At 36.5% G+C, this 144,179-nt stretch overlaps 6 protein-coding genes and 4 pseudogenes across 8 annotated transcripts; 6 read left to right on the top strand and 4 right to left on the bottom strand.

Annotated features, from left to right (window-relative positions):
• The first annotated feature begins 11,144 nt into the window (after positions 1 to 11,144).
• LOC143546099 (non-specific phospholipase C1-like) lies at positions 11,145 to 13,469 on the top strand (annotated as a pseudogene). Its single transcript, XR_013137552.1, has 3 exons — positions 11,145 to 12,304; positions 12,448 to 12,624; positions 13,103 to 13,469. The product of XR_013137552.1 is annotated as a non-specific phospholipase C1-like (transcript).
• An 820-nt stretch (positions 13,470 to 14,289) lies between these two features.
• On the bottom strand, positions 14,290 to 17,286 carry LOC143546100 (E3 ubiquitin-protein ligase AIRP2-like). Its single transcript, XM_077037838.1, has 5 exons — positions 17,099 to 17,286; positions 16,561 to 16,711; positions 15,952 to 16,018; positions 15,626 to 15,860; positions 14,290 to 14,694 (listed from the first exon to the last, which is right to left on the bottom strand). Exons 1-5 carry the CDS (start codon positions 17,170 to 17,172, stop codon positions 14,484 to 14,486), a joined length of 738 nt encoding a protein of 245 aa, XP_076893953.1. The 5' UTR covers positions 17,173 to 17,286; the 3' UTR covers positions 14,290 to 14,483.
• Positions 17,287 to 22,630: 5,344 nt separating this feature from the next.
• On the bottom strand, positions 22,631 to 25,752 carry LOC143546090 (peptidyl-prolyl cis-trans isomerase CYP20-1-like). Its single transcript, XM_077037830.1, has 7 exons — positions 25,674 to 25,752; positions 24,357 to 24,536; positions 24,134 to 24,181; positions 24,020 to 24,043; positions 23,634 to 23,816; positions 22,980 to 23,055; positions 22,631 to 22,893 (listed from the first exon to the last, which is right to left on the bottom strand). The coding sequence occupies exons 1-7, from the start codon at positions 25,750 to 25,752 to the stop codon at positions 22,755 to 22,757; spliced, it is 729 nt and encodes a 242-aa protein (XP_076893945.1). The 3' UTR covers positions 22,631 to 22,754.
• A 745-nt stretch (positions 25,753 to 26,497) lies between these two features.
• On the top strand, positions 26,498 to 29,254 carry LOC143546078 (uncharacterized). The gene is made up of 5 exons (XM_077037822.1): positions 26,498 to 26,645; positions 27,269 to 27,621; positions 27,695 to 27,790; positions 28,639 to 28,698; positions 28,781 to 29,254. The coding sequence occupies exons 1-5, from the start codon at positions 26,543 to 26,545 to the stop codon at positions 28,964 to 28,966; spliced, it is 798 nt and encodes a 265-aa protein (XP_076893937.1). The 5' UTR covers positions 26,498 to 26,542; the 3' UTR covers positions 28,967 to 29,254.
• Positions 29,255 to 43,185: 13,931 nt separating this feature from the next.
• LOC143546101 (zinc finger CCCH domain-containing protein 47 pseudogene) lies at positions 43,186 to 45,465 on the top strand (annotated as a pseudogene).
• Positions 45,466 to 47,297: 1,832 nt separating this feature from the next.
• On the bottom strand, positions 47,298 to 47,637 carry LOC143546079 (PHD finger-like domain-containing protein 5A pseudogene; annotated as a pseudogene).
• An 11,104-nt stretch (positions 47,638 to 58,741) lies between these two features.
• On the bottom strand, positions 58,742 to 62,145 carry LOC143546102 (asparagine synthetase [glutamine-hydrolyzing]-like; annotated as a pseudogene). Its single transcript, XR_013137553.1, has 9 exons — positions 61,960 to 62,145; positions 61,652 to 61,790; positions 60,837 to 60,938; positions 60,625 to 60,766; positions 60,335 to 60,526; positions 60,015 to 60,257; positions 59,587 to 59,943; positions 59,359 to 59,439; positions 58,742 to 59,272 (listed from the first exon to the last, which is right to left on the bottom strand). The product of XR_013137553.1 is annotated as an asparagine synthetase [glutamine-hydrolyzing]-like (transcript).
• A 37,790-nt stretch (positions 62,146 to 99,935) lies between these two features.
• LOC143546091 (mitogen-activated protein kinase kinase kinase 18-like) lies at positions 99,936 to 101,331 on the top strand. The gene has a single exon (XM_077037831.1). The coding sequence runs from the start codon at positions 99,967 to 99,969 to the stop codon at positions 101,329 to 101,331; it is 1,365 nt and encodes a 454-aa protein (XP_076893946.1). The 5' UTR covers positions 99,936 to 99,966.
• A 22,981-nt stretch (positions 101,332 to 124,312) lies between these two features.
• Positions 124,313 to 131,073, top strand: LOC143546103 (potassium transporter 1-like). Its single transcript, XM_077037839.1, has 8 exons — positions 124,313 to 124,506; positions 125,871 to 126,114; positions 126,837 to 127,082; positions 127,974 to 128,024; positions 128,112 to 128,425; positions 128,875 to 128,989; positions 129,077 to 129,331; positions 129,896 to 131,073. Exons 1-8 carry the CDS (start codon positions 124,450 to 124,452, stop codon positions 130,903 to 130,905), a joined length of 2,292 nt encoding a protein of 763 aa, XP_076893954.1. The 5' UTR covers positions 124,313 to 124,449; the 3' UTR covers positions 130,906 to 131,073.
• An 869-nt stretch (positions 131,074 to 131,942) lies between these two features.
• On the top strand, positions 131,943 to 135,011 carry LOC143546080 (pyruvate decarboxylase 2-like). The gene is made up of 6 exons (XM_077037823.1): positions 131,943 to 132,422; positions 133,132 to 133,295; positions 133,389 to 134,039; positions 134,141 to 134,258; positions 134,397 to 134,585; positions 134,841 to 135,011. The coding sequence occupies exons 1-6, from the start codon at positions 131,994 to 131,996 to the stop codon at positions 135,009 to 135,011; spliced, it is 1,722 nt and encodes a 573-aa protein (XP_076893938.1). The 5' UTR covers positions 131,943 to 131,993.
• The last annotated feature ends 9,168 nt before the right edge of the window (positions 135,012 to 144,179 follow it).

Raw genomic sequence — 144,179 nt, forward strand, 5'->3', positions numbered from 1 at the left:
ACTCGTTATTTATGAATATGCTCGCACTTGCGCAGTATATGATTTTATGTTTTATTTCGCGATATTTCGATTTTTGTTGAATTTCGATTTTTATTGATTTTACTTACATATTCGTTTGTTGGGATTGAAAATCCGAAAAGTCATGGTGATACATGAATAGTTGATTTTCAATTTCCATTTACGATTATGTTCTGAGGTTGGAGACTTGAAAAGTCATGGTGATACATGAATTGTCAACCTCCAATACTCATTTTCTTGTGTATTTTATATTGAGGATTGAAAAGTCATGGTGATACATGAATCGTCAATCTCCAATACTCGTTTGCTCGTATATTTTAAATTGGGAATTCGGAAAGTCATGGTGATACATGAATTGTCGATTCTTGATTCGAATTTGTTACCTTTATTAAGTCTGCATTTAGGATCATTTATTTTACTTTAACTTTTGACTGTAACTGACTCCGTGAAACCAAGCTTTATAAGATTAAAACTTTGCGCTAAAGCCAAGATATTAACTAAAATTAAAATTTTTATAGAATGCCTCCGCTATCTCGCCGATTTCAGAGAAGAGAAGCCTCGCGCATGCGTAGACAGCAACGTTCCCAGGAAATGGCCGCCGCAATAGCCCAAGCCTTGAGCCAAAACAATACCTCGAGTTATAACATTAAGTCCTTTAACGCGGGTAACCCTCCAAAGTTCACAGGTCTTGAAGGAGCCACCGTGATGCTCCAATGGCTCGAAAAGATTGAAAACACTTTCCTCCATACCCAATGCCCCTCAGACAGACGAACCCTATATGCTTCCAGCGTCCTGGGATCCAGAGCGCTTACATGGTGGAATGGAGTAGCTCATGCGCGTGGCGCAGAGGCTGCTTCTAGCATGACATGGGAGGAATTCAAGGAAATTCTTACGCGAGAATTCTGCCCTCCCAACGAAGTTAAGCGCCTGGAGGAAGAATTCTGGAACTTGAAGCAATACAGTGGCGAAGCGCGCGAGTACGCGACGCGCTTCCACGAGCTAAGCTTACTGGTCCCTCACCTTGTTACCCCTTCACGCCGAGCAATCGAGAAATTCCTTGGGGGTCTCCCCATGGAAATTCAAGATTCTGTATGGGCCAGAAACCCAGTTACCCTCTCTGACGCCATTGAGTTGGCCGCTGTGCTCAGCGACAACCATGTCAGAGCAGGAACCCTGTTCCTGCGGGGAACTGAAAAGACCAAACTCACCAAGACTGCCCCTGAACCAACAGAAACCAAACCAGAACCCTCAAACCGTAACAACCTCAAGCGCAGACGCAAGGCCTATGCGCTTACCAACCCGCCCATTACCCAACAACCCATTTATCAACCTCCAGTTTACACGCCTAACCCACTGTCAGCCTACCCAACTCCCGCTGTAGTTCACAACTATGCCTTAACCAATCCAGCACTCCCTGCCCCGCCACCTAAGAAACCTTACACAGGAAATCAACCCTTTTGCCCAACCTGTAGACTTCACCACCCAACCCAAACCCCGTGTCGTCAATGTAACCGATGTGGCCGCGTTGGTCACTCTGCTGAGTTCTGTAAAATCCTTCCCGCCAATCCAATTGCGCCAACACCACCAGTCTACCCGCAGAACCCACAATCAATCTACCAAAACCCACGACCCAGGTCGTGCTATAACTGCGGTGATCCCAGTCATTTTCGGAACGCGTGCCCGAGACTACAAGTGCAGATTACACAAGCGAATCCGGTGAACTAGATTTCAAACCAAGTGACGCGTGGACGAGCTTTTAATATAACCGCGCACCAAGCGCAAGCGAATAATGACGTAGTTAATGGTACATTTTTGCTTAACGGATTTTATGCTTCTGTACTTTTTGATACTGGCGCCGATCGAAGTTTTATCTCTCGCGCCTTCGAGCAGAAGCTTGCGCGACCGCGCGATGACTTAAAAGAAGATTTTTCAGTTGAATTGGCTAATGGTGAAACTGTTTTAGTAAACTCAGTGATTAAAGATTGTACGCTTAACCTTAACGAAAACGATTTTCTGATCGACCTCATCCCCATGCCTCTTGGAAGCTTTGATGTTATCATTGGTATGGACTGGCTCTCGAAGAATCGCGCCGAAGTTATTTGCGCCAAGAAATTTATTCGCATACCTCGAGAAAATGGTGATCTTCATATCTACGGCGAAAAACCCTCCAGTGGTCTTAAACTTATGTCTTGCGCCGAAGCCCAAAGACTCATGCGGAAGAAGTGTATTGCATTTCTAGCCCATGTGGTTAAACCTGCTGAAGAGAAGAAGCTTCGCGATATCCCTGTTGTGCGTGATTTCCCTGAAGTTTTTCCTGATGATCTTCCTGGTATCCCTCCCGCTCGTGAAGTCGAGTTTCGTATTGATCTTGTCCCTGGTGCTTCCCCCGTAGCTAAATCTCCTTACCGTCTTGCGCCCGCTGAGATGCAAGAATTGGCAAGCCAACTTCAAGAGTTGACTGCTAAAGGATTCATTCGCCCTAGCTCTTCGCCCTGGGGTGCTCCGGTGTTGTTCGTTAAAAAGAAAGATGGATCGTTTCGCATGTGTATTGATTACCGCGAGTTGAACAAACTCACCATTAAAAACCGGTATCCCTTACCGCGTATTGACGACCTCTTTGATCAACTCCAAGGTGCCTCTTGTTTCTCGAAGATCGATCTCCGCTCTGGCTATCACCAGTTGCGCATCCGCGATGAAGATGTTCCGAAGACTGCTTTTCGAACTCGTTATGGCCATTTTGAATTCTTGGTCATGTCCTTCGGTTTAACCAACGCACCCGCCGTTTTCATGGATCTAATGAATCGGGTGTGTAGGCCTTTCTTGGATAAATTCGTGATTGTGTTTATCGATGATGTTCTGGTGTATTCTAAGACCAAGGCCGAGCATGAGCAACATCTCCGATTGGTATTGCAAAAGCTTAGAGCCGAGCAGCTCTATGCTAAGCTTTCCAAGTGTGAATTCTGGTCTGATGAAGTACAGTTTCTTGGTCATGTTGTGAACAAGATGGGTATTCATGTCGACCCATCCAAAATTGAAGCACTCAAGAACTGGATTACGCCATCCTCTCCTTCCGAGATCCGTTCCTTTCTGGGCTTAGCTGGTTATTACCGGCGATTTATTTCGAACTTCTCAAAGATCGCTTTGCCTTTAACAGCTCTAACGCACAAAGGTAAACCATATATTTGGGGCTCGAAGCAAGAAGAAGCCTTTCTAATGCTCAAGCGTTTGTTGTGTGAAGCTCCTGTTCTTGCGCTACCTGAGGGTAATGATGATTTTGTCGTGTATTGCGATGCATCCAACCAAGGTCTCGGTTGTGTTCTTATGCAACGAGGCAAGGTTATCGCTTACGCATCAAGGCAACTTAAGGTTCATGAAAAGAATTATACAACTCACGACCTCGAGCTTGGTGCAGTTGTTTTTGCCTTGAAGATCTGGAGACACTACCTTTATGGTACTAAGTGTATCCTTTACACCGACCATAAAAGCCTTCAGCATATCTTTGATCAGAAGGAACTTAACATGAGGCAACGCCGATGGAACGAACTCATCAGCGATTACGATTGTGAGATCCGGTATCATCCTGGTAAGGCTAATGTGGTAGCCGATGCGCTCAGCCGAAAACCCTGCCAGCTTAACTGTATCTTGCCGCGCACCCAGCTTCACTTCGCGCCGATTCAAAGCAACCTTGAATCGCGTATTCGTGACGCGCAGCGCGCATCCATCAGTAACGGTAACCTTCGCGCCGAGTTAGCGTGTGGCGCGGAAGCACTCTTTGTCCCTAATCTGAGTGGAATTCTCTGCTATCTTAATCGCATCTGGATTCCCTTTGATGAGAATCTTCGCGCTGATATCCTGAGTGAAGCGCACAAATCTCGGTATTCTATTCATCCTGGCGCTGATAAGATGTACAAGGATTTGCGCATAACTTATTGGTGGCCCGGTATGAAGAAGGATATTGCTGTGTTCGTAGCTAAATGCCTGACTTGTTCTAAAGTGAAAGCTGAACACCAACGCCCATCTGGTTTGCTCGAACAACCAGAAATTCCTACGTGGAAATGGGAATGTGTAGCGATGGACTTTATTACCAAGTTACCTTTGACAGCAAGCAAACATGATAGCATTTGGGTAATAGTGGATCGATTGACTAAGTCTGCTCACTTTCTGCCCATTCGTGAAAACTACCGTGTTGAGCATCTCGCGCAGCTTTATGTCAAGGAAATTGTCTGCCGCCATGGTACTCCTTTGAGCATCATATCCGATCGCGATGGCCGTTTTATATCTCGCTTTTGGAAATCTCTCCAATCTGCGCTAGGAACTCGCTTGGACATGAGTACGGCATATCATCCCCAGACTGACGGTCAGTCTGAGCGAACTATTCAAACTCTTGAGGATATGCTCCGATCTTGTGTTCTTGATTTTGGAGGTAATTGGGATTCACACCTGCCTTTGATTGAGTTTTCTTATAATAACAGCTATCATTCCAGTATCGGTATGGCCCCATTTGAAGCACTTTACGGTCGTAAGTGCCGCTCCCCGATTTGTTGGAGCGAAGTGGGAGAAGCTCAAATCACAGGACCCGAACTTGTTCAAGAGACAACCGATAAAATCGCCAAGATCCGTGATCATCTGCTGACTGCCAGAAGCCGACAGAAGAGTTACGCAGATCGTAGGCGGAAGCCTCTCGAATTTCAAGTTGGTGATCTTGTTCTCCTCAAAGTGTCGCCCTGGAAGGGTGTTGTCCGCTTTGGGAAGAAGGGTAAGCTTGCTCCTCGATATGTTGGTCCATTCAAGATTCTCGCGCGTGTGGGAAAAGTTGCCTACAGACTTGACCTGCCGCCCGCGCTCAGTAATGTGCATCCAACGTTCCATGTATCCAATCTCAAGAAGTGTTTAGCTGACGAGAACCTTCACATTCCACTTGATGAAGTTCAAGTTGATGAAACTATGCATTTCGTTGAGAAGCCTGTTGAGATTATGGATCGCGAGGTTAAGCAAACCAAGCGCAGTCGTATCCCTATCGTGAAAGTTCGCTGGGAGTCCAAGCGCGGAGCCGAGTTTACATGGGAAAGGGAAGATCAAATGAAGATCAAGTACCCGCACCTGTTCTCTGCGCAACCTACTTCGAGATAAATTTCGGGACGAAATTTCTTAAAGTAGGGGAGACTGTGACATCTGCCCTGATCCGACCCGACCCAGGTACCCGTTTCTCTGACCCGATCTCTTTCTTTTATTATTTAATATTTATACTTATATTTTATTTTTAATAATAATATATATATATTTTCCTTCCCGCCTCTTTCTCTCTCTTTCTTTCCGCCGTCCCGTCCCTCTTCCTTCTCTCTTTCCGCCTTCTTTTCCCTCTTGTCGCCGTCCCGCCCTTACGCCTTGTTTCCCTCTTTTTCTTAACTCTTTGCTTGTCCTTTGGTTCTTCCCGCCTAAGGATGTCTGCAGCTCCACGCGCCAGACTCCTTACATGGAAGCCTGCGTGAAGACATCTTGTTCCTGCGATGCGTGAAGAGAACTCTTCTCGCAGCGCGCTAAGAATGTATGTTCTTCCCGCAATGCGCTAAGAATGTATGTTCTTCCCGCGATGCGCTTAGAATTCTAGTTCTTCACGCAGCACGCTAAGGATTTGTGATTCTTCCCGCAGTGCGCTAAGGATTGTTGTGCCAGCCTTCGCGCTCGCGCACTCAGCCTTCCCGCGCTTAACCCTTGTATCTTCTGTTTATTCTAGCCGTTTGCTTTTGTCATGTCTTTTCTTCTGAGCTGTTGACCTAACCTATCTAATGTCTGAATAGTTTCTTTCGGCGCAGCATGCGTACCAACCCCATTGGTTGGTAGAAAAAGTGACTGACATTATCTTTTGAGATCTGCTTTTCCATGCTTTAACCAGTAACTTTATCTGTCCTCTCCCATGCCTTTTTCTGAATCCTGTCAGCCTTTTTTCTCTTTTTCCTTGCTGCCATATCTTTTGATATCTTTTGCTTTTGAAATCTTTTACTTTTTGAGATCTTTTCCTCTTTTCTAGGGATTGTGTTCCCTAGGGTTTGCCTATAAATAATAGTAGTATTTTCTTAACACTTCACACACTACACTTATTATCTCTTCCTCCCTTTTTGCTCTCTGCCGTTGTCCTCCTGCCGCCCCCCCCCCCCCCTCTGCCTCCGTCTTCCTCCTTGTTCTTCCTGCTTTTCCGGTAATATATATTATATATAATAGTTTACTTATTAATTATGCTAACTTATAATCAAGACTTAAAACAAATCATTAAAACAATAATCTTGTTTATAGGTTAACTTGTGCTTGTTTAAAGTTGGTTCTTGCTTTATCTTACACCGCATCGTTTATCAAGTGAGTAATCTCGTACCTAATCCCTTTTTGCTTTTAATGTTTTGGGATGTTCATGTGTTCATACAAACTTAGAGTCTTAAACTTGTTTATGAGCTTTAGTCGCGCAGTATCCCATGTGTTGAGGACGTTTACTTGGCTGTTTATTTGTATGTGTGTATCATTAACCGCTTTGTTCGGCCTATTCCGCAGTTTTCATGGTACCATTAGATGAACACGGGAGACCTATCGTTTACGGTTTTCTTTGTTTACACTTGCACAGATGTTTTCTCGTTTTTGTGCTCAATTGGGAGCACGGATTGAACTATGAACTATGAGCTATGATCTATCTAGGCTTGATCACAATCTGATTGCACCCTTGTTAAACACCAGACATACACGTGTTGCGCGCAGATTTATGATTATCTATGTATTGTATTAAACTTGATTTCTCACCAACACGCAAGTGTTTGACGTTTATTTTAACACATGTTCAGGTTTGCAGTAGCTGTTTTGGAGCTTGTGGACACGTAGGACGTTTTTACTTTTGGACCTAGAATTAAAATGTATCAAGACAAGTTAATGTTGTTTGAATGTTATAATTTATAATATATTGATTTATGTTTGATTTATATTTTCCCCGCTGCGCGTGCGCGATAAAATGTGTATTAATAAATATTGACACCAATAGTGTCGCGAGTAATGAAGCAATATGTGGCGCCCCGATGTATAATCCGCCTTTGGTCGGGGTGTTACACTCTGGTCTTTGAATTCGACTCGCTCCTTCTGCAACTTTAGCTCCGCCTCGAGATCATGGATACATGCACCTTGAAGGGCCTCTTGATCTCCCAAGGAAGAATTGGCTTCTTGAGCGCGGGCTAAGTCATCCTTTTCCTTTTGGGTTTTTGCCCGAGCAGCTTCAAGAAGGGAATTTTGTTTCTCACAAGCTTCCTTCCATCGGCGAGCAGCAGCAGCATTACGATCTTGTTCACTTTTAAGGGCATTCTCCGTATCGATCTGCTTCCACTTAGAAGTTTGGGCAGCAATGCGTTGCTCCTCAGCTTCTTTCTTGGCAGCCTCAGTGGCCCGCCGGGCCTCTCCCACTTTCTAGCCCAAGGTACGCCATTCACTTAAGACTTCTTGGCTACCGACTAAAGCATTAGCCAGGTGGTAAGCCACGTTGGTATGTAGGTCATGGCGGGAAAGGTCTCGTTGAACTGCCATCTCAGCGGGTGGCGTACAATGTTCAACGAAATCCTTACAAGTTCTAGGATGGGAGAACCGTGACCCGTTAATAATCCCCCATGGAGGGACAAACAATTCATGTGTATCACCCAGGCCCGTATCCCCATAGTAACGAGAACCCGAAGGTTTAAGGCGAGTTGGGGTTGAAAAAAGTTGTTGAGGAGGAGACTCCTCAGTCCTATAACCCTTCTCATTAACAGCAGGATTGTCCTGCTGACCACCAGTACCACCCCCAGCCTCAAAAAGATAGTTAAAACGATCATCAGTCTCAGACTGGACGTTAGCCTCCTCTATAGTGGCAGTATCAATCGGAGGGGTTGGCACTCTCTCCTTTACCAAAGGTGAGGATGGTTGATCCTCCGTGTTAATATTGCTAGGAGGAGTCGGAGGCTTATCCTCCACATTGTTCTCTGGAGAAGGAGATGGTTGCTGTTCAGTTTGAGGAGTTGGTATAGGCAACTTCTCAGAGACATCTTCACTAAAGATCAGTGGGTCTACAAAAACAAAATCTATCTTTAGCTACACATCTTATGAAAGTATAGTACTTAAAAAAGATTAATATGTACCTTCAACAGTGTCAATACGGTCAGCAAGGCTATATTGTGGCTTCTTAGGACGGCAAATTTTTCGTTTCTTCTTTGAAGATCCCGCCTCAGCATCCGCAGTCTTGCCACCCGCTGCTTGAAAAGCCATAAAAGCTCTCTTTTTCTCTAATTCTGCCAACAAATGGGAGACAGAAGAAGGTTCAGGTGTATCGTCATCATATTCCCTCTCTCATTGGGAGATCGAGAAGTCAGAACTACCGCCGTCATCATCACTCGACAATAATGTGGCGATCGTCCCGTCAGAAGTAATAGCGGATGAGGGTTTAGAACATACGCACCTGTTTCAAAGGTGGCGTTTGAGACAATGGGCTCAGCCTGCACCTTCTTTGGAAAAAAGAAGCGGGACTTAGTCTTCTCGAGAATAGGCATGTCACCGGCATCCTGGATGCCATGTCAGACACAACCCCTATCATCAAAAAGGGCATTGAACATCGAACCCTGACCTGAGGAGATAAAAAATTTTAATTATAGAATACATCGCAAAAAGAAGAAAAAACAGTAAAAATAACTTACGTTCATATAAGTCAACAAAAATAGGCTCCATAAATTCTGAGGCCCATAAGCGACTCATGCCTGCCCACACCAGGGCTTCTTCTGGCAGTGCCCGCATTGGCGTTGGTTCCATCGTTAGGGTACGGAACCAGTTACGACCTTCGTGAGCAGCTATAGCAACGTCCGAAAGACGAGAGTTGACCGGACGACTGACCATGGCAACGGGTACCACGTCCTCCGAAATCCAAAAAAATTTACAACGCTAGTCAGAAGGCACCTTTTCAACTTCATATCCGATGCTTCGGTCAGAAAACCCTTGACACGTATACCAACTATCACGAATGGCAAGACGGTAAAAAACTGGAAATTGATCAATATGTGGCACCATGTCACGTGCTATGCATACGAATTCATAATGACGAATTTGCATCATAGCACGGGGATGCAATTGAGATAAATGGATTCCATAGGCAGTTAACACCTTCTGAAGGAATCTCGTTATGGGTAAACGAAAGTTCCCATGAACAAAATAATCGGCATACAAAGCCATTTTCCCAGGCGGTGGGAAACTGGCTATAGAACCGATAGAAGGAAACTCTGGTTCCCACTCGGGTGGAATACCATACGTTTCCAATAACTTTTCATATTCTGAGTAGTCCCATGCAATTTCTATCTCATCAACTTCAATCTGAACATTCGACATTTTAGGAAGATTTAAAGAAGACATATAAGAAAAGTTCGATACTTTATCAGAGAGAACATAAGAAGATAATCAGAGGAAAAGAGTGATAAAACCTCTAAAGAAAGGAGTCTCTCCTTATTTATACCCATCCCAATTAATGCGATGAGATATGAACAGTAGAGAGAGAAAAACATCACCCAACCAGCGACTGACACGTCACGCGGGAAATTCGAAAAAGAGAAAAAGTTGTACAGTAGGGTACTGTGACAGCCGTAAAAAACGTTCCATCACCTGTTCACGCGCCTGCAAGTGAGCAACTTGTCCTTTTTCATGATTATCCATAACATCAGAAGATATTTTCTACCTAACTTCTGAACAATAAAAATCCCCAGTACGCATTAAGTCCAGAATTTCACCCGCATAAAGATTTCACACGAAAGAAACACTGGATTGGGGGGACTTGTAGAGGTAGGGTACCAAAAAGACCCAAATACCCTTAAGTATCACCCGCGGGTCACAGATAATCCTCTTATAAGCCACCCGCGGGACACATGGACCACCCGCATATCACGAATGAGGAGGAACGTCCTCACAACACGCGCAGAAGCATCCTAGCATCCTCAAAAGTCATCCGCAGGACGGGATATCTGTCCGCCTAAACATCCGGAAGACAATGCCAGTAGGACAACTGTCATCACTCAAATACTCTCTAGAAGAAGATTCATGACTCTTACTTGGGGATACGTGACTGAACAGCCAATGAATAAAGGACACCTGACCAGTTTGTTATAACCGTGCACATGGCCAGGGTGTAATCCATCCTATCATTGGGCGACGCGTGTCCAGGTTGTTATACCCATGCACATGGAACGTATAGCTCAACCTATCACAAGAGGACACGCGTCCAGGTAGTTATCAAAGATCTTCTGGAAGAGGACAGCTGGCCCAATCATCTTCCTACATCCTTCGGCTATAAATACCTTGTCAAATGGTATGAGATATTCATCCACTCACTTGCATTCTACTACACTTAGTCTGTTTACTTCAGTACTTTCTTCATTTACGAACGTTACTGATTCTCACGCCGGAGGGTGGTTACAGGAAGACCCCCCTCTTGTCCTTCCTGTAACGAGACTCACGGTGTCTGTTTTGCAGGTTCTGGTCACTGGACTTTAGGAAGTCTTACTCATATCCTAGTTGTAATTATCATACTTTACCCTATGGATTCATTGGATCCAGGACCCATAGCCGGGGATTGGATCCGTGTTTCTTCAGTTATCTCATAGTTTGTTAGGCTAAGACCGTACATATATCTCATTTGACGGTACATAAAATGGTTCAAATGATTGATTTGCTTTTATTTTTTAGAACAAATTCATTAATAACAAAATGCTAGAAACAACACAACTAAAAAGAGACTTACTAAACGAACCTACACATTTTCATTTCCATCTACATTTACAAACGCATATTCTTTCTTTATTTATAACATCTTCAACGCACTTTGTTTCAAAAATTTACAAATGCGTCATACCATCTTGCATATCAGATCTCTGCTTTTTTTTTTTTAAAAAAAAAAAAAGAACACTCTGTTTTCTCATATTGCAAATCTTTTTTAAATTACTGGGGCCAATATTACACTTTCAAAACTATGAATAACTTTTATAAATATCTTGCATAATAATTAGTAACGATATAAAATTGAATTGAGATTTAAATTCTCCCAAAAGGATATACTCACTTTCCGTTTCTCTCTATTCTCACTCTATATTAATAACCACCACCCACCATTCTCCGATCACCGGAAAACATGAACCGCCGGCGACCCATCTTCACCGTCTTCACACTCCTCCACCTCTTAACCTTCACCCACCCAATAAATTCTTTACCTTTCCACAAAAAGACCCACCAAATCAACGGACCCATCAAAACCCTAGTCATATTAGTCATGGAAAACCGCTCATTCGATCACATGCTCGGCTGGCTCAAGAAAACCCGACCCGACATCGACGGACTCACCGGATCCGAATACAACCACGTCAACGCCTCCGACCCCACCTCCGAAACACTCCACGTCACCGACGACGCCGTTTTCGTCGACTCCGACCCGGGCCACTCCATCCAAGCCATTACTGAACAGATTTTCGGATCCGGGTCGGGTCAAGAACCGGTCCTCTTCGACCCGACCCGGCTCCGATGAACGGGTTCGTCCAGCAGGCGAACTCGATGGGTGTGGACGGGATGAACCGGACCGTTATGAGCAGGTTTGACCCGACCCGGTTACCGAGTTACACCGAGCTGGTTAACGAGTTTGCCGTGTTCGACCGGTGGTTCGCGTCGGTTCCCGCGTCGACTCAGCCGAACCGGTTTTATGTCCACTCGGCAACTTCACATGGAGCTTCGAGTAATGTACGGAAAGATTTGATCCACGGGTTCCCTCAAAAAACAATCTTTGACTCGTTGGACGAAAATGCCCTCACGTTTGGGATTTATTACCAAAATATCCCGGCTACTCTGTTTTTTAAAAGCTTGAGGAAACTCAAATTTGTTAATAGGTTTCATGAGTATGATTTGACGTTTAAAAATCATGCGAAAAAGGGTAAACTACCGAACTATGTTGTCGTGGAACAAAGGTACTTTGATGTGAATGTTTTTCCTGCGAACGATGATCATCCGTCGCATGATGTGGCAGTGGGCCAGGCTTTTGTTAAGGAGGTTTATGAGACATTGAGGGCTAGTCCTCAGTGGAATGAAATGGCTTTGTTGATTACTTATGATGAGCATGGTGGGTTTTATGACCATGTGGCTACGCCACTTCATAATGTGCCTAACCCCGATGGGATTATTGGTCCCGAGCCCTATTATTTCCGGTTTGATCGGTTAGGAGTTCGGGTCCCCACTTTGTTGATTTCGCCTTGGGTTGAAAAAGGCACCGGTGAGTTTTTTTTTTTTTTTAATTATTTATGTGGTTTTAGTGATTCGACCAGTGAACCAGTAATGTGGTCCGGTTTGGTTTTAGAAAAATGAAAATAGAGTATGTGTTGACCGGGTTTGACCATTATCGATGATTTATTGCAGTGATACATGAACCGGATGGACCGACACCGTATTCACAATTTGAACATTCTTCTATATCGGCAACGGTGAAGAAGCTCTTCAATTTGGATTCTGACTTCTTGACTAAGCGGGACGAGTGGGCTGGCACCTTTGAGAGTTACTTCAACAAACGTACTACTCCACGCGAGGATTGTCCAGGTAACCAAGTCAACATTATCTTGGAACTTAGATCATAAATTTGACTAGAACTCAACACAAACCTTATCGACAGAGAGTTTTGTTGAGGGCTATTTATAATTTGGTACTCAAAAACAAAAAATAAAAAAAATAGAAAGAAGAAACGAAAAAAAAACACAAACCTGAAAATCGTGCAACACATAAACCCAAACACGACAGAGAGTTTTTATAGGTGTGTGTAGGATAAAGTTAAACATGATTTATTTAATTTTTTATAATATTAATACTCTAAAGATATAAATTTTAAACCAAAATACAAATGTATAACATTACTTAAGCTTGTGTGTTTTTTATTAGGAAAAAAAAAATAGTATAAGGAACATGCCTGTTTAAGCTAAATTTAAACCTTTGAATTTCATGTTAGTTTTGTGTGTGTCACGAATTCAAACCCGGTCCTTTTTTAAAATCAAGATTTGAAGTTGTTGAAACATTTATGCAGAGAAACTTCCAGAAATTACGGAGTCGTTGAGGCTGAGAGGCCCGAAAGAAGATATGAAACTCACTGGGTTCCAAACTGAGTTGATTCAGCTCGCATCCCAGCTCAACAGTGATCACATTCTAAATACATATCCCAATATAGAAAAATATTTGACAGTTGGTGAAGCCCACCAGTATGCGCATGATGCGGTCACAAGGTTTTTGGAGGCTGGAAGAGCGGCCATAAGAGCTGGAGCTAATGAATCCAGTATCGTTACAATGAGACCGGCCCTTAGTAGTCGTTCTTCACATAGACTAATTCAAAGATACTAAAAGTTATGAAGTTGTTAAAAGTTGTATATATATATACAAGTTTACAACTTTTTATATATGAATATATTGCCAACATTACAATACTCGTATGTGTGTATATAGCTTAACTACAACTAACTACTTCCTAACGTTCTAGGCTTCTACTTTAAGAATGTGCATCATATTGTTGATTCTACCGATAATGTCACGACACATCCAAAAACATAAATAAAAACTGGAAACTTGCTCCTGTGAATATGCACATGAAGACTTGATAAAGATGTCTAGAACATATACTTAGGTAGGAAATTTATGTATATTGAACTAATGAAGTAGGTCATCTGGCACAAATCGCAGAAAATTATTAGTGACACTTGTGTGTAGTGTTCTCAAGAGACATGAAGGGTCGTTATTAGTGAAACAAGCCGACTTCACTCGGTTTGTAAGCAATCCGAGTTCAAGCTTGACCATAGCTCAGCTGTTTCGGGTCATTTAAGTAACCAAATTTTTATTTTTATATCTTATATGCTACTTCACTCACCATTTTTTCCTGATATTTTACAACTCAAGTGCCAAATTTCACAAGCCAAGTGCACTACCGCAATACTCTTACACTAACAACTGATTTCATGTGATTTGTTGAAATTTAATACTGTATTATTTTGTATTATGTTAAAACTTTATGCTAATCTTAGTTTATTATATTATCATTCTGTAGTGAATCTTTTTTTTTAATTTTGAAATATTGTGTTCTTGAGTTTCATGAGGAAAACAAAGAGAGGAAACGAAAGAAAAAAAAATGTGTGTTATCGGGTTTCACTTTCATTCAAAAAAAAAGAGGAGATAACCACCGGGGGGGGGGGGGGGGGCTATAATAACATAAAATTCAAAACAAGATTCAAAGTATAACCACCACATAAATATACCTTGTGAATTTACAGATGATCAAGGAGAACAATAGTAAGAATGAATCCCATATATAGTTCAGAAAAAGGGGAACCAAACCAGGATTTACACCTCCATATTTGTAAAATTATCTACACCTTACTTAACCACTAATCTTATTCTTAATTATTAAATCTAACCTCTTTTTATCTTAGATGAGAATCACCTTGCTCAGACAGCCCAGGTGGCAATATCAGTGGCAACTTCTCTATATACATAAACAAACTCCTTTTGTTCTCTTTAGATATCACACACATATCCACCGTTTCTCTGGCCTCGACACAAACCCAGAGGTCGCTTGCCGTCACTTCTTTTAGGCTGTCCCTACAAAATGGGCATGATCGCGATCTCTCGTGCCTAGAAACACATATTTCAACAAGAAATTAGTTTTGTATCAAATTAAGATGCCTGGAGTGTTTTGAGTAGGGTTGTGGCTGTAAACGAGCCGAGCCAAGCTAAGGTGGGTCGGGCACGGATTGTTTATGAACCAAGTCGAGATTGCTCGTTTATCTTAAAAAGCTTGGCTTGTCAAAGCTCAAGACAGCTCATGGCTCATTTACTTATTAAATTTTTTAACTTTTTTATATTTTACATACACATGACTACAGAATTTCGAAATTATAAACTGCAGAATCCATAGTTCATATATACTAAAATCTAGGTTATAATTTTATATATAGGTTATATTAAGAGAATTTTTCAATATATTCGTCTCTCAAATTTTTTATGAGAACAGAAAAAATACATTCAATTTCCAATTTTAAAGTACAGAAAAATTGTTGAAATGCAATGTTTGTTAATATAGTCTAACATGTAAAACGAATATGTAAACAAAATTCTCGTTTGTTTATAGAACCTAAATGTTACGTAGGAATGTGTAAATCATGCGTAGGAGGTATTCGAGGTAAAGTTCAAAACGCTTAAAAAAACATATGAACATAATAGTATAATGGTTCTTTTTTTTTACGCACCTAACATATACAAATTATGTAAGAAATAGAAGTTCTAATAAATATAAATCATTGATGGAAAAGATTAAACAAATTAGGTTTGTTCTCTATTTTCTTACAACAGTTTTGTCTTCTATAATGTACATCTCTCGTGTATGTATATATAAGCTTGCGCTTTAATTTAAACAAGCCAGCCACAAGGTCGACTCGTTTACAGGCTGAGCTGATTTCAAACGAGCATTTCTCGGGCTTTGTTCGAGCGAGCAACAAGTTTTTAGGACAGCTTTTTTTGTCAATTTGTAAGGATGGGTCAAAAGAACGGGAAATAGGATACTTACCAATCCTGAAAGCAGTTCAAGCATAATGAATGCCCGCAGTTCGGTAAGGCCACTTTGCTATTCGTTTCTAAGCAAATCCCACATTCGGTTTCTCTTTCAACATCAAAATTTGAAAGCTTCCCCTTATCGGAGCAATCCTTACTCGAATATCTCTTTGAGCATATTTCTTTCTGTTTCCGTTCTTCCAAATCGGTAATCCCATTTTGGAGTTGCAATACGGAAGGAAACAGAACATCTGGTCATGTAATAACCACATTTTTAGTGCCATCAAAACCCACATTTTAAAATATTTAAGTTTTGTATAAATTTCGGGATTTTGACTTTACCATAAAACTGTTTGATGCTTGCTTTTCTTTCTTGAATGCACATTGTAGTTTTCCCATCAGCAAATGTCTGTTTTGGTCAACATTTTGAAGCTAATTAATACAATGCAGCAAGAGCATGACGAATTCAACACAAGGGCGAGAAGGTAATTTTGAAGTGTTTACGCTAAGAGTGTGTATAATAACAGGACCCAAAACTGACGATTTGGTTTTATGTTTTTTAAGAAATTGGGGTTCGCTTTTGTATGTTTCAAAAACTGAGATAACTGAACCAAACTGTCTTTTATAACATAACCGGGCCCATAAGAACTGGAAAAAAAGAGACTTTTTTATTGAATTTATGGACTTTAATCTCATTTATTGAATGTTAAGTAATTTTAAAAAACTTGAATTTTTAGATTTTTTTGTTGTCTACATTATTATGAAAAAAAACAAATACTATATAAAATCTTTACTTTAATTTTTGAAAGTTAAGTGATTTTTAAAAAGTTGGTAAATGGGACAAAAACCCAAAAATTTTTAAGCCCAAAAATGGTGAAACTAACAAAATAGAACTGAACCTGTAGTTAAAACCGAAGTATTATCAAAAGACCAAGTCATACATACACATACCATATAAATGAAAACCCGAAGCAAGCCGAGTGCGCCTGCGATTTTACAATCGGTCCACGGAAAAAGAAAGGAAAACAAATCCACAGCTGGACTGAAAGACAGTCTCCTTTGAAGGCAAGCTCCATCCTTGTCCCGAGCTGAACTTAAAGCCCTGTATGGTTAACATTAATTAATTCAAAACCAAATTACAAGTCAAACTAAAGTCAACAATCAAAAATTTTCACACTAAAGTCTTAACAATTTGTTTAACAATTAAGATACCCAGTAAAATAAATATGATCAATATTTAGAATCATTTCATCTGCATAACTAACTGTTAATAATCAAGAACTAGTTCAAATTGATTTTGGGTACAACCCTAAATCCCAAATTAGACTCTAAATACAGTAAATAAATATCCAAATTTTTTTAAAAAAATTTCACATTTTTCATAAATCACTTGTTCCAACGACTTAAGAAAGACTAAGATCATATGTATAATTTAAGAACAGAGGAAAAATGATTAATAATAATAATATCAGAAAAAAAAAAGACTTACAGGGTATTAACATGTTGAATATCAGCTTCAAGTGATTTAAGTGAATACTTAAAAACTTTGCCAATTACCATCATCAAATGAAATGAAATGAATATAAGTCAAAATGGATGAAATGAAAAACGGACACTCCACTCCAAGTGCCGATTTTTTATAGATGGGATAATATTTTGAATGAAATGGGAACAGGGGGTGCTTTTTTTTGAATTGATTTATTATCTATATATCTTGGTGCCATCCCACCGATATTTTTATATAGTTTTTGTTTTCATTAAAAATATCTGTGTTTATCCATTACTGGACACTAACAAACATCTAATTGGTTCTTGGCTTTTGGGACCAAAAAGACATTGGCATTGTCTCGGAAGTTACAACTTTAACCCTTTTGGATTGGAGTTATGAGATTTAATGCCCATATAATCTAATTAGGTATGTTTTATGTGCTATTTTCTTTTAAATTAGATGTTGTTTCGTGTTTGAGTATAAAGTTATCGTAACGAGTTAAACACTTGAGCTCAAGAATTTTCCGAAAGATGATTCTCTGGACCCGTTTGTTTCTTTTTGAAAGATTTATTTTTATGTAATTTTACACATATTTATAAAATATAAATATGACAGTTTTAAGATATAAATAATGCAAAGCGTATAAACTATAATATTAACATGTAGAGTCAATCCTTATGAGTTTGCTGATGTATTTATTATATGATTATTATGCGCTAGTGTCATAAAATAATAGTGTATTTTGATTGATTGGCGTTGCCATGGTTATACCTAAATACCTAATAATGTCGATGTCTAATATAAAGGTTTTACATGATGTGCCAAATAAATTTGAAATTTGATGGTTTGTAATTAAACCACTTCTCCAGTAGTACAGTTTTGTAGTTTAATGATAACACATCACCATCAATATTTTACATAAGCAAGAAACTAAAATATTATCAAATCACCTTAGTAAGCTATTTTAGAAGAGTCTAATAACTAGGTCAAGTCATTTTTTTAGTACAATTATCAAAGTTGGCAACTAACATAAGTATCTTAATATTTTACGACATTAACCTTATTAAATACAAAGTAGCAACCTTATTAATGCATACGCCTACTTATGATGTCATAATCTTTGTCAGTAAAAGAAGCAACACAAAGAACGTGTGACTTTGGTATAAACATTAAATGTACTCTTTTTTCACTATTTCCAAAAATTTATGAAATGATAAAATAAAAACTAAAAACATAAATGTTTATAATTTTTTAAAAACTAAGAGTGATCTAAAACTTAATATAGTAAATATGATAAACTCTAAAATGAAGGTAAATGCAACTTAAATATAGATAAAATGCAATAAGTATTGTTAAAACAAAATAAATACTAAATAAGGCAAGGCAAGATTATTGAAATACCTTACAATGAGGGGAAGCCAAAGTCAAAGGAGTTTTCTAGTTATTTAAATAAATCAATAAAACATAATATAAAATATAAAAAGGAATAATACATTCCTAATCAAATAAAATAATTCTCAATCAAACAAGAGAATTAAACCGAACAAAATTAAACAAATTACGAAATAAGTCTCACATCTAAATAATATAAGGTGGGAAATTGGTTTGTGTCAACTTTACGAGGGCAAAACATGAAAATCTGTTATTAGTATAGGCCTACGGACCGAAGGCAGCCCATGGTTTGAATTATGGGTATGGGGCCCACCATATTGAATACTAGATTTAATGTTATCCAAATGTTACACGTCGCTATTGTTGTTATCATTAAATCAAAAGTACTACGAATTTAGCCTTCTGGAATCATTAATGGATTATATAATTAATTAAATAGTTTACAATAATGTCAAATTAACATGCAACTTGCACACAACAAATAAACCCCTAAATAAAGGATTTGTCTAAATACTATTTTTAGGAAATTCAATTAAAGAAAAAAAGCAATTGAGTTAAAATAAATTGTTGAAATAAATTCAAGGGTCTTGCTAAATGTACTATCTTTACCTCTTTTTTACCATATATATCTTTTACTTCAAGTTTTACATTAATACAATTCAAACTTTTTTTATTTTTTTTTTAATATTTTATCTTTTATTATTAAAACAATTTTTAAAGATTTTTTTTTAAACTTTCTGTTATATTTCAAAAATGGTTTTTTAAATATCCTAAAACATTTTAGGGTTTCGAAAAAAAAATTTTTTTTTTACGTTTCAAAAAATAAAACATTTTTTCTTATTTAAAATAAACATTTTTTAATTTTTAAATACACGCTTTTTTAGCAATTACTTTATAATTGAGTGTTATTTTTAATAGATTTTAGAGATAGCACTTTTAAAAATAAATTTCATATTGTTTGTTAATAATGTATTTACATAATAAACTGCACAAAAAATTTTATGATTTGAGAATGAAATACCCAAGGTTATTTGATAATTAGTATTCTAACATGGATATAGTGTTTATATTTGAAAAGGTAGTTTAATTGGAAAAAAAATTCACAAATGTGATAGTTTGTATTCTTAAGTCATATAAAATAAAGGTTTTTATATTTAAAAAGGTGAAATATTATATAAAAACTATAAAATGGAAAAGAAAGTTGGAGGGGAGTAATATGTCAAACAAAATTGTCAATGGAATTCAAAGTTTAGGAGGGGTATGACAAGTAGAAGAGGGGGTACATTTAGCCTAACCCTAAATTCAAACAACTGATATTAATTGTATAAAACACGATAACCGGGGAATACATATCCCACGAAGTTGCTAGATACCTGTAAGATTATAAAATTGTAAGACAATTAAGTTGTTCGAAGACGTCTCAACAAAATTATGTCTCAAAAAGGAAGAACCAATGTTTAACCGAGGTGATAGGAAGTATGGTCCATGGCAAATCGATAGTGGGCCATTTTTGGGCATAAGTGATTAAATCTGCAACATATGTCATCAATTGTATTCTAGCAAGTATCAACAAGTTAGGTTAAAGTTATGTATCGCCATTTGAAAAACTCAATAACATACAGCAAAATATTAGTCATTTGAGAGAGTATTTGGTTGTGTGTGTGTTGTGTTTTCGTATCGAGATAGAGAAGAAAGCTACTCGATGTATTTTTGTGGAGTAAGATCAAGAGCGTAAAGAATGGAGATGTTGTGACCCAGATTCATGTAAGTGTCATGATCGATCCAACTCTGTTCTAACTTGATTAGTGAGCGAAAACAGCTAATCAAACGTGTAATTGATCAACAAACGATGTAGTAATCAACTTGTATTGTATTAGGTCCAGAAATGTGTGTTGCAAGATATAAGTGCATATTGCTATTTATAGCCCATGACCTAACACATTACATAATCATGTTTAAGCCCACGCGGTCTTCATCCACGATAACTACTTCATCTAAGAGAACTGGAGAACTAACTAATCTCATACCCGAGTCAACTTAAAAATTGTTTTGATTGCATTAACCTTAAATACAACCCAACAATACCTGTTATACGTCTTGAAACATCATATTTATGATGAAGCCTTGTCATGGTGGTTAAACAATAAGGAATCCCTACCTGCACCAAATGCTCTAAAATAAAGTCTGAAGACATCCATTGTGGGCACTTGATATAACCGGTCATACAAACTCATCCAACAATCATGGAAAACTACCGCATGTTAGAAGAACCAATACACCAAGAAAACCGAGCCCTAGATATGAAAATGTGGAGGTTGTTAAGGATGCTGTTAATGAGCCTGAATCGTTCTTTCAAGCACGGGTCAAAAAAGCAGTGGCGGATCTATAAAAGAATTTTATGAGTAACCCAAAATAAATTTTTGGACCTATGGTATTCTAATTTTGCAAACAATTTATTGTTAATGGATAAATATGATTCTTGAATGTTAAAAGTGGGTGAAAATGATAGTTGAGGACTCATTTTGACAATAGTTTATAGCTAATGTATAAATTTTTGAAAGTTGTACATTGAAAAAATAAAATGCGTGGTAAAATTCGACTTGTGCGATTACAACCCAAGTAATTTCTGGTATATCCAATAACCACTATGGCATGTTCATTATATGGTTTTATACTGCTAAATGTAATATACATATTAGTTTCATAAACATACTAGAAACCTTAAATATTTGCATTTCACATACAAAGTTGAAGGGTAACCCGAGCTACCTTTAAACACCACCTAAATCCGCCCCCCTGCAAACATAGCTATGGAAGAAGATATCAGTGCTCTAAAAAGTAATCAGATATTGAAGGGATCACCAATAAAACGGCTCACTAAGAAAATGTAGTGACCACGTTATTCAACACATTATATCAAATTTAGTGTATCTTTACAAGTCTTCAAACATTGACTGTGTCAAAATAGTGAAGTCTCAAGTCTCAACACTATGCCAGGATAAAGTTTACAACCCAAATCAATAATACAACACCATATCAAGATAGTGTTACCCTTTCAAATCATCAACACAATGATGAACAAATCCTTTAACAAATCACTAAAACAAACTCTAGTGATGTCCCCTCAATATTACAAGAATATATGAACATTTTAATCCTTGATCCATATCAAGCATTCTTGATCCAAATATTCTACTAAACTCGTTGAGGTATTTAACATATTTATTTAAACAACTAAAGATGATTAATCAAGTGTTTAGGGACATGTATATGACATATAATCATTGGTAAACTAGAAATATTTCAAGTGACATTTGGTAATTTGTCATTATCAAAACTGAGATGTTTAATTAAAGGTTTAAACCATCGTTTTCTCAATTGGGTTGAGACTTGTGAGGATTGAGCGGTTTTGCATTTTGCGTTTGTGTTTTAGAGAATTTTTGAGAGAGAAAGTAATGTAATCAAACTAAAACATCAGATACCTATTTGTACAAAGTTATGGCAGGGTAAAATGGTCAATAACCAGTTTCTTATAGCTAGAAACGGCTAATAGCCATGAAAAAAGGGTGAGATGTCTTAAATAGGGGTTTCAGGTTGGGTCAGGGGTTCCTTTTACCCATAGTGGGTTCCTTCTAATTGTTGAGTAAAGAAGATCGGGTACCCGTCAGCTAGGGGCTACCATCAAAATTCTTGAACCATCACACCCTTTGATTGAACCATCTTATGGATGCCACTTCTGGATGATCATTGCTTTGAACCACACGCCATTTTAAACCGAACCAAGGAGGAACCATGGATTGCACCAATGTGAACCGGGCTGTCATATACATGAATCATCCATGTGAACCAACCACAACTTTGTCTCAGACTGAACCTATGCAATCATCAAAACAGTCACAACCCTCAAACCAACCACGACTAGCCCCTTCTAACCAAACCCATAAAAATATATGTACACACAACTATTAAATGAAAAGTTCATTATCTAGATGTCACATTACGCTTATCGCCTTCAGTTAAAGTGAGGGCACCTAAGGTGATTTTACTGTTTAAAGCCCCCCACAAAAAAAGGCTACCATCAAAATTCTCTTAAAAGACTCAATTTATATCTTTGTGTACGAGACAAATCAATATATATTAAAAAACGATATTAAAACCAAAAGTTTTTAGTTAAACCAAGATGTATGCCTGATACATAACATTAAGCATCTCTGGAAACAAGAAAACTGGTATCCCCAAGCCAAAAACATAAACACAAGCATAATTATAGAGGTAGTTCACCGCTATCCGCAATTATGACTTTGCTTTTTGGTGTTCCACTTTGCGTCCCTTCGGCTTCCATCTTGTAAACAATATCCATGCCGGACAACACTTTCCCAAACACAACATGTCTACCATCCAACCTAAAAACATTTCATGACACGTTAATAACAGTTCAAACTCTAACCAACAATATAAACAAAATATGTTCAATGATCATGCACATTACCAGCTGGTTGTGACAGTTGTGATGAAGAATTGTGACCCATTGGTGTTCTTTCCAGCATTTGCCATTGACAATAGTCCTGCATAGTTAAAAAACCACGTTTGAAAATTGTTTGGTCAACTTCAATTGAACCTATTAATAGGCCTGGTTCTTTACAAACACATACAAGAGAATATTCATGTTCGTTTGTTTATCTTTAATTGAGCACAAATCGTTAAACGAACGGGGTTTTCTTGTTCATATTTGTGTTCGTAAGCTAAGAAAATGAATGTATTCGTGTACGTTTAAGACTTCATGATCATTTTTTAACGTTGTAAATTAGTGGTTCATTTACATAAAACATAACAGAGCTAAAACCAGTTAAACTTAAATGTGAACAATAAAACTTTGGGCCCAAAAGTTGTTAAAACTAGACTAAAATGTAACGGGCCTAAAAAATTTTAATTATATTAATGGAACTTAAATAAACGTAAAGTAACCAACATAACTGAGCGTAATAATTTAAATGAACGTTTACCAACATAAATGAGCGAACAACACATGTGTTCATGTTTGTTCATTTAACTGAATGAACAAAGTTTTTTGTTCATGTTCGTGTCGAACGGATAGCTGGACGTTCGGTTCATTTACATGCCTACTGGTTAATCAATGATTTACCTGGTCCAGTGTGCTTAATCTTGAAATTTTCATCATTAAACTTTTCTCCATAAATAGATTCTCCTCCTCTCCCGTCTCCAAGTGTGAAATCACCACCTTGAATCATGAAGCTAGTGATAATCCTGTGAAACGTGCTTCCTTTGTAGTGAAGAGGCTTCCCACTCTTTCCAATTCCTTTCTCTCCTGTGAAAAAAATTAAAAAAAATCATATTATCTGATTCGCAAATAGTATCAGTCTGACAATATTGTCTATGCAGCTCACAAAGAGCTCACGGATTTGTTTTTGTTACTATTAAAAGGGTGTTGGTATATGAGGTCAAACATTCCTTATGACCCATTATATACGGCCGATGTGTGATTGGCATAGGGTGTTACAATTAGCATACCTGTGCATAATGCTCTGAAGTTTTCTGCAATAGAAAGAAATAATAAAATTAGTAAAGAATAAATAAAATTTAGCTAAAAGTGAGTGAATTAGTAGGCATCATCATAATTGATACCTGCTGTTTTGGGAACGGTTTTTCCAAAGAGACCGAAAACGATTCTTCCTGAGAAACAAGTGCACACAATGAATCTTTAAACCATGTTTGAAATTATTATTATATAATTAAAGTTTAACAAATATTACAATGTCATATATATGCATAATAACATGATCACTTAATTATGTGTATGTAAGTATCTAAATCTAATCACAGGAAACAATAATAATAATAATAATACCAGCGGGTTTTCCAGCAATCTCAACATCGAAATAAACTTTGTGAGTCACCTCTGTCAAATCCTTGTTTGATTTCTTAGCCTGCAAATAATAATAATAATAATAATAATAATAATAATAATAATATGTGATGGAAATCAAAAGAGTGTTGATCGAAGCAAACAGATCCGTAGAGATCAAATCTAATAGTAATAGATCGATTTAATGGTTAATCAAGTAAACCCTAACAATGAAATTGATGAGATTTAGGGATAATATGATGATGTTGTTACCTGAGTTAGAGCTGCTAGGGTTCCGATCACAAGCAGACAGCACAGAAGAATCACAGACTTCATTTTCGCCACCACCACTCACTCACTCACTTTGTTTGCCGACTAACAAGTCTTCACTTGATGGAGGTTGTTTATATGACAAGTGACGTAACTTAAGCCAATAGGGTTCTCACACGTGGATGGTTGAGGTGGATTTCATTGATTGGTTAGTCTCTGTTATGGTTTGGGAATGGTTGTGAGTTGAAAGAAGTACATTCATATAGATTTTTACCATATCCATATGTTAGTTAAACTTAGATATATGTTAAGTGAATATGTATGGATGTCACCTTATCAACCAATTATTAGTTTTGGGTCACTTGGTGTATGTATCAAGGGGTGAGTTTTAAACTTTTGGTAAGATTATGAAGTTGATTGCTTAGGATAACAATACACATTGAATATACTTAGTAATGACATTACAATAAAGTTCTCTCGTATTTTAAAAGTCTTCATCTCAGCATTGTAGCCAATATAGCCAAAATCTAGGATTCAATGGACTGTTGTTGTAAGATTGACTTATTCGTTACGAGTACGTGTGACAACCATATTCATGTATGTCTTTTGCATCAGCTCCTTTTCGCCAACTTCTTTGGTGCTTGTCTTCCCTTTCTTGCGTGAACCCCATTTCAATTAAGAAGCGCCAACTTGTTCAAATCGAGTCACTGTGTGATAATAATCGCATGAGAACTTATATTTGGAGATGACACATTATGGAAGTTTGTAGTCTACAAAAGTTAAAAAACAAACAATTTTCTTCTTACAGACTGCAGAGGTTTGGTCTACCTCTTCTTCTACAAACGTCTACAGGTATGGTTCGTAGACCGCATACATTTTACCACTGACAAAACAAACAACACCTAAGTAGTCACGCGATGTAGAGTCTTGTTTATGAAAAGAAGGTGATTTTGTTATATTGATTGGAAGCCAAGCCCAAAAGGTAAAGTTGAAAAGCCCAAGCCCAGTTGGGTCTTGATCGAATCTCCTGTTTGTTTGTGGCTGCCTCACCCAAGTAAGCCATCGGCGGCCGGACCACATTGACCGATATCTCTGCTCGAAATCCGGTGAGTAGATTATCATTTTTCATTTTTGATTCATTTGCATGGTAAATCAATCAATAGTTTCTGCTTTGTGTTGCACTTTAATTGATTAAATAAATTAGGTTACAGTAGATCTTCATTTCATTTCTTATTTTTTATATGCCTGGAAACTTCATGCTTCATAATACATTCCACATTCTTTTTTCAACATCTTATGTTTTCCATACACACACACACTATATCTTATTCAATGTCTACACTATTATCAAATGGACTTCTTAGATAGACGCCTAAATTGCTCTAACAAGCCCGAGCCTCAAATAAAGCTTCTTTAGTTTGTATGATTCAGTTTTACTTTCTCAAAGTAATATATATTAAAGTTATTAAAAAAATGTGTAATTTAGTAAAATCGACTCGATATTAGGCCAAAAGAGCCGATCCGAGCTTGAGAAAAAGAGCTCTTGTAAGTCAAAATGAGCCACACTCAAGCCTGGTTCAACTCGGCTCGTTGACATCCCAACGTGTTAGAGTAAGTCAAACGGATAAATTTGGAGAATGCAAAAGAGACTGAAATAATAATATATCTGAATGCTATAATTAGAATGGAAGGTAATCATCAATCTATACAGGAAGGAAACTAGAAACTTTAGAAAAAACTATCTTGGACCTACAGGCAATATACTAATAAACACTAATTATAACACTACTATTAGAAGGGAAAAACCGTTAGAGTTCAAAATCGGGGTTCCAGACAATTGAGTTTGGTGTCATTTGAGTCTCATAATCATAAAGATACATACTAATAACCAATATGTTTGGTTGGTATTCATAGGAAAGATGAAACTTGTACAAGGTGTTCTCCGGTCTATTACACCTGCCATTTCGCCTACTTGCCAAAGGTTTTCAGTTACCAGAAATTTGGCTACAAGTAGTGCTTCAGGTACTTTCCTGCAAAACAAAACAAATAACTAATTATCATCGTTGTTGTTGCTGGGGAACATACTATAGAAAAGCAATATGCTTTCTGTATTTTTCTCATAAAAGTCTCTTTAACAAATTTTTGCACATTTTAAACCAACGTACTTTCTTTTTTTTATCTCATTAAAGTCATTTAACATTTTTTACGCCTTAAAGATTATCCACATGTTTAATTTGAACAAAATTATGATTTTTTTTTTACTTATTAATACCACGTGAGGAAAGAATTGAGATGATATGTGAAAAGACAGAGTTTGTTTAGTGTTTTGTCTTTCATTTCCAAATCCAATAAGTTATGGTTATAATGATTTTTATCGCTATTATAATGTAATACGTCAAATGATGTTTTCATGATTTAAGATTTTAATCCAATCATATTTAAGGGATATTTGTCTTTTTTTTAAAACTAACTTGTTAAGGGACTTTATAATAAAAAAGAGAGTTTATTTTTTTTACTGTTTGTGCAAAAAATTGTGAAGAGACTTTTACGAGAAAAAACAGAAAGTATGTTGGTTTTTTATGGTATTTGTCCTTATCATTATTGTTATTATTCATATTTCAATTTTCGACTTTGTTTCTGCACAGCAATCGAGACCGATGTAAATGCCAACTCATCAGAAACCCTGGAAGACTTTGAACGAAGCATATTCGGTGATCTTCCAAACCGCACTGTCGGTCCAACTTCCTTTTATCAAAAGTTTGATCAACAAAAAACTGGTCAAGGAATATCTGAAATGATGTCTAGGTTGAATGGTTCTAGAAGATCGGGATATTTGGACGGTCTAGATGATGGTCTGACTACTTTGACCGACGGTTTGGATGGAAAGTTAAAGGATGCTGCTACTTATTTTGAGTATGATGTGAATGAAGTTGAGAAAGAGGATTATAAGTTTAGACCAGATGTCACATTTTGGCCTGGTAATACTTATGATGTTAAGGTATGAAGTGTAAGTAGTTTTTTATGTTTTTTTTTTACTTCAACAAGTTTAATAAAATCTTGGGTTTGTGCAGGATCTTGATCTAACTAAACCGGGTGTGCGGAAACCGGCGAAAAGATTAGAGTTTGAAGTATCAACCGAGGAAGTTCTAGAAAAAGCTGATTTTAGGGTGAGCAATTGTAATTTTTAGTGGTGTAAATGTGCCTAGCCGAGCTGAGCCCGAAATCTACTAGGCTTGAGCTTGGCTCATTGACTTAGTAGAGCTTGACTCATTGAAATCTCTATTTCTAAAGCTTGAGCTCAGCTCGTTTATTATATATTAGTTAGTTTATATACATTTAATTATTTTTGTATATTTGTCAATTTTAATTTTGATACATGCCATTATATACATATTATAATTTTGATAAATACCATTATATGTATAGAAGCTTTTTAGGATCAAGCCCGGCTTGTTTCGAGCTCTATTTCTAAAGCTCGAGCTCGGCTTGTTTATTATTTATTAATAAATTTATATACATGTTAATCATTTTTATATATACTTTAATTATCTTTTTAGTATATGCCATATACGTTATATTTTTCATAGTTTTATGTATACCAATAGTTCTTATGTAAATATATATTTATCTGTATTTAAATAAACTTTTTTATAAGTAATAGGTTTGTTTAGGCTTGGGAGCTAGCTCAAGCTCAATATGTGAAGCTTGGGCCGGGCTCCTTTATTAAACAAGCTTATTTTTTGGATTGAGCCTGGCTCGTTTCAAGCTTTTAGCGAGCTGATCTCAAGTGGCTTGGCTCGTTTATTAAACAAGCCTACTTTTAGGACCGAGCTCCGCTCATTTCGAGCTTTTAGCGAGCTGATATCGAGTGGCTTGGCTCGCTTAGTTAAGAAGTTTATTTTTAGGATCAAGCTCGATTCGTTTTAAGCTTTTAACAAGCTGATCTCGAGCGGCTTGGCTCGTTTACATTCGTAATTTAAAACGTTTTCGACTTAGATTTTGTGCATGCGTGCAGAATGTGAAGTTTCTTGCTAACTTTATAACCGAGGCTGGAGTAATCATCAAGAGGAGCAAGGTGAGAAATAATATAATTAGTTATATTATAAAATATTCAAATCTTAATTACATTTTGAAGTTATTATTATTTTTTAATGTAGACCAAAATTAGTGCGAAAGCCCAGAGAAAGGTTGCTCGAGAGATAAAGACGGCTCGGGCGTTTGGATTAATGCCATTCACAAGTATGGGAACCAAACATTTTGTTTATGGTAGGAATATGCAGGATCTTGACAAAGACTATGAGTATGAAGTCTATGATCACAACTTTGTTGATGATGCTTCTTAAAGCCCGTTTTCTTTGAGCTTCGTGCACGTGTAAGGTTCTATATTCATCATGAGCCGATTCATTTTCCGAATGAAATAAACCTAGTGATCTGGCCGACTGTTTGGTTTGACCCGGGAAACAATATGAAGAGTGCACACATGCTTCTAATGGATGCACGGAATCATTATAAACAAACATTTTGAGAGTGATTATGTGATATGAATAATTACATAGAGGGCGCGACTGCTTGACAAATTCTGATTATTTGTGATGTTAATGGATACTTTCGAAGATTCTGTGTCTTGTTTGTATGTTTTATAATATAAAGTTAAAAATAAATTGGATTATGAGTTTAGGTTTATTTTTAACTGCATTTTTAGTGTAGTAGTAATTTAATGGTAAAAGATCATGTATTTCTACGTAAGTACATGTTAGTTGATTAAAATAAGTATATAAAGGAACAAATAAAACTTAAAAACAGGATGTCATATTTCTAAGCAAAACAAGATATCATATTTCTATCATCTATGTATACAGTTGTTTTCAAATTTATTTTTGTTATAATTTAACTTTATATAAACGATTATTTTAATAACTAGACCACAAAGGATTGGAACAGGTTACACAACTGATAAATATTGAATAATGAATATTGACTCATGACTGATTTGAGTAGGTTTAGTGGATTGGTTGTTTAACTAAATTTTGTTAGTGATGAAATTATTTTAAAATTGTTAGCTCTATATTGCTACGTATTAGTTTAGTAAATATGTATAATATTTAACATGATACAAAAAATAACTTATCATATTTTTTAGAGTAGCTTTTAAAAAACTTGGTTATACTTATAACATAATCAAAAGTTCAAGTTGGTTTATGTTGAACCAAAACCGTCTGTGATACAACACGTCAGGTTGAACACTCTTAAAAACTATTTTTACTTTGAGTTGAATGGATCACTGAATATTAAAATCTATATCTAATTTTTTACTTATTAAAATTTCATATATCATTTTAGATTCATTGTTTCTTTATTTAGGCTTTATATATTTTCAATATTGTGTATATGCACGTTAAAAAACAAAAGTAGTTTTATATTTTGTTTTAAATTAGTTTTATATATTTATATATCATGCGATTTTAAAATCGGCCTAGCTAGTGGACCAGTAAACCACAAGTTTGATAACAGCTATGAAAATATTGCGTTAAAGTGAAAGCGGAGTTAAAAATATAAAAAAAAAACTAAAATAAAAAAAATAAGGTATCATATTTTAACATTATATAAGAGATGATTATATGAGACAATGAAGAAGGATGTTGTGTATGTTTTGAGCATATTTAAAATGTTAACACAAGAGGCTTTAATGATGAAATTATTTTAGATATTAGTTGGGTACGTAGAAACAAGTAAGCGCCCATGTCTTCAAAGATACATACATGGGCTGTTTCTTTGTCATTTATCAATATTTAAGATCTGGTTAATGAAAAAGTGAAAGAGGGTTGTATTGTCTCTTAAATAATAGAAGGAAATGATTTTTGGAAAGAGTTTTTACACTTAAAAGAATAAGAATAATAATAATAATAATAAGTTCAAGCATTGGAATATGATCAAATGATGGGTAAATTTTCATGAGGAGTAGGAATCTTGATACGTCAAAATATATATATATATATATATATATATATATATACATACTAGTTTTTATCCCCGTATTACAGGGATTGCTTTATATTTTATATTATTTGTTTTTAATATTTATTTAATTTTGAATTTTTATTTTTTTATTGTACGATAAATTGTTTCACAAATAAATGAGATGTTATAACCCGGTTTAAAAGCTATATGGGTTTGATGAGACCCAAGACCTGTTTAATTTTTTTAATATAAATTTGGTTTTTTAATTATAAATAATATATATCTTTTTTTAAATAAATAAGATGTTAAATTTTAGTATATCCCTATTTTATAGGATTATTATATCAAATATTTGGTAAGATTAATTTTTAATTTAATGAGATATTATACCCCGTTTAAGAACTGTCTGGGTTTGATAAGACCCATACTCGTGAATTCGGGTCAAATGCATGAAAAGTCTTCATTTAAAAATGAAGCAAATTTGGTGACTCCAAAAAAAAGGGGAGCGACCACATCGCGACACGTAGGATTTTTATGTTTTCGTTTATATATATTATAGATAATGAATAAGACCACCTATGCTTAGGCGTTTTGGGGGGCGCGTTTTGGCCCAAAACGCCGGGGAACACCGCCCCCCCCCCCCCTCCCGCCGTTTTGGGGTTTTTTTGGAGCGTTTTATACATAACGTTGTGAATTGGCTCAAAAATCAAAAAACTATCCGTTGGGGTTACCGTTGGGGTTACCGTTGGACTTTAAAAAAAACTTTTAAAAATATCAACTAAACTATACAATAAAAACAAATTCAAACCTCATTTTTTTACAAAATTCTTTCTACTACTTCTCTACCAAATATTTTTACACGATTCTTTCTACTACATTTCTACAAAAATATTTTCGTTTAATAACAACCAAAATGTTCTCGGTTTTGGTCAATTTGCCCGTCAAGGCAACGCAAGCAACCAAAATCCACAACCGAACTCATCTACCGCCCCGATGTCAACCGTCCCCGTCCCTCAATCCCCATATCCGTTCGAAGCGCATATGGCCGCGTACATGTAATATCTAAGTTCGGGAGCCCCTTTACCAAATACGGTACCCGGTTTCCAAAACCCAATCACAAACATTTTTGCCAGTTCGGGTTCCCAACCAGACGACGAGACGGTGCCGGAGACACAACTCGTCCCGGAGACTCGCAACGGTTCAAGCCAACGCGGACGTCCGAGAAAACACGCAAAAAAGCCCGTCGGCGAACCTCGGGCTAAAAAGAACAACATATCATAGAGTATCGACGAGTGCGAACTATGTGCTCTGCTTGTGCGTGATATCGGAAGATGCCGAGTGCGGTATGTTTTTAAAAATATATATATATTTTTTATATTTCTTAGAAAAACATTGAACTTGTAATGTTTTTATTTTTTTTAGCGAACTATCAACAAACGGACGTATTTTGGCATATAATTAAAGAGTTGTTCAACGAACTTGGCGGGGACTCGCGTCAAGAAAAAAGGCGTTGACAAAGTATCAACATAAGGTCTCGGGGAGTTTCCAATACTTTGGCATTTGGAAACAATATCTGAGGTTTCACCCGAAATGGGGCCCGGTTATAGAGGCCAATACCAAAGGTGGTCCGCCTAAAAAAGGTCTAAAACATCGTCTTCGGTTGATCCAGGCACGCCCCGCTCCGACGATCGAAACTTTAACCTAAGCGATAATGAAGTCGGGAATCCTTATGCGGATATTACTGAGATGCCTTGACCGGGGGTAGAAGAAGCAAGGGAAAGGGAAATGGGAAAGGGGTCGCGTCGTCGTCGGCAACGAGTTCGAATCCCGAAATGGAAATTCATTTCAAAGAAATGAACATTCGACTCAAAGATATATAAGAACTTGGAGCTAAACGTCTTCAAGTAAATTTGGACGCCGTCGAGGTATTTTGAAAGGAATGAATTGGACGACATCGAGGTTCTAACAAAGGAGTTATCCGAAGACGACCCGAGAGTCCAACCTCTAATAGCAATTCAGCAAAAGAAACTTTTTGAAAAATTCATGTAGTCTTATTAATTTAATGTATTTTTTTTATTTTAATTTAGTTTTTATTTGTGAGTTTAATGTATTTTTTTTAATTTTAATGTAGTTTTTTAATTTTATATTCATTATTTAAATGAATTATTATTTAAAAAAACAAAAACAATTAATGGTGACTAGGCGTCACGTGACGCATAACGCCTGGGGGATGAGCTTTATGATTACACCATGTTTTTGTATAAAACCATAACTCTAACTGGCGTCACGTATCACATAATGTCTGAAATAAGACTTTATAACTACACATCGTCATGGAAAGTGTGTGGGTCACAATGGGTGTATCAAAATCAACGTTATTTATGGTTGGAAGAATAAAACATGTGAAATCAACTTTTATTTATTTCGATAGTACTTAATTTTCTTCATGGACCAAAGTTACTATCTTTCTACAAATCAAACATTTTTTTCCTTTTGATCCTCGACAGTACTTTAATATTTTGCATGTAAATTTTTAAGTGTGTTTTAAATGGATGCGTCATGCGTGTGCCATGACTGTGTTTAAGAGTGCCCTACCTTGGAAGACAACCGTCATACAAAGTGTGTATATCCGATATAATGATGAGCCAATTTAGGTGACGCGACACAGGGCCGGCTCCGAGAAAGCAAAAAAAATTTGGGCCGAAGGCGAAAATATTTTTGGGCTTTAAATAAAAGAAGTATTTTATTGGGTTTAAACAATTTTATTTTATATGGGTTTACTTTGTTATAACTTGGGCTGTGTAAAAACTTTTGTATTAAAAAAGGATTAAACATGTGTCAAATGGGACTTGAACCCATAACCTTTTGGTTAGGAGTAATACCCTTTGTCACTAGACCAAACTATTTTTTTTTTTCGAACGGTAACTTTCATTAAAAAGGCACAACTAGCAAGTTGCTAGAGGCTAAACCAAGAAAGTACAACTTAAAAAGAAAAATTACACCAATCATTCCAAGACAAATATTTGAAAGACGATCTATTTTTTATCCAAAGATATGCCAAGGACTTGATGTTCTCTATTACTTTTAAGAGGTTAAACGAGCTCCTTGAAAAAATGACATCGTTCCTCGCCTTCCAAATACACCAACAAACCGTAACAATGATGCCTAGGAGAACCTTTTTCATTTTGTAACACAACAGGGTCGTGGTGTGAAGATTGAGAAGGTCCCTAATAGAGTGAGCATAGATTGGAGGTGTCTGACACCAAGAGCTAATAGCATTCCAAACTGCCATTGCCAGGGGGCACGAAGTAAAAAGATGGCACACGAAGTAAAAAGATGGCAGGAGGTCTCAACATCTTCACCACATAAATCACAGCCAATCGAACCAACAGGTATGTTTCTGAAAGAAAGGGCCTCTTTAGTAGCCAGTCTATCCATTGCTGCCTTCCACATGAAAATATTTAATTTCTTTGGCACCCAATTGTTCCAAGGTAACACAAACGAGCCAGAATGACCATAGACTTTAAACAAGGTTGTCTTCATGGAAGCCACCGTGAACGTGCCCGAAGGGTCCCCAAGCCAAACCCAATTGTCTCTAACATCTGAAAGCTCAACCTGCCTTAAAAGAATGTTCAAATCTGTGAATTCAGCCGTTTCAATAACATTTAAGTTTCGTTTTTTCCACTTCCAAAACCACGGTTGGTTTTGCCCGTTAAAATATTCCGCAACCATCCTGTTCTTGTGAAGTTCTATAGAAAACAGATTCAGGAACTGGAGTTTGAGCGGTTGTGGCGCGACCCAACAATCAACCCAAAACCGTATATTTTTCCCGTCTCCAATTTTACCTGTGATAAGATTGGATAGATTGATGTTAGAGGAAACAGGGTAATTTTCCAGCTTTGCAATGGTGTTCCACACTCCAGGGAGACGTTTGGAATGTGGCAAAACAGGCCAAGTTCGATCTGTTCCATGTATCGACAAAATAATTTTTCTCCAAAACGCATTTTGCTCGGTTTTAAACCTCCACCACCATTTCATAAGGAGGATGGTATTTACATCCCGTAAAGGCGTGTGTCCCAAACCGCCCGCTTCGATCGGAGTTGTAATTTTTCCCCAACTGACCCAACAAATTTTATTGTTCTCCGCATCGCCCTCCCCCCCCCCCCAAAAAAAAAAAAAAACTTCCTGCGTTTAGCCTCCAATTTGTCGATAATATTAACCGGGGCCTTATAAAGCGAGAAAAAGTATGTCGGCAGGGTCTCCATAACCGACTTCAACAACGTTAGGCGACCCCCAACCGACAAAGTAGAGGACTTCCATCTAGAAAGCCTGGTATTGAACGTATCCAAAATATCATCCCAATTTGAGATTCGGTTCATATTAGCTCCCACCATGAGACCGAGATATTTGAACGGCATCGAGGAAGGAGAACAACCAATAGAGTTGGCTGCGTCTGTAATATCCTGACGATCGACTTTTATACCAAATAAATTAGACTTGTTGAAATTGATTTTGAGCCCCGAGACCAAATAAAAACATCTTAACAAACGGCTCAAGTTCAGCACGTTATATTGAGACCACTTGCCAATAATAAGGGCGTCATCTGCGTAGAACAAATGGGATAGCAACGGCCCGTTGTTGGGAGTTTGAATACCATGAAAAATACCTTTTTCGCTGGCACATGATATCATACATGACAAAGCTTCCATTGCGATTATAAACAGAAAAGGGGAAAGGGGATCTCCTTGACGAATGCCTCTTGAAAATTGGAATTCAAAACTCGGCGACCCGTTGACCAACACCGACGACCGAGCCGAAGATAGGATACCCCTAACCCACCTGCGCCATTTGTCGGGAAAGTTCATTTGGGATAGGACCGAATCCAGGAAGTCCCAACTAAGGTGATCAAAAGCTTTCTCAAAGTCAATCTTGAAAATAAATGCTTTTTCTTTCTTCTTTTTTAGCCATGAACACACTTCATTAATAATCAACGGCCCATCTATTATGTTCCGATCTTTAACTAAGGTCGATTGGGTATCCGAAATCACATAACCAATCACCGCTTTTAACCGATTCGCTAAAAGTTTGGAAATAATTTTATTCAAGGAACCGATTAAACTAATGGAGCGGAAATCATTGAAACCGTAAGGGTCGGACACTTTAGGGATTAAGGCGATAAACGAGGCACCGCGCCCTTGAGACAACTTATCAGAAGAAGAAAGAACATCACAGCATTGCAAATATCAGGACCAATAATCTCCCAGAACCGTTTGATAAATCTGAAGTTAAAACCGTCCGGACCCGGGGCACGGTCAACCCCTCAATCCCACACCGCCGCTTTGATCTTAGAAATGGTAAAAGGAGTGACCAAAGAGGAGGCGTTTGCATCCGAGAGTTTCTTGATATTATGACAATTTAAGAAAGGTCTGTTACGATCAGTTTCTTTGAAGCGCGAAGAGAAGAACTTTAGAGCTTCTCGTTTTACCAACTTCGGGTTGTTGCACCATTCGCCATTAACATACAGCCCATGAAATCGGTTTTTCAGATTCTTGGCGTTAATGATCCCATGTAAGTAGGCGGAATTGTCGTCTCCAAACGAGGCCCATTTAACCCGGGCTTTTTGTTTCGCGTCTTTTACCCGTTGCGAACCCAAATCTAAAAGTCGAGCCATACATTCTTCATGAACCCATTGATCTTAGTTCTTCGGATAAAGGAGAGGATTCTAAAGCTTCATCTAGGATAGACAACTCTTTAGAAAGACAAACATATAATTCCTCTTCTTTAACCTTCGTCTCACCAATCCATTTTTTTGCACAAGTGAAACGTCTTCCTTTCATGGCAAATTCCGAGAGGTTAACATTGGAGATAAATTCATTGAAATCTCTTGCCTCAATGGAATTAAAAAACTGATTTTTTTTCTATCTTCCGGAGATCTAACTGCGTTGAAATCCCCAAATTCCTTGTCTCAAACTTATAACCAATTCTATCTCTCTCCACAGTTGCCTCTTAGCCGTGAGGCTTTGGGGAGCATAAACGTTCAGCAGATTAATCACCATAAAGAGACAACACCACCTGATCTTCCTGAGATTAGAGGACGCATTAAATATTAAACTATTGATTATCTAATTAGGTTTAAACATTAAATATACATATTCTATTTCATAAAAATACAATATAATTAAAAAATAAAAAAAATTCCGGGCCTAACGGGTGTCGGGCCTATGGCCGTCGACCACCTTGCCTCACCCCAAGGCCGGCCCTGGACGCGGCTGTCCAGGCTTTTACTGTTTTCGTTCCCTCACTTCTGGGTACATGTAGCCGATGACACCTCCTAGTTTAATGCCCCGTTACAGGAGAGAAGAACCAAATTTTGTTCCTAAGTATATTAAAAATTATTTTTTTTTCAAACGACAAATCAGTGGGACTTGAACCCAATATCTTTGCCTCCTAAACCCAGGTGTTTGAAGGCTTTGCTTTTGACGTTGGATCACCACTCCATTGGTTTAATGTAATTTATATTAAGTTTTTGTAAAATAATGTTGTGCATTTGTCTTCACGATAGTTTTTTAGATTCAAACATAAATAATGATAGAATCCAGGATTATACAAAACTTAATTTAGATATAACCTTTGAAATCAAATTTAAATTTAATGCAATAAAAGCTTCTACCGTTCAAGTCCAATGCAGCCATTAAAACTAGACTGCATTTAGTCGTGGAGTGTTTCTTAAACAAATATTTTTCATCAAAACAAACAATCATGAAACAATTCATTAAGAAACTAATACATAGAATATATTAAAACCTAGTTTTATACTTATAACCACAATTTAGAAAACATTAAAGCGTCTTTATAATCCTTGTTAATCTTTTCTTAAAGATTATCAAATATTCAAGCTCATTGCCACCCAACACATAAAATAGTTGTCGGGCACCATCACTATTGGTTGTTGGCCGGTGTCATTAGTAGTCATCGACGCCACTCACCACCATGGGATGTTTATTTTGTCTAGTTTAAGGTTAGTTAGCTTATGCGATATATTTTGTTGTGGACAACCATCAACTCACCCACGTCCCAACACGACAACACCTAATCCAACCTAACCATAAGGGGTTCGTGTTATTCAATGAATTTAGAACAAGATTCAAAAAATTTGGATTTGGTTTATTAAGACAATATAATAACCCAAATACTGTTATAAACCGCTTTAGTTGTTCATATAGGGCAATTCGGATGAACAGGTTTGTATTTTGTAGTACTTCAATTAGGTCATACATATAGTTAAAGTTAGAATGGGTTAATCAAAATTGGATAACTAAAAAAGGGTTAAGAAAAGATGCTTGTTTGGTTTTTTTCAAGCTCAAAAATGATGAATTACTAAATTGTTTCTTATGTATATTCATCTAAATATCATACTAAACTAATCTACTATTCAAGTAAAAAGTAAAAACCTCTTAAAGTTCAGATGATGAAGACAAACTATACTTTATCTAATCTCATTAGTTAGCATGGTATTAACGATACATGTGACAATAACGACTAACGAGTTTACATAGTATACAAAAACTAAACCGGCTCAAATCTAGATAACAATTGACGTTGTCTACCTTCACTTCACTGGTTGATGCCTATCCCGCTCCCATCAACGTCGGTACCACTCATCTCCACCGTTAATTATCTTATAACCTTAGTTTCCTAAATCTCTTTTTTAACATGCTTTTCAACTTTTCAATAACCTAATGAATAAAGAAATAGAAAAGTTTTATACGAAAGTAGAGATAGAAAGTGAGAATGTTTCCAACTAAATTAATAAATAAAATTAATATTCCAATGTAAGAAAAGTCTTTTAATAAATTATTTTTTTTAGCTTTTCTTAAAATATGTAGGTGGACTAGCTTTTATGGAATTTGGACTAAAAAATGTCATGTTTTGGGGCAGGCGTGGTCGGTATTTCAACGTTGTTTGCGAGTGTTTTTCCGCCCAACAACTCTTTAAGACGACCGAATCTGTCATAAAACCTAAACACCACCCAATCTCAACCTTCCACGTGGCACATATATTTCATTTTGATCAGTCTGTGACCCAATTAAAGTCACAGCCATTTGGACCCAAAAAGTGTGTGCAAAAGCCAAAAACGTCATCCGAGTACCAGTACGTCCACGTCAGCAGAAGTGGGCCCCAGTTGGAAGAAAATAAGTGGGGCATGATTACGAAATGTCAGTCCAGGTTCCAAAGGTCTTCTTCTCTCTAGTCACCACCACACCCATACTATCAAAGTTTGTATTTTTGTAAGTTGTTTTCTTAATTTTAAATAATTTAAAAATTTTGTAATATTTTGTTATTTTAATGATATATTATATGTACCCGTGACGATGATTTTATAGTCTTGTGAGTTTTTCAATGTCGGCTCGGGTTGAACGTAGAACTCGTTTGGATTGTACGTGGAACCGATTGATTGATAAGTTCGATCTTAAAACCGAATAACGTCATAACTTATTAGATATTTAGGAAAGTATTAAAAATCTGGAAATATAAGCTTTTCAAAATTGAGCATTCTAATATATACCCCTCACTTGTGGTCTAGTTATAGAAGACACAATTCTTTAATAAAGACCCAAGTTCGAATCTCACTTGTGTCATATTAAGATGAATGTTGGTAATGAAAGATTTGAGCTAGGTTTTGGGCAGAGGTTGTAAGTTCGAACCCAAAACCCACCCGGGTTTTGGTCCCACCGTGTGTTACGCCAGAGAGTTCTACTCTTGTGGCGGTACAACGATTGCCAAGTCCAGCCGACAGTTTGGTTTCCTGAGGGAACGCCCAAGCGAAACTCTGAAGCCAGTGTGAACCCGGTTAAGACAACATAGTCCGACCAAAGTAGGGCATCGGGGCCTCTAATTTCGGAGAGTACGGGGCCTAAATACCAAGAAAGTCACCGTAAAAAAAACTAATCTAAATATATATATACTAGTTTTTATCCCCCATATTACCGGGGGGGAGGGTTGTTTTATATTGTTTGATCTAATATTTTTTTTTTGAATTTATATTTTTTTATTGTATGAAAGTTAATAATATACTTATGGTTTGATGATAAATTATTTCACAAATAAATGAGATATTATAACCCGGTTTAAAAGCTATATGGTTTTGATGACACCCAAGACACGTTTATTTTTTTACTAAAATTGGTTTTTTTAATTATAAATATTATTTATGAAAGTTAATAATATACTTATGGTTTGATAAGACCCAAGACTCATTTTTTTACTATAAAATTGGTTTTCTAATTTAAATAATATATATACCTTTTTAAAAATAAATAAGATATTAATTTTTAGCATATCCTATTTTATAGGATTTTTTCATCAATTATTTGGTGAGAATAATTTTTAATTTAATGAGATGTTATAACCCGTTTAAGGAATATCTGGGTTTGGTAAGACCCATACCCATGAATTCGGGTTAAATGCATCAGAAGCCTTCATTTAAAAATCAAGCAAATCTGGTGACTCCTAAAAAATGAGGAGCGACCACATCACGACACCTAGGAGTTTTGGGTTTTCGTTTATATATATTATAGACACTAGTTTTTACCCCCCCCCCCCGAATTACGGGGGTTGTTTTATATTATTTGTTCTAATATTTATTTATTTTTTGTATTTATATTTTTTTATTGTATGAAAGTTAATAATATACTTATGGTTTGATGATAAATTGTTTGACAAATAAATGAGATGTTATAACTCAGTTTAAAAAATATATGGTTTTGATGAGCCCAAGACCCGTTTATTTCTTTTACTATAAAATTGGTTTTTTAATTAAAAATAATATTTATGAAAGTTAATAGTATACTTATGGTTTGATGAGACCCAAGACCCGTTTATTTTTTTTACTATCAAATTGGTTTTTTAATTTAAATAATATATATCCTTTTTTAAAATAAATAAGATATTAATTTTTAGTATATCCTATTTTATAGGATTTTTACATCAATAATTTGGTGAGAATAATCTTTTATTTATGGAGATGTTATAACCCGTTTAAGGAATATCTGGGTTTGGTAAGATCCATACTCATGAATTCGGGTTAAATGCATAAGAATTCTCCATTTAAAAATCAAGCAAATCTAGTTACTCCAAAAAAAGAGGAAGCGACCACATCACAACACGTAGGATTTTTATGTTTTCGTTTATATATATTATATATATATAACAATTCTTAAGTTCAAATTAAGGTAACATACTATTAAATTCTTCTTTCTTTCCTATAACCTTTTTCGGTAGAAGCAATATCCTATATGGACTGAATCAAGGTAATTAGTAATTTGTTAAGGAAGAATAATATGCAGCCTTAATTGACCGGAAATATCATATTTTTTAACTTAAATTATATTGTATTGCACCATTTCTTTAAGGTAAAATATATTTAGTTTTTAGATCACTAAATCACGTACGCTTTAAAACTACACAAAGCATTCGTATTCCGTGCTTCATCACGTCTATAAAACTTTACTAAAACTTATATTTATCAATAATTTTTTTAAGAGTCTCTCACTTCTCATTCCACTATAATCCATATTTAATTAAATAATACCTTTTTTTTTTCATTTTTCTTTCACTAAAATAACATGAGAAATATAACACATATCATAAGATAAATACTTATTAATTAGGTATATGTATTATTTATTTGATGTAAATTATCATATTATCTTAATAAAAAGATTTAGGTAGTGTTTGATACAAGTTTATAGATAGTGTGTGTTGTTTGTTGGCATTATGTGCCGTTTGTTATAAAATTTTAACGTTTGAAAAAACAAAATAATATAAATAAATGAGAGAACTGAATAAAGGTAATGAAAATGCGGGGATGTTTAGGCTATGTTTTGTGAAGGCACCATCCATGCCACATGGGCAGGATGACGCCATGAACACCACCTCGCTAAAAAAAACCTAGGCGCCATGAAGCTTTTCTCCTCTTCACGTTACTCCGATGGCGCCATAATGTCTACAACTTATTTTCTATTTGAAGGGAATTAATTGTTCACACCGATAAATAAAATGTATCTCATTTATGTTGTCACTTTTTTTATATGTAAATTAATTATTATTTTAATGGGATTGTGGCTAGTTATCATATAATATTTAAGTTAATGAATGATTAGTTATCCCACAAGATTGAAAAGAACCCACGGTTACAAATGTAATCCCTTTCCCTCTAAACAGGCTGATCTTATTCCTCCCCACAAGGCCTTTTTTTGGCCTCTCATTTTTATCCTCCCAAAATCGATCGTGATTATCCCTCTAAATCTCTGCACAAAGATTTTTATCTCATTTTTAATCAGCCAATGATTTCATATCCTGTAAACAATATTATGATAAAATTATGATAAAAAAATACATTATTATACTTCCAAAAACTGGCAATTTTGGATGATTTTTAAATTCAAGTAGTTAAAAATATTTGATTTTTCATAATATATTTATCATGATTTTAATTGTATAATGTTGTGAAAATTTGAAAAAAGTATTTTTTTTTTAATTTGAGGAGTCTTATTTTCGTCAGTTTTAATGAAAACATATTCCATTATATTCCATTAAAAGTAATAATACTTTTAGTTTCCTCATCCACTACATTTTTTTGGTATGAAAAAACATGAGTTCAACTTGATTCAAATAGAAATTTTCACGGGGTATTGAATCCGGGTGTTATATGATGGAGTCTTATATTTATAGCTAGATGTATGGGATGTTTATTGGACCATGTGTCATAGGATCATGTTTGTCTCTTCTGTAATCGTCTTAGTGGAGATCGTGGGTGCTGTTTTGCGCGGGAGCCATCACTCAATACTTTTGTCTCCTTTACGTGACTATCATAGTGGTCTTGCACGTTTCTAGTATACATGTAGCGCTACCCTGTTGTTTATTCCTACACAACTCTGGTATTTGACAGTGGTCCTGGATCTCAGCGGAATTCTTGGACTATCTGCTACACGGGGGTGCGTTTGTGGGTGTGAATTTTCCCTTCTAATAGTTTTGACCTAGTTTGGTTTGTGCACGGTTTCGAGATAGGCCGGCCTAGGGGTGTGGCTGGGTAGTCGAAGGCCACAGGCCCGGCACCCCGTTAGGCCCGAAAAAAAAATTTAGATATTTTTTTTTAAGTATTTTTATAAAAATAAAATTATGTAAAATCAATGTTTCAACATAATTTCATAACCACTAGCTTGGTCTAGTGACAAAGAGGTATGACATCTAAACAAAATATTGTGGGTTCTAGTCTTAGTTGAGACATTTTTATGTTTATTTTTATACACAAGTTTTTTACACAACTCAAATCATAACTAAGTAGTAAGTAAGCCATTAAAATTAAATTTTTAAACAAAAAAAAATTTCTTTTATTTAAGGTACAAAAATTTTTCGCCTTTAACCAAAAAAATTTCGTCTTTTCGGAGCCGGCCCTGATTCGAGACCATATCTCTTCACCATCTATTCTATTACCACGTACCAATCACACATGTGATATGTACCATTTTTTTACACAATTTTTTATACCCGAAACTTTAATAAATTACCCGGCCGGTGCAAAGATATCATCATCCATGAAATTCTACCAAGTGTCACCACAAGATAAATGCCGATTAAGGAATAAATATTGTTTCTAGAATTTCCAACTCTTTTCCAAATTTAACACCCATTTGCATTTGCATTTCCATTTCCACTGCATTTGAGTTTCATTTAGGAGGAGGGAAAAATTTGTAACAAAAACGCCTTTGTGTTCGTCTTTTTTGACTCCACCAATTCTTCTCTTCAACTAACTTCATTTTCTTCATCAAATTAAATCAAATCAAGGTACGTTACCATCTCAATCGCTGTTACCCATCTCTTAATTCCACTTCATATCAAAAACCCTTCATTTTCCGAACAAATTAAACCTAATTTCGTTCTTTATACTGATCATTTGATTCAATTAGGGTTTAGTTATTCAAAAGTTTGAAAATTTGTGACTGGGTATTGTAGGAACATGTGTACCAGTCAAAATCAAGACAAACCCATAAGCCCAATTTCAGTTTTGCTTGAGTTAGCAGCATCAGATAGCTTGCAAGAATTTAGGGTATTAATCGAAAAATTAATCGAAGAAGAGGCGTTCGATGTTAACGAGCCGGGTTTATGGTACGGTAGGGCGATCGGGTCGAAAAAGATGAAGCTTGAGGAAAGAACACCTCTTATGATTGCCTCCATGTTTGGTAGCATAGAGGTTTTGAAGTTTATACTAATGTTAGATGGTGTTGATGTTAATAAGTGTTCGGGTTCCGACCGGGCCACTGCCTTGCACCTTGCGGTTGCTGGCGGTTCGAGCGCTTCTGTTGAGGTAGTTAAGCTTTTGATTGACAGTTCGGGTGATACGAATTGTTTAGATGTTCATGGAAACCGGCCCATGGATTTGATTCCGTTCGTGTTCGGGTCTGTGTTCAATGGTACTAGGAAATTGTTGGAAGTTATGTTAAATGGTTATTCTGATGAACAAGATATTATTATGTTAACTGATTTAGTTAATAACAGTGTTGAAGAACAGAAGGTGAATAGTACGGTTTCCCCGATTGTAGTTAAAAAGGAGTATCCGGTTGATCTATCGCTACCCGATATGAAAAATGGGATATACAACACGGATGAGTTTAGGATGTACGCGTTTAAGATCAAACCTTGTTCGAGAGCGTACTCGCACGATTGGACCGAGTGCCCGTTTGTCCACCCGGGTGAGAACGCGCGAAGGCGGGATCCACGAAAGTATCCTTATAGTTGTGTTCCGTGTCCCGAGTTTAGAAAAGGGTCGTGTAAACAAGGCGTTAATTGTGAATACGCACATGGGATTTTCGAGTGTTGGCTTCATCCGGCTCAGTATCGGACGCGTTTATGTAAAGATGAAATCGGGTGTAGTCGAAAAGTGTGTTTTTTCGCTCATAAACCCGAAGAGCTTCGCCCGTTACACCCGTCAACAGGCTCGGCGTATGATATTTCATCGGTTAGTCCTTTTAATATGGGCTCGTTGTCAATGGTCCCTCAAAGTTCCACACCACCGATTACTCCCGTTGCTTCGTCTCCTCGAGGTGGGCTTTTTTGGTCAAACCGGTTGGATCTTGAAACTGAGTTGATGATGGTGGACCGTTATCGTCAACAGCAGTTGATTGATGAGTTTGCGCGTGTTAACTCGGGTTTTAATGAGTATTTTGATGAGTACGACACGGTCAATGGGTCACCGCGCAAAAGTGTTGACCTTTTGGGTTCTGGGATTTCACTCGAATCGAGAATTAGCCCTTTACACCAAAACATGAGGATGTCGTCACCATCATCGTTTGGAGCGAACCAAATTATGAATTCGAGAGCGGCTGCATTTGCAAACCGGAGTCAAAGTTTTGTTGACCGTGGGGCGGTCAACCGGCAGTCAATGGGGCCTTCTAAGCTCTCAGGTTGGGGGTCTCCCGATGGGAAGTTGGATTGGGGTGTACAGAAAGACGAGCTTCATAAGTTGAGGAAATCGGTTTCATTTGGGGTGCATAGATCACACGATTCGTTGCCGGCAACTAATAATAACAATAATCGAGATACCGAAGTTACATTTGATGAAGAGCATTTTTCAGCATTGTTGGAGCAGGAGCAGCTTGCTTAGTTATGGCATCATTAATCGCCTTTTAACATGAATTATCGGTGAATTTTGACGATTTGTTTCGAGAAGCTTCAGAAGGTTGAAAGCATCCATCTGATCTTATTATTATAGTTTATAAGTTCATTTTTTGTTTTTATGTATTTCATTGTTATTTATTTCATTTTGAATAAGTTAGACTTGATCTTGAAGTCTTCTATTTAATGGTGTATATGCCAATGTTTTTACCACATATATCTCAATATATTGATTAAAGTTTTTACTGTTTTTAAGTTTTTTATGCTTATTATGTCAATTAAATGATACCTAGAACATGTTATAATAAGGTCATTTGGCTGGAAAATCTCTAAGGGGCCTTGATGGTACTTCTTGTATTACTTCATTATATATATCCTTTTTAACAACAAATTTCATATAACAAAGCCGAAAACCCCTCATACCGAGAGTATAGCAGGGGCCGGCAACAACACCAAACACACGACGACTTACAAAGCCAAACACTTCCATATATCCCAATATAAATCCAAACATTTTGATCTATTTTTAATCCACAATAACTTAACACTTTAAAATCTCTAAGACCTTCTGCATCAAGGCCATCCATGGCTTATGTGGAGGAGATTTGTTAGAAGGATGGAAAATACATGTATTGTGGAGGGCCATCCATCCTTGAAGATCCTTCCTCAAGGATGGTGGTTGGTGGGTCCCCAATGTTGGCGATGTGGAAATTATGAGGTTGTTTGTGGAAAGAATGAATATGTTATTGTTGTAGGTAAAAAGTGTTTGTGGAAAAAATGAATGGAAAGATGATGTGGCATGCTGACTAGGCGGTTTGTAGAAAGAATTGCCCTGAACTGATGCAGACAGTCTAAGGATGTTTTCAATCCTAGTGGGCTTGTTTTCAAAAATCAAGTTGTTCCGAGCTTTCCATATACACCAACAAGCCACTATTATAATTGACTACAGCATACTCCCTTTTATGCTACCCATCCGAGACATGATTATGAATATTAAAAATGTCGTGCATTAAAAAGACATAGATTGAGTGAATATTGCACCATGTACTAATGTTATTCTTTTTTTCTTTTTTTTGATTTTTGAACAGCAAGGCTTATATAAAACATAAAACAAAGAGTACAAGTTAACAGAAACTCAGCAAGAAACTGAGGAACAAGACCAAAGAGGACTAAAGAAACTAAACCAAAACACATAATACATCATTCCATCCAAGTTAAAACCGAACCATAAGCTCCACTCCCTTATAGAATTCTTCGACCGTATAGAGAGCCACAAGAAAGCCAATTCTTTTATATCGTCCAATACTTTATGAATCAAAATAGCCTTGCCTTCAAAAATCTTCTTGTTGCGATTACACCATAAACTCCACATCACCAACGCTAAGTAGCAAGAAGTAAATGCATGATCAATAGACTCACCCGAAGCCATGCAACATACACACACCGTCGGGCCTACGAGAACATTCCTTTTTAACAAATTCTCACTTCGTATGCAGACGATTCCGAAGAGCCCACCATTTAGACAAAAGAGCAATATTTGAATATCTAAACACAACCCCAAGTCCAACCCTCCATATTCTTTACTCTTTAGCGGATGCTACTTTATCCCGCGCGACCCAACAAATCTTATATTTTTCTTAGTTTCCTCCAAAAAAAAGCCTTCTTTTATAACAAAGAAATAAATAATATTACCAAGTTTTCTTCATTTACTGAACTATAGTAGACAATGAAGTAGAAAGTAAACTAAAAATCTTGTCAATAGTATATTTTCTAGTAGATAAACTATTTTGCAGACTGGGACAGCATAGTCTTGATCCATTTTAATGAATTACAGTAAACATTGATAAGAAATATGTTGTTAGAACCTTTGTTGGAGATTTTGATTAACTAATTATTCTTGATCCATTTGAATGCTTCTGCTCACACATCACAATATAAAATACCAACAAATGTAAAAACACAAAGGGAAGTATTTCCAACAGTTTTGACAAGACTTATACAACCAAATATATATAAAGAGAGTCGATACCGTTCAAATACCGATTATCTTTTCTTAAACCCGTACTTTTTGCGCTCTTAAAACAAATCCGTTTTCGCACTCCCCAAATTCACAATTTTCGGGCACCCGTCTCGATCTTTCTCCTGTTGCATGCACTCTTTGCAATAATATGCATCAGAAATGCCAACCCCTCCGCATATCACACACCGACCCTCAAACGAGCCGTAGTTACACTCGTCGCACACACGCACAAGTGTACACGGACGCACATAAGAGTCAAACAATACATTTTCCATCATCTTTTTCACAAAGCCTTCCAATTGCGATCCCGGGCTGCTTTCGGCACATTATCAGATCAGGATGATGCTTTGCCATTTTCCCTCAACCTGCATTTATCAAGATTTTATTAAAAAGGGAAATATACTAACATTCTAATATTTTCTTCTAACAAAACCATTGTTCACGACGGAGGTGTGTATGAAACAGAAAATTTACTGATCTAACCAAACCCAAACAGAAACTGACGTTTTAGTTTTATATTTTGCGAAAAATGAAATTTTGGTGCGGTTTCGGTTTTGCCTAAACCAAAATCAAATTCAGGGGTTTTCGTATTTAATTTTGAATGTCAAGTCATACAGTGTAACTCAAAAAATTTTAGTTCAAACTTCAAAGGTATGATAATCAATTAAACAGTAATTAAGAAAAAGATTAGCACCAAATATTTTTCGACACAAAATTTTTAAGTGCAAATGTTAATGCCGAAACCAAACGGTTTTAAAAAATTCAAAAAGTTAGCTTCAGTTATCATCGAGTCGAGCTCAAAACCAACCCATGTACACCCCTGCGACGCTGCGATTACCGGTTTAGAAAATTTTAAAAAAAATTGCTTTAAAATGTATGCTTGCAAACAAAAAGATAAAACACTATATTATTATAAGTGTTCGGATCAAATACAAATGACTTTTATCATGAAATTGTATAAATAACTAGTGTAGAGTAATTATGTTACAGTAATTGTTCTATACCTTTTATACTAGAATAATTACTATTACTACTCTAGTTCAAAACCATTTACTATAATTACTACAATTATTTATTTGTATATTTAGTAGATTAATTTTATTTGTACCGGTAGAACTACTATATGAATCAATACAACATATAGATTTGAAAAACAAGATGTAATTTGAACCATGTGCATCAATACAACATATAGATTGTTATGCTAGCCGAACAACTATATGCATCATATCATTAATTTGGTGCTAATTTTATTTGTATATCATATCATTAATTGTTATGCTAGTCGAACTACTATATGCATCAATACAACATATATAGATACGAAAAACAAGATGTAATTTGAGAGAAAAGCTAACCTGTTGAGAAAACTTAATTTGGTGAGCTTGTTCCAATTTTGTGCTCTTCACTATTTTATCAAAACCATATATATATATACTGTAACACCCCAACCCGGAGCAGGCTGACGTGTCACTATTGCAGATATCATAGACCAAACAAAAACCATTTAAATGAAATGAAAAGAATCCCATGGCAACCAAAAGAGTTAAAAACACTGAAAGAAATTCTAAGTCAAATTTATTAAATGCTTAAAGAAAATTAAATCAAGTCCTTATTCTTGAGCTTCATTTTACTCTCATCACTGATCTCCCCGATTTCCCGAATTACCTGTTAGCAAATAAGACAGACACAAACAAGAAAATACGGCTGAGCCAAAAATTGCCCAGTAACGGAGAGAACAATAGTACAGGTAAAGGCATACATAAGACAAAACACATACTGAAATAAAACTGAAACTATTGCGGATATAAAACCACGTTTTAGACCGAACTATAATTAGATGCGAAACATAATCCGATACACTATCGGGACGTAATCTGAATATACTCAAATTTAACCAAATGCATATACACATATCGAAACGGACCAGAAATATAGCGAAACAAAATATAATTACTAATATACACGACGATGATGTTGAAATAAATAGGTCGTGTAATACGGAAGCACCCAGAGCCTAAACAGAGGGGTACACAGCTAGCTAGTCCATGCACCAAGGAGACGGTGTGGGTGGCGTGCACACATTGTTCCATCTCAAACAGAAGTCAGGAGTCAGGAGTCGGAGCTAAGATCGATCTATACGCCTCTAAATGGCCAAGGTACTACATGAGTACTTTCAGAGACGCCGTGAACTTTGATTACGCACTGTCACGATAAGTGCCATGTCGTTGACGCCCCAACGACAAGTCAGAAATGCTCGGGTAACAGAGTACTGAAGCTAAATTCATATAACTAAATTCGAACAGGAACATGCAACAATGAATACAAAATATATATAACCTATTGCATGTTAAAAACTTAATATTAAACATATCATACGGATAAACTGAACTCAATCTGAAACTGAAAAATAACAAAAATCCGCACTACGAAGTGACGGACATAGAATATAATATAGAACCAGTACTATGAGTGAAGAAAACTAAAATCCGTACTACAAAGTAACGGAATATAATTAATACCAACAGGAAACAAAAACAGAATCCGTACTGCGAAGTAACGGAATATAATTAATACTATGAGTGAAAGAAACCAGAAACCGTACAAAGGTAACGGACTACAAAAAAATACTAAGAGTAACAAAAAATACTAAGAGTAACAAAAACAGAAACCGTACCTTAACTGATGAACAAAAATAGAACAATAAAAGTTGTCCTTAACGAGTCCGAGAACCTACACTTTAATTATATTAAGAGTTACGAATTAGGTTCATGGGACTTAAATTACATAACTGGATTTTTGGTTTTGTTAACTTTTACATAAACTGATTAGACGCATTTTAATATTTACAAATAGTATATTTATTGTCTACAGAACCAATTTATATATTAATCAGATGAGGAGCATGCATGGTTTCACAGTTTGTGAATTAAGTCACAAAAGGCCTGCTCATATATATGAACTCCATATATACTCCTATATATATTTAATATTAAGTTCCCACTGTTCAATAGGGAAACTTCTGTAGAAACAAATTTATAAAACAATAACTTCAATCAACTAAAACCTCAATTAACTGTTCTATTTCATTCCGAAAACAAAACGCCAATGTAAGTCATGGTTCGTGTTTAACCTAACCATACGATTTATTATTGTTGTTTCATTAACCAATTGTTCACATCGATGGGGAAAAAAACATGAAGTATGACTCGATCTGGGTTACCTTCGATGGAGGTAGAAGCGTGGAAGCGGCGTTGGTTCGTTCCGGTGGCGGCGGCTCGGCACTTGTGATTCCGGTGTAGGTGGCGTAACTCGGAAAAGCAGGAAACGCGGTGTCGGTGACTCCTTGCAACCACTGACGCGTCCAAGGTTGTGGCGGTTGTCTCTGAAAGTGATCGTTAGCGGTCGCGGTGGTTTTCGTCTTAAAATTTCCGGTAAAGGTGACACGTTTCGTGACGATTTGTAGGGCGGTGGTGGTTGTTTGTGAATACGGCAGAGAGAATAGGATTTAGGTTTTTTTTTTTTTTTTTTTTTTTTTTTTTTTTTTAATCCATGAAGATTCGTTGGAATTGTTATCGTATATATTTACGAGTTATAACCACAATCAAATTCCTAAATGAGTTAGATTGTTTGTTGCTCACGTTTGAAGGCCAAGTAGAAGTCTCACCAACTTATTATAATTTGACTTTCACATTTATTATTATTATATAGTTTAAACAACATTTATATTAAAATTATGGTTATTCGTTTGTTATCTAATACAAAAGTTTGGGTTATTATAATTATACTCCCCTAAAAAAAAATTTCGTCCTCGAAATTGTAAGACGGTGACACATACTTTCGGATATCACGGAAACGAAACAAACTTAAAACTTTCATAAATTCAGACATGACAATTGCAAAGTCTTGGAAACAAATATTAGGACATATAAAACAGAATTCATATGAAATCAAAACCATCCAAACTGAAATCACCAAGTGCTAAAACGGAAATAAATACGGATATTGGGAACGAATTGTATCCTCCATTTCCCATGTAGCTTCTCGTTCAGAATGGTTCTTCCAAAGAATCTTAACGAACGGAATAGTTTTCTTGCGCATAATGCGTTCTTGACGATCAAGAATAGCTTCAGGTTCTTCTTCAACAGATAAATCCTCGCGAATCAGATGGAGCGGATAGGTAACAACATGTAACGGGTGATAATTATACCCCCTAAGAAGAGATACGTGAAAGACCCTATGCACATGAGATAACTGAGGTGGTAAAGCCAAACGATAAGAGACTTCGCCAACTCTTTCAAGAATTTCAAACGGTCCGATGAATCTTGGGCTAAGTTTTCCCTTGATTCCAAAACGTTGAACGCCTCTACAAGGTGAAACTCGCAAGAATACCCGATCACCGACATTAAATTCCAAAGCTCGACGATGTCGGTCTGCATAGCTCTTCTGTCGACTCTGAGCCTCTTTTAGCTTCTCACGAGCAATGGTAACTTTCTCATTTGTAATCTGTACCAACTCGGGCCCTTCAATAATTTTCTCACCAACCTCATCCCAACAATCAGGGGCTCTACACTTACGACCATATAAAAGCTCGAATGGCGCCATACCGATGCTAGCTTGCCAACTATTATTGTAGGCAAACTCAACCAGACTTAAATACTCGTCCCAGTTTCCACTCCACTCTAAAGCACATGCTCGAAGCATATCTTCGAGTGTCTGAATGGTACGTTCTGACTGACCGTCAGTCTGAGGATGAAACGCGGTACTGAATCTCAATCTAGTACCCCATGCGGCCTGCAACCCTTTCCAAAAACGCGAAGTGAAACGTGGGTGTCGATCACAAACAATAGAGACGGGGGTGCCATGGAGTCTCACAATCTCTCGAGTAAAAATATCGGATAACTTACTGACTGAGAATCCTTTTTGAATCGGAAGAAAGTGAGCCGATTTTGACAAACGATCGACTACAACCCAAATAGCATCATTTCTTTTGAACGTTTTAGGTAGTCCGGTAATAAAATCCATTGAGATATCATCCCACTTCCATACCGGAATGTCAAGTGTCTGAAGTAAACCCCCAGCTCTTTGATGCTCAGTTATAACTTGCTGACAAGTAAGGCATCTGCTGACATAACTGGCCACGTCCTCTTTCATACCGCTCCACCAAAAATGTTGACGAAGATCTCGATACATCTTTGTGGATCCGGGGTGGATTGAGAACGGTGAACTGTGAGCCTCGGCTAACAACGACTCCCGTAGGGTGGAATCGCTAGGAACACATAACCGTTTCTCACACCAAACTACGCCATGTTCGTCTTCTCTGAATTCTGACTGTTTACCACCCTCCAAATTCTGTATAATTGCCCAAATTTCTCCGTCTTCATATTGCGCACTCTTGATTCGAGAAATTAGATCAGGCTCAACCTGAAATCTGGCTAGATATCCATTGGTATCACCAAAATGGAGACCAATACCCAATCTATCCAGATCATTGAGGATATGAGGTTGCAGCTGAAAAGGATTTATTGTTCCGAAACTCTTCCGACTAAGAGCATCGGCTACAACGTTTGCCTTCCCCGGATGATACTGTATGATAGCGTCGTAATCTTTTAGAAGTTCTAACCAACGTCTCTGTCTCATGTTCAGTTCCTTCTGAGTGAAGATATATTTCAAGCTCTTATGATCAGTGAAAATATCGCAAGTCTCTCCATAAAGATAATGGCGCCAGATTTTCAACGCGAAAATAACTGCAGCGAGTTCGAGGTCATGCGTCGGATAGTTAACCTCGTAAGGTTTCAACTGTCGTGAGGCGTATGCAATGACTTTACCATGCTGCATTAAAACGCAGCCGAGACCTTTCTTAGAAGCATCACTATAAATTTGGTATCCACCCGTGCCTGAAGGAAGTGTAAGAATCGGATTAGAAACCAATCGCTTCTTTAGTTCTTCAAAACTTTTCTCTCGATCATCATTCCAGGAGAACTTAACCCCTTTCCTTAACAGTTGCGTGAGGGGTAGGGCGATGGCGGAAAAACCTTCAACAAATCGGCGATAATAACCGGCAAGGCCGAGAAAACTACGGACTTCTGAGACTGAGGTAGGTCTAGGCCAATTAGTGACTGCCTCGATTTTAGCCGGGTCCATTGTAATGCCTTCGGCCGACACAATGTGACCCAAAAACGCTACCTTGCTTAGCCAGAACTCGCATTTTGAGAATTTGGCATAAAGCTTCTTTTTACGTAAAATCTCGAGTACGATACGAAGATGATCCTCATGTTCCGCTTTACTTTTAGAGTAAATTAGAATATCGTCGATGAAGACTATCACGAACTTATCAAGAAATTCTCGAAAAACTCGGTTCATCAAGTCCATGAAAACGGCCGGGGCATTGGTTAACCCAAACGGCATCACCAAGAATTCATAATGGCCATAACGAGTACGAAAAGCTGACTTAGAAACATCTGAATATTTGATCTTAAGCTGATGGTAACCAGATCTCAAATCAATCTTAGAAAAACATTTGGCGCCTTGAAGCTGGTCGAATAGATCATCGATACGAGGCAAGGGATAACGATTTCGAATGGTGATTTTATTCAACTCCCGATAGTCAATACAGAGTCTTAATGAACCGTCCTTCTTCTTCACAAATAAGACCGGTGCGCCCCAATGAGAGACACTCGGTCTAATAAAACCCAGTTCCAATAATTCTTGTAGCTGCTCTTTGAGCTCCTTAAGCTCCAAAGGTGCCATACGATAGGGTGCCTTAGAAATGCGGCACCAGGGACAAGATCAATAGTAAATTCTACCTCGCGATCTGGTGGAAGTCCAGGCAATTCTTTAGGAAAAACGTCCGGAAAATCACAAACAGTCGGATAATCAGAGATTTTGGGTTCATTAGAAGATGTAGCTTTAACCGAAGCAAGAAATCCCGCACAACCGTGCGATAGAAACTTATGAGCCTTAAGCGCAGAAATAATTTTTTAAAGATTTTCGAGGCTGGGTCCCCTGATAGATAAATTCGGGACACTGAGGATTTCCAAATAAAACACGACGAGTCTGACATTCGATCGTAACATTATGTTGCGATAACCAGTCCATACCCAGAATAACATCAAAGTCACTCATATGCATAGGATACAAGTCTGCGGCACGGATAACTGAATTGATTCGGATTGGACACTCATTATAAACATGAGAGATAACAGTGGTGTCTCTCAGAGGAGTAGATATCACTAAAGGGTACTCTAAGGCAGTAGGCATAGTCATTAAATATTTAGCAAATAAGAGTGATACCACAGAATGTGTCGCACCAGTATCAAATAAAACATACATATCACGATCACCAATTTGTAAATTACCGGAAACCATACCTGGGGCATTAGCTGCATCATTAGCTGTAAGTGTAAAAACTCGTCCTCCTGCAGCAGATCTAGCATCTTCCCTAGTATTAGCCCTAGGGTCCCGCTGAGGGCAGTCTCTGATTATGTGTCCTGCATCTCCGCATCTAAAACAACGACCTTCAGCTCGACGACAAGCGCCTCCATGACGTTTCCCACACGTGCCACACAGAGGAGTATTTCGGTTTTGTTGATTAAGTGGTTGAGCTCTGGTGGGGTTATGATGTTGTTGCATATTATTCTGTGCGGGCCTATGATTCTGATTTCGATTTCCCCCATTTCGTGGCTGATTGTTGAAATTCCTATCAGTACGCTGTCTACGGTCTCGGGGTACAAGGGACTGTTCGGTTCCAACTTGAGAAGAAGATTGACCCTGATTATTTTCTCTAGGCCGCTTACGACTTTCATCAAAAGATTTCTGGCGGTGTTTCTTATCATTATCAAGGTTCTTAACCGCATCAACTATCTCATTTATGTCATTAAAACGGAGGTTCAAGATAAACTTCCTATCTCGGTCACAAATGGCCCACTTGAAATGGTTGGTCTGTTGTTCTTGCGTGCCTACAGTTGGGCCAAGAAAACTAACCAATCGACTGAAACGATTTTTAAACTCAACGATGGGCTCATCATTAGCCTGAATAATTGAAGAATATTCTCTCAAATATTCACTGCGATCAGCATCAGTGAAGTACTGTTGGTAAAACAAAGTACGGAATTCATTCCAAGGAAGTGTAGCAGCATAATTGTCTCCACCACGGGCAGCTTTCAGTGTCTTCCACCATCTGTGAGCGTCATCTTCGAGCTTGTAAGTAGCTAATCGAACCTTAAACACATCTTCAACACCCAGCACTTCAAACAGTTTCTCGATGTGCGCGATCCAGTTTTCAGCTTCTACTGGAGAACTAGAGTACTAAAGGATTTTGGCTTTTGCTTTTGAAAACGCTCAAGCCAGACATGAATACCAACAGGATGATTGTTGCCTCCAGCATTGTTTCCACTGGCGTTGTTGCCACCGGCGTTGTTACCACCGACATTGTTGCCACCGGCATTGTTGCCACCGGCATTGTTCTGCTGCAACTGTTGTATGATGTTAGGGACTGCCGCAGCAATAGCCGCATTGACGGCGTTAGCGACAAGGGTCGCAAGAGGTGGGTCGTTTCCAGCATCATTCCCGTTTTGGCGGTTAACACGTCTTCTAGGAGGCATCTGAAAGTAAGATAACGTATGAATTGAACGATAAGGATTTACGGAATACGCGAAAGACGAAAAGGAAAATCCTAACCCGACGTCTACCCATTAACTCACATTTTTTTTTTTCGTGTAAGTTTTCTACAAGAAAGAGCCTGGGCTCTGATACCATAACTGTAACACCCCAACCCGGAGCAGGCTGACGTGTCACTATTGCAGATATCATAGACCAAACAAAAACCATTTAAATGAAATGAAAAGAATCCCATGGCAACCAAAAGAGTTAAAAACACTGAAAGAAATTCTAAGTCAAATTTATTAAATGCTTAAAGAAAATTAAATCAAGTCCTTATTCTTGAGCTTCATTTTACTCTCATCACTGATCTCCCCGATTTCCCGAATTACCTGTTAGCAAATAAGACAGACACAAACAAGAAAATACGGCTGAGCCAAAAATTGCCCAGTAACGGAGAGAACAATAGTACAGGTAAAGGCATACATAAGACAAAACACATACTGAAATAAAACTGAAACTATTGCGGATATAAAACCACGTTTTAGACCGAACTATAATTAGATGCGAAACATAATCCGATACACTATCGGGACGTAATCTGAATATACTCAAATTTAACCAAATGCATATACACATATCGAAACGGACCAGAATTATAGCGAAACAAAATATAATTACTAATATACACGACGATGATGTTGAAATAAATAGGTCGTGTAATACGGAAGCACCCAGAGCCTAAACAGAGGGGTACACAGCTAGCTAGTCCATGCACCAAGGAGACGGTGTGGGTGGCGTGCACACATTGTTCCATCTCAAACAGAAGTCAGGAGTCAGGAGTCGGAGCTAAGATCGATCTATACGCCTCTAAATGGCCAAGGTACTACATGAGTACTTTCAGAGACGCCGTGAACTTTGATTACGCACTGTCACGATAAGTGCCATGTCGTTGACGCCCCAACGACAAGTCAGAAATGCTCGGGTAACAGAGTACTGAAGCTAAATTCATATAACTAAATTCGAACAGGAACATGCAACAATGAATACAAAATATATATAACCTATTGCATGTTAAAAACTTAATATTAAACATATCATACGGATAAACTGAACTCAATCTGAAACTGAAAAATAACAAAAATCCGCACTACGAAGTGACGGACATAGAATATAATATAGAACCAGTACTATGAGTGAAGAAAACTAAAATCCGTACTACAAAGTAACGGAATATAATTAATACCAACAGGAAACAAAAACAGAATCCGTACTGCGAAGTAACGGAATATAATTAATACTATGAGTGAAAGAAACCAGAAACCGTACAAAGGTAACGGACTACAAAAAAATACTAAGAGTAACAAAAAATACTAAGAGTAACAAAAACAGAAACCGTACCTTAACTGATGAACAAAAATAGAACAATAAAAGTTGTCCTTAACGAGTCCGAGAACCTACACTTTAATTATATTAAGAGTTACGAATTAGGTTCATGGGACTTAAATTACATAACTGGATTTTTGGTTTTGTTAACTTTTACATAAACTGATTAGACGCATTTTAATATTTACAAATAGTATATTTATTGTCTACAGAACCAATTTATATATTAATCAGATGAGGAGCATGCATGGTTTCACAGTTTGTGAATTAAGTCACAAAAGGCCTGCTCATATATATGAACTCCATATATACTCCTATATATATTTAATATTAAGTTCCCACTGTTCAATAGGGAAACTTCTGTAGAAACAAATTTATAAAACAATAACTTCAATCAACTAAAACCTCAATTAACTGTTCTATTTCATTCCGAAAACAAAACGCCAATGTAAGTCATGGTTCATGTTTAACCTAACCATACGATTTATTATTGTTGTTTCATTAACCAATTGTTCACATCGATGGGGAAAAAAACATGAAGTATGACTCGATCTGGGTTACCTTCGATGGAGGTAGAAGCGTGGAAGCGGCGTTGGTTCGTTCCGGTGGCGGCGGCTCGGCACTTGTGATTCCGGTGTAGGTGGCGTAACTCGGAAAAGCAGGAAACGCGGTGTCGGTGACTCCTTGCAACCACTGACGCGTCCAAGGTTGTGGCGGTTGTCTCTGAAAGTGATCGTTAGCGGTCGCGGTGGTTTTCGTCTTAAAATTTCCGGTAAAGGTGACACGTTTCGTGACGATTTGTAGGGCGGTGGTGGTTGTTTGTGAATACGGCAGAGAGAATAGGATTTAGGTTTTTTTTTTTTTTTTTTTTTTTTTTTTTTTTTAATCCATGAGGATTCGTTGGAATTGTTATCGTATATATTTACGAGTTATAACCACAATCAAATTCCTAAATAAATTGATTGTTTGTTGCTCACGTTTGAAGGCCAAGTAGAAGTCTCACCAACTTATTATAATTTGACTTTCACATTTATTATTATTATATAGTTTAAACAACATTTATATTAAAATTATGGTTATTCGTTTGTTATCTAATACAAAAGTTTGGGTTATTATATATACCCTACTTAAATACAAGATGAACCGACAACAATTAGAATCATGGAGGTCTTTTGACTTGTCAACTACTTAACTTACTTGGGGACTACTCCGATAAAGTTTTATTCCACGCAAACCGACTTCAGTCCCACTTTATTATGTCCTAGGCCCTAACCTTAATATGTGTCACCGATGCTCTTATATAGTTACATTTAACACATCTTTATGTTTTATTTAACACTTGTAGAAACATCTCTGTTGATATATATATTTTTTCAATTTTGATAATAAATAACGATTAGTATATAAAAACTATTAACAAGCAAAGTACAAGAAAACATCCTTATTTAAAAAGCCAATGTTACATAACAATACATTTGACTCATTAATAATAATATCACAACAAAATATAAGAAATAACAACCCAGCAACTCTTAAAATACATATCATCATAACTTAAAACAACCATAAACCGTTAACCCTGAATCACAAGCTCAGCAGCGGATCTATCCACCATCCGCGGCACGTTGTCAATAATGTTTGGTCCTAACTTGACCAAACCACCCATACCCGTGTTCTTCTTGTAAGCAGCATTATGGACCCCAAGTGCAGCCCGGCCCGAAGGGTCTAGATTGTTAGACCAAGAATCATCCCACTCGATGGCCTTTGAGGTGCTGCAAGCGATACTGGCCCCACCCGGGACGGTCAACTTAGCAGAGTTTTGTGGGAAAAACCGCTCGAATATTGTTCGATAATAATAAGCTTCTTTTGTAAGAGGGGTGTTGTGAGGGAATATGTTCCCTGCACGAAGCATCATCTTGTCGGTTACGTGTTGCTCTGCGTGAGCTTTGAGACCGTCGATCCAGCTATACCCGACTCCGTCACTAAACTGTTCTTTTTGTCTATACAAAATATGCTGCACGACATACACGAACCCCGTTAGACGAGGTAGTTTTATATGGTTAAAAAGTTAAAATGGGTTTAATTTGTCGAATTCGTTACCTTTGGTAAATATGGTTGTTCTTCATCATCAAAAGCCTGTCGAAGAATCCATTTCTCGATCCGTTTTTGATCCATGTTGATCTGCATACCATTTAAATGTATATTAGAACAAAATGTACTAAAAATATAGTATTAGCAAGCTACCAATAAGACAGTATTAAATAAAACGCTACAGAGACGAGAAAAATAACAAAAGTTATAATCAAATAAAATTTCTTAGTGTCATACCATTTTAGCTTCAGGGTCGATGCTCATGGCGACGTTGATAAATTCTTTATCCAAAAACGGGACCCGAGCTTCCAACCCCCACGCGGATGTGGACTTGTTGGCTCTCAGGCAGTCGTATTGATGAAGCGCTTTGATCTTGCGACAAGTTTCTTGATGGAACTCTTCCTTGTTGGGTGCCTTGTGAAAGTACAAGTACCCGCCAAATATCTTGTCCGACCCTTCGCCCGAGATAACCATCTTAACACCCAGAGACTTGATCTTGCGCGACATGAGAAACATGGGCGTACTTGCCCGGATTGTAGTCACATTGTATGTCTCGATATGGTAAATCACATCTTCGATTGCATCAATACCATCCTACAAAATATTCATAACATAAGAAACCTATACGGCTGTTCCAAAAGTTAGCAGACTTATATTTAAAGTACCTGTACGGTGAAGTGGAACTCGTGGTGCACGGTCCCCAAATAATTGGCTACTTTTCTAGCCGCCTTAAGATCGGGTGAACCCTCAAGCCCGACACAAAACGAATGAAGCTGAGCTCCCCACTGCTTAGCCGCTTTAGTACCAGCCAAATAACGAGCCGTTATAGCTGCCACTAGCGACGAGTCAAGCCCACCCGACAACAAAACACCAAACGGAACATCAGTCATCAACCGTTTAATCACCGCCTACATTAACCATGTCACATAACAATCAAACACCCCATCTTGATAACAAATTATTATTACTACTATTAGAAACTCACGTTTTCAAACGCACGACGGAGGACAAGCGGATCATATGGTGTAGACGGGATAGCCTCCGAGAACCATGTCGGATTGTACCAACGTCGAAACCCGCCGGTCTTGCTGGAGTAGAGGTGTCCCGGTGGAAACACCTCAAAAGTGTTCACAATCATCGTTTAGTCCTTTTAGTTCCGATGATATCCATACAGAACCTATATATATATTTCATTAAAAAATAGCGTTTACATCGATACAGATATGGCAATCTAAATAATAAAACTTGTTATAGTTATGTGATAATAATTATTACCATCGAGTCCCCAACCGATGTAGAGTGAGGTGATCCCGATGGCATCACGAGCCGCGATGTAGGTGTTGTTGCGGGTATCAAGTAACACAAAGGAAAACATGCCGTCCAACATGTCCACGAAATCTTCGCCATGTTCTTCGTACTGTACAACGTTTACAAGTTTAGTTACATAGGAATCTCCAAAGTTTGAATGTTTGTTAGTGATTGCTTACTAAGTGAGCGATGACATCGCAGTCACTGCCGGTTCTGAACTTGTGACCAGCGGCGGTCAAACGTTTCCGGAGCTCCTCATGGTTGTAAATCTCACCGTTGACCTGCGTATTCCGACAAAATTGACTTCAAAATCGAACGAGTTGAATCGTACAAGACTACTTTAAAAAAGATATATACCACTAAACCAATAAGTCATAAATAATATTAAACTCGACACAAAATAAATCTAAAAACATTAATATAAATGTCACTTTAAAGAAAATCACATACAAAAATTGTATATGGATATCTAATACAAAATAGAATTTGGAAATAAAGTTTGGCTATAAGTTTACAATTTTAAGTTTAATAAATTACTAAGACTTAACTAAAATATGAAGTATTAAGCAACAAATTATTCACAAAATGAGATTTAAATAAAAGAACTTGTTCTCACTTCTCACCCTCAGTCTAGTTCAACCGGTTCACTGGCTTAATTGGTTCAAACGGCAAAACAGTGATTAAACACAAGAAAACACGTGTCTAGTGGGGGCAATAAAATAAAACAGAACGTTTTTATTAAATAACTTAAAACCCGCCGAACATGAATACTTAAAAATACATAAAATCATTGCCAAATTATTACCATTTTTTTATTTTTAAATCACTTAATTTACTCTTTATCTATCATTCATTCAGTATAAATTAAAAATCAATCCGGGCCCACTACCCTTCCATGAATAGAAGCTCATGTGTATGAAGGGCTACTCTTAATTTATTTCATCGTTATAATAATAATAATAATAATAATAATAATAATAATAATCACACCCACCGTAATAACCACGGTTTCATCCTCGTTAAAAAGCGGTTGATCACCGGAAGCAGGGTCGATAATAGCCAGACGTTGATGGGCCAGATAGTTATCACCGTGCTGATAAAACCCACTCCAATCTGGGCCACGGTGCTTCAACCTATAACCAACAAACAAATAATATTAACAGGTTAATGTTAAACAACTAATATTCCAAATAATAATAACAAAAGTAATAGTAGCAGCAGCAACAGCAGTAATAGTAATAACAATAATAATTAGTGTAAAACAACTTTTATATCGAAATAGAAGGCAAACGGAAAACATGCCTGCGAGAAAGCTAGAGGACACGAACTCTTTTGGCCTGAGAGTCATCGGAGCAACCCAACACAGCTAGTATTCCACACATGACTGCCGGAAAATGGGAGATATTATTATTAATATTAATGTTATGAATGAATGGATATGATGATGATGATGATGATGATGATCACTGCTTCATTCGCCGCGTATTTATAGATGATTTTGGTGAAGGCCACCTTTGTCTTTTTTTGATTATTCTATTTGAAGAAACACTAACCGGACCCCGGGCAGATTACGGGTAACCTGGGGGTTAGATAGATGTTTCCCACGAGGGGTTAGACCCAGAGAAGATGGTTCTTCTGATAACCTGCAAAACAGACACCGTGAGCTTGTCACTGAGAAGGGAAGGTTCCTCCTTGTGACCACCCTCCGGCGTGAGAATCAGACTAGATTGCTCTTTAAATATAAATGTATATTAAGAGATTGCTAGAGCATATATCAGGTATAATATGATGATAATGTGTTAAGATATGATAAGATGATAATATGAGATGATAATACCATTTGGGGTATTTATAGCCGAAGGTAGGTTTCCAAGGAGGTGTGGCCGGCTGCAATAGTATTCCTGTTCCACCAACAGTGGCCTACGCACGTGCCCTGCTGGTAGTTGGTGGGTAGGCAGCGGCTGATAGTGACCAGGCCTGCTGTGTACTATTCCTTTTCCACCAACTGCCGGCTATGCACGTGGTATGACAGGAGTTGGTAAGTAGGCAGCGGCTAATAGTGACATACAGTACAGGAGCATGCTGCTCGCCATACTGTTGTCAATAAGCTGTCGTATCTTTAGTCAGATCTTTTGCCCATACCTCGTCAGGTACAGTACAGAAGATCTTCCCGTATCGTACGGACTGGCTTATGGGCGGGAGTATTCCCCCTCCCGCCTTTGTGCGGGATTGTCCCCGGCTTTGCTCATTCCTTCAGGTGACACTGAGTGATTGAGAGCTAAGTGCCTTGTGCGTGTAGCCTTGCTGCGCGGGTGGCCTTCCCTGATGGCTTGTATCCGCAGCTGCGGGAACAGGCAGAGTCCTTCACCATTGGGAGGCATTTCCTGCGGGAACAGCTTGCGTACTGCGCGTAAGGACGTCACGTCTCTGAGCATGGTTGGTCCTGCGGATCCAGTTGGTTTCTGTGCAGACGTCCATCTTCAAGGTGAGTCTTGCGGGTCCAACTGGGCTCTGCTGGGACCTACCTCTTCAAGTCCCCCCAGTCCAATGTTCTTCTCATGAGTGTTTAATAAAGTGAGGTGAACTTTTGGACTTAAGCAAAGGGTTTTGAAAAGGGTTTTTTAAGGTTTTCCATGGGGATTCTTCCCGCGGAAGTCCTTGTCACTTGCAGAAATTCCCGACTTTCCTGCTTGATCTTTGGGTATGATGCGGGTAGGTCTGTAACCTCCTCGCAAGTCAGGAGCGTTGAGTCCCACTTGTGTGGATTCTCCATGAGGTTTTGGTAGTTTTGAACATAGTGATCAATTATGTTAAAACCACCAATTCCATCATGGAGCTTCAAACAACGTAGTTCTCGACGTTCCCGCTATGCGGGGATGTTATTTCCGTTTCCGCAAGCATTGCCCAGAAGATCCTTCTTGGTTTCAATTCCCTGCGGAGCGCTAGGTATGTGAAGGATTTTGCCTTAACACTGTACCCGCGCTCGTCTTACGGTTACTTTACTTCCAAGGTATTCCTGGCGTCAATTCCCTGCGGGTGCTAGGTATGCGAAGGGTTTTGCCTTAACACTGTACCCGCACCCGTCTTATAGTTACTTGGTTGCCGAGGTATTCTTGGCTTCAATTCCCTGCGGGTGCTAGGTATGTGAAGGGTTTTGCCTTTACACTGTACCCGCACCCGTCTTATGGTTACTTGGTTGCCAAGGTATTCTTGGCTTCAATTCCCTGCAGGTGCTAAGTATGTGAAGGGTTTTGCCTTAACACTGTACCCGCACCCGTCTTATGGTTACTTGGTTGCCAAGGTATTCTTGGCTTCAATTCCCTGCGGGTGCTAGGTATGTGAAGGGTTTTGCCTTTACACTGTACCCGCACCCGTCTTATGGTTACTTGGTTGCCAAGGTATTCTTGGCTTCAGTTCCCTGCAGGTGCTAAGTATGTGAAGGGTTTTGCCTTAACACTGTACCCGCACCCGTCTTATGGTTACTTGGTTGCCAAGGTAAGGGGTATTTTCCCGCTTACTTTTGAATCTTTTTGAATTTTTTTTGAAATTCGAAGAGTTGGTGAAAGGATAAGAACAGTCCAAACCTCTGAAACGTCGTGCGACGGTTTCTTCTGACTGTGTCAGGACGTGCAGGAAGTTATGGTGACGTGACAGCACATGGTCATTCCAGACGCTTTTTCAGGCGCGTGGGCGCGATTTTTCGGGCGCGTGGCCGCGAAATTAATGGTACGCGTCCTTTCAACAGCTGTTGCCAGCTTGCTTTTTGCCACGTGTCATAGTTTCATTGCACCTTCGATTTCTCTCTCTTCCGCATTAAATTCATCGCATTAATTGCGATTAGTATATAAAGGGGGAGAGGGTTCTTTGTAATCCACACTTTCACTCTTCTCTTCATCTTCAAAACGATTTCCGGCGAATACTCATCTTTTCAGTCGAGCATTCCCTTGAAATCGTTTTCTCCTTTCATCTGCAAGATGTCTTCACGTGATCTCGAGTCTACAGCCGATGACAAGAGTACTGCTGGCGAGTGCCAGTGTGCTCTGCCTGTCGATCTGTATCAGTACGTCGTCAGGAAGTTCATGCTCGAGTCTCTCGAGCCTGAGTTTCCTGAACCCCATCAGACGGTGTACGATGCCCCCAGAGGCAAGATCGGGGTATATGCTGCATTTCTTTGTTTATGGGAATCTTAGGTTCCCATTGACAAAGTTTGTTTACCGTGTCCTTGAGAGGCACGGTGTGCACCTGACCGAGGTGCATCCGATGGCGATTGCCAAGGTTTGCCACTTCGAGTGGGTGTGCCGGATTCTGGGCATTGAGCCCTATGTTGACCGCCTGATGACCTTCTACTCTTGGAGGTGCATCCAGGGGTGGTATACGTTGATAACCCGGATAAAGGGTTTGAAGATTTGCGCAACCGAGCGCAGTCTTCGCTCGTGGAAGCGGGAGTTCTTCTACATCTCCGCTCGCGCCATCCCCCTTGCCATGAAATTCAAGAATGGGCAAGCACTTCCCAGCCTTCACGCCTCCAACTACCAGGAGGCGGAATGGTTCTCGAAGATATCCCGAGTCCAATCTCCGGTTTACCGGTTTGCGGAGTCCGGGATGGTGATGCTCGGGATGAGCCGGGTGTGGAAGGATGCGGATGCGCGAAAGATTCTGATCGTCCTCGAATACGGTTCGAACTCTGTTCCTTACGGTATGCTTTGTTTCTTTTTGTTGATTTAGAATTTCTTCTAACTTCTTTCCTGTTTATTTCAGAGGGGAACGACTTGCAGTCGCTCATGTACCCGCGGGAGGCTGACGGTCTCGCGCGAATGGGTACTCGCGCTCTAGACGAGAACGAGTTGCCCATCCTAGAACAAACGGCGGATCGGTTCGTGGAGGTCTATCCGCTAGGCCACGAGATCCTTAGCGCCAGGCGGCCAGGTAAGGCGCTATTCGACCCTCGACCCCTCAATGTTGAAACCTCTGCTGGAATTCCTCTAATCGTATGTTCTGATGAGGAATCCGCAGATGGTCCTCCGTTGGTGCGGAAGAAGAAGGCTGCCGGCGGGAAGGGGAAGGAGAAGGTGGCCTCCACTGCCGATCCGGCGCCTCGGTCTGATTCGGAGACCGAGAGCGAAGAGGTGGCGGGGAATCCCGGTGGTGATAAGACCGCCGCTCCGGAGGCTGCGACGATTGTCACCTCCGGAGAGCCAAGGATGACAACGGTGAGCGGCGTGAAGAGGCCGGCTCCATCGTGTTCATCCCCGCCTGTTCGTACATTTAGGCTCAAGAAAACCCGTAAGTACAAACTTCCTTTATCTTTAACTTCATAGCTTTCCATCATTAATGCTTATCTTCTTTGTGCAGGCGTGGATGTTGACGCATTCCAGGGTGGAGCGCAGAGTATCCCTCCGCCCCAGACGGTAGGCTTGGTCAGCCTACCTGAGGCGACGACCCAGGCGCCTGCGCCTGCTTCCGCTGGTTCAGTTGCTCACTCCTTTGAGCCGACTGTTCCAGCTGTGATGACGTCACCGCCGGCTGTGAGTGCTATTTTTACCGCATCTTTCACCGAGCCGGCGGTTACTTTTGCTGCGGATTCCGCGGCGGCGACCGCGGCGGCTGTTACCATGCCTCCGTCATCTGCAACGACGGCCGAACCTTCAGGTATGCATGGGGCTTATCGCCGACCTCTGCCTCCTTCCCATCTGCCTGACCTCTTGGATGGATTTCCGTTGGGTTCAGGTGATGGGTTTGGCGGCTATCGGCCTGTTATTGACCCTACAGGTGCGTAGGGTTCTTTTGGCCTATTTTATATATTTTTATCATCTTTTCCTAACTGCTTTATGTTTTTTGCAGTGTCGGATTCCAATGAAGTGTATGTTCCACGATGGAACATTCGCCGAGGAACAACCCTTCGCACCCCTGTGGAGTGCGTGGAATGGGCTCGTCACGCTGCTCCCAGTGGTGCGTTGGGGGAAGCCATGGCTAGCTACCAGGAGGGTAGGCTAACCAATGAGCTTCGGGTTCTCCTGGCCCGGATGCAGCCGCACGTCGAGCTGCTTTGTCGTGAAAACGACAAGTTAAAAGCAGCTCGCATTAAAGAAGTGGCTCAGGCGCGGGCTGCCCGGGAGGAGAACCAAAGGCTTACCGCAGTGGCTGCGGAAAAGGAGAAGGCCTTCAAGGCCCTCGAGGTTGAAGTTCAGGCCCGGCTCTAGGCCCGTTCCAAGGCTGCCCAAGCTGTTAATGAACAGCTTCGGCTGGCTAAGGAAACTGCAAGGAACGCAACCGAGAGGGCCACCAAGGCTGAAGCTGTTGCTGAGCCTCTACGCGTGGAGAATGAAGAGCTTAAAGCCAAATTAGAGGCTCTCCAGCAGGCTCATGATGCCTTGGCGATGGAAGACGCCAAAAAGCTCCAGGAGATCTTGGACCAGAGGGGGGTGCTTGACCATACTGAGCGGAAGCTAAAGGGCGTCGAAGATGCTGCGGCTAAAGAAGTGTTGCTTGCCAACCTCAACAAGAGTGAACCCGAACGCGCCCGTAACGAAGCTCAAGCTGCCCTCCAAGAAGCTCTGGTTGCCAAGGAATGGCTTCTTCGAGAAGCGTTGTCTCAGGTATGCTTTTCATGTCTTTACGCTTTTCTTTGTAAATAGAAAAGGTTCTGATACTTGTATATTTTCTTGTAAGTTGTGCATCGGGTCTTCACGGAGACGTCTTATGATGATGCTATGAGCGCAGCCCTCAACGCTTCTCATGAGGATGGGGAAAAGGCCGGCTTCCTGCTTGGTCTAGGGTTCGTTGAGAAAGGCATCCCGCCTTCCAACTTCCCTTTGTATAATGTTGATACTGAAGCTGTTTACGACCAAGCAGTGAATCAGTACGCCGCCTTCCCGCATCCGGTGGTGGAGAAGGTGAATCAAGTTGCTGCTGCTGATATGGGTTAGCTATCCTTAAAGCTTTCCTTGAACTGCCACGATCTACTGATGGTGCTGGTCCAAGTGGAAGTGGCCCTGAAGCTTGATCCTGAAGATCCCTTCCCACTGCTAGGATAGATTTAGCTTGTATAGATTTATTTTCTTGTAGGCGGGTAGTTACCCGGCCATTCTTGTAATGAATCATTGTGAAATATAAATCTTTGTGCGGGTAAGACCGCTACTTTCTCTGGATTCCTTGCTTTATAAACGTTATATGACTTGCATACTTTAGTTTAAATTAGCAATTTTCCAAGTGTAGAATAAGTTAACCTTTGAACGTGGTAGATAATAGGTTGAAGTTTTGCTTCCTCTTTCGTGATTGTGCGGGTAGGACCGTCACTTGCACTTAGTAGGATGGCTAAACTTTACCTACATCTGACCTGCGTGGAGGTTTTCCTCATCTTTTTTGAATTTTCTAAGTGTTTAGGATAAGTTAACCTTTGAACGTGGTAGATAATAGGTTGAAGTTTTGCTTCCTCTTTCGTGATTGTGCGGGTAGGACCGTCACTTGCACTTAGTAGGATGGCTAAACTTTACCTACATCTGACCTGCGTGGAGGTTTTCCTCATTTTTTTTGAAATTTCTAAGTGTTTAGGATAAGTTAACCTTTGAACGTGGTAGATAATAGGTTGAAGTTTTGCTTCCTCTTTCGTGATTGTGCGGGTAGGACCGTCACTTGCACTTAGTAGGATGGCTAAACTTTACCTACATCTGACCTGCGTGTAGGTTTTCCTCATCTTTTTTGAAATTTCTAAGTGTTTAGGATAAGTTAACCTTTGAACGTGGTAGATAATAGGTTGAAGTTTTGCTTCCTCTTTCGTGATTGTGCGGGTAGGACCGTCACTTGCACTTAGTAGGATGGCTAAACTTTACCTACATCTGACCTGCGTGTAGGTTTTCCTCATCCTTTTGTTAGAAATTCTGTTTTGAATAAGTTAACCGTTCGACGCGCGGTTGTCAATAGGTTAGTGTTCAGTTTCCTCTCATGATTCATGCGGATAGACCGGCACTTTCATTTAGTAGGATGACTGAACTTTTCCCCTTCAACTGACCTGCGTGAAGGTTTGCCGTTTTTTGGGTTTATGCGGGTTTTGCCGCCTTCCCCACGCAACGACTTTCCACGTAATTATGCGGTGAAGACCGGCATATCCGTGTTGAATAAATTAACCGTTCGACGCGCGGTTGTTAATAGGTTAGTGTTCAGTTTCCTCTATCATGATTCATGCGGATAGACCGGCACTTTCATTTAGTAGGATGACTGAACTTTTCCCCTTCAACTGACCTGCGTGAAGGTTTGCCGTTTTTTGGGTTTATGCGGGTTTTGCCGCCTTCCCCATGCAACGACTTTCACACTTATGTATGCGGTGAAAACCGGCATCAGTGTTGATAGTTAAAGTATAAATGTAAAATCATCAGCGTCGATGTTCTAAGGAGAATCATTTCCATTAGAATTGGCTCTGGGCCTTTTCTTTACAAATTTGGAATTGATCTACATGTAAACTGTGTAATTGAGCTCCCTTCCATGTTGTTGGGATGGGAGTGCCATCGAGCCGATACGCACCTGGTTCGGGATCTCGTTCTTTACGCAGCATGTAGTCTCCACATTGAAGCTGGAATTTTTATTCGTGTTTTCCCCAGCTGGGGTTCTACACGCATCAGCCTGCTCAGCGTTCATTGCGCCACGAGGTGCGCGAGCGTCCCATCTCTGACAAATGCTTCGACCATGTCCTTTACGTCTGTGCATTCTTCAGTGTTGTGGCCTGTCATCATTTCCTAACTGCTTTTTGTTTTTGCAGTTTCGGATTCCAATGAGGTGTATGTTCCGCGGTGGAACATTCGCTGGGGAACAACCCTTCGGACGGCTGTGGACTGCGTCGAGTGGGCGCGTCACGCAGCCCCAAGTGGTGCGTTGGGGGAAGCTATGTCTAGCTACCAGGAGGGTAGGCTGACGAACGAGCTTCGGATTCTCCTTGCCCGGATGCAGCCGCGCGTCGAGTTGCTTTGTCGTGAAAACGACAAGTTAAAGGCGGCGCGTAGCCAGGAAGTGGCCCAGGCGCGGGCTATCCGGGAGGAGAACAGGAGACTTTCCGCCATTGCTGCGGAGAAGGAAAAGGCCTTCAAGGCCCTCGAGGTTGAAGTTCAGGCCCGGCTCGAGGCCCGTTCCAAGGCTACCCAAGCTGTTAACGAACAGCTTAGGTTGGCTAAGGAAACTGCGCGGAATGCGACCGAGAGGGCCACCAAAGCTGAAGCTGTTGCTGAGCCTCTGCGCGCCGAGAATGAGGAGCTTTAAAGCCAAACTAGAGAGGCTCCAGCAGGCTCATGATGCCTTGGCCATGGAAGACGCCAAGAAGCTCCAAGAGATCTTGGACCAGAGGGGTATGCTTGACCACACTGAGCGTAAGCTGAAGGGCGTTGAAGAGGCTGCTGCTAAGGAAGTGTTGCTTGCCAACCTTAACAAAAGTGAAGCCCAACGCGCCCGTGACCAAAATCAAGCTGCCCTCCAGGAAGCTCTGATCACCAAGGAATGACTTCTACGAGAAGCGTTGTCGCAGGTATGCGTAGCTTCATAATGTCTTTACGCTTTTCTTTATACTTAGAAAAGTTTTTGATATATTTTTTGTTCTTTTTGTAGGCTGTGCATCGGATCTTCACGAACACATCTTATGACGATGCCATGAGCGCAACCCTCAACGCTTCCCATGAGGATGGGGAAAAGGCTGGTTTCCTGCTTGGTCTGGGGTTTGTTGAGAAGGGCATCCCGCCTTCCAACTTCCCTCTTTATGACGTGGACACTGAAGCTGCCTATGACCAAGCAGTGAACCAGTATGCTGCCTTCCCGCATCCGGTGGTGGAGAAGGTGAACGAAATTGCTGCTGCTGATGATGGGCTAACCATTCTCAAGACTTTCCTTGAACCGCCACAGCCAACTGATGGTGCGGGTACAAGTGGGTTTGGAGGGAGTGGTCCTGAAGTTTGAACCTTGAGATCCCTTCCCACCGTTAGGATAGATTTATATTTCTGTAGGCGGGTAGATACCCGGCCATTCTTGTAATGTTTGAATTTTTTTATGAAATATAAATGTTTGTGCGGGTAGGACCGCCACTTTCATTGGATGACTTGCTTTATAAACGTTATATGACTTGCTCATGCATATTATAATTTAATTTGGCACTTGTTTTGCCTCATAAACAATATATGATTCGCTCGTGCATACTTTAGTTGAACTTAGCAATTTTCTAAGTGTTTTGAATAAGTTAACCGTTCAACGCGTGGTTGTCAATAGGTAAGTGTTCAGTTTCCTCTATCATGATTGTGCGGGTAGGACCGTCACTTTCATTTAGTGGGATGACCAACCTTTACCTATAACTGACCTGCGTGAAGGTTTTCGTTAGAAATTTTTTGCCGTTTTTTGTGTTTATGCGGGTTTTGCCGCCGTCCACACGCAACGACTTACTTCCCCACTTATTTATGCGGTGAATACCGGCATCAGTGTTTTGAATAAGTTAAACCTTTCGACGCGCGGTTGTCAATAGGTTAATGTTCAGTTTCCTCTATCATGATTGTGCGGGTAGGACCGTCACTTTCATTTAGTGGGATGACCAAACTTTACCTATAACTGACCTGCGTGAAGGTTGTCCTCATCTCTTAGAAATTTTTGCCGTTTTGTGTTTATGCGGGTTTTGCCGCCGTCCACACGCAACGACTTACTTCCCCACTTATTTATGCGGTGAATACCGGCATATCAGTGTGGAAAGTTCATAAGTATAAATGTAAGACCATCAGTGTCAATGTAATAAGGAGAATCATTTCCATTAGAAGTGGCTCTGGGCCTTTTCTTTACAAGTTTGGAATTGATCTACATGCAACCTGTGTAATTGAGCTCCCTTCCATGTTCTTGGGATGGGGGTGTCATCGAGCCTTTCGAGCTGATATGCACCTGGTTCGGAATCTTGTTGTTTACGCAGTATGTAGTCTCCAACATTGAAGCTGCAGTTTCATTCGTGTTTTCCCCAACTGGGGTTCTACACGCATTAGCCTGCTCAGCGTTCATTGCGCCACGAGGTGCGTGAGTTTCCCATCTCTGACAAATGCTTCGATGACATCCTTCAAGTCTAAGCATTCCTCGGTGGTGTGGCCTTTTGTCCTGTGGAAGTCACAGGATTTGATTTGATCAGCGTTTGGACGCTGTCGGATAATTGGAGCCTCTGGCCATGGGAGCCTCTCGGTGGCGAATATATCGGTGATGTTTTTGGTGAGTGGCGTCCATCTGGAGTTCCGGTTCGACAACTGCATGTTATCCCTTCCGCCTAACCGAGGGTGTGAGTCGGATGAGGTGTCAAAGTTTACCCTTGACTGCCAAATGCCTAGCTTCCTCTTTTTGTTTAGTCGGGCGGTAAGGACGTTGTTTTCTCTTGTTTTCTGAGTGTAGAGGTTTGTGCTCTGGGGAAGATCTCTACCCAGTTGCTTTTCCGTTTCCGCGAAGCGTTTAGCTGCTGTCATGATGGCATCCCATGTGGATGGCATGCCGTCTTTACCCGTCAATGTGCGGATAAGCTCTGGGTATTCTGCGCCTTGGATGAAAGCTGCGCGAACAAGATCTTCGCTTATGGTGCCCAGACTCAGTTTCTTTGAATTGAAGCGCGTGATGAAGTCTAGTAAAGACTCATCTTCTTCTCGGATGCAGTTGAGGATCGTCCATTGCTCTTTGGTATACTTTCTTTGTTGACTGAAGTGTTGGCTGAACTTTTGCTGGAAGTCAGCCCAATCGTAGATGTGGTGGACCGGTAGACGGTCGAACCACGCTCTGGCTGCCCCAACAAGCATCATTTGGAACATATAACACCACGTGGGTTCCGTCCAATTGCTGACGGTTGCCCCCGCTATGAATCTGTGCAAATGATCGTCTGGGTCAGATATACCATCATAAGTGCCGATGTTGGACATCTGTTTAGCACTCTTCGGGGCGATTGCTTCCGCAATGTCCCTTGCAAACTTGGACGTTCCCGCATTTGCAAAAGTCGGTCTAAAGGTTTTGGAGAAGTCACGTGGGTTTCCCCCCGCATTCCTTTGTTTGAAGGTTTCTCCAAAATTCCTTCTTCGTTGGAAGTCCGTTTCCTTACGCTTCCCTTTCGCCCTATGGCGAGGGTTTGCGTCGCTGTCGGACTCCTCCGAATCATCGTCCCAGTACTCGCACTCATTGCTCATGTTGAGCTGTTGAGTGCTTCCGAATTCGTCAGCCTGTTGGAGTGAACGTAAGCGTTCATCCAACTCAGCTTGGAATTCCTTCTGACGTGCTTCCGCCCACGCTTTAACTTGATCAAGTGTTTGGCGGGGGAACTTCGTCTGTCGTCTTTCCACCTGGGTATCAATGAATCCCAGTGGAGGATTGTTTACTGCACTTGCCCCGGCTTGGGTAACCGGGGTAGTGTTCGTAAAATTTACTGCACTTGCCCCGGCTTGGGTAACCGGGGTAGTGTTCGTAAAATTTGTGTACTCGCCGGTGTTCCCCCCAGTAGCTGGGGTTGTGGTTACCGGAGTTTCTTGGTCACTCGTTGGCCTTGGAAACGGAGTAACCTTAACCATCTTTCCAGAAGTTTTGAAAAAACTGAAAAAGAATTAGTTCTAGCTTTTATGCACGGATTGCGCCAATGAAGAAACACTAAGTGACCCAGGTAGATTACGGATAATCTTAGGGTCAAGTAGATGTTTCCACGAGGGTTAGGTCCGGCAAAGATGGTTATTCCTCTGATGACCTGCAAAACAGACACCGTGAGCTCGTCACTGAGAAGGGGGGGTACCTCCTTGTGACCACCCTCCGGCGTGAGAATCAGACTAGATTGCTCTTGAATATAAGTGTATATTAAGAGAAATTGCTAGAGCAGATATCAGATAATATATGGAGATATAAGATACGATATGATACCGTTCCAAGGTGTTGGAGTATTTATAGCCTAAGGTAGGTTTCCAAGCAGGTACAGCCAGCTGTATAATATTCCTTTTCTACCAACTGTGGGCTACGCACGTGCCATGCTGGTGGTTGGTGGGTAGGCAGCGGCTGATAGTGACATGGCCGGCTGTGTACTATTCCCTTTCCACCAACTGCAGGCTATGTACGTGCCACGACAAGGGTTGGTGAGTAGGCAGCGGCTGATAGTGACATTTTGTACTAGAGCGTGCTCCTCGTCGTACTGTTGTCAGTGAGCTGTCACCCTGTGATTGGTTCATGGGCTGCTTTGGTCAGATCTTGTCTATTTTGTCCATACCTTGGCAGGTATAGTACAAAAGATCCTTCAGAAGCGTACGGACTGGCTCATTTGGGCGGGAGTATTCCCGCCTTGCTCATTCCTTCAGGTGACATTACTGAATTATTAAGAGTTAGTGCCTTGTGCGTGTAGCCTTGCTATTAGTGCGGGTAGCCTTCCCTGATGGCTTGTATCCGCAGCTGCGGGAACAGGCGGGGTACTTCACCATTGGGAGGCTTTTCCTGCGGGAACAGCTGGTGTACTGCGCGTAAGGTCTTCATCTCTCTGAGCATGGTGGGTCCTGCGGAACCAGTTGGTCTTTGCGCAGACGTCCCTCTTCAAGGTGAGTCTTGCGGGTCCAACTGGGCCCTGCTGAGACTTACCTCTTCACCATCTAAATTCAATAGTAAGTTGCTAATAATTATCACGGATAATTAAAGATAAGTGGTGAAATGTGCTTCGGTAGCAACTGAGATGCGGTGACAACTAGTTTTCATTTGCAATAACTTATTATTTGAAATATTATCAACTTGTCGAGTTTGACAATAAGAAAAAAATGTGAATACTTTTTATAATTTAACACGAATAAATGTGATAACTGGTCGACCATTCTTCAATCTGTATAAGCATATTATGTAACTTTGTTACAGTTAAATTTAAACTAATCGCTACAATATTATATTTTAATAAGTCTAGTATTACCTTTTTATTTGATTAATAACTTATAAACTTACCTCATTAGTTTACTCGGCGTGACTCATCAATTTTGGCGTTAGCTATATTTTATTTATTTTACCGAGTGAACCTTAAGTACTTTTCATCAGCATTTTGGAATATTATCTCTTATGATTACAATATTACTATTGATGTCATTAAACTTGGATTATCTACAAAAGTGTTATTTTTTTATTTGAAAGCCTATTGTTAAAATAAGTAATCCTTCACAACTAAGCATGTTTCAAAACATGAAACTTTTTATTACCAATAAATGATATAGACTATGTTTAAACAGTAAGTATGATTTTTATACTCAACGGGTTGCCAAGTAAAAGAATACAATAAAACCCGAAACCGCTTAGCAAACAAACAAAATTAAGTTGACCTTGGGAGGATGTAAGGTATTTATTCTAAAATAACCATACTTTCCCGATTTCATGACACTGAAATAACCAACATATAAGCTTTAAATACAAGTAATAAACACTCATTGTTATCGTTTCATGCTACTTGATCGATGGTGTGATATGAGATCATGACCGGAGTGACGAGAAACAAGCAAAGAAAATATCAAGGAATTAGGTAATTCTATATTTATTTAGTTATATATATATATATATATATAGATACAAAATGGTCATTAAAAAAACAATAGACATCTATCTCAGGCATGAAAATATAAATTTCAACAAACTATATGATCAATTATTGTAAATCTTCTTTCTTTTTCTCAAAAGTGTTACCAATTAAACAAATAAAATCATGGATAGAATCATAGAGAGAAAAGTATTATTAAATATTGCAATCAGTATATTCGTAAGTCTCGATTACAATTTAAATATACAAAAATACAATAATGCATCCAAAGAGAATATTAAAAGTATATAGGGCGTTAGCATATGTTAGAACTAAGCTTTTATTTTACTTTTTCCTTTTTCTTGATTTGTTGATCTAGTCGTAGAGACTTCGAGGTTGTTTGTTTACATCTGAATGGAAACATTCAGATGTAAACGTCTTATTCATTCAGACTTCAGACTCTTTGATTTCAAACAAAAAAACATCTAATTGGTTAAAATTAGGAGGTTTGAATCATTCAGACTTATTGTTATTGCTGAATGGAAAATAGGCTTATTCATATTTGACTCATTCATATTTGAATGAACCAAATAGCCCCTTACACATCAGAAGGAAATTAACTTCATTTTAGGAAATTATATGATGTAATCTTGAAGTTGTGTGGTTTGTCAATAAAGAAAAGTCACGCTAATTTTTCTATAATTATTCATGTACCTTTAGTGGATTCCACAATCTATCATTATTTTACAACTAAATTATCCTAACAAGGTGTTCAATCTACATTAGTAGTTTAAAAACTAAATACAATAATATTTGTTTTATTTAAATTTTTCTAACGATAAGTAAAAATAATAAATATATCAAACAAATCATATGATTTAGATTAATAAATCGACTGAAACGACCAACTTGTTCTTCGAATGATACGTTCTACTCAACTGCCTATGAATACCTCTACTTAGAATATCTCCAGTGGTTAGTGGTTCCTTGTTAACACTGTTTGAAATTAAAAACAGAATCAACAAACTCTTTCATCATTAGAGTGGTGGTATTTGAAATAATAATTTGTGGCACAAGTTTGGAAGAAGTAAGAACAACTGAAACTGAGCTCATCTAAATTCAACTCACATTCGTCTTGTTCACAACACACCCGCGCACTTAAATCTAAATCAGTTAAATAAAGGGAAAAACAGGATTTAGTAATTGCTGAAGAAGAAATACAAATTTTTGTAAGTTAATTGAATTATGATATTACATATTGAGTTAACAGTTTAAAATAAAGACGGGTGTGTTGCAGTTGTAATATAATACTCTTAGCTCGCTACATGTCACGCAGTCGATTTGTATTCGTTCTTGAAATAAAACTAAAATCAAACTCAAAACACTAATTACTAGAAAACTCAACCTCCTCATTCTCAAATATTCTACACAGAAATAAATATAATAAGCAAACTAATATCTTGGAAGGCTTATCCATTCAAAAATTCGTAGGATCCACGTCAGCAACGTGTCATGCCGTGTCGTGATCAAAGCCCAACAGACAACACACATGTGATGTTAAGCCACGTGTCGGTATAGAGTTTAATAGTTTAAGGTTTATATGGCAGATAAGATACCCCTGCCATCTCCACTTTGGTGGGATGGTAAAGGCTTAGGCCTTTGGGTGAGAGGTCCAGGGTTCGATCCCTGGCAATGACGGTTTATTGTAAATAGTAGAAGGCAAGCTTAAACATTCAAAACAAAAAAAGATACCCCTATCTTCCCGGACGGGAGGAGATATGGGCTGCGGGCCCAACATGTATCCTACCTCCCCAACGTTATCTTTGTTTTCCCAACATGTATCCTACCTCCCCAACGTTATCTTTGTTTTCCTTAAAGTTTATTCTTATCATAAATAAATGTTATTAAATTCAATTATTTACTTTGAACCCATTTCTAGATGTCCATTTTCCCATACGTTACCAGGAAGTTTATAATATTATATGATCTATGAAAATTATCGACTACGCATGATAAATGTCATGCAATATTTATATTTTGATAAAAGAGATTTTTATTTTATATAATTGAAAATGTAACGCATGTTTCGGGTCCTTATCGTTAGGTGTTCTCTCTCTTATCATTAAGTACACAGGATATAATAATATTGAACTAGTCATTGGAGTGACTACGATAAGCGGTGGTGTTGACAAAGATGATGGTGAAACTGTGAGAGAGCTATTTTTCTTTTTTACATAAATTAAAGATTAAAATTTAGATTTCAATTTCACAAACCAAACGCTACATTAAGGTTTATAGTTACATATTATGTTGATTATAAAATCGTATCTCACGCCCTTTAGATACTCTACAAATTGTATTTTGAGTTTATAATAGATGTAGATATCGGGTGTGACATTCGTCAATTTCGGGTCTCGTTTGTACTCGTTTTGTAACCGTTTATTATGTAAACCGACCAGTTTTGTAAACCGAAACATATGATATAATCAAAATGATGGTTTTTATGTTACAATATTGTTTTACACTTGTTGAGTCTTGAAAACATCCATATCGGGCTTTAAAACGAGTAAAAATCACTTAAAACGAACTTCAGGGGCCAAAACTGACACTTTTAAAAGTTAAAAAAAATATTTCAGCTCTACCCCGCCGCGTTGCGCCACGGGGGAGCCCCTCGAGGTCGCGGGTGGCGGCCACCTGCAGACATAAATGTTTCTTGTGTTCCCTTGTGTGTTTTATTGTCCAACGAATCCGAATTTTAACCATTAAACCTCTTGATTAACCCATTTAAGCCCCTCCTATAAATACCTAACCATTTCCAACATAAATCCCTGCTCATAACTCTTTCCTTCACTCAAATTCAAGAATCATTCAATGTTATTTTCAAGTTTATGTAAAGTTTTGCTAGTTTTTCATTTTTGTTTGCTTAACTTATTCTAACTTAATAATTGAATCACATGGCACAACATATATATAATACAACCCTTATTACCTTTGGTATTTACTTATCCGGCCCTGGTTGGTTATGTTTTAGGCCTCGTAAGGCAAGGCTACATGGAGGACTTTCGTGGTCTTTGTTATATATTTTCCACATCTAACCATCTAACTGTATTATTGCTTACTAACTATGCTAACTTACATATCTTGCTTACTTATCAAGTTCTATGGTTATGGGTATGTAGATTCTAACCTCGGTCTTAACCCGAAACTAGACCCGAACCAAAAATCGAACTTTCGTTTATAGACTTTATTGTTAACATTTTGGTTGTAAAACTTAAGTTTCATCATTTATAAGTTATTATACAAGTTCTTTGATATTTGGGCATGTGGAAACCATCTATGAACTTATTGTGAGATGGAAACCGAACCGAACTGAACTAAACCGATTTTCACTCGCTTAAGACACATAAGTGTGTTTTTAGCTATCAAGACTCGTATATTTATTTTAAAATACTTTACAAACTGATTTTAAATATTTTATTAAAGTACTTGGAATGTTGAATCCAACTTGATCTTATAACAAGTTTGGACCGACAAAACAGAACACTCGCTTAACGTGCGATTTTAGTTCTAAAACAATAGAACTGCATACTTGGTTAAGTGTTAATATATTTTTATGAGTTATCTCATAACATTTAATATTCCGGAAAGTTGACTTTGGGTTTGACCAATTATCAAGACCCGAACACTCGTTAAAACCCGTTTTAGTATCTTTATTCCAAAGGGACTTGCATTCTTGCATTTTTACCCACCTTATTACTTAACATAGGTTGAGTAAATATTAAGGTTAGATACTTTAACCCGGTTTCGAGCAAACTTACATTTTTAAAGGATTATTTCTATAATTTCTAAAATAGTTACTTTATAAACCTTAAACTTTAATTGTTTACATTTCTTAACTTTTATTTTAAAGTTTTCATAAAACAACCTTTCTAATACACGGATTTCATTTTTATTTAGGCCTTACTCGCTAGACTCCATCCTCCCGTTTTCCCGACTTTTTCCGAACCAAGTTTTATAATTGAATGTGAGTACTTTCATTGGGGGGGGGGGGGGGGGATTTCATACTTATTCAAATTAAATGCTTTATACTTGAGTCTTAAACCACAAACGTTATTGTATACTTTACTTGAATAAATACTCGATTTGGTGTTCTATGCTTATATGTTTATATGCTTATGTGTTTTATCGCTTTCGAATGGTTGATTCATAAATCCGTGAACTATCTGGTATTCTCTTATAGCACGGTGCCGTTAATGTATTTTTATTAACGACCTCATGAAATCCGAATCTATTTGTTATTCTCTTATAAACGGTGCCGCTAATGTATTCTTATTAGCGACCTCATATTATCCAAATTATTGCTATTTATTTGTTGTTTCATATACAAGATTGTGGCTTTTCTTATTATATACATATTGTTCAAAATCTATGAATTGCTCACCAACCTTTGTGTTGATAAACTTTATTTTATGAAATGTTACAGGTTTGCATTTAAGTTGATATTGGGAGCTTGAAGAAAACGTCACAAATACCTTTAGGTTATTTACAAAATGAACAATATATTTATTTGCTATATTTTGTGATGATCATTGTATGAACAAGTATGTTATGTGACGATTATGATTTTTGTGAAATTAAACGAGTTGTTAAATATTATCGCTGTAACTAGTGTCATGTGCTTATTCATTCATGTTGTTACGTAGTAAAAAATTACTTGTTTTGATGCCAATTATATAAAACCTTATTTTAAACGTTCATTCTTAACACATTTGAAATATAAGACTATATTCCGCCCTTTTTTAACAATTAAACCAATATCCCTTGTTTCCATTTCAAATAAAAGTATCCAATTACAATATAAGACTCTATTCCGCCCTTTTCATTTCAAATAAAAGTATCCAATTCAAGTTTGTTGTTATTATATGTAAATCCTAATCAATTCAATCATTACCATTAATGGTGAAATAAGAAAATATTAAAATTGACGTTGTTGGTTTGTTAGAATAAAATTTTAAAGTTACGGGTAATTGCAAATTAAAGCAAATAAAATGTTCATCATTGTCGAAGAATTTGGATTTGTATGGTAAACTACAAAATGTTTTTTAAATTGAGATTCAAGCAACAGTGCATAATTTTTTATATAAGATTAGTTTCAAATTTGGATTTAAAATTTTCTCGTATGTATTTGAACTCAGGAAAATGTGTATTTTCTTAATTTTCTCGAAACGTTTTGTATAAATATTGCAAATATGAAGAATACATATTATATATATCTTGGTGTTTAGCATTAAATTATTGAAGTTGAATATTATAATTATAATTCATATGTATACCGATTTACTATATGAAGTATATGTCATTTATTTATATGATTTTTTTGCTATGTATAAAGGGTTTAGCAATAAGAAAATCAATATTTAGTTTCCGATATTTGCTTCTATAACTCAGACCAAAATGCTTCAGAAACATATATTTTCACATTAATATAAAAAAATAATTTATCCGGTTAAAAGTCATTTACCATTCTTCCAACAAATGCAAAATCTTGGTTTTTATGTCTATAAGTTTTTAATATATATATATATATATATAGAAAAGGGTTCAAATAAAAAGAAGTAGTTTCCTAGGAATGATAAGAACCAATAAGATTTTGACATTTGGCATTAAAACCTATGGTGAAAGAATAATTTTAAGAAATTTTGTCGGTTATAATGATGAAAGAGTAATTCTAGGAAACTATGACGTTTTTTGGTAATTTTAAATCTCAACCATTGATTCATATGATCCAATGGCTATGATTTATTTTTAGTCTTCCTAGAAAACTACTTGTTTTAAGAACTCCAAAAAGTTAAGAACTATTAGAAACTCTAAACAATCAAACATTTTTTTAATTTTTTTATATACTAACATTATTTAAGAGTAGTTTTATCATATTTTATATAAAAAATTTTAATTACATATATAAATCACAAGTTTACATATGTGTAAAATTTATGTATTAACAAATGTTCATAGGTGTAAAATAAAACATAGATATGTATAAAAACTAATTTTCAAAACTGTAATTATAAATATAGATATACAAAATGACGAAACTACACTCAAATAACATTAACATACAAAATTTTTTATAAAAAACGTTAGTTTTCAATGGTTCCTTCAAGTTCTTAAATAATTTAAGGGTTCTGTAATGATACTCATCATATATATATATATATATATATCGATTAATTAAATATTTCAACAACTCCCGTAATATTAACTAATAGCACGAGATTAGTATTCAAATTTAAACATAACTTATCAAATACTTTCAACTATTATAAATAAGAATCACTACCTTCACTTTATGCAAATTTAAATATTCTAATATTTTGTTAACTCGGAATAATCACTTTTATTTGAACATGACTTTAAGGTTAGTATGTCTTTGTCATATTCCATTAATATGAAATGAAAAAAAATCATTTTTTATATTTTATTTTCTGATTTTATATGTTGCTTGATTATATGATTGTTAATTGTAAAATATAAAATCAAGTAAAAATTTGTCATACACAGAATATTAATGACACCAAATTTATTATGATCAATCAGTTTCAAATTTTAAAGATTATAAGGATGACTAAATCATCAAAGTTCAAGTAATCTGGTTTTTTGAATAATCATGTTTTTGGGATAAACATGAGTAGATGATTTCAAATGACAGTATATTAATTGATTAAAATGTATAATATTTTATGTGTGTGTATAATATTTTTTGTTAGTTTCATGTGTATTATCATTTAGCTAGGGTTGGTATGTACTTGAGGAATTTTATTTGTCACACAGACAACTAACGTGACTATATAAAGAGTTATAAGCATACATACATGTTACCTTATCAGAAGTTACAAGCATGCATGGACTAAAAAAATGATTTGTGATAAAATAATGTATACCGACCAATACAATTACAAATTTAGTGTACAAGGAAGGTTTTACTTATTTATAACATATTTGTGTAATTTTAGTTATGTAGTTTATGTAATTTAAATGTAAATTGTAACTGTATAAAAAAATATGATCATTTTGTTAACTATATTTCACTTAATGATTAAAATATAAAACTTTCATCAATTACCCGTGTAATACACGAGCCTCAAACTATTTCAAATAAAAGTATCCAATTACAATAAAGAGGCAGGTAAACGGGCAACAAGTTGCGCCGCCACCCCTTTTGAATGACAAAACCGATACTGTTGAAAACAAAATTATTGTTCTTCGGCGTCAATGAGTTACTGTGCACGACCAACTAAACTCTTTTTAGGAACGTAGCAGCATCGGGGGCAAAAGACCCAAATATGTCAAAAGCAAAAGGAATGAAGACGTGTTGATTCTCCACACACGTCTTCTCGTGCTTAGCAATTTTTCCTACTTTTACCTTTAGCACGGCCTGCCTAGCAGCAAACCCGGTGTCCTTAAGCCCGACAATTATAAATATTGAACTAGTTATTTTATCTATTATTTTAAAATTATACAACACCCTAATATATTTTGTTTAAATAAAGGGAAACGAGTTCAACCATGTAACATTATTTTATAATTAATATGGTATCTAAGGGCACATGTGAGGGACTCATGCATGGTGTGAAAATTGCCCCCACATCATGCCACAAACACATAGGATTATAGGAGCGTTTCATCATTAACTTATGTAATGGTTTCATGTGAAAAACAAATAAAATAAAATAAAATAAAATAAAAATAGAAGGTACATTAAGTATAAGCATTAAACTGAACAAAAAATTAAAATTAACACCAATCTCCTGCTCATACCCGTCGTTTGCCCAACAAAGACGTCCATCTATAATGGTGTTTAAGACGTTTTTGACCGGTGTGGCGTGGGGAAATTTCCCACAACATATGCCCTGGCCCCTAAATATTCTTATCATTCAAAGTCTATGAAAAGATAGGAACTCCAACACGGCTGGTACGATTTCAGAAAATGGGAGTCGACTCGTGAAGGGTAATTATCTCTCACGTCTTTTATTATCTTCCCTGCTTTTTCTTTCTTTTAGCCGTTGAGGTTCAAACCTTTAAATCTTTTCCGGTGACAATCATAGTTTGTACGTATCAATTAAGCACTGTGCAATTGTCTTGTTATTTTTTTTAATAGTACCTAAAATACCAAAAGAGTTCATTGTGATTTTAGTTCAAGTAGTTTGACCCAAATACCTCTTCTATACTATTAGTTTAAATTGGACTTTATTTAGTTCAATATCTTCATTATAATTAAATTCAAGCCCATTAACTTCATCTCAATTTTTTATGAATATTTTTTATTAAATTAAATTGCCATGAGTTATTTGTATTGCATAGTCATAATAATAAAATCTTTTGGACCCACTTAAATATAAAATATATTAATACCATATGATACAATGAATTAAGCATGACGTTCCCCAGTTGTGCAAAAACTTGTGGAGAAAATTCCCAACATAGTCTAGTACTCTAGTTTAATCAACATCTTCCGTAAATAGCCTATGTTATTTAATAATCCCCCAAAGGCCCTAAAAATCCCGTCGGATTCGACGGGATTCAACACCGTTCGACAGAATTCTTGGACCTTTAAAATCGCAGCACATGTCAACGTATTAATTGATATGACAAAATTACTTAAAGGGGTCGGATACGACAGAAATTTTAATGGGTCCGACGGAATACTTCAACTTCTACCTCTAAAACATTAAACTCCATAACCAACTTTCATCTCCATCTTTCTTATATCTCCACAAAATCAAGCAAATCCTTAGTGTAAATCGATTACTTTTTCGAGATGAACACAACCATAGTGTTCAATTTCAGTACAGAATTCAAAATCAAAAACCCCCGAATTGAAAATCTATGGTTCAACGGACAAGTTAAACAGTCAGATCCAACGAAGCATGAACTGAACCGTCGGATCCGATTGTTTATTATTACGTCACCTAGAACACGAATCCATCGGAAAGCTTAGAAAAGGCAGATCCACCGAAAAATTTGAATTCGTATCAATATCTGATAGGCTATAATGATCTGTCAGAACAACTTTTGTTTTCGTCGGATCCGAGATGGATTTTTTGAAAAACATGGACTATTTTAAAATTTTCCCCAAACTTGTGCATCGTGCCTAATAGATTGTACTTATGGTACTAATATACTTTATATTTAAATGAGCCCTAAAGATCTTGTTATTTTGATAAGAAACACAAACTATTCAAGGATACTTTAGACTTTTAGCAAAAATTTAATAAAGCATTTCAATGACTTTAGTGGGTTATACTTAAACTAATACGAAAATAAAATTATTGGATTAAAAAAGTTAGATTTAAACTAATAGACTAAAAAGGTTATTTGGGTCGAATCACAACGACGAAATCATATTTTACTTATACCCCTAAAAATTACAAAATAATCAACATTGTGCCAAATTTTCTTAAAGTAAAATGTCATGAATCACATACCCTCTAACTCTATACTAAATTACAGATAATAAGACGAAGCGATATATCACAGGGGCTCACACGCTGCTCCTTCGTGGACTGCTACTTCATGCAACGTTCCAAAGGAACGACCCCCAATTTCTATTTTTTTCGAGTTGGAAGAATGGTGGTTTGCTTTTGCGGTGGGGCAAAAGAATGGTGGACAATTGGTGGTTTGCTCTGGTTGTGACGGTTGGGTTAAAGGGGGTGACCAAGAAGTTGCTTGAAGAAGAAGGTTGAAGAACTTGTTTTATACAAGTTCATTTATTTTTATTTTTATATATATTTTTTTCTTTTTTACTTTCTTCAAGTTTTTTTAATAATAATGCTATTAATGTAAAACGTTTTTGTTAAAATCATTAATAAAAATGAAATATTACTTACTTACAAATTTTTTTTTACTTTTGGCTTTTAAGTTAATTTACAAATATAATAAATTGTATTAAATTAAAAGAAAAATACAAAAATAGAGAATGAGGTATAAATAAGTTGAGTGGTGAGGTTCAATGATAGAGGAAGAGCTGAGACGATGTTGTGTTGACACAGACGTGATGGAAAATGGAAAACGAAGGAAATGGCAAATAAGGATGGTCCAGCGTCTAACCCATGCCTTCAAAATGTCAAAATTTATCCACTCCCTTATACCACCAGACCAATACTTTTTGGTGTCTCATTAGTTAAATGATTCCATTTTAATAACTATGAATACATCAAATAAAAATAGTCAGAATTAATTCTTTTTTGCAAATAACATATCCATTGTTTACGTAACATCAATCAATCAATCATACCCAGTTAAGTCCCATCAACAGCAAAGCTATAAGTAGGGTCTGGGGAGGGTGGGATATAGGCACACCATATCTCTATCCAACGGAATAAAGAGGTGGCTTCCAGAGAGACCCTCAGCTCTGTAATACATATGTATGATGCATTATAAAGTAAATGACATAATAATAATAATAATAATAATAATAATAATAATAGTACTAATAAAAACAATAATAGTAATAATAAAATAATAATAATACACATACTAAAATAAGGTGAATAGAAGCCTTAAGGTGCTCGTTTCTTCCTAAAAATCCCCATTGTTTACGTAACATATGATATATAATTTACGGCTTAGCCTTTTGGATGTGGCATGGATTTTTTACTTCACTTAATACGCCATACCGGTTGTGATGATACTTTGACGAGACAATACAATTGAATTTGCATTGTCTTAATGTTGACAAATAGCAACATAAGTACTATGCGTGACCACCTTTCGTTATGCAAGGTCGCTCAAATTCAACCACTGTACCACAGACAGTGTTTAATTTTTTGATACTGAACACCTCAATTATGATTACATTATCGCATCGATAAATATGAAAGTTACATAATGATAAACGAGTAAACTCAAACAAAAAAAGCAAAAGTTAAATGGGTCGTCAACAACGATGAAAACAAGTTCTTTTTTCATGGTATCATCAAGAATAATCTTGCTAGAGGAACAATTAATGAGTTGTTACTTGTTAGCAAACGGGGTGTCAGTTACGGAACCTACCGAAATCAAAGAGGCTGCTAAAATTTTCTTTCATGCGAAATTTGATAAATAGGTGGATTTGCAACCTACTTTGGTAAACATTTGATTCAACAGAATTTATCCCTCTATTTAAGTGTTTATGGTTAAAAATTTTTCGTTGGTAGAGATTAAGGAGGCATTTTGGTTGCGAGAATGTTGGTCCCCGTTGAGTATGGATCTAACAAGAGTTTCGGATTCAATGCGTTCAGGTGAGCAGAAATCACCCGAAACAATGTATGATTCAAAACAGTGAAATAAACAAGAAAGGTATAGAAGAGAGTCGTTGAACACGAGCAATCACCAAAACCAAATCTTGGATTTCTTCGTGGTTTATGTCGATTTCTCTAGAGAGTTCCTGAAAAAACAAAAGTACCAAATAACAAATGTTAGGGAGAATTTCATAGAATTCTCCGTTTTATATTGTGGGTTGCTAGGCAAGCTTGGTGCGCTTATGTCCACCAACCCAAGTGTATTACATTATAAGGCCAACGAAACACTTTAACTAGCTAACAAACATTTTTACAAACTAAATGATAACTACAATATTGACTAAAAAATAACAATCAACAATTATCGTCGTCAAAAAATAGCGACAATGACAAATATCAAAGCCAACGCCAAAACAGTATCAACAATGTGCGAAAAAAATCCTTGTAACCAAACGGTTTTTATTTCAAGTTTATCAAGGAGGAGATATTTTCGCCTGATCTTTGACATATAATGGAAGAATACTATGTCACTAGGAACATTAGCAAGGCGGTTAATTCCTCGTTTATTTCATTAATTCCAAAAACACGGACCCAACCAAATTAGACGATTATTGATCTATTAGTTTGATTTGGTGTATTTATAAAATTATTTGATTTAAACGGAAATCGCACTTAACCCGAGTGAAAGAACTCAAACTTAAAGATCGAATGGACCTGAGCTTAAAATATTTTGAGTCTATATCAAGGCTAATTTAATAAATGAGCACGAGTATAAACATTAGTCATATAACACAAAAGGTCAAATTTGAGCTCGTAATCTCCAAAATAATTGAGTTGAGTTCGAGTTTAGACAATTAGACACACAAATGAATTCGTTTTGTCCCTAATTTCATTTTACATGCTCACGTCAAAAGGTAATTAAAATCAATTTATTGTTGGTAAAGAAATGGGGTGTGACAAATAATGATGTGGCAATGGTGACCCCATGATACTAAAGACAAAATATGTGACAATTGTTCCAATATGTAGCGTATAGATCTACCTAAGATACGTTGACAAACTAGTGAGTAGTGACATTATTCTTTCTGGTTACATTTATGTAATAAAAGGTCTCTTTCTTGAAAAAGAATGGTTAGACCAATTAAAATGTGAAATACCTTTCAACAACTAATCCAACTGTTGTACAAAGAATCGTTATACAATTAGACGACTAACTATATAAACTCTGGTATAAAAAAGTACTAACATAAACTTATTAAAAACTTTAAGTATATCTTGGTACTGCTAATTCAAATATCGTTGGTATACAAAATATGTGATTTATCATGCTTTAGAAAACACAAATACATACAACTTTAGCCTTTGCTCTTGTAAATATTAGTCAACCAGTTTTAAATGAAAATAAGTTTGTTGGAAAAAAATATATATTAAATAGGTTCACTAATTACATAATCTCGGATGGGTAATCTCACTATCACCAATTTATATGGGAGATATGAGGGATGTCAGGGTTCGAATCCTTATTTCACCCGGTTTTACCGGCTCCTTACCGTCGTGCCATTTGGCGGGCGTGGGGGTCGGGTTTTATCCGGTGAATCCCTCAATAGGTGGACCGCTAGGGGCTCCGTCCGTCCGGACTAGTGGCCGGCTCGGGCTACCTTTAGCCAATGGGGGCCGCGTACGAAGTACCCGGTGTTACTTAATTGGTCGTTCAAAAAAAATTAATATGAATGATTATTGGTATAACTATCTTTTTGAACAACAAAGGCATCGAGATTAGTCATCCGAGATTACCATGTCAAATAGATCATTATTTCCGTCCAAAAAACAAAACGTGGTTACCTAATCCACTCACTTTGAACTTAGAAGGACACCCACAAGTGAGGAAATCTCCTGCTCAATCTAAACAAATTTCTTAAAGGCGAGATTCGAACTCACTTACTCCCATAACTCTTCCATAAAGAAAGTTATAGGGCTACCATTGAAACAATTGGTCTCAGGTTCTTTATTAGTTACCTTATGGCTTTTATAATATATTTAAACACCTTTATTATAAACATAGCATAAAACAAGTTATTAACTTCAGTTATTTATATTGATTGAACTAATATGTATATTCTCATGAACATTAAAAATAAATGATAATTGAAAATCTAATAAACTTGGACAATTTGATTAATATAAAATCATATACAACTCTACTACCTTTTTACCTTTAAAGATCAAGTATTACAAAACAAAATTGTTGAAAAAAGTTTAAATGACATAACATTTCATACATATGTTTCCTCCACGAAAGGTTAGTCGTCTTTTAAATCGAAGGTTACGTATTTAAAGAAATTAAGAAAGTCATAAAAGCAAAAGACATTTGATTTGGGGTGTGTGCTTTTTGGGCTCAAACCAAACTAAGACAGACATTTCGAACACTTTTATCATCATCATCATCATTATTGGTTCCCTTTGGTTTTGCGTTGCTTTTCGATTTTACAGATGTTTGGGCTTGGAAAAAGAAACCCAAAATAGTGATTTTGAGCACTAATCTTTTTATTCAAACTTTTTGTTAGCCATTTATTAGTGAGTTTGTTTGTTGGAATTTTGTCAAAATAATGAATCAGACTTTTAAGTTAATAAATTTCAGATGCAAATCAAACACGTTTTGTTTTCATGTTCAGTTTGGTTTGGTTATGGTGCGATTTTGGAATGAGGTTGCCAAAACCGAACCATAATTCTCGATTATAAACAACTTTTTATATTTATTATGATTATAAGGTAAGTATTTTTTTTAAGTTAAAAACAAGTAGCTCACAAGATTACATACATGTAATCTCGCTAAATACGTGTTATTTTATTTTTTGGTTTTGGTAAACAACAAATAACATCTAAAAAGAATAAAATAAATAAATAAATAATTATTTTATTTTGTTTAAAAGAATTTACCTCAAGGTTTCACAATTATAGGAGTTGTCAACGGATCATTTCTTATGAGCTCGTTTAAACTAAATCCAAACTCAAATACAATCTATTTATTTAGCTAAATGTGATCCATGCTTAATCTGATACAAACACGAGTCACATGACTCTGTTTACTTCAAACTGAATCCAAACTTAAAATAGTATGGGCTTGACCGTTTTCGTTTCCTTTGGGGATTGAGGCAGTAGTAACTAGAGGTGCACAAAAAACCCGAACCCGGAACCGGACCCGAAACAAATACCCGGAACCGGTTTTTCTAATACCCGGGTTTTTTATACCCGAACCCGTACCCGACCCTACCCGTAGGGTACGGATAGGGTATGCATTTTGGCACTAAAACCCGAACCCGAACCGAACCCGATTTGCACCCGGTAATACCCGAAAACCCGATTTGCACCCGATAATACCCGAACCCGAAACCGGGGTTTTCCAATACCCGAAACCGGGTATTTCAAATACCCGATGTATACCCGAAAAATACCTTAAAAATACCCGAATAATACCCCCTAAAAAGTGTAAACCTTTAAAAAATCCAATCTATATAAAAAAAATACCGGAAAAAAACCCGTAAATAGGGTTTTTTCAATACCCGATAATAGGGTATTCAAATACCCGGTTTTAGAATACCCGGTGCTATACCCGACCCGAACCCGATGCATAGGGTATGGTTTTTAGAGACAATACCCTACCCGAACCCGACCCGATTACTGCCAATACCCGATCATACCCGTACCCGGTCATACCGAACCCGGTTCTATACCCGAACCCGGGTATTTAAAAACCCGATTTGTGCACCTCTAGTAGTAACTAGTAACTTACTAATTGGGCTTCTGTTTTCAGGATTTGGGCTTTGGCTGGTTGGAGTCGTCCGACACACATTAAAATGGGCTATTATGATCCACCATCCTATTTTTGGGCCTGACCGATCCAAAATTGATTTTCTTAGCGAATATACACATGTGAAAAACTTTCAAACTTGTCTTATATTTCCGGTCCACTTGTTAAACCGAAGATTATAATATTTATCATAACAAACTCGGCTAGTAAAAACTAGACGACACAAGACAAAATTACAAACCGGCATTTGAATGTTTGCTATTGTTGGGAAATTTCGTGATAAAACTCTGGATAGGGTCGTATAATAATACCTTCAAACCAAAGTAGTAAAATTATTTGGTGCTTCTTCAAGTACTCAACCAGAATAAACTTAGATGAGACAAGAATAGAGTATGGGTTTCCCATCTTCAATTCCCCGCTGAAATTCGCATCGTGGCTCCCTTTTGTAATAAAATTTCACCGAATTCACATTTATATAATTAAATACGTCGACTTTTACCATGCATTAGCTAAAGTAAAGTTTAAAAAATATATAATTTCAATATATATAATACTTAATTTATAAATGATGAATTGACGATATGTCAACATCTAAGTATCTAACCTTATTTCATGTGTTAAAATTTCCAAATCCAAAAGATGAAAAAGCCATTTGTAGCCTATGCCGTTGATTGAGGTTGAGATATTTATAGGTCAAATGGACCTCACGCGGTGCATGTAGAATGCAGACCCCATTTCTGATTCTTTAAATACAAATCTAAATATTGGCCCAATTTCGTATATATTTATTTATAGAAGTATATATTTTTTAAAATGGGCCGTAGTTTGTATGGCCGGTTATATATAGAAGACATAAAAGGAAGAAGCGTTTTTATGGGTGAAAACTAGATGAATCATGAATGATCATAGCATTGAGAATAGTTGAAGTAACTTCCCGACTGACGATGTAATCGTGTAACTTGTTTTTGTTTCGGCTTCCCTAAAGTCTTGTTAGGGGTCAGACATTTCGTTAAATAAAATTGCCGTGGTTAAAAAAAATGGGCCATAGGTTTTCTTAGGCTTATGCTCTAGCTTTTTCATCCCAGGCTAATTGGTAGGCCTCGGCCATGCTAAAAGCCCGACCATTTTAAAAATGGGCCATGGATTTACAACTTGCCGTGGTTATAAATCAAACTGTATTAATACATCTTTCATTTTCACTAGCACAAATTTAAAAGCCCAACCATAATCTATGAATTTAAAGTTTTAGTACTAAGAATGGCTTGAGGGATGGGTCATAAAATTTGAAGAGAAACGTTATTTGCTACACATTTTTGAGTATTTATAAAAAATGAGACTGGTGCAACTATTTGTGAAAAAACCACCAATCTTGAGTATTATCATGGTTATCATAATGCGATTAGAATCCATTCCTTATAATGTTATATATTTTTATTTTATGTTTTATATAGATAAATCAATTTTGACTTCAAGAAGAACTTTGTTCCCTCAAGGTACACCAATCTTTTAGCCTTCAAATTCAAAGTTTTATAATTTAAACAATCCTTCCAAAATAATATTTTTTTGGAAGTAAATATCAATCTAGAGTTGCAAGAAAGCAAATTTCCAAGGAAAAAAGATGTGTGAGAAATTAGTTGGAAGAAAGTCAGAAACACTAGCCTTAAATACATGTTGGTATGTAAAGATTGTAAGATATGTAATATGTTTCGCAAAACTTATTATTTAATCCATTATTTTGTTTTATTATAAGACTTGTAGATTAAGGGTTTTAGACGTACATCTACGCCTTCTCACATTACACGTATATCAGTACATTTGCGGTCTGGCCCAACCTTTTTGGAGATCTACAACGAAACAAAAAGTAGGTGTATTTTGTGAATTTTTTTGTAAGCCTAGCAAAACAAACAAGACGTCTTTGGGTAAGAACATGACGATATAGAAAAACATGGTTTATATTTAATAGTAATTATTAACCATCTAAGTTTGTCAAGCTGTCTCTACATTTTGAACTTTGAAGTGCTTTAAACTTGTGTAAAATGATGACGGAAACAATTTAATGGATGCATAAAACACACAAATGTTGTGAGTATACATGTCTAACCTTACCATACTACTTTTTATATTATATTTAAAGTTATAAACTAGTCGTGGCGTTGAGGATATGGTGGAATCATGCATGTTTGTGGTTTGACATCACACCACCATGAGTGCCCAATGACAACACCCTTTTATATTATCATCACCCATCGATAATGGTATCATAACCTATATTAAATTATAATTAGGTAGTATATGGATAATTGCAGGTGTTAGAAATTGAGATGATTCGCATTATTCTAAAGTTATAACAGATAAAATTATTTTATTGAGATTGTATGCATAACTTCAAGAGCAATATGGGTAAATAGAATATATTTTATAGTGCCCTGCTTGCGGTGCGCGCATATAATGTATATATGTGTGAACCCTCGGGTGGGCAAAAGTAAAATTGCACTAATTTTGACGTTATTTTACTAATTTTGTGAAAATAACGTTAAAAGTGATGGAAGGTTAATCAGGCATCATGTGGTGGCGTTGATAGCCGAAAGACAAGGGTACATGCACCAATCAGCCGGCGTCCCGATGATTGAGTGCTATGTGCCTTATGTAATATGTCCAAGGCTTGATGCAAAACTACTATCGAGCCGGGGGTCTCACCGGAAATAGCCTCTCTATCCCCATGGGGTAGAGGTAAGGCTGTCTACATCTTACCCTCCTCAGACCCTACCATAGCTTTGCTATTGGTGGGATATACTGAGTACGATGATGATGATGATGATGATGATAGAATATATTTTATAGGATATTTTGATGCCATCATTCATAGATAATTTGTACCAAAAATATCGAATTTGGTATAATCTCTAAATCATGATCCTTGTCAATGTCATCACCAACTTTTTCCTCTTCTAGAGCAATAGAGCATCCATAACGAGGATTGTGAAACTTTTGGTGGGTGTGAAATGCAAAGATACCAAACGATGGACAAAAGCAACCCACCAATGAAATTAAAGGTAAATATAACTGTTTAATAATATATAATGATAATTGTATGGACAACAAGTTTACAATTGTATGTTCATATAATGAAATAATTTAAAAACTGATTTGTCAATACGATGGATAATATGAGGCTATGCGTAGTGGGTGAGGAGATGGGGGCGATTTTAGCCGATAAGGAGGAGCACTGTAACATCCGGCCCTTCGTACCATCAATATTGTCCACTCTGCCCACGAAGAGCTCACGAATTTGTTTTTGGTTGCCCAAAACACGTTGGTGATTGAAGAGGCAGGACATTTACTTATGAACCAATGATCTCTCTTTTCCACGGCTGATGTGGGATAGCCTAAGAGCGGGACGATGTTGTGTTTGCCAAGGGTGTTACAAAAAAACAACCCCCCTTTGGACTCATCATCCTCGATGAGGCATGTCCCATCATCCCGAACGGCACAAGAGTGGCTTTGATATCACCTGTAACATCCGGACCCTCGTACCACCAATATTGTCCGCTCTGCCCACGAAGAGCTCACGAATTTGTTTTTGGTTGCCCAAAACGCGTTGGTGATTGAAGAGTCAGGACATTTACTTATGAACCAAGGATCTCTCTTGTCCACGGCCGATGCGGGATAGCCTAAGAGCGGGACGATGTTGTGTTTGCCAAGGGTGTTACAAGCACCTCCTCCCCCGGCGATAAAATGGGCGATATGAGGGGGGTAGAGGCAATGTGAATTTGTCGCCGGTCAAACGAAGAATATTATTATATTCTTTTGTGCGTGGTGTGTGTGTGTGTGTGTGTGTGTGTGTGTGTATAGGGGAGGGATATTTTAAGAACCATGCTGAGTTTTAAGAACTTAAGAACTCAATTCTAGGCCACACATTTAATTAAATGGATTGGAATATGTGGTTGAGATTAAATCTGGCAAAAAAGTCAAAGTAGGAGAGAGAATAAATATGTAAGTGGTTACACTAACTTTTACGTCCGTTACACATGTGTAAAAAGTCGACCCGGTGCGTAAAAAATTCTGTAATTTTTTTACGTGTATGTAACTTACATATATTACTCATGTGTAAAAAAAATTCGAAAAAAAAATCGCTACACTAAGTTTTTTCGAGTTCTTAAAACTCAAAGGGGCTCTTAATTGAAATCTCCCCTTTATATATATATATATATATATATATATATATATATATATATATATATATGGGTACAACACCACTACATTCTAAAACAAAAACTCACCATTTGCTGATTGTGCGTCACATGTCGCAAGTCGCCACATTTTGTAGCTTATCCACTACACATAGTCTTATGAGAATACGTGATGTTGACTAACTAGCATTATGTGGTAGTTAAAGCGTCAAGTTATTATCACGTAGACAGTTGAATTTTCAAATATTAAATCTTAACTACTGAATTACAGGTTAACAAAAAATAAAATGAAACTGAAAACCAAAAAAAAAGTTTAATGGGTTGTTATGAGATGGACCCACCCATCATTTGGTGAAGAAGGTGATATAGGCTATCAAAAGAGGTGCTGAAAGTCGGATATCTAAACTTTGAAAGAAAAAAAAAGAGTAATTATAAAAAAATTTAAGGAAACTGCTTTTTATAATATATAGGATATTCGAAATATTCGACAATATTATCTGAAATAACCAAAAATTATCCAAAGCATTCGAAAGTTGTCCGAAACTATAGTTAAAAATTATCCAAAGTATCCGAATATTTATCCAAAATATCCTGAAATTATCTAAAATTTATAAATAATTATTATTTAATAATTAAATAATTATTTTGAAAATATTTATTCAAAATATCCTGAAATTATCCAAAATTTATAAATAATTATTATTTAATAATTAAATAATTATTTTGAATAGTTCAGATATATCCGAACTATCCGAAAAGTTTCAAAGTCACTATCCAAATCCGAATTCAGATATCCGAATTTTCGGATAATTAGGATTCACATTTTCAGATATTTTGAATAATGGTTTGAATTCAGATTTTTTTAACACGCTAGCCACCGCCCTTGTCCTTGGACCTTGGCACCCCTTTAACTTACCCAAAGCGGTATTGAGGGTATTAAAGGTTGAGGTGACCTTCCCTTAACACCCTAGATAGCTCACAATAAATTGCCTAAGAACAATTTCATTGTGGAGTATCTTAAAGAAATTTTCCATCACTAAAACATGTGAATATTCAAAGATAAAATTCTTCTTGTCACAAGATGTGAAATAACTCTTTCACGCCACATTATGTTTGTTATATATTAATCAACCATTTACACAAGCCTGTACGTATTCGATCGATGGTTAACTGTCGTATTTCCTATGCAAGTTATAAACCTAGGGATGATACAAATTTGACCACTAGATGATAACTTGTTATGGAAAAGGACGAGTTTGGGTGTTTCACCAACCTCAAAACATGGCTGGCCAAACGTTAAGTTGTTCATGTGGCTAAGAACAACCCTTTCCTTTAAGAACTTCTAGATGTTGACCCCCCAATCCATTATAAGGTGTTTTCCATTTTGTCATTTTTATATGATGGGATAACACAAGTATTGTTTATACGCATTGTAGTCATCTTGAAGTAATGAGGACTAATTTTATTTAGTATAAATTTACATTTAATTCTAAAGCAGACTGCAAACCTACCCCCTTGTGTGGGTGGGTGGGGGGTGGAGGTGGGGTGTTTGTTTTTTTTTTTGTATTATTTATATGAGAAAATTCTATTCATTTCGTCTTAAAACTAGTGTTAAGCCTTCCTATCGCATCCTAAAGAAAATCTTTTATGCCCATCACTTTTAAGAATCATTATAAAGTCGTGAACCTATTTTTTTATTTTTTTTGGAACGACAAACTAAGTAACGCCAGGTACACCGTACACGGTCCCCGCTGACTAAGGTAGCCCGAGTTGGCTACAAGTCTGGACGGAACCTCTAGCGGTCCACCTATTGAGTGATTTCCCATATAAACTTGTGTATCCAACGCTTCAATAAATATGATAAATTAAAAAAATAATGGTTTATTGTAGTATAAATTGTTATCTAAGATATGTAGATTAATACTATATGTCTAAGATATTTGTTTTCAATAAATATGGTTTTTTAGTTTTAATTGTCATCTAAGATATGGTTTTTTGATTTTTAACTTGTGTAACTCTTTACATTTTTTTATTAAATTTAAGTTATGATTTTTTATTTATATTTAAGGGTTTTTTTGTATGACTACAAATTCTTTTCATCATTCTCATTTTTATTCTGTTTTATATGATAACTTTACCCCAAAGTTTTAAGATCTTTAACCCTCAAGGTTTAGGTTTAAAGTTATGATAACTAAAAAAACAAATCAAAAGTTACATATAAGGGAAAGGGTACATATATTTATCATGGCATGAGTAGTTAGCATAAAACATTTATAAAATTGGTCCATGTGTGTATCCACCCAATCGCCTCACCACATGCCTTATAGTCTTGTCGCAACTCTCAACACACCTAACTTTTGGTCCCTAATCACCATATTTCCCGAATATTATATGCTATATAACATATTAACCCTCACACATGAGTTGCTTAGGTTAACAATTAATATTTTGTGTGTTTGGAAAGGGTATGGATTAGACTACGAGAGGACGAACCTTGAAAGCTTGTTAACTATATGGAGTTGGGTGTAATGCGCGCTCCTTGTAATGCAATAGCTCTAACGATTGGGTTTACATAAGAGATTTGTTTTTTTTATTAACTTTCGAAGACGTTAAACATTTCCGATGTTTAACGCGTAAAAATTGCATTTGGTCTTAACTGCCTACCGCTACGCGTTTCCATAACGTTAAACATTTCCACAATTTAACGTGTAAAAGTTGTATTTGTTTTAACAGGTCTATCACAACGGTCTTTCGTTAACACCAGTTTCATCAGAAGACCTAAAGTTCTAAATTGCTTTAAGACCACCCGCAATGCGGGATGGTTTTTCTTCCTTACATCCACCGTGCCCCCCATTGGTGGGGCAAATGCATATATATTGCATTTGGGCTACCTCTGCATGTTGGAGACGCATATCATCAAGTGCGCTTCAAATTCAGGTAGGTGGACCCATCTAATAAAAAATATATTTTTGTTTGGGTTATAGTGGGCTGTTTGTGGGAAGAATGAGTATGCTAGTGTTAAACGTAAAATGAGTTATTAAGGAATATAGACAAATATCTGATATGAAAATTAACTAGACATGTTTCTATGAAAAATCGGGTGTAAGCTTTGTAGATAGCCTAAGGCCGAGTGTAGTGGGGCTATAATTCAGACGAAAAGGGGCGACTAGTTGGAGGAACACCCCCCCCCCCCCCCGCCGGGCGATATTAGGGCGAAAAGGGGCGGGGCGGGTTCTATTTCTCGCCCAGCATGTCTGTTGTGTTGTTTGTTTTTATTATTATTATTATTATTTGTGTGTAAGAGATATATATATATATATATATGTATATATTATTATTATATTACTATTGTAACCCCTACACCATTACACCCCAAAAACAAATTCTCACATCTTGCTGACTGGGCGCCACACGACGCAAAACGCCCTAATTTGTAGCCCCTTCGCTACGCATAGCCTAAGAAGTGATAATAATCTACCAATTAAATTGAACCATCAAATCATGGGCGGCTAGTTGCATGCCTTATCCGATTTTAAAATTAGTCGGTGTCTACTGATAGTACAAGCTTTCCACTAACATGTACCAACCGTAATCGCCAGGTTAGCAATATGTGGGGCCCACAATAAACCAAATCTACATGTGTTATAAACTTCTGGTTTTCTTGACTACCTCTTGGACCTCTTGTCCAGACCCTTTGACCACCGATAAAGGTCAATGACTTTAAAGTCAAACGCTTCAACCTCCCAAGTTGATCTTATTCATGTACCATTCATTATGCATGTTGTAAAATCATTATTTAAGGCTTTTGATAATAATTTATTTAAACAAATTAATTAACAAAACTAATAATCAATTTTGTACTTCGGACTCATTAACCAATGATTCGGGCCAAGCCTAACTATCACGAGCACAGCAAATATTAGGTGATTTTGTCTTACTACCCCTAAAATCATAATATCCAAACTAACCAATCATATAACTACTAATAATCTCAACTAGCTATGTGGTTAAATTTAGCCGGCACAAAAAATATTAAAAAATAATTTGTGTCAAGAAAAACAACCAATGGAATCAATATGTGTTCAAAGCCGGGCTAAATATTATCCGGCAACTAAAAGCCATGATAATCTTAGCCGTCAACAGAAAAACATGGGTTAAATCTTAGTTTGCGGCTAAAATTTAACCGCCCTTAACGCTTGTTTTGGTTTGATTGTCTATGTTTATGAAGGGTTGTGCTTTTCAAGGTTTTTTATGTTGGCTAAGTTGTAGACGACTAAACGTAGCTTACTTGGTGTTTACGATGTTGTCTTATTGCTTTGTTCTTGATTTTTTTTATAGAAGAAAAGTTGATGTCAATTTCAGTAAAAAGATGAATTAAATGTTTATTTTCATGAGTTTCACAAAACTCATTTAACTTAACTGATTCGAGATTTGAAAACATCTTATAGGACCAGAAGACTCGATCAATTGTTTGTATTATAAGAAATTCGTAAAAAATCCATCATAGGATTGGCGGTGTACCGTTGTTTTGGTGATTTCTAGTGATGTTCCTTGTATCTTCTAGTAAATTGCTAACCTTCTAGTTTATTAATATACTTTGACACGTTCCTAAAGCATATATATTTTAGGCAAAAGCTTATCAAACTATCAAAATCTTGAACTGATAAAGAGTATTTTTGACGCAAGCATCTAGAATTTGAAGTATTAGAACTTTCAAGAAAATTAACTTTAAAAACAGAAATTTCAAAAAAATAATTTGTTTTTAGTTAACTACATATATTAGTTTCTTCCTATAAACTCTCATTTTACAATATATATTCTTTGGTTATAGTTAATTTTACAGTACCTATTTTAAATCATGATTTTTTTAAGATGCGTGTTTAAACATTGTTTTACTGCTTTTCTATCAGAACTTCCGAGAAACATTTATCCGGTATAAGCTAAAATTTATCGTAAATTTTCTAACCATAATAAAAAAGTAGTTTATTAAAAGAGTAACATATAAATCATCTTAATCAACCGATGTTTGTCCCATGTCCGATTCCTACCTCTATTATTAAGTTTTAGTGGCACGAGGTGATGATGAGAGATTAGACGAGTATGTGACGTTTACTAGTTGGATCATTGAATTGAACGAGTTTATCTCCTCGCATTGTCGTACCTTCAGTTAAATATTCACTAGCGTTGACTTTATGTGATGGTTTTATTAAATTATAAGACGAGTGTATTTCGATATGATAAATTTAACCGGTAAATCATTTGAAATATTCGTTGACAATGACTAAAGTAGAAAGTTTGAAAGAAACGGCTAAATTATAAAAAGAAGCGGTTCTCATGGTTTTGCTTGTACATCTTAATCTAATCTTGAATTTGAAAGCTTGAACCCAACTTTGCCAAGTAACCTCCATCGGTATCTTCCACCTGGACCAAAATAATTAAAATTAGGATAAATCCACCCATTGCCTCTACGTCATCAATTCACCTTCTATATATATACCCACCCCACCCTCAACCCAATTAATCAACCAAAAAAATAATAAAATGCTAACATTCGGTCACTCGGGTCATAAACCCAACTGGGTTCGCAGGAATTGCATCGGAAAAGGCTCATTCGGATTGGTCAATCTCGCTATTGACCAATCCGACAACGATGGATTTATGTTCGCAGTCAAATCCGTCGAGCAAAACTCCCACAAGTTCGTTCGCCGGTGTTTGGAGAACGAAATTCGGATATTGAAATCGTTGTCGTCTCCATACATCGTTTCATACCTCGGAGACGATGTGACTGTCGAGTCATCATCAGTATACCGAAACTTACACATGGAGTATATGCCCGGTGGCACTCTAGCTGACGTGGCAAAACGCGGTGCTGATGCAGCGAATATAAGAACATACACTCGCTGCATCACCACCGCTTTAAACTACATTCACGCCCATAACATCGTTCATTGCGATGTTAAGGGCACGAATGTGCTGATCGGGAATACTCCCGATACAGCAAAGCTAGCCGACTTTGGGTCGGCTATTGAACTAGGCGTCCAGTTTGTTGAAAAAACTCGCGGGACGCCTCAGTGGATGGCCCCAGAGGTCATCCGGGGCGAGTATATCGGACCAGAGTCTGATGTATGGTCGTTAGGGTGTACGGTGATTGAAATCCTCACCGGGAAGCCCGCGTGGCAAGACAGGGGAGCTGACACGATTCGGCAAATCGGGTACTCCGATGAGGTACCCGAGATTCCATCTCGGGTACCCGAAGATTTACGTGATTTTCTAGAAAAGTGTTTGAAACGGAATCCGAGTGAGAGGTGGAGCTGCGATCAGCTGCTACAACACCCGTTTCTGTTACCGTGTTCCTTACCATCATCACCGTTGATCACAACTAACAAATGTAAATTATCGCCAAGATGCGTGTTTGATTGGCCGGATTCAAATAGTTCAAATGAATCAACGGTTGAGAGTCATGAGTTCCACATGAACATATCCAATGCGAAACAGAGGATTGGTAAATTAGCTTCAAGCTCGAGGGTAAATTGGGAAACAGAAGGTTGGGAGACGGTGAGGCACGTGACGGTGACGGAATATTCTGATTCCGGTGACGGAGAAGAAAGTGTGAGTGTGAGTGGCAGTGGAAGGGTAAATTGGGAAGATGAAGAATTTGATGGATGTTGTGATTATGGTTTTGAGAGTACAAGCAGTGATGCACGGAGTATAATGGTCGGTGGGATGTATAGAGAGAGTGTGGATAGATACATGTATATTTGGATTGAGAAACTGTTTTCAATATTGTATTTGATTAATTCGAATGTTATCCGACAGATTCACTATACGCAATGGTTTAACTTCAACGCCAAGTCTTGTTTTTTTCAAAATTCGAATTCAAATTTGTGGACTAGACTACTTCGTTAAGTATACACGTGTCTTCTCATTAAGTGGTTACTAGTATTTTAAATGTTTAAAATTAATTGATGGTTGGAGAATAATCGAATATCAATTCGACTAGGATAAGGTTCAGTTGTTTGATCAATTATTAATCTAGGGCTTGGATTAATTAAAAAAATAAATGCAAAGCGTACAAATTAAAGGACTAAAGCCTCGCTTAATAAAAATGTATTTATCAGATTGTCGATCAAGAGCTCGATCAATTCAAATACATATTGTGATTTTGTATGAGATTTATTTAGCGATGATTTAACAGAGCATGCGAAATCAGTTGTGTTCGATCAATCTCATAACTTTGTTCAATCAGAAATCATAAAGTGAGAAGTTGAAACTGAGACGAAGAATGATTTGAATCAATCAATTAAAATTTTAATTTTACAACTCGATCAACTTAATTAAAAGCGTGCCAAAGCAATTGAACAAATTGAGTCTGGCTAATTGTGCAAAACAAATTGAATAATAAATGATGCATGTATCATTCCAAAAATTCCATTTCCAATTTTGATAATTTAAAAAATTGACGGACCAGATAGTCATTTAGTTAAAATAAAAATATAAAAGACACGCGAAGCAACAGGTGAACTGATGGCTAATCAACATTGAATGTCACGTGTCAACTCATAATAGACGAGTCATCACAAAGAATGACGCATTTCAAATTTTAGTAACATCTCATGTTTACTTGTTAAGTTAACTAACACTAATTCACTATAAATAGAAGACTATAAAGTTCATTTTTCATTCATCCAAAACTTGAATAGTCGAGTTAAGTAACCAGCAATAAGAGGTCAAGGAACATAATCAAGTGTCATTGTTATCGACAAGTGATAATCAAAGAATTTAAAAGGTGAATGCGTTTAACCTTTTTATAACGTGGATATGTTTTATTTTTTAGAACGTGAATACACTCAACCTTTTTATAGTGTAAATACGTTTAAACTTTCATTACGACGTGAGTACGTCTTACCTTTTTAGAATGTGGATACACTCAATTTTTTTACAAAGTCATTTACTCTTTTAAAATTATGGATGTTTAACCATTTATAAAGAGTCAAAAAAGTATTTATATGAAAGTTGGTTCAAATCCTCTAAGTTTAAAATCACACATATGTTTAAATCCTTACATATAATATGAACTGTAGTGGGCACACTACAGACATACTAGCCATGGGGCGCGTAACCGTGTATGTCACTTGTAATAATTGCAAACAAGTTGGTCATCCGACAACTAATTGCTGGAAGAACAAGATAGCTTGCTATGGTAGTGGTGAATTAGGACATTTTTAGTCAGAATGCCCAAAGAGAAAACTAGAGGGAATGGTGCTAGTGGTAGTGACACCAAGAACGAGCCCAATAAGGGAAACACATGAGTCTTTGTGCTTAACACCTAGATGGCATGAAGAGTGTTGGACATCATAACCATACGTTAATCGTTAATAATGTCTATGCTAGGGTTTTGTTTGACTCTGGTGCAAACCAAAGTTTTATAGATTAAAGATTTTGTAGTTTATTAAATGAACCCTTAGTTAAGCTTGACAAATCTTTAATAGTCGAAACGACCAATGGTGATTTGGCCTGAATATCTAAAGTCCCGAAGTATAGCGAAAATTTATTAGCGGGACATGTCATACCTGCTTAGTTATTGCCTATAACACTAGCTGGTTTTGACATCTTCCCTTCCCTGTGTATGGACTTGTTATCCGATAATCAAGGCCGTATCTTATGCGATAAGAAAGCAATTGAAATATGTATAGTAAATGGTAAAACCATCCAAATTGCTGGAGACAAGGATGTTGGTCACGTTAGCTTGATGATTAAAGTTAACAAATGTATGCGTAGACTCATAGAGGATGCTTAGCATTCATGGCATACGTGACGGAAGAACCCAAAGAGAAGAAAATAGAAGACGTGTAAGTTGTGTCCGAATTTCCCGACTTTTTCCCAGAAGAATCATCAGGAATACCGCCGGAGCATAAAGTCGAATTTAAGATAGAATTAGTACCGGGTACGTTAACTATTGCTTGATCCTTGTATAGCCTATCTCTTATAGTGATGAAACGAATTGAAGAAATAGTTAGACGAACTGTTAGATAATGGATTCATAAGACCAAGTTCTTCATCTTGGGGAGCTCCAATAGCACATTAGCATTTAGTGTAACTATAGAGTTATAGATGAAATACGAGCCAGGAATGCTCTCATAGCACATTAGCATTTAGCACTTCTAAACTCTTAATTTTATAAGCTTTTATTGACTCTGGAGTTCTTGGATGGTTACGAGTAAAAAAAATATAAAATATGAGATTTTGGACTATTATTGCTTCTCATGTGATTCAAAATTGTATGTGTTTATATATTAAAAAGACTAGAATTGTATGTATTATTATATACCCCCCCCCCCCCCACCCACATAAAAGTTAGTTAGTTACATTGACGTTCCCGGGAATTTAAAAGTCTCTGCTGATCTGAAAGAAAAAGACCCTTAAGCCCTAACTAGTAACGATTTATATAAAGTATGTTTTTAACGAGCAAAAATATATACTACTAAAACGACATTTGTAATAGCTAACCAACATACTGTTAGAGGGCTAAAATAAAAATTATAAATTATGGCTATATTTAGTGCATCAATAAATTGAAAAAAAAAATTAAGAAGAAATAGAGCATACCTTGGTGGTCAAAGGTGGACTCAACGGTGGCTAATGACGAAGCCTGACAGTGGTGGATTAGGTGGTCGATTAATCGACAGCTGACTACTTGACTCTTCCCCTACTCGTTGCTAGTATGTTTTTATTTTATTTTCACTTTATTAGGGCTCAACAACTCAATAGGTTATAATCGAATACTTGAATTTTGTATAAAAAAAAACTATTTGGGTGCAATAATAATTAAGTTTTAACTAACACCATTAATTTTTTAATGTAAAGTTAGAGGCGTTTTTGTCCTTTTACCTATTTAAATGAAAGTGGTAATTATAATCAAACACCATGGACAATTTTACAAGATCAATATTTCAAATTTAACTGTCTCAATATATTTTTTAATAATTTATTATAAAATTTATATTTTACTCATTTTTGACTTAAAACATAAAAATTGCTTATTTAGCAATTTTTCTAGCTAGTTTTTTTTTTCTTTTTGTACTAACTTTCAGGAATTGATGATTTGTTTAAATTTTCATTCTAATCTTTTACTCTTCTTTTTCAAAAATAAAATTTTATTCGACTTCAGTCCGTTACACATATTTCATCTAACAACTTCTTTTTCAAGATTGTTTCCATGCCTTATAATTAGCCTACTCAAATAGGTAAGTGATTTAAGAAGATTATTCATGAAAGCATCCCTCGAAAGAATTTGTGCAATTAAACAAAAACACCTGAAATATGCAATTATTGTTGTTACTCACTTACTTGTAGTTGTGTCATGTGTGGGCTAACTATAGAAAAAGCATATTCAACATGTGGGTTAACCTAAAATAAAGCATTTAGGGCTGGGCTTGCATTGGGCTCTTCCACCCTTATATGTGAATCCGTTACTTGTCTGTTTTAGTCTTACAATAATCGAAAGTAATTATAATATTATATACTAGATGTATTATAATATTCAAGAAAAACCATGTATAAATCATGAAATACATGACTCAGTGTTGCATATGTACTTTGTTCATGTATCACACTTTATGCCCGTAAATGATGTTATATTTGTCGGCTTGTCGCTTATACCTTTCCACTAGCGTAACATCAAAACTTTTGAGAAATCACAATAACGGGGGCATACACTTGGATTTTAGTGTATCTGCTTCATAGTGGTATATACATGACTTAGTGTTTCATGATACATGTTCTTTTATTGAGGAATCATGATAAGACGACTATTGGTAGTGTATAACATTTATTTAAATATACACAAGCAAACATACATGTGACAATGGGTCAAGTATTAAATGGCTTACAAATTATTTTTCTCTGACATGACTATATATATATATATGAACAAAATCACAATATCATACACGAACACAGAGATGGAGGCGGCAAAACACGGTGACAAAATCTTATTAATCTTCACCCAAACCAGAAAACACCCAACCAAACCCTAGAACTTAGAAATCTCTAAGTTCTTTCAATACAAGAAGTTTTGATCAACTGGATATCTTTATCAGTTGATCAATTACAGAAAATACAAATGAATTGAACTAGAAACATACAGAGGATTATTGAGAGAATATATGAAAAAATGAAATCTCTAATAACTTGTGCTAACTGACTTAACAATCAGATCTTGAACCCTTGTTATATAGCAACCATTTTTCACATTAGCCCCTTGTCACATTTTCAACTTAAGTCCCTGCACTTCTGACCAAAAAACAAAAAACACTCAAAGTTTATTAATAAATGAATAATAGCATATCCAGTTCACTAGTATGAATGAATACTTAGGTATTTTTAACAACTAGCAAAAGTGCCCGCGCGTTGCCGCGGGTTCGCACAGATTATCCCCTTGTATGGGTTTGTAATGTTTGGTGTTTAATGAGTTATTAGTGCGAGTGTGTTGTCGCATGTGTATATGGTTTGTTATATTTTTTTGGTGAGGGGATGATAACTAAAATATTGGTGTATGCATATATATTGGATACATCGTGTTTTGTGAAATATTTGTTAATAAAGTAGGTTTATAGATTTTGCGATTTTTAATCAAAATAAAGGATTGAATGTGTGTTAATTGATGAGTAGTTAGAGTTAAAATTTAATCAGAAGATTTTCATCGAATTATAAAAACGGTAAAGTAGTGGGCATACGTGATTTGATTGAGTACATGCATACCGGTGGTGTTAAAAAGTGATTGGTATTGAACTTGCAAAAACAAATTTTTTTTATTTGAGGCATTACAAACTGACAAGTAGCAATGTGATGGAAATTAAGAAAATTATACCACATTGCCAGATTTATATAGCGGGAGAGACAAGGGTCTTAGTGAAGATTGCCCCCATTTCGCTAGTAAACCAATTCATGTGGTAGGCACATCCCAACGATTTGGTGACAAATGCAATCTCACGCCAACCATAGCAAATAGTTTCCGTTTGTCACGTAATGGATAATGGGGATCGAAGAGTGCAAGTATATTGATGAGATTGCATGGTTTGTGAACATGGGGATCCACTTATCTCGTAGAAGGGGCCATAGATTGAATTATATATTGCGGCTTCCATGAGTTAGGAGCTTGTGCATGGAGTTGTCAATGTTTCCCAAATGGGCCCTAAAAATTGATTTTGATGGAATAGGATGGAAGAGTATCTCGATAACATGTTCCGTTATCATGTAAAAATTTTATAACAACGTTCGTAAATACATATAAAGTCTCCGAAAATGACAAAGTAGAATGCATGTTGACATAGAGTTCCGTTGGACCACATGGAATTCGTTCTTGCGTATTCCCCTTTTGTGTTGAAGGGTATTCGGGTTTATGTTGTTGTTTGTCTTGAATAAATGTGTTCTACAATGAAACCCGCGACACATTTAATATGCAAAACTCTCTAGAAGGGCCATTGTATAATACCAAAGTGGTTGTGATGGTGTTATAAAGGACTTGGGATTCAGTTTTTGGTAGGCGTTTGTACGACATGGTTGTGGGATTTCAAATAACCAACTCCTTCGTTTGTAGAAATGTAAGACATGGGAGGTTATCCAAATGTGCAAGTATATCGATGGCCATGGGGAATAGTTGGATGGGGAAGCGAATCATTGATCGAGGACATAATCAGGTGTTTGATCGTCAATCGGATAAACATACCAATCGTTCACACACCAAAAACAATTTTTGGTTGATCTCATCTAAATGACTTGAATAGTGTTGTTTTTTTAAAATTTGATGTGGACAACGGTTGCCCCGACTATTTGCAAATTGCCTTAGACTTTACGATGACCTTTGTTGGTAGGTGTTGCATGATGCAAAAAGAAGTATCTCAAAACCTAAGACCATGTGTATTGAAAGGGGCCTCTATGGAGGCATTTTGCGCCATTTGACGTCATGTTACCATAGTGGTTTTTTTTTCAAAAAAGGATGTTGATGGAGCCCTTATAATCATTACCGAATTATTATTTTTTTTTCATTTTTTAATATGAATAAAACAATTAAAATTTCATTAAGTAAAATAAATAAAAAAATTACATTAAAATTAAAAATAAAATACCAAAAAACATAAAGAGTACTTAAAAAATATATTACTTATCAAGCTTATATTTTTTAATAATGTTCTCTTTTTGTTTGGGCAGGAGAGCCCGGGCTTGTCCGATGAGGTGTTTCATGCAAAAAGGTGTAATTTTTATCCATTTACCTTTCTTTCAATATCCTGGCGAAGTTCTTACTGGATTGAGAATATTTGTTACATTAGTTGAAAACGCTGATTCCTAAGGTCGTTTATATAGCGAGTTAACTGGTCATTTCGTTGAATTCTTCTTTCATTTCGACATTCGCACCCGCTGTCAACGACCCCAGCGCTTTCTCCTTTCCACGACTTCTTCTACCGCCTAGTCGAGGCATCTCCATCGTATAAGTTGAAGTTTCTAGCATTGGACTTCTGCGATTCTGAATCAACCGAGGACGGTGTTTTGAACCTTTTTGGTCGTTGCTACTTCCGGGTCCAATAGTGATTACGACTCCACACTTAGGGCGACCACGAACATGTTGCAAACACTTCATGTAAATAAAGAGCCCACAATACTATGTACTTTGTACTCTACCAGCGTTGCCGCAATGATGTCTGCATCAATCGCACAACTAACCCACCCGTTAAAACGTCGTTGGTAAACCTCTTGAAAGAGTTGGAATTTGGCATTTATGTCGAACCATTTTCCCGATATTTAATCATTCTTTCAATATGCATCCCCTTTACCCATTAGTTGGGAAATAAAAGTTCCCGGACTGTGATCCAAAATATGACTGGCTATATAAAAGGGTTATAAAACATATTAGCAACAATTAATATTATTTTTAAAGGAAATACTAATAAAATAAAAAAAATTAATTTTAAATACTTACCACATTCGGTATCTTTCGAGATCGCATTCACGACAGTGCAAACGTGTAATACTCGTCTTGTATCCACGACAAAGTTGATTTTTTAGTCCGAGGTTCGCATAAATCTTTCTTTTTGTTTGAGTGCCCTCATCCGTCTTTTTTAGCTTTGCTAAAACCGGATCGTGTCACCGGCCCGAGTTGCGTCTCCAGCACTGTCTCGTCTTGTGTCACCGGCATGTTTATAGGCGAACCAACACCCAGTTGGTTTAAAAAGAATTTGGCTTGTTAGTTGGGCATCCCTATATATTGTATGTACGGAAACATGTTAGTGTTGAAATTAACACCGACCGGAAGTTGGGGGTCGTTGAGTTGCTTGGGTGATGTTTGGTTGAGTTGGTTGGGTGGTGTTCGAGCGTTGATTAGATGCAAATGGCCCAAACCGAACATCGAATGGACTATGTTGTTGTTGTTGTCGTCGTCGTCGTCGTCTTCTTCTTTAACATTATCATACTACATGTATTTAAGTGAAACACTGGATGTAAATAAAATCCTTTATGGGAACTTAAACTTAAAACGTCCTTAACTAAAACAGAAAATGTCGTTAACTTAAAACGTCCTTAACTAACTATTATAGTTCAGACTATTATATACTTATGCAGTTATGCTTTATGTTAATCATTTAGCAAAGATAAATAATCAAAAAAATTATGAAAACTAAGTTGACTATAGTACACTTGCAACCTATTTTCACATACCAAAAGAGAGTCACTTAATCTACTAAATAATTTGGTTGACTAATAATTAGGACAATTTCTATCACCTAAACACTGGCTTTTTAAATTATGTTCAATTTACCCATAAAATGTGTCCTTAGTTAGTTTTATTATGTTTGCACTTAACAATTAAAACAAAAATTCATCATCATTATCCACCAGCCTTTTTTCTTAACATCGTTTCTTTCGATAAACGATGGTTGTTGTGGTTGCTCCGGGGCCTACCATTCAGTTGATTTCTTACACGGCGACCTTGGGGCTTTGGGAGATCATGCTTTATTTCTTTGTTGTTCGAAACAAACACCGCCATCAACGGCGTGCTAACATATGTAGATACAAAAACTTGTTGATCAACATACATAGATAAAATGTAAAAGAATTAAGCTTTATGAAGACGTAATTCCTCTGCACTTTGCTTCTTTATGGGTCCACTTCCATTTGCATTTCGAGCTTCTTCCTTTTTCCTTTTCTTTTGACTTTAAGCAGCCGAATCATGGTTCCTGTAGACACGTAAGGTGGGAAAAGGGTTAGCTAAGTAGACTATAGAAAACGATTTGTTTTTAAAACTCGACGGGTTGGGTTGGGCCGACCCATTAAGTTTATTTTCATTTTGAATTTCATATCAACGTATATATAAAATGAACATGTATAATCTATTAGTTTATTACTACAAATAAAAAGTTGCACCCTCAAAATTATCATACCAATTAGTACATTTATTGATGGGTAATAATAATTTGTCGAGATGAACCCACAGAATATTAACTTTCAGGTTATCATTTGTGAAACTCAAAAAATGTTTATTCAAGTGACCTTCCTTACATTCACTTGCAGCACCTCTACAACTTCTTCACCACCATATGGGACTTCCAAATATAGCTAAAAAAGAAATGAGGGAAAATGAGACTAAAGTTAGATAATAATATTTACGCATGTTTAAAACATTAAAAAGAAGACTTAACACATTTAAAGATGCATTCTTACATTTTTTTTTTCAACTTTAGTACCCAAATTAAATTATACACAAACTAACTTACAATTTATTAGAGCTTTAACAACCAGACTCTTTGTATTGCAAATGTCATGCTAACTGCCACACATGAAAAAGAATAATAACAAAGTTATCAACAGGTTTGAAAGCAACAACATCTTCTAATGCTATGATTAAAAATAATCAAGTGTAAAAAAATATGCTATATATATATACATTAAGTTTAGTCATATTAGTGTATATGACATGCATAAACATATAAACCTTGAAATACATGTTCCATCTTAAATTTTATTGGTAATTCCTGCAATGTACTACTGAATAAATAAGATGGATAATAAAGGCAAATATATAACATATAACAATCTATTATAATGGTTTTTAGTGGAAAATAGTTGCGGGCAAAGAGGAACCCAATAACCCCGGTATTTTTGTGCACCTTCCCATATTGGAGATCCAACTTCATCATTTTTTAAGTCTCTCTCCTTGTTATGAAGCAATTAATTGTGCATAAACCTTTTAAATAATAATTATCCTTGAATGAACTAATTAATTGGACAATCATTATTACCATATAGTTAAATAAATCTTTTGTGTACCAGAGGATTGAAAAGTAATTACACTAAACGTGAAGCTTTATTAGGTTGTACGATACGCTTGAAGAATGATATAATGTAATGGCAAATTACTTTTTCTGTCCAATTGTGAATTGTCTCTTTTGTCTTTGTCTTCTAATTGTGAAATTACCATGGTTGTCCTTCACTCTTCCTTAATAATATAAAAATATAGATAATAAAAAATTTCGGTAATTTTTTTTAAATAATTCCATTAATTGCCCTTAAAGGTATATGAATCAATTTAACGTCATGATGAAAATAATAATATTGATGGATGATCACACTTTAATGAGATTAATTGATGGTACCATAAACCTTAAAGGATACAAGAGTAAATACACAAAACATGACGCTTCATAAACTTGTACGATACGCTTGATGAATGAAATGTGAGCAGGTTGCCCGTGATGAGAATTTTCATTAACAAATAGGGGAAACTACATTTTTTTACCTACTGGATCATGATAACATACGTAGTTTCCTTATCCAAAAGCAGATATCTTCTTTTCAAGGTATTATCACTGACCAACTTTGTTATTTATAAATTATTTTACAACTTTGTTATTTATAAATTATTTTATTTTTCATTTTCATAGATTTTATTTTATCAAGCTCCATATGTTACTTTTCTAGCAGAAAGTAGCCAAAGAATTGAGTATACCAGTAGATATAGATATAGATTCTAAGATGTTAATTAATGACTTTTTGGAATAATAACTAAAAAAGATTAAGACATAATTCAAAAAGGTGAAAAGGAAGCTTAAAAGAAGTTTCAAGGTTTGACCATATGCAAAACGTGTGCAAGATATTTGAAATTTCAATTCAAGCAAAAATTATATATATGTGCTAGCTACACCTTGAACAAATCTAATATTATCTTCACCATCAAATTTGCTTCTAAATATATATACAAACACAACCAAATCACCAATTATACAGTTCCTCTTTGTAGAACAACAGAAATGTTGTCGACTTTGTCAAGATTTATCGATGCTTCAACGATATCGAAAAGCCCATCTCAATGCTCAACATCTCTCACATTTGATCCAACTTTCCAAGCATCATTATTAAGTAACAAGAACCTTGCATCATACGGTTTACATGGTTTTATTGCCAAAAGCTTGCAATACAATCCAACACCAAGAAACTTTGTTGTATGCAATAATATTACTCCTCCGGGAGCTCCTCTTCCATCCGGACCGCCTTCCGGTTCATTGTAAGCCTCCTGTAGCATCATATTTGAATCCTCATGTATCTAATGGACCACTTATGCATTAAAATAGAACGCATGTAGGTCAACCACAATTGTTTACACTAATGTACCAAAATAACAATATATAAACATTATACATCCAGAATATGTTTACAATAAAATCACACGAAACTCATAAAATGAATATTACAAACCGATCTTCAACCTTCAAACATAAAAATTATTGCTTAAAGTGTGCTTAATTTAGTCCGAACTTTACACTATCATCTTTTTTCTTAGCCCAAATCGCCTCAACTTTTTCTTATTACATCCTTCTACCTTTGAGAAATAGTGTATAGAGGGTATGCGGTTGTTATTCATTGGTATGTATGTATGTATGTTTATGTAATTGAAGCACAAGAATGCACTATATATAGGCTAACAAAGTTATAGAAACATAATGGCACATGGAAGTTAAGAATGTGGATAGTCATCATAATAATGATAATAATAATCTATAATAATAACACATGCAATATGTATATTACTTAATGTATGTTAAAAACTTTTTGCATGCCCCAAAGGATACAAGAGGAAATACACAAAACATGATGCTTCAAAAACTTGTACAAGACGCTTGAAGCACGAAACGATGAAATGGCAAATTACTTTTTATGCCCTATTATGAAATGTCCGTTTTATCATCGCCATCTAATTGTGAAATTACCATGAATGCCCATCACTCTTCCTTTATATATAATATAGATATACATTACACATGACTATATATATACATTACACATCCATGAAAATGATACTTTGGTGGTTCTCTTCTTATATCGTATCAACAGCAAATGCAAATCAATGTAAAATGGGTGTGGGTTTGTATTTGAAAAAGTTAAAAATTCTAAATTAATCCAAGTTACCCTTTGAAATTAAATAAAGTTTCTATTAAATAGCAGTATCGATTCTACTTGATTTGAGGTTTCTTGTTTGGCTACTCATGTTTCCACTCAGGAGCGGATCCAGTGTTTCTTAGAGGAAGCGTTTGCACCCATTCAAGTTCATAGTTTTATTTATAAATTTGTAATATATTAGGTCCAAAGACCCAAGTGACCTATTCAAAAAAAATAGTGGCCCATCCAAAAAAAATTTAGTGACCCATATATAATTTTTCTAGGGTCTCAAACTTAATTTTTCAAATTATATGTGTTACACATGATTGTAATAATCCTTCCTCTCAAAATCAAGCAATCAAGATGTTAGCCTATTTAAACTCATTTGAATTTGTTTTCTATTTGCAATTAATGTTACATATTTTATGGCTCACAAACGTATTATCACGAGCTCAACAAAGAAGATAATAAGATATTTTGGAAGTTGTTCATTGGTGGAAACGACTAAAAGACAGTTGCAAGAATATAGAGAAAATGGATATGTTCAGCTTTTAGAGAAAGTACATTCATTTTGTGGAAAATATAGTATTCAAATTTTGAACATGGTAGAAAACTATGTTGATGACACTGGTTACACCCAAAAGTCAAAGGGGCACAATCACCAGTCGACATTATTGTAATTTTTATTGTTTTAACAATGTTGTCGATATGGATATTCAAGAATTTGTTGATCGCTTTAATGAGACACGAATTTACTTCAAAACATTTTGGTTTTCAATCCGTATGATTCATTTTACAAGTTTGATGCATCAAAGTTAATGACACCGTGTGAATTTTATCCATATGATTTTATTAATGAGGACAAAATTGTTCATGCATTTCAACTTGGCTTGTACATTGATAGTGTGCGAAAAGATGAAAGGTTTGCTAATCTGAAAGGTATTGCGGATCTTGCTAGAGTTATGGTGGAAACAAGGAAACATATCTTTTCTCATTTGGTTTATCGATTGTTAAAGATAACATTAATTGTGCATATTGCAACCGCAATGGTTGAGAGATGTTTTTCGGCAATGAAGATCATAAAGACAAATTTAGGTAATTGAATTGGTGAAGATTTTTGAATGCTTGCGTAATTTGTAGTGTTGAAAAAGAAGCACTTTTAAGTGTGTTACGAATGAAGCTGTAATTGACCGTTTTTAAAAGATGAAATCACGTATAGGTCAATTGTAATATGGATTTTGTTTATCTTTGATGAAATCTATTGTTTACATTTCTATACGTAGTTTGTTTAATGTAAAATTTTTACTCAACCCGTTACGGTGACCCGACCCATCTTGGTTTGACTTTTTTAGTTTGAATTGACGAATTCTAGATTGAATTTTTTTTTTCACCCACTAGTTAAATTTTCTGAATCCGCCACTGTTTCCACTCGTGTTTGGAACAATATATATAGGTGTGGTTATAAAATCAAGTATTTGTTTATGCTTATCCAGTTAATGATTTGACACAGTATGAAATTGCTTGTTTTGGTTTGGTTTCTAAGTAAATCAGATCCACATAACTTCAGTTAGAGTTTGAATTGGAGACGTCTAAAAAGCCAAGTGCACGTGTGGAAGGCCACACATAACAAGCAGCAGCAGCAGCAGCAGCATATTATATAATTTCATTTCATTAGATGTTGAAACAACACCAAACATATGATAAATGATCTTCTCGGTTTCCTTTTGCCATGTGACCTACCCCATCTATCATATCTATCTATATCTACCATAAATTCCCTCTTGTTTTTTTGTATGTACTATTTTGCTTTTCAATAAAACTATAACATTAGGTTTCAAGTTTATTTAGAGGTATTAAAACGTTTTTTAAATGACAAAACCTTTACAAATCACGTTTTATTATACATGTGAATTAGAGCATGTTAAGGATTATGTTTGAACACAACTTATTGCTTTTTTCAACAGGCAAATAGTTAAAAAAAATGTTTTGTAATCACAAAAATCTTTCTTAATTAGTTTTCCAAAAGGTTTAAAGGTTGTTTTCTAAAAGCTTAAATTCGGGCTTTTCAAAATTGCTTTTTGAAAAAACCAATAAGTGAATAAGATGTTTTGAAATTAGATCCTGAACATGCTCTTAAATTAAATTTATAATGTAAAACAATAATAGAGTGGATGCAATTAGTAGTTACGTATTAAAGTTTCTATCATATAATGGGTTTATATAATACTAGTAGAGTGTTCGCGCGATGCTGCGACGATAACAATTTACAATGCTGTACTCGTCTATGCTAGTTAATAAATCAACTCGTGATATATTGTATAATAATATTACTTTAGTTAATTTTGTTGCATAATATTTTACAATACTTTATTATATAATTGTTTACATTGTTATTATAGTTTCAAGCAAGTAGCAACAAATATGTTATATCTATTTTATAAGCATTACACATATGAAATAAATAATAAATGAACATAAAAAATTATCGTCTACTTTCATAAACTATTATCACAATGCAATAAATTAAAAACAAGAATAATACACTTTTGTCAAACTTCTTGTCAGGTCTATCTCTGGAGACAACAAAATGAAGCTAGGGTTTTAGGCCTTCACTTTCTAAGGCCTCCAATTTTCAAAAGAAAAATAATAATTATATATGTGTAATTTGGGATTGGATTAATGTGTGTGATTTGAGCGACTTTTAAACTGATTTAGGTCTGAAAATGTATGAGGAATTTCATTACTTATGTATTTGTAAAAAATAATGACAGCGTCTTGATTTATTTGGAATGAAAGCAAAATATTTTTTACAACAATGTCTCGTTTTTAAACATCCTTTTAGGGCATCAAAGTGGTTGAACCGGCCTTGCTTCTTGCACATCCTAATTATCTTGTTTGATAATTTAAGTCGGATGATCCATGATGCTAAGTGAAACAGAAAATTAAGTCTAGTTTGAACACATAATACTTGATATCTTTATATATAGGATTAAATTTTATAAAACTGTGTTATTCCACTTCCTTTATAGTCGATATAAATTAGGAGTAGCTGTTGGTGAAACTAAAATTTCAAATAACATACTTCAATAATTTTTATTTGTTACCCGCTAAGTTTTTTTAATAATATTTTGTTTTTATTAACTCTAAAATAGGATTTCAAATGATAAATGTAATTATATGTATATCATTTTGAAGATCAATTATTTAAGTAGCTTACTTTAATGATGTACAAAAGCATGATATCAAGGATGCTAGTGTAGATGCTGGTGTTGCATAAGGTCTTGATAAGTTAGTATTGGTAATAATTTTGTGATTACCTTATTCTAAGAAAAGTATTAATTTGAAATTAATAAAATTTGTTATGTATTGATAAGTAGATAATATGCCATAATCATCTACCATGACTCATGAGGAACACAATTCCATAAATGACCGGAAGTTTTTGTAAGTTTATTTTATTCACAATGTGGCATGTAATATTATTTGGAGTTGAATTTGAGTTGTGATATAAATAGAATAACTGGTTTTGTAATTTCATGTTAGAGGAAAACTAAAAGAGAATGTTGACATCTTTATCTATTTAAACATTTTTATAGTTTTAAACTTGCATATTTTACTTGTACTTTAATGTTTCATTGACTTGTACGTTATATTTTAAACACCCGTCTTGAATTTTTTTTATATCAAAATGTTGGCAAAATTGAGCCCATCGTAAAGGCAAACTCCTATTTTTTTATGACATAATACACTATAAACGATATAAGAGAAATACTAAAAATAAATAAGTTTGAGGAATATGTGGAGAAATATGAGGGTTGGAAGAGTAATTATTGCTTGAATTTACAATTAAAGGACAAAGATAGAGGGGATAAAAGACATCTTTAGCGCTATAAATTCTAAAATTTATGCTTCAGCAGCAGTTGTATCTAAAGCAATGAGTTTGGTACCTCTTAAAATTTAAGAGGTCTCTAACTCAAACTTTATACTTCGTTTAAAAAAGCGCTAGGCGAGGCGAGGCGTTTTGGTTCAAAAATCCGAAGCGCTAAGCGCTAGGCGCGAAGCGAGAGCTTCACATATGTGAGGCGCTCAATTTAAAAATTACTAAAATTAATTATACATTACATATTTTACTTGAAAATCAATCATAAAGATAAAACATATTTGTAAAACTAAACATGAATACTTAATACGTAGGTTAAACTTTATAAAACATATTTAGAAGTTGCAAAACACTTCAATTCTTAGAGTAAAAAGTAAAAGGTATAGTAAAAAGTAATAATGAAGAAAAATACCTCTTGAGTCATAAACATATGTGTAATAATTAGGTGAGTTTGAACTGATTTAAAAGATGTTAGTGATAACTGAGGAGAAGATAAACTTGAAACGTCTAGAAGGTTGATATTTGGAAAAGGTAAACTTTGAATATGAAAATTAAAGAGTGGTTTGAATTAAATATAGATTGATAAATATATATAATACGGTTGGGTAATGTTTTATAGATGAGCCCCAACGATATTATTTTAAGTAGATGGCCCAAACAACTACTTTTTCAATCTAATTTGGACTGAATCACATGAGGCGCTGCCTCAAGCGCCTCACGCTTCGCCAGCTAATGCACCGCCTCAGGGCGCCTCATGTATTTTAGCGCCTTACGTAAAATAAGGCGCTTTCAAAAACCTGTGGCGCGTCTTTTTAAACCAAGACTTTATATATAAACTTTATATATAGTAGAGATATATAGTTAATTACACAGATGGTCCATGTAGTATACATAAATATCTGTTTTGGCCCCTAACCTTGAAAAGTTACAAATTTAATCCGTGCATAAATAAATGTAACACTATCAGTCTCTAAATTGGATTTGAATTTACCGATGTGTGTATGTATGCGTGTAATATCAATGATAATGACGCTAATCGATTATGGACAACAAAAATCTAATGGAAACGGCCAATTTATCAACCTTTCCGTTTAAGTAATCGTTTAACTTACTATTTAAAGATTTGATTGATCACCCATGTATAACTCAATCAAAAGACACTATATGCACATTTATATCACAAATGACATAGTTTTCACCATAAAACTTTGATATATTGTACTAGCCGGCCTTAAAAATCAAATGTAGCGCGACCAAACAACCAACCAAATAGATGATAACATGTCAGCCATAAACCAAAAATGACATGGTTTTTTGATGAAAGAAAGTGAAAATAACTTGTCAAAATTATTTAACCAAAAAGAATATTATTTGTACAACTAATTAACAAACTATACGAAGTCATTCCTCTTGGTTTCTAACGAAATGAGATCCACATAATTCTAGTGTATAAAAAGCAAAGTGCACGTGTGGAAGACCACAAAGTACATCATATAATGTCTCATTAATTGTTTGACGTTGAAACAACACCAAACATATGCTATGATCTACTCAATTGTTATTTGCCAGTCGCTACTTCTCCTTTCATATTGTTCTATTTAACATCTGTTATTTTCTTTTTTAATAAAATGAAAAAAAAAATTAAGACAAAATGGCAAAAGACGTCCTTTATGTTTAATTGGTTTTTCAGTGGACGTTCTTTATCGAAACAAATAGCGAAAAACATCCTTTACGTTTCAAAACCCTATCACGTTATGTCCTTTGGCACTAACCCAGTTAATTTTTCTTATTAAATCTGGTCATTTGCAAGACACGTGAGAGTAAATTCGTATTTTACTCCTTTAGGGACTATTTATGCAGATAACTTAAACTTTGAGATAAAAATAAAAAAACATTTAAAGATAAAGTTTGTATCATCTCTCTCTCTCTAACCAGCAACTTCATACCATCTCCCTCTCTACACCATTGCAACCACCATCACCAACTCGGACCACCATCCCACCCACAACCACCAACTCCCAGCCACCCGCCGCCACCACCCGGCAAGCCAATCACCTTCAATTCGTCATGAATCTGCCAACTTTGGAACTCCGTCAAGCCAATCAATTTCAATTCGTCATCAATTGGGTTAGGGCTTTTGTTGGATATGGGGGTTTTAGTGGGGTTTCGGCGAGGTTAAACGGTGGTGGCGTTAGATGGTTTACAGATCCGACAATGGTGGCGTGAGATGGTTTAGAGAGAGAGAGAGGATGGTGGTGGCCGGAGTTATGGTGATATTAATTACGACGGAGGGCGGAGGTGGCTGCCGTTAGTGTGTTGTGGTGATATTAATTACGGTATAGACGTCCACCGCCGTGAAAGCTCTGGCCGTTATCCAAGCTGACAATCTCCACCGTCACGTCGTCATCCTCGTCGGCATGGCTGTGTCTGCCGCCGCCGCGCATGGTGGTTCCGGCGAAACCTGCCACCGTGAAAGCTCGGTGGGGAAAAGATGAGGTGCAGATTTCGTTATCACTGCTTTCGATTCGGTACTATGAGAAGATGAATTTTAATAACTGGAAATGAATTGTCTTGGTTTGGTGTTTGGATTTGGTTTAATGAATTTGGTGTTTGTTTGTAATATTATCTTATATAGTATGAATAGTACAAATCTTTTAGAGAGAGAAGATGGTGTTGAATGATGGTGGCCAAAGTTTAGAGAGAGAGAGGATGGTGGTGACCGGAGTTGGTGGTGACCGGAGTTGATGGTGGTGAATGGTGGTGATGGGGTGGATGGTGATGAAGAAGATGATTATTAAAAGAACAATCAATCAATCATACCCAGTGAAGTCCTACCAACAGCAAAGCTATAGGTAGGGTATGGGAAGGGTGTAAAGAGGTGGCTTTCAGAGAGACCCTCAGCTCTAAAAAAACATATGTATGAAGCAATACAAAGGAAATCAAAGTTTAACGCTAATAATAATAATAATAATATGAAAAGAATATACTATTTTGGTGTGTGACCAAAATAAGTTAAATAGAAGCCCTAAGTTATTCCTTTCTCCCTAAAAATCCTTAACTTTAATTTTACTTCTCCACGAATTCCTATTCTCAATCATGTCCTCGGAGAGGTTTAGGTCTATCAAATTATGCTTAATCCTCTCCTCCCACATAAATTTAGGTCGTCCTCTACACCTCCTCCCTGCTATAGTAATGTTTTCTACGGATCTAACAGGATTCGTCGTTTGTCTTCTCTTCACATGTCCAAACCATCTCAATCTCCACTCTCTTATCTAATCTGCTATGTTCGCTACCTCTAATCTCTCCCGAAACACAGCGTTTCTTATCCGGTCTAACCTTGTGTGCCCACACATCCAACGTAGCATTCTCATTTCTGCTACCTCCATATTCCGCACTTGTGCCTTCTTGACTGTCCAGCAGTCTGTTCCATATAGCATTGCAGGTCTAACTGCAACCCTATAAAATTTTCCCTTTAGTTTAGCTGGGAAACTCTTGTCGCACAATATACCTGTGGCTGCTACCCTCGCACATAAATAGTCCTTAAAAGGGCAAATGACCACACTACCCTCGCACATGACCAAAGCTAACAGGAAATTTTAACTGGGTTAATGTTAAAGGACGTAAGTTGAAAGGAATTTGATACATGAAATACGTCTTGTGTCATTAAGTTTGCCAAATGATGTCTAAAGAAAAAACGTGCAAACATAAAGGACATGTTTTGCCATTTTGTCAAAAAATTAAACAAAATGTTAATACTGAGTTTATTATTTTATTTCCAAGTTCTTTAGTACACATGTCCAATTTTTTTCACATGTTGGTGGTTAAGGCCCCTTTCAATAATTTATTAAATCTGTATTAATAAATATAATTGAAAACAAAATATTGTTTAGGAAAAGGACTGTTAGTAACGTATTCTAATAATATGTTGTTTAAACTTGAATTCGGCAATACTTTTATATTTTTAGCTAAATGGTACGTGAACCAAAAAAGAGCTGTTAGCCTTTAAATTTTAGGAACATCGTCCACTAATTGAACAGAAAACAGGAGTACAGAAGTACCGTATTATATAATTAGAAACCTTCTACTTTTAGAAAATTCCAGTTCATGGAACACAAAAATAAGCAATAAAAACCAAACACAATAATTTAGTATCGAAAGATAGGAAAAAAGATGGTCCCTAAAATTTATTATTAATTTGAAAAAGAGTTAAGAACTTTTAACCGACACATTTTAAATCATTTAAGACTCATCACGCGATAGATAAATTAATCTTATGAAAGAGTTTGTTGCTGGTCCAATTAATTTGATTTGATAGCACATAACATTTTACGGATAAAAAATGTTCATTATTAAGTTAAAACTATACGTTGTGTTCTATTTAGAGACGTTTAGTTAAAGCGACCGTCAACGCTAGGTGGACAGAAAACCATTAACTGACGAACCCTTAAATAAAACACCTCCCTTTGAGTCAGACCTGATATTAGACCTAAATCATACATGTAAGCATTTTCTTCTAATTTCTAATTTTATTTTACTTTATTTTAAAGTTCTTTGGGTAACAAAATTTCAAAATGTAACTTTATTACATATTTCAATACACGTAATGACTTAAGTATTGGGTCTACACGAAATTAAGATGTCTTATGCCATCCCTATCTATACATTATTGAGCCTTTATTATCTATACATTATTGTGCCTTTATGGTGAAATTTGTTTTTGACCTTAATATCTTTACTTTTAAAGTTTTTATGTAGTAAATATGCAGTTCTCTCAATTTCAAAATCTTATTAGCAAAAACAACTACGTATAAAATAAATTACCATATTCATTACATTATATTTTAATAAAGTATAATGATTATATAGGTCCCAATTACATATTTCATTAACTTCACATGATGATTAGTTGGTATGATTGAAGTAGGCCGGTATCACATATTGTGTCTAGTTCCATAATTGTCAATATGTAGGGATCTAAATTTTTTTTTTGAACGACCAACTAAGTAACACCGGGTACTCCGTACGCGGCCCCCATTGGCTAAAGGTAGCCCGAACCGGCCACTAGTCCGGACGGACGGAGCCCCTAACGGTCCACCTATTGAGAGATTCACCGGATAAAACCCGACCCCCACGCCCGTCAAATGGCACGACAACGAGGAGCCGGTAAGCCAGGGTTATCCCTCATATCTCACATGTAGAGATCTAAATGCACATGTAATTCTTTACCAAGTAATGTATTTTTCCCATTTAATTGTTATTTTAACAAAACTTGTTAATGGCATATGTATATGTCTCTTGTTATCTTTTTTTTTTTTTGGTTATATATCCTTACCGAGACAAAAAGCAAAGGCATTCCACGCGACATTTTTGGTGATGATATGGTGCTTATGGAGGAGGGTAAGGAGCTCCTTGGTGTTTGAAAGAAAACCAAATAGTTTTAACAATATGATTGGCGATATATGTGTTAAATTTTTTGTGGGAGAAAAATCGGACAACAAATACAAGGTTAATACGACAAAGGTTGAAAGATTTTAAATTCAGTATGTAATTTCAAAGAAGGGGGGGGGGGTCGGTTTTATGCCTCAAGGGCATAATTCTGTATGATATTGAATTTATTCATACTGATGCTAGTAACTAGCTTGTTTGTAGCGTACAAAATGTCATTGTTAGCCGTTAAAAATATATATTAGATTCACCATAATCACATTAACATAAAGCTAAAAAAATATAAATATTATTATAAGGGTAGCTAAACATAAAATCAAAGGATGATTTAAATAAATACTATTATAAGAATAGTTAAACCAAATAAGTTATAAATATAAGAATTCATCAGTTTTTCTTCTATACTATATCAACCTCATTACAAAACAATTAAGCATTTTTATTGGCTTTTTGGTAACATCATATCTATACGTAATGCACATTTTAATCAACATTTTTATCAATGTTAATTATATACATATAAAGATTCTTAAAAGAGATTCTATAATACGACTTATAGCAAGCTAAGTTTATGGGTTGTAACAGCATCGAACCTATTTTTTGATTAAAAATTGTGGATCGGTAAAAAAAAGTCTTAGCTTTCCCACATTAGCCATTTAACTCGAATGTGACATTTTGTTGGTACGTGGATTAAAACCTCAAAACACAACATACTACTTTGTTTATCTTAACACGATATTACTATTTCATTAGTAGAAAAGATTGCTTTGTCAAATAACCTATTTGAGCATCATAGAGACTTTCATACGGTGTCCATTTTTCGTTTGAAAGTAATTTACAAATCAACAAAGGGGACTAGAGAGAAAAACTTAAGGATGTATAGTAACAAATATGTCAAATAGAGTCTATTTTACAATAAGAAATCTAACAATGAGCAAAAACGATCCTGTGTCATTTTCAGATAAATTATATATATTTTATTTTATGAGTAAATAAATCTGCCCACTTGTTACTTGTTATAATTATGGGAGCTCTAATTTATTTTTCTATTTTTCTTTATTCATTTCAAAAAATTGTTTCAAGTTCTTTATCTTAATCTTAAATAAATATAAACAAAACTTTTAAAAATATTCTAGTTGCTCGTTACATTCTCTTAAACCACCATATTACTTTATTTGTAAACGAAGGCTTCTAATGCGTTTGACCCGAATTCACGGGTATATGTCTCATTAAATCCAAATATCCCTTAAAAGGGATATAACATCTTATTAAATTAAAAATTAATTTTACCAAATATTTGATATGAAAATCATATAAAATAGGGATATAATTAAAATTAATATCCGACTTTTTTTAAAAATAGATATTATTTATAATTAAGAAACATCTTTATAGTAAAAAAATTAGCAGGTGGTGAGTCTCACCAAACCCATATAGCTTTTAAACGATTTATAAAATATCATTTATTTGTGAAACCATTTCATAAAAAACTCTAACTATATTATTAACTTACTTACAATAAAGTCAATAAATAAAACTAAAATTCAACAAAATATATAAATATTAGAAACGAGAAATATAAAACAACAGTGATACAAGCTAGTTCATAAATATTCCTTACTATAATTTATTTTCTCCTTATTCTTCTTCACCTAATTAATAAATTTGTTTTCCACTTCTTTTTATTTTCTTTATTTGTATATTATCACTAACTATTCAATATTTACTTTAATAAAATCATTACTCAACTTGTGCAATATAGGAGTTTTCAACTAGTTATATAACATATTACTTATGAAATATGACCCCTCTTGGTTCGTGAGCTAACTTACATCCAACATTCATGAGTCCAAATCTAGTTTACGGTAGTGGTAATGTTTAAATCAAAGCTTCTATTGTGTGTTTAACCTTCTCAAAGATCGTCTATCTAAACTGTATTTATCTGATCTCATTAGTTAACAATATTAATACATTTGTTGAGTTTTCAAATAACAGGTTAAAAAAAACACATAACATAGTTAATGTTGATTTTGTTCATTCAAGAAAATTGGTGGCCCGTGGAAGAGAAAACGAGTACTAAAAAAGTATTTGTTCAAGAAAATAATATTTCTTAAAAAGAGGAGAAAGCATAGTAGAGGGTGTGACACATGATTGTTGACTACTTTCTTTTCTTCTCTTCTAACTAATTCCTTTTTAACCTACACACATACACTCACTCTTTTCAACCTCTTTTCTTTTTCATTTCCTTCTTCCTCACATTTTCATTTTCATAACCAATGTTTCATCACAGCAGACCCTCTTTTGAATCCCAAGAACATGGCCTTCATAACCAGGTTTCTTCTTCTTCTTTATTATTATTCTTTTCAAGATTTCAAGAAATCATGTGTTATGTGTAGATAGATGTATGTTGAAATGTGTAGTTATTATTGACTTTTACATAATGTACACAAGCCAGAAGGCATTTCTTATAATTTTCCTGCAAAAAATTGATTTTCCATATTTATGTGACATTTTTTCCTTGTAAATGTGTTAACAAGATTCAAGAATGGTTTCCAAATGAAGTAAATTGTGTATATGTTTTGTTTATTTTTGGTGTTTTTGAGTGTGAATGGGAATAATTTTTTATTAAGATTAGGGTATTACATCAATCTTCCTTTTAAAGTTTTTTATTTTTCAACTTTTTTTTTTTTAAAAAAAGTAAGATGATTATTCTGACTTTCAAAAGCATGTATTTTTTTTTTATCAAAAGTTGAACCTACTTTCTACCAAATTCAGTGTGTGTGATTTGTGTCATGTTTATGTTTATCTTCACTTTTGTGATGCTTTCCTTCATGGGTAAGTGTTGTCTTGCACTTCTTTCTTGATATTAGTCATCAACATTCAACAATGGCTTTTAAAGATTGGATCTTTTTTTACATTATTTAGGATGATTTCGAGTATGAACCGAGTCTATTTTACCCCTACTAATAAGAGATGATGTACTTAGACTGTTTTTACTTTTTATGTCTGCTTCCTTCGGTTCATGATTGGATTGGCGGGTTGACCCGTTTATGTTCGTGTCTTGTCGTTTATGTTACTATGTTAGTGTTTCAAGTTGATCCGTTTTATGTTCATTAATGTAAAAAGTAATAACTAGTGATTTAGCAACAATTTAACTATAAATTTAGCACTTATCTTCTCTAAATGAATACTAACCTTTCTTTGAAAAAAACACTTAAATGGGCTAACAGGTCAACCCACTTATTAAATGAGCCATGTTTGGGTTGACCCAACTCTAAAAGGGTTGTGTTCGGTTGTCTTGTTTAATACCCTAGTCGTGTAAACTAGCCCAAAACCTTCTTTTTCGTGTCCTGTTTGGGCTGACCCATCTTTAAATGGGTTAAGTTCGGCACTTCGGTTGACCTGTTTAATGAATGAGGCATGCCAGCCAACCCAAAACCTTTTTTCCCGTGTCGTGTTATGGGTTATGTTTGGGTTGACCCATCTTTAAACTTGTCATGTTCGCGCTGACCTGCTTAATTAACGGGTTGTGTTGGCCGAACCAAAACCTGTGTTTAAAAACATGACATCTTTAAACATGTCATGTTCGGGCTGACCCATCTTTAAACATTCATTAACTTTTGTCATAACAACTCTACTCTTCAAGTTTTTAGTTTCAAGTCGTGTAATAATCCCGGGCATTATTTGACTAAACCAGAAATTAAACAAGGCATCATGTTCAGCAGTTCTGAGTTTGGCTTATCAAAGTCTTGGAGTCGTTTACGGGGATCTAAGTACGTCCCCTTTGTACGTTTACAAGACCACATTTTCTGGGAAGCTTAGTCTTCATGAAGATGATGAAGAAATCTATGGTGTTCTTTCCTTCATCTTTTGGACTTTTACACTAATAGCACTTTTAAAATATGTGTTCATTGTGATGTCAGCCGATGACAATGGCGAAGGTATACCCCTCTTGTTATGTTCAAATGTAAATTATTATTGGTTGTTTGGATGTGCGTTTTAAAAGTGATTATCATAGGTTGTAGGAGACTAGAGGTGTAAACAAGCCAAGCTGTTCGTGAGCTACTCAAGATTGGCTTGCTAAAAGCTAGAATTGAGCCGAGCTTAAACGAACTCAAGCCTAAAAATTTAATAAACGACCCCGAGCTTGAGCTGGTTCACAAGCCTAAATGAGCCTATTAATATATTTTTTTTATTAAATATGTTAAATATATATTTATCTCATAACTATTATTATACTCCCTCCGTCCCTCTACAAGCGTCATGGTTTGAAAAACACAAAATTTAAGAAAGTTTGAATGATTGCATTTGTGTAGGGTAAAATTGGAAATTAGTTAATAAATTTTGAAAGTGGACATTTGTAATGGGACAAACTAAAAAGGAAATGTGGAAACTTTCAAAGGGACGGAGGGAGTATATAATATTATAGTAAAAATAACTAAAATATATGCATTATGTTATATATAAAAGTATTTATAACAAAATATGTTAATATATAAAAATTAATTGTTATTAATAAACAGGCCGAGCTCGATCTTGAAAAACCACTTACGAGCCCAGATCGAGCCTAGTCCAGCTTGGGCTCGTCTTGGCTAGTTTTAAACCCCTATTGCGATAGTGTTTATATGTGTTTGAAGTTGTAATAATCAGTTATGTTTTAAAGGTGGCACTTTTGCATTGTATTCCTTATTATGCCGACACGCAAAACTTAGCATGCTTCCAAATCAACAAGAAACCGATGAGAAACTATCTGAATACGGTGTCAAAAAGACTGCAGAAACATGGCAAAGTTTTGCATTGAAATCTTTTTTTGAAAAACACACCAAGTTTAGAAAAGGGCTGTTGATTTTTGTACTTCTTGGAACTTGTATGACAATTGGTGATGGTGTTTTCACTCCTGCTATATCGGGTAATTATCTTATAATATTAAAGGTGGTGATTTTGGCCCGTTTACTTATAACGGGTCAATTTGGGTGGTGTTTTGATATAAACGGGTCAAAAAGGTTGTGCTTTATTCAAAATGTTAGATTACTGCTGTAGTAATCTTGTTTTTGTAATCATAGTTAGCGTATTTATTACCTGTAAAAATTTTGACCCGTTTACTGATAACCAACCGGGCCAATTTGGGTTGTGTTTTATTGTAAACGGGTCAACAAGTTCTCTTTTATTTCTAAAATTGACTACTATTGAGGTGATATTGTTTTTGTAATCATTATTAACACATTTATTACTTGTAACAATTTTTGGCCCGTTTACTGATAACCGGGTCAATTTGGGTTGAGTTTTATTATAAACAGGTCAAATAGGTTGTCTTTTATTCAAAAAGTTAGATTAACATTGTAGTAATCTTGTTTTGTATCATGATTAACACATTTATCACTTGCAAAAGCTTTACGCACATCTAATGTTAAGCGGGCCAATTTTGGTTCTTTTATTATAAACAGGCCAAATGGGTTGTGTTTAATGACTTAATCCAAGTAATTAGATTAGTTTTGTAGTAATCTTGTTTTTGTAATCAAAATCAAGACATTTACTACTTGTAAATGACAAAAAAATGTTTTCGGGTCAACCAACCCGGTTAGGCTTGTTTTGGCCACACTTAGAAAAGGCACATGTCAACCTTACTTAAAAAGACCCGTTTTGACCGCCACTTAGAATAGGCACATTTCAACCTGAATTAAAAGACTCGTTTGACCGTTACCTGACCCACCCATCTTTCCATTTCTACCTTATATTAAGAGTCTGTTTTTTTTCATTAACTTAGAATTCTTTCTAAACATGTCATGATCTTTGCTTTCAGTTCTTTCAGCTGTTTCAGGAGTTAGAATTAAAGTTACGGGCCTTCACGAGAGTAAGTCAATTTAGTTAGATAATAAATTCTCTCTTTCTTTTTTGCAAAATGAAATTTTATGCTAATTCAGTTACTTTTCTTGCATAGATTATGTAGTGGCGATATCGTGTGTTATATTAGTTGGGCTTTTCTCGATTCAACATCACGGGACCCACCGAGTTGCCTTCTTGTTTGCTCCAGTTGTGACAGCATGGCTGCTGTCGATTGCGGGCATTGGAATATATAACATTATTAAATGGAACCCGCGAGTATTTCACGCTCTTTCGCCTGTTTACATGGTGAAATTACTAAAAAGGACCGGTCATGAAGGTTGGTTATCTTTAGGAGGAGTTGTCCTCTCGATCACAGGCGTTGAGACCATGTTTGCTGATTTGGGACATTTTTCAACATTATCTGTTAAGGTAATCGGTTCCATACCTCAAATCCTAACAAACCCGCGCACGCGATTATAAGGCTGTTCAGAAATGAAATTGCCTCGTTTGTATATAAGCCTAGGCGAGCCTGCTTGGTATGTAAACGAGCCGAGCCCAAGCAAAGGTAAGCTTGGCTCGTTTAAATTAAAGCCCGAGTTTTACTATATATAAGTTATAAACTTATAACCAAAATATTAATTTACAAAATTTATAAACTTTTAGTTTATAATTATGCATTAAGTGTATATTAAAAATATTATTTTTCTTTATATATATATATATATATCAATACGTGTGAATATATAAATTTTTTTATAGATTATACGAGCTGGCTCGAGCTTTTAACAAGCTGAGCTCTAGCTCAACATTACAGCTTGTCTACAGCCCTCCAAGACACGGATGAATGTTTTAAAGTATGAATTTTACATCATTTTCAGATAGCATTCACATTTCTCGTGTATCCATGCTTGATTCTTGCATATTTGGGCGAGGCCGCGTTTCTATCGAGGCATCATGAAGATCTTCAAAGAAGCTTTTACAAAGCCATACCAGGTAAGAATTTCAGTATTTAACCTCCCCGTTACATTAATGGCTTTGTCGGGTTCTTCTTCTGTTGACTTTTGTTGACTTTTCTTGCAGAAGCTGTATTCTGGCCTGTGTTCATAGTCGCGACTTTTGCAGCGGTAGTAGGAAGTCAAGCTGCCATTTCTGCAACTTTTTCAATAATAAGTCAATGCTGCGCGTTAAACTGTTTTCCACATGTGAAAATCGTTCATACTTCGAGAAAGATATACGGGCAGGTTTATATACCCGAGGTGAATTGGATGTTGTTGGGCTTGTGTTTGGCTGTAACGATTGGATTAAGAGATACCAACATGATTGGACACGCATACGGTATTCATCTTTACTCATTGACTTTTAAAGTCAAACTTGGATATTTAACTTTATGTTTTTTACATGAATTTTGACTTAAATTCATGGTCCAATCTGTTAATTTGAAGTGTTTTTGTGTCAAGATCATGGAACTTTGATGGAGGTACATAATTGTCAAGAATAATATAGTAACGCAAAGTTGACAATTAGTATGTTTGACCTTAAAAGTCAAACTTAAATTCATTTAGAACTAAGGAATAATGCTTTCTAATTTTCAGGTCAAACACAGTCTTTAAATTTGTATCTAAATATTCAATTTTTTAAGTAATTCTACGTTAAACGTTAATGTGTTTGACCTAAAAGTCAAATTTGCATTCGTTTTGTACAAAAGAGTGTTGCTTTCTAGTTCCGGGTCAAGCATCATCTTTTCAAGTGTATAGAAACAAGTTTTTCATCAAAGATGATAATATAGCAATTCAAGATTTCAGGTTTACAAGTTGGTCAAACCGGTTTGACCTGAAAAGTCAAAATCACATTCATGTGGAACAAAAGAACTAATATTTTTCTACTTTTAATGATGTGTAGGGCTGGCAGTGACAATAGTGATGTTTGTAACAACTTGTTTAATGACACTCGTGATGATAATCGTGTGGAAGCAACGAGTTGTAACTGCTGCTGCTTTTCTTGTACTTTTCGGGTCCATTGAACTCGTTTATCTCTCGTCCTCCTTCTTTAAAGTACCGAAAGGTGGTTGGATCTCACTTCTCCTCTCACTAACATTCATGTCAGTTATGTTCGTATGGAATTACGGGAAGTTAAAAAAACACGAGTTTGACTTAGAAAACAAAGTCTCAATGACCCGAATCCTCTCACTTGGGCCGAGCCTCGGAATGGTTCGGGTCCCGGGAATCGGGCTCGTTTACACAAATCTGGCAACGGGAATCCCGGCTATATTCGGTCACTTCGTAACCAACTTACCGGCTTTCCATCAAGTTTTGGTGTTCGTGTGCGTTAAATCGGTTCAAGTCCCGCATGTTCGGGCCGAGGAACGGATGTTATTGGGTCGGGTCGGCCCTCGAGAATACTACATGTTTAGATGCATTGTTCGGTACGGGTACAAAGACGTCCCGCACGAGAATTACAATTTTGAGAACCGGTTAGTGTCGGCGCTCGTTGACTTTATTGAAACCGAAGGAAAAGTCAAAGATGAATTTGGAGATACTGATACCGAGAGCGATAATAATAATATTAAGAATGTTAACGAGAATGTTTCGGAGCGTGTGTTTACGCTTCCTGATCATGAGGAAAAGATGGTTCGGTCGTTAAAGGAGATCGAGGAGTCGGCTTCCGGGTGTTTAGAAAGGCACCCGGGTCTTAAAGATGAAACGGTTCAAATACTTAAAGCTCGGGAATCTGGGATTGCGTATATAATCGGGCATTCTTACACGAAAGCCAAGAAATCGTCTACGTTTTTAACGAAGGTTGCTATCGATGTGGTGTACTCGTTTTTGAGCAGGAATTGCAGGGGTACGGATGTTGTTTTGAACGTGCCTCATACGTCGTTGCTAGAAGTCGGTATGATTTATTATGTTTGATGGTACGTATACGGTAAATGGTATACGACTATAGGTATATGTTAAAAGACTTTTGAGCATGAGTGGGTGCTCATGTTTAGTGTAAATGCTAAGTTAAATAGAAGAATGGTAATGTGTACATGACATTAAACTATATTTGCTAGAGGTTAAATATCTTAAAACTGTTAAATATTATTATTTTATATTATTTTCGGTGTTCATTATCGGTTTGCGGGTTGAGAAACTTGGTTTAACGGTTAGGTTTACTGATTTGAACTTAAATCAGTTGGTTTCTATATATTCGCCTTTTGAAATGTATGGCTATCAGACACTCAGACTATATGTTGTAAGCTAACTAAAATGTGCAAGGTAAATTGTCTTGTTATTGTTATGTAAACACTGGTTTAAGTAACTCACATTTTAATAAGCGTATCGTGGTCTAACTAAAAATTTATATATGAAAGAAAAAAATAAATGTGTGGTTGTATGTGATTCGTGAAAATGATTGTATGTGATTGGTGAAAAGAAGTGGACTTCACCTGCCTTAAAGGCTAAGAGCGTGCTAGGAGGATGGGCGGATGACGTAGATAGGGGCTAACCTTTTGATGATGGTGGTGCTTTGGTTTGGCAAGGATTTTGCATTACAATGCGTGCGTGTGAGGTGGTAAAGGCTCACTCCGTGACACATTATCTCATAAGCTGTCTTTTTCATTTATGTAAATTTAATACAAATTGACGAATAGTTACCGGTTTTGTTGTCATTTTTTGAACTTATATTTAGTGATAGGAGTGTAAATTTCTAACATGACATAAAAACTTGATATAAATCAGGGTTGCCCGCTTAATATTATACCACTAAAAAATTTAAAAAAGGAAAAACTAAAAAGCATGCCACGTGTACATTTTTTGTATATATAGAAATTACTTTGAGAGCAAAAAATTCGCTTAAATTGCTCTAAATTACATGCAAAGAAAAGCCTTTTGCCACAATAAAACGACCACCTTACACTCACCCTACAAATTCGAATCTCAACTCAAACTCACCACCATTATATTATCCACCACTCTTGTCTCTCAATCACTAGACTCACCTCACCACCACCCCAAACATGGAAGCCGCAGACCTCGGCCACACGGAGGCCACCATGGGCCGCCACCTCGCCCGCCGCCTGGTGGAAATCGGTGTTACCGACATCTTCACTGTCCCAGGTGACTTCAACCTGACCCTCCTCGACCACCTCATTGCCGAGCCAAGGCTCAAAAACGTCGGGTGTTGTAACGAGCTCAATGCGGGCTATGCTGCCGATGGCTATGCCCGCACACGCGGTGTTGGTGCATGTGCGGTTACGTTTACTGTTGGCGGGTTGAGTGTGCTTAATGCTATAGCTGGTGCTAATAGTGAGAACCTGCCCGTTATTTGTATCGTTGGTGGACCGAATTCGAATGATTTCGGGACTAATAGGATCCTTCATCATACCATTGGGATACCTGATTTTAGCCAGGAGTTGAGGTGTTTTCAGACCGTTACTTGTTACCAGGTAAAACGCTCGGGTTGATCGGGCTGGGTTATTATTTAAACGTGTCCAGACCAAATGGACATCATTTCAATTCGTTAGAATTAATTTCAAGGTGACTTTTGACCCATTTAAGGCATTTCTTTTACCTATTTAACCTGAAAATATAATCAATTAGTCCTATTTGTATTTGTTGTAATCTGTAAATGAGCAAGCCTTTCGACTTTCGGTTAAACACTTGTAGATTTAGATCGGTTCGACTAAAACTCCAAGCGAATATACCGACATGAACAAACTAAATAAATTGTTATCTGAACCGATGAAGACCCCTAGCTCGAACCCAAACTTGAACACGAGCTAGCAACCAAGATGTTGAGGTTTACTTGTCGAACACAAACCGGCTCGTAAGCCTTTCATTTATATTATTTATATATATTATATTAAGTATATATTTATATAATAATAAATATTAAAAATTATTAGGTAACATATATTATGTTATATATAAAAATATTAACCTAATTAAAAAATAATAAATGGGCTGAGGTCGAGCTTGAAAAACTACTAAGTACAGCGGGTTGAGCTTAAGCTCTAGAATTAGCGCTCGAAACAAGCTGAGCTCAATCCTAGTCATGCGTGGACTCGGCTCTGCTCATTTACACCCCTAAGCAATTCAGTCAAACTTGATCCATGAACCTGTCTCTGCAATACTGAGATTGTACATCTGGTGCAGGCTGTTGTTAGCCATTTGGAAGACGCTCACGAACAAATTGATAGGGCGATTTCAACCGCGCTTAAAGAAAGCAAACCCGTTTACATCAGCGTGAGTTGCAATTTGCCCGGGATTCCTCATCCTACTTTTAGCAGGGACCCAATCCCATTTAAACTCGTTAATCGGTAATTAGCACTTATATGATAAACTTCACTTGCAATTATGTAGTTCACAAGTTCACATACATCTGATGCATTCATAATTCTTGTTTCTTGAAGTGTAAGTAACCCCTCTGAGTTAGAAGCTGCAGTGGAGGCGGCAGCCGCCTTCTTAGACAAGGCCGTTAAACCCGTAGCAGTTGGCGGCCCAAAACTCCGTGTAGCAAAGGCAACCGAAGCGTTTGTAGAATTTGCAGACGCGAGTGGTTATGCATTATCAGTAATGCCCGCGGGTAAAGGAATGGTTCCAGAGACTCATGAGCACTTTATCGGGACCTACTGGGGCGCGGTCGGGACTTCATTTTGTTCTGAAATTGTCGAGTCGGCCGACGCGTATATATTTGCGGGCCCCATATTCAACGACTACAGTTCGGTCGGGTACTCATTGTTGCTCAAGAAGGAAAAAGCGATTGTTGTGCAGCCCGATCGGGTTGTTATTGCTAACGGGCCCTCTTTCGGGTGCGTTTTAATGAAGGATTTTCTAGAAGCACTTGCGAAAGTAATAACTAAAAACACTACTGCATACGAGAACTATGAGCGGATCTTTGTACCCGATGGTGAACCGACTCCACCCGAGCCTGAAGAGCCGTTGCGGGTTAACATATTGTTCCAGCATATACAGAAAATGTTGACCAGTGACACTGCGGTTCTTGCTGAAACAGGAGACTCGTGGTTTAACTGCCAGAAGTTGAAGCTACCTGAAGGATGTGGGTACGATGACTAATCGAATACTGTTTTTTCAAAATGTTTTAACATAATTTAGTGTAATCCATGCATATAAAGAAGGAGAAAAGTGTGTGTTATTCTTCCAGGTATGAATTCCAAATGCAGTACGGGTCGATCGGGTGGTCAGTTGGTGCGCTTCTTGGCTTCGCTCAGTCTATACCCGACAAACGGGTCATTGCTTGCATTGGTGATGGCAGTTTTCAGGTAAAAAATATCATACAGTGTAGCCGAAGTCAATATGAGTTAAGGGCGTGCTGTGGCCCGAGCTTGAGCTTGAGCTTGAGTTCGCTATGTTGATTATTTGACATGTTTAACCAATAACCAGCCTCTATGCACTTGCAGGTAACAGCACAAGATGTGACAACTATGATACGTCAAGAGCAAAAGAGCATAATATTCCTGATTAACAATGGGGGCTACACCATAGAAGTTGAGATCCATGACGGGCCTTATAACGTGATCAAGAACTGGAACTACACGGGAGTCGTTGAAGCCTTCAATAACAAAGACGGGAAGCTTTGGACCGCAAAGGTAATACAAAAATTAAGGGTGTGTACAAGACAAGACAAGCCAAGCCCAAGCTCATCTAACTTATAAGAGGTCGAGCTTGAGTTTGGGTTGTGTATTATTAATTATTTTTAACATGCTACTTTTTAATACATATATCTAATAAAATATTATATTTGTATAAACGAGGTTATTTTAAAGTTGGGCTTGTGTAAGCTCGACTTTTTGCAACCATACATTTGAAACAGTTAGGAAGTAACAGATGATAACTATTAACAGGTAAAATGTGACGAGGAGCTGATTGAAGCAATAGCAACAGCAACAGGGGAGAAAGAGGATCATTTGTGCTTCATAGAAGTGTTTGTTCATAAAGATGACACCAGCAAAGAGCTTCTAGAATGGGGTTCAAGAGTCTGTTCAGCTAATAGTCGCCCACCGAACCCTCAGTAATTAATAATTTGGATTCATTTTCATTTCATCAATTCCTTCCTTTAGATGTTAAAACTCTTGAGTAATTTTTGTTTTGGTTTTTGGAAATTGGAGCACAAATGTCAACAATCATCACATTATTATGATAATTATTAATTAAGGTTCTTAACAGAGTTCAGTCATGTTTAACACGCATAATTACAGTAATAATGAAGGATCTAACAATACTCAAATGTAATTTATAAATGTTTTTTATTTATTAATTACTTGGATCTCCTCATGCGTTTCTTCTTCCACACAAATATCAAATTAACGATGAGCTTGGTATCATACCGATACTAATTTTGATTTCTTTTTAAAACTTGGTATTGTTACTGAAATTGCTCGGTTTGGTAGTAGGTGAAAATTAGATTAAACAATTATTTTGGTATTGAAATTGTGTTCAACCGTTTGGTTTACTCGTGACTCCCGCACCTCATTTGGAATACCGAATACCTCAACAATTAAGGAAATTCGTGAACGTGTTCTAGTGATCTTGAGTTACTATGAGATGAGTCCATGGCAACAAGTGACTTGTATCAATAAGCGAGACGGATGGTTGGCCCATGTGCAACCAAGGGCGTCAAACGGGTATCTATGAAAGATCAACGACAACTTAAAATTCCGGGGTTCAAAATAAAGAAAAAATTTGGAGTCCTTTTCAAGTAATTTTGGTTCTTGCTTTCGTTTTCTATTTGATATGGAAACTACTAACAAGACACCGAAGAAATGAACTTACATAACACCTAATAATCTTATAGACTAGGTTATCACTTATTTGTTCGGGCGAAATAAATTGGTTATATTAGAAATTTAGAACTCAAACCAACGTTGGTTAAGGGAACTCGACCTGAAATGGGTGGACTGCTCGCCAAAGGTAACAACATATTGTGATAACATTTTATGGAACCGAATTAAACATTTGAATATGTACGCGTTTAATTGTCGAGTATTTATTCTCAAATACAGAAGGAAAGTTTCAACATTTAATCCACACACTAATAATTCAGTCAAATTGACATTCGTGATGTTATTTGTTTGTTGATAAATCAGCTTATGAGTCACTGCATAACACTTAAGATATTTTCACTTTCTTGTTAACTTAAATTTATCAATGACTAGTAAAATCCTATGTTTTTTCTTCGATATAAAATTCTTTTTTCTTAAAAGGTGGCGTTATAAAATCATTTTTATGGCAAACATAATCTAAGGCAGTAGAGGAAGCGCAAGCCTCTTGCTTGATTGTTTTTCACCATTGTCATTAGCAGGGGTGAGCAACTTAACCGTCAAAACCGTCATAACCAAACTGATTTTAACCGAAAACCGACATAACCAATGAGTCGGTTTAAAGAATCTTTGAAAACCACCAAATACGAGTCGGTTTTGGTTAAAGATAATTCCGTTCCCGCCATAACTGAAACGACCCATTTATTTAAATAAAAATATGTTTGGGATTAACTTTCACCAAACATCTCGGATTGCACAATTTTTATTTTTCGGTTCAACGTTAGTAATCGAATTAACTTGAATTCATTGATGGATGGATTATATAAAGTCGTTTTTTTGAATATTTGGTATTAATGCTACCGAATATATATTTTGTTGGATGATGTCATTTCATGTTTTCGAATATTTGGTACTAATTTTTTAGGATCAATTATACATTGTCTTGGCTATGGTTAACCGACCCATAACCGACTCATATAATCGTCAAAACAGATTAACCAAAACCACCATAATTGATCGGTTATGACTATGGTTATCCATTAACCGACATATTAATTATGGTTATAGGTTTTGCCCAAAACCGCCCCAAACCTACTCATGCACACCCCTAGTCATTAGATGGGTAAAGTTAAAATACAAAGTACAACAAAAATGAGAAGTGTAAGAATGATTCTATTCCATTGATTTTAAATTTGGATGGTGGAATTAATTTAAGAATAAAAATTGATGAAAATGACATGAAGTTAATAACCCACTTACGATGATTATCTCTCTCCACATGCAAGACACATGTCAATTCCTCCATAATTTTAAAACGTCTAAAACTTTTTCGTACGTCATTTTTTTAGAATTTTTTTACCGTAATAACAAGCGTTTTTTTTATCTTTAATATGAATATCACATGCTATATAAAAAAAATTGATGGTTTTTTTTTATATTGTGTTATTTGTTTGTCCATTGTGTTTTTTAATTGAGTTTATATGCATTGTGTTATAGATTTTGGTCATTGTGTTTTTCAATTGTTACTCAAATTAAAGATAAAAATTAAAACAACGATTACGTCATTGTGTCTATGTGCTCAATTATCATTGTGTTTTAGTCATTGTTCTCAACATTCACTTAATTTGAGAAAAAAATAGTGTCATGTTCAATGTGTATTACGTTCAAGTCATTGTGTAATATATAGTTTTCATTGTGTTTTACGTTTAAGGTCATTGTGTTATATGTATTTTACCATTGTGTCTTACATTTCAGGTCATTGTGTTATATGTATCCATTATTGTGTTTTACATTTCATGTGAACGTGTAATATGTGTTCATCATCGTGCTTAGTATTAGATAATTCGTTGGTATTTTTATTACATTTACATATTATTATTACACAACGGTGTTATTAGTATTTAAAAAAAACACAATGATCTGTTAAAAAACACAATGGTGAAAAAACACAATAACAAACAAAAAGACACAATAACGAAAAAGACACAATAGTTAGCAAAAAGACACAATGTCGTAAATTTTTTATTTTTATATAACAAAATCATACTTATATTAAAGACAAAAAAAAAACGCTTGTTATTATGATGAACTTTTTAAAAAACAAATATCATATGAAAAAGTTATAGACGTTTTAAAATATTAGAGGAATTAACATGTGACTTGCATGTGAAGAGAGAAAATATGTATTATTATTTTTATATCTTTATTCATTTGGTCTCCACTTGACACATGTCAATTTCTTATGACTTCTCATGCTTTTTATTTTTTATTGTCCTTTGTAGAATAACTCAACCGGTCATTAGATTGCACAAACTATATTTTTTAATTGAAAAAAAACCCATACAGTTGAATTTAAGTGAGACAATTTGCATATGTTCGATTGAATATTGAAAATGCATTACCAGAGTTTTCTTGAGTTTTCTTAGCGTTCTTGGCCCTCAATAAATCCTACGTATCACACAAAAATATTCCCATAATAATATAAAGTCTCAAATGAAGTAAATATCCATATATCATTCTTGGTACATAAAATACGGAAATGAACAAACATCATTGTATCATGATATTTTCTAACATAGCATGCATATATATAGAACTTAAGTTAAACCATCAAACTATTTTGTCTTAATTTAGTTATGAACATTTAAGATTTAACAAATGGATCAAGAGGATGTGGTGGTACAATGAAAAGGCAAATGCATTGTTTGGAGTTAGTTTTTCAAAAAAAGAAAAGAAAAAGAAAACAAAAAAAAAACAAAAACAAAGAACAACAACTATGTTTTGAAAACCCTCATAAAATTAAGTTTTACATGTGCTTAGATAATATTATTGTCCTTGTTGTACAAAAAATACAAACACAAACACACGACATTGCGTGGTGATAGCTTTTAGATAAACATGAGTTTATACAAAAGTTAATTTAAACCACCAATTATTTTACCTTAATTTAATTATGTAAAGTTTTGGATCTAACAAGTTGATCAAGAGGTTGTTACATTCAAAAGGCAACTCAATTCCACACTTTTTTTAACAACATAAATATAATAGTGAAAATATATAAATTTTGATATGAGAGTTTAATTAATAAGTCATTAAAGTTACTTATCATTCATTATGTATTAACTATGATTTAATGTTTTGTTTTGTTTTTGTTTTTTATTTCTTTGTGAATAAGCTAAATCCAAACCACTGTAGTTACCCTTTCGATGTTTTTTCTTTCCAAAAAGCAAAACTTTGTTCGATCTTACACCAGTTACTAATTCCCTACCATATCATTGTAGCGATTTTGGTAAAAAAACTCTTGATGAGTTTTTAACCAAAATGGGGTGGGAGGAATAAATATTTATCAGAGTTTGAAACTTATTTACCAAAATAGGTGATTTTGTCTAGATTTGTCTTTTCTCACTTATAATTTCTCATAATTTTATTAAGTAAAAATCATTTCTATTAAAAAAAGTAGATTAAAATATAATAAAACTTACTTTTTTTTTCTTCCCGATTTCTCCAAAATAAATTTACAATTGGTTTATACAAAATGTAAAAAAAATAATTATTATGCTAAAAAATAAAATACAATATAAAAATTAATACTAGTGAAACCACGATATAGTAAAATAATGAAATTAGTATATATTATTTAAAAAAACTCTTACGTAGAGTATACTTTTTTCTTATTAATTTAAAATTTATTTTTATCATTATATGCAAAAATTACTTCCGTTCGTTAAGTTAAAAAAAGTTGAATACGTAGTTGTATTTATTTTTTTTCTTAACATTCCGGTATATTTTTTGTTGAGAACAGATTTGTATACGAGTGTTAGTCCCGTACTAGCATTGTGACAAACTAAAATGAGTCCGACCGAACAACATCGGTATTGTAATTAGTTTTATCGGGATAGGCACCCGCATTCGTTCTTATGGTTTTCACAATTATGATTATTTTCTCTCTCGACATTCTAGCATAGATTTTACTGAAACGAAATTGTTCAACAAATTTTTTTGGATATAGTAAGTTTTCCGAGTGTCGGTTTCGTACTAGTACGGATGGTAGACCGAACATATTCTGACTAAGCAACGTTGATATTAAATCTAATTCTATTTTTTGACACCCTTATTATTAGAAAATACAAGTTGTTGGAAAACTATAATAAACCAATAACTAAAAAGAACAAAGATTAAAAAAACTCAAAAATTAATTGTAATATATTACTGTTGTTTTAAATCATTTTTTTAAAATAAAAAGAAATAATTTTAGAAAACAGTTTAAAAGTATTTTTTTTATTTCGAATAAAACGTGATGAAATATAAAAATATAAATTTCATTTTATAGTTCTATTCTTTTTATTATCTCTATCAAAGAGAAATTTCCAATAGAAATCATTTTATACAATAAGATAATGAGTGAACAAGGATAAATTAACATATAATCATCTATTTTGGTAAATAAGTTTCAAACCCCCCAATTTGATAAATACTTATTCCTCTCACCCCACTTTGGTGAAATATAAAAATATAAATTTCATTTTATAGTTCTATTCTTTTTATTATCTCTATCAAAGAGAAATTTCCAACAGAAATCATTTTATATAATAAGATAATGAGTGAACAAGGATAAATTAACATATAATCATCTATTTTGGTAAATAAGTTTCAAACTCCCCAATTTGATAAATACTTATTCCTCATCTTTGCATTTAATTATAAATATTATATCTTTGCATTTAATTATTGAAGAGGTAGGTCCCAGCAGAGCCCAGTTGGTCCCGCAAGACTCACCGTGAACAGGGACGTCTGCGCAAAGGCCATCTGCTTCCGCAGGACCCACCATGCTCAGAGAACCTTACGCGCAGTACGCAAGCTGTACACGCAGGGAAAGCCTCCCAATGGTGAAGTACCCCGCCTGTTCCCGCAGTTGCGGATACAAGCCATCAGGGAAGGCTACCCGCAGACAGCAGGGCTACACGCACAAGACAATAGATACTTCAGTAGTCACATGAAGGAATGAGCAAGACGGGAACAATCCCGCCAAAATGAGCCAGTCCGTATGATTCTGAAAGATCTGTACTATACCTACCAAGGTATGGATAGGACAGACAATCTGACCAGAACAGCCCATGAGCCAATCACAGGGTGACAGCTCACCGACAACAGTACGAGGAGGAGCACCCTCTAGTACTGTTTGTCACTATTAGCCGCTGCCTACTCACCAACCCTTACTGCAGGGCATGCGCAGCCTACAGTTGGTGAAATAGTGTTACTGTGGGCCGTAACCTATTCACCAACCAGCATGGCCTGCGTATAATCCACAGTAGGTAGGACGTGCATAATCTACAGTTGGAGGAATAGTGCAGCCGACATAGTTACTGTTGGCCGTAACCTATCCACCAACCAGTATGGCCTGTGCATAGTCCACTGTTGGTAGAACAGGAATACTATTCAGCCGGCTATACCTTCTAACCTACCTTCGGCTATAAATACTCCAACATCTTGGAATGGTAAGATCATCTGCTACCCAGTTATCTAGCAATCTCTTAATATACACTTATATTCAGAGCAATCTAGTCTGATTCTCACGCCGGAGGGTGGTCACAAGGAGGAACCCCCCCTTCTCAGTGACGAGCTTACGGTGTTTGTTTTGCAGGTCTCCTGAAGAACAGCCTTCTCAGTTAGACCTCATCCGTGGGAAACATTACTTAACCCCCAGATTATCTATAATCTGTCCAGATTATCTATAATCTGTCCAGGGTTCACTTAGTGTTTCTTCATTGGCGCCATCCGTGGGACAAAAAAGCTAGAACTATTTTAGTTTTTTCACAATTTCTGAAGAAATGGTTAACGTTACTCCGGTCCAAAGGCCAGTAACCGACCAAGAAACCCCGGTAATAACCCCAGCAACTGGGGGGAAAACCGGCGGTTATACAATCCTTACGAACACTACTCCGACCACCAAGGCCGGAGCAAGTGCAGTAAATATTCCACTGGGGTTCACCGACACCCAGTTGGAAAAACGAACAAGGGCCCCTCGCCAAACACTAGATCAAGTGAAGGCGTGGGCCGAAGCACGGCAAAGAGAATTCCAAGCCGAATTGGATGAACGCTTGCGTTCAGCTCAACAGGCTGACGAATTCGGCAGTACTCGCCAACACCTCAATATGAGCAGTGACTGCGAGTACTCAGACGAGTTGGAGTCCGATACCGACGCGAACCCTCGCCATAAGGCGAAAGGGAAGCGTAAGGAAACGGACATCCAACCAAAAAGGAATTTTGGGGAAGCTTTTCAACCAATCGCGGAGAGAAACCCGCGTGACTTCTCCAAAACCTTTAGACCAACTGCTACAAATGCAGGAAAATCAAAATTCGCAAGGGACATTGCGGAAGCAATCGCCCCGAGAAGTGCCAAACAGATGTCCAACATTGGCACTTATGATGGTCTATCCGACCCAGACGACCATTTGAACAGGTTCATTGCGGGGGCTACCGTCAGCAACTGGACGGAACCCACGTGGTGCTACATGTTCCAGATGACTCTGGTCGGAGCGGCCAGGGCATGGTTCGATCGTTTACCGATCCACCACATATATGACTGGGCGGACTTTCAGAACAAGTTCAGCCAGCACTTTAGCCAACAGAGGAAGTACACTGAAGAGCAGTGGACGATCCTCAACTGCGTGAGAGAGAAGGATGAATCTTTACTGGACTTCATCACCCGCTTCAACTCCAAGAAACTGAGTCTGGGCAACGTAAGTGAAGATCTCGTTCGCGCCGCTTTCATCCAGGGCGCTGAGTACCCAGAGCTTATCCGCACATTAACGGGTAAGGACGGCATGCCATCCACATGGGATGCCATCATGACGGCAGCCAAGCGCTTTGCCGAGACAGAGAAGCAGCTGGGAAGAGATCTTCCCCAGAGTACTCACCTCTACACGCAGAGGACAAGGGAGAACAACGTTAGGATCGCCCGGCAGAACAAAAAGAGGCGGCTAGGTATTTGGCAGTCAAGGGTAAACTTTGACACCTCATCCAGCTCTCGCCCTCTTGTTGGCGGAAGGGACAACACACACCCTTCTAACCGAAAAAACCGGTGGACGCCACTCACCAAGAGCGTCACGGAGATATATGCCACGGAAAAATTGCCATGGCCAAAAGCCCCATTGATCCGGCAGAAACCTAATGCGGATCAAAGCAAGTCCTGTGATTTCCACGGGACGAAGGGTCATGGTACTGAAGAGTGCACATCCTTGAAAGACATTGTTGAAGCATTTGTGAAGGATGGAAGACTTGCACATCTCGTGGCATCAATCAGGAAGGGAGGAAGAAATGACAACCGGTACAGAGTTAACGGACGAAAGCCCGTCGACATCAGCATCAACATGGTCCATGGCAAAGTCGCAGGAAGAAAAAGACGAGCGACAGAACCATGCGCGTGGAAGGAAGCTGAGGTGCGCTTCCCGCGAGTGCCAGGAGGCCCCAGCAAAGAAGGCCCCATCGTCATCAAAAGCCAGCTGGGGCATTACATCACTTCCCGCACTCTTGTTGACAACGGCGCTTCGTCAACAGTGATGTACAGGCAGTTCTTTGACAAGCTGGATGATGAAGACAAAGAACGCCTGGAAACGGTCTACGCTTCAATGGAAGGGTTTGACGGCAGTACAGAAACCCCCCTGGGTATCCTATCTTTCCCCGTCACTCTTACAGATGGAAAACACTCCCGCACAGAGGATGTGGACTTCGTCGTGATGAGGAAGCCACACCACACATACGACATCCTCTTCGGGAGAGACGGGATGGCAAGATTCAACGCCGTGGTATCTTCAGTCCACGGCATGATGGGATGGCCAACAGCTGAGGGTGTGGCGATGATCACTGGCATTCCCCAGGTATGCATCGCATCTGTCTCATCTAAACCCAAACCAAAGATGGCTAAACCAACCATCACCGAACCGGAAAAATGGGCCTTCAATGGCAAATACCCCGACCAGGCCGTTACCATTGGACCAACAATCGTTGATCCCACCCGCACCTTACTCAAACGCCTACTGCAGAAAAACGCTGACATCTTTGCGTGGACACCAGCGGATATGACTGGTGTACCCCGAAGTAAGGCGGAGCATAAGCTCAAGTGCGATCAGGCTGTTACGCCAGTCGTACAAAAGCGCAGAGTAATGGGGCCTGAACAAACTAACGCGTGTAGAACCCAAGTCAAGGAACTCCTAGACGCAGGCATCATACGCGTTAGTAGATATCAAACATGGGTTGCAAATCCCGTAATGGTACCGAAGAATGACAAACAATGGCGCATGTGCATAGATTTCAAAGATTTGAACAAAGCATGCCCCAAAGATTGTTATCCGTTACCAGAAATTGATCTTAAGGTGGATTCGTTGGCACCATTTCGCCTTAAATGCTTCTTGGATGCGTATAAGG

Source organism: Bidens hawaiensis, unplaced genomic scaffold (genome assembly GCF_021521415.1).
Source record: "Bidens hawaiensis isolate Kalapana, Puna unplaced genomic scaffold, B.hawaiensis_p1.1 tig00014205_1, whole genome shotgun sequence".
Lineage (NCBI taxonomy): Eukaryota > Viridiplantae > Streptophyta > Magnoliopsida > Asterales > Asteraceae > Bidens > Bidens hawaiensis.

Bases quoted from the DNA above. Each gene is read 5' to 3' on its own strand.
- LOC143546103 (XM_077037839.1), top strand. From the start codon at position 124,450: ATGTTTCATCACAGCAGACCCTCTTTTGAATCCCAAGAACATGGCCTT. The intron at 126,115-126,836 runs GTATACCCCTCT...TATGTTTTAAAG, and splicing joins AGCCGATGACAATGGCGAAG to GTGGCACTTTTGCATTGTAT. The intron at 128,025-128,111 runs GTAAGTCAATTT...TTTCTTGCATAG, and splicing joins AGTTACGGGCCTTCACGAGA to ATTATGTAGTGGCGATATCG.
- LOC143546091 (XM_077037831.1), top strand. From the start codon at position 99,967: ATGCTAACATTCGGTCACTCGGGTCATAAACCCAACTGGGTTCGCAGG.
- LOC143546100 (XM_077037838.1), bottom strand. From the start codon at position 17,172: ATGATGGTAATTGGCAAAGTTTTTAAGTATTCACTTAAATCACTTGAA. The intron at 16,712-17,098 runs GTAAGTCTTTTT...TTAACCATACAG, and splicing joins ATTCAACATGTTAATACCCT to GGCTTTAAGTTCAGCTCGGG. The intron at 16,019-16,560 runs GTATGTGTATGT...TGACCAAAACAG, and splicing joins TTCGGGTTTTCATTTATATG to ACATTTGCTGATGGGAAAAC.
- LOC143546080 (XM_077037823.1), top strand. From the start codon at position 131,994: ATGGAAGCCGCAGACCTCGGCCACACGGAGGCCACCATGGGCCGCCAC. The intron at 132,423-133,131 runs GTAAAACGCTCG...CATCTGGTGCAG, and splicing joins AGACCGTTACTTGTTACCAG to GCTGTTGTTAGCCATTTGGA. The intron at 134,586-134,840 runs GTAATACAAAAA...AACTATTAACAG, and splicing joins GGAAGCTTTGGACCGCAAAG to GTAAAATGTGACGAGGAGCT.
- LOC143546078 (XM_077037822.1), top strand. From the start codon at position 26,543: ATGAAACTTGTACAAGGTGTTCTCCGGTCTATTACACCTGCCATTTCG. The intron at 26,646-27,268 runs GTACTTTCCTGC...GTTTCTGCACAG, and splicing joins GGCTACAAGTAGTGCTTCAG to CAATCGAGACCGATGTAAAT. The intron at 27,791-28,638 runs GTGAGCAATTGT...GCATGCGTGCAG, and splicing joins TAGAAAAAGCTGATTTTAGG to AATGTGAAGTTTCTTGCTAA.
- LOC143546090 (XM_077037830.1), bottom strand. From the start codon at position 25,752: ATGAAAAATGATAATCTACTCACCGGATTTCGAGCAGAGATATCGGTC. The intron at 24,182-24,356 runs GTATTATTATTA...CTTGTTTCTCAG, and splicing joins GATTGCTGGAAAACCCGCTG to GAAGAATCGTTTTCGGTCTC. The intron at 23,817-24,019 runs GTATGCTAATTG...TTTTTTTCACAG, and splicing joins CTTCAGAGCATTATGCACAG to GAGAGAAAGGAATTGGAAAG.